Below are 144,179 nucleotides of genomic sequence, written 5' to 3'. Positions count from 1 at the left end.
GAGATGGAAGTCAGTCTAAGGTAATTGGAAAAGGGATCATTGACATTCCAAGACTAGGAGCATCTCAAGAAGCCTTGAATGTGGAAGGACTCAAGGAAAATCTTCTCAGCATCAGCTAATTTTGTGACAATGACTTGGTGGTTCAATTCTCCAAAAAATGAGCGTAATATCTTTGACAGCAGTGCCAAGTGGCTAATGGGAGGAGAAAGGATTGTTGACAATTGCTATGGCCTCCCTGGTCTAACTTTGGATCCTTAAATAGTCTGTAATAAGGCAACCATTGATGACAGTGAGTTATGGCATCAAAGGTTGGGGCACGTAAATTTCACAGATATGCTCAAGATAGCTAGTAAAGAAATTGTCAAAGATCTACCCAAGATGGAGAAGACTGGGAAAGGAGTTTGTGGCCCATGCCAGCTGGGGAAGCAGGCTCGAGCAGCTCATAAGAAAACTTCAAGTATTCTCACTTCCAGGAATTTAGAATTACTGCATATGGATCTCATGGGTCCCACTAGAATTGCTAGTCTAGGTGGAAGAAAGTACATATTGGTGGTGATGGATGACTATTCCCGATTCACCTAGGCTATTCTTGTTCGAGAAAAGTTTGATGCTATTGATGCAGCTCAATAGTTATTCAAGAAAATTCAGATTGAGCAAAACTGCCCCATTATGAGAATCCGCAGTGATCATGTGAGGTGATGTGGTCTTTTGTTTACCAAAATATATCAATAATAAAATTACCACTCGCAATAGTACAAACCCTTATAGGATAGAGCTATATTGAGGGTATCGAACATCAAGGACTGCGTAGGAATTGCTATCAAGTTTTTTAAGATTAAATATAACTTAATTAAAATAAGTTTGACTTTTGTTTTTTGAAAATAAATACATAAAAGTAAAAAGACGGTTGATTTCACCACTCGCTGCATAATAATGGTCAATCATAAATTAACAAGGAAAATTCATACTATGCATGATATAGGGCTCGTCTCACTCGAGTAATCAAGAATTTACCTATAAAGAATAAGAAAACTCCATCTTCAGTTGGTACGAACTATCTACCTAAATTACACTAAACTAGGGTGTAGTACAATCCGTCTTCCCTGGGCATGACCTATCTAACCCTCTTGATCATATATCAATTAAAAACGTTGTATAACAATCATTCACATAATCCGAGAAAATATGAATGATTGAGTTCAATCAATATAAAAGATTTTCTAAGACAACATAAGAAATTCATAATGACTGAATATAAACATTAAGATCAATTCTCACAGTTATACAACCATCATGCATATAGAAAATCCCAAATTGAAATACAATTAAACCATTGTTACTTGGAAAGGACTACAATTTAGCCGATCATCGTGGTGCTAGGATGGCTTCCTGCCCTGTTCTTCTCCTCTTCAACTTGTCAAGCCTCCAAGAAGAATTTTCTGTCTAAAGCTAAGCACAAGCACACCTTCTCTTGAAACTTAGGAGTCTATTTATAGAGATTAGGAAAGGCCTAAAAGCCATAGAAATCCAGGAAAAATTGGAACTTAGTCTCTTAGTCCAAGTAAGAGATTGAAACTTCAATCCAAGTAGGAAAAGAATTCCAAATTTGTCTAGATCTGCGGTCTTTTATTTCGAGGCGATTTTGACCTAATAAAAATCCTAATTATGATAAACCTATTTTTAACATATTTGTTAAATTTTTTTATTAGGTTTCCAACACCACCAATTTCATTGTAATCCGAGATTTGAGTAGAAAGTTATGATCAAAACACTAAGACATGTACATAATCCAAATTTGAATCTAATCCGATTTTGACTCTTAGTAGAGAAATTCTGATTTAATCATTCCCTTGATTTGATTAAACTTAACCACATCATATAAGTCTTCTATTATGATTGGTTAAGCTTACTAATATCTTCTAGGTCTTCTCAAAGTGTGCTTTAAGCTCAAAATCAATGGAATTAATTGTATCTTTATTTAAAACCTGAAAACAATAAAACAACACAAAATCAAACAAATAAAAATGTTATGGAATTAACATATATAAGTTAAGCAGCTTGAATGTGCAACATTTAACGTTTATCACACCCCCAAACTTACATATTGCTAGTCCCTTAGCAATACAAAACATGAAATAAAACAAAAAAAAAACAATAAGATAAATCATTCTTTGGTGGGATGTACGATTGCATTTAGCGGATGCAACAAGCCTTTTAAAACCCTAGGACTCCCTAGTGGACGAGTGAAGTCTCGTGAGGGTTTGCCAGAATTGATACTCACAAACATTGTTCCTACCATGTTATTCACAAGAATGCAGTATCATAAAAATAATTGTTCTCATTCATTGGCAAACTTAACAAAATAAACTCCATTTTCACAATTTCAAGGAGTTAAAAATTAAGCTACTAACATGGCGTTATGAGATATTACAAGATTCAACTAGTGTATAGTGAACTTAACACATAGTCATAAGGTTTCAAAAACTAATCTCAATCATGAATAGTTCAATACTCAAAATTCCCTGGACTCCCCATTAGATAAAACAACCAATGCATATGTATGTATGTATGTATGTATGTATGTATGTATTTTATTATTATTACTTTATAAATGCAGGTTGTGTAATGCTTAGCTCTCTTAAGCTTTCTAATTGACCCATGTAACGAGTGTTAGGTCAATGACTCCCAAACCAGATGGTTTCAGGGCACTAGGTGTAAAACACCCTAAAGACTTACTAACTCGAGTCAAAACGGCTACGAAGTTAACCTTAGCCATTTTATCAATCAAAGCAAACTTCCACCTTTTGACGTGAATACTCAATGCTTAATGAGGTAAGAGATCTGGTTACTGAGTGAAAAGCTCAAGGTTAATCCTCCAATAAGTTACCCAGTTGCATCCAAGTTATCGATAACAAACATAACTGATTTCAAATTTCATACCCCACAAACTACGTGTTAGTGTTCTTGTGAGAATCCAATTGAAGCAAGTAATATCTCATGCTACCAAAGACAATAACAAAACTTTAAATTCCCTAGTCAAGTGATCATGTGTTCATCATGTTATGCTTACCAATGAAATACAAATCAGAATTAAATTTCAACCAAATTCAGAGATAACATAGCAAAATGTTGGACAATGTTTCGCTCTTCCATACCCCCAAACTTGAATCACACATTGTCCCCAATGTGTATATAGAACTGAACATAACGGTAAGAGGATATGAATACCTGAATGAACAAATATGGGGCATGAAAAATAAAATAATGACTTCTAAACAACCAAGTGTGTGTTCATGTGCAACAAAATATCTTAAATGCGGAAAATAAAAGAGACAATATATTTGTTGACGAAGTGGAAACTCTGTAAAGAGAAAAACCACTCCGAGGCAGCGAAACCTAGGAAATTCATGATCCAAAGACAAAGCAAGTTACAAAGCACTCATACTCACAAAACCTATTGCAGTAGTCATATCTTTAACTATAACACGAAGCCCATCATGAACGCTTCCCAACCAAGTCTCCTACTTGAAGGGGTCTTTGATGAATTCCTTTACCTTAGGGCTATCTTCTAAGATAGACTTCACATGACCAATGGTAGCACACACCAGCAACAACTAGAGAGCTAGCGGATCTTCAATTCTCCCTAAACACCCTTTATAAGCACTATGGAATTCTATATTGAATTCTTACAAATAACATGCCTAGAGCCATCTATTTATAGGCTTTAGAAAACCTAATTCTAGACAAATTCGGACTCTGGCTGTGGAGCATCTGGACAGAAGATAACCTTGTCCGGACGGTCTTCCGCGACTGCCTTTCTAGAATAGCGCGATTCTTCCCAAAACAGGACCATGTCCGGACGGCTTACCCGAGCGTCCAAACGGTCTTCACTGTCACTCCTTTTCACATTCGTAAAGGAAACCCGAAATATTCTGGAACGCTAGGTAGCGTCCAGACGTGTTACTACGTCGTCCGGATGTCTTGCAGAAACTTTCCAAATAAGTGTTGACTGAAATCCAACTACGTGTAGAAATTGGAGAAGCTTGACCTAGCATCCGGACGGTGTTTCCTTGACGTCTGGATGTCTTCAAAGCTGAAACTTTTAGATACTGCGGGACGTCTGGACGCCTTCAAAGGCCCGTCTGGACAATTGCACAGAAACCGGCTAGCTGACTTGGAATTTGCATGGAGTCTTCATGAACATCTTCTAGAAACTTGTGACAAGACACATGGCTTGAAATAAACATTGTCCATATAATTTGAAGATTCTGAATAAGACCGATAATCATGTTTAAATAGCAGCCATTACATAAAGTGATTTTGTCATCCAGAATGTAGCCAGCATAAAATACTAACAAACTCCTCCTTTAGCCATTCTGGGACAAAAAACACTTGACCGGTTTGGAAATACATTCCCGGTCTAAAACAGAAAATACTCCCCCTTTATGTCACAAAAGGGTAAAGAGTAAATAGAGTATAATAGAAAAGCCATGGTATTTTAAACAAATACATAAAGTCTCAGAAAAAGTAAATTGTTCCCAAAATAACAAAAATGAAAACATATAAAAAGAGTTATAAAAACTCTCAATCATCATCATCATTCAGCTTTGGGTGATGATACTTCAGGCATTCCCAGATGTCAATCTGACTCTACTAGACCTACTCTCCTATAAGATTGACTTCCTGCTGGAAAGCTCCCATGGAAGACATAAGCTGAGCAAAAGTAGCTTCAATGTTGAAGGAAGGAGGCACGGCCTGTGATGATGATGCAGCTACTGAGGTGTCAACCGGAACTAGTGGAGGCTAAGGAACATCACCGTGACCCTCATGCTACAACTGAGCATTGCACTTCATGAGAGTCTGTATGCCAAGAAGATCTGGTATCCTTGATCTGGGCACAGAATCAGAAATATCTGTCACAAACTGACGACAAATGTGAGTGATCAAACACCCAAAGGACAGACTGGTGTTGGTCTCATCACGAACCTAGAGCATAGTGTGCAAAATGTGCTTGGACAGACAAAAAGGTGTCCTCATCACAATAGCATAAAGAATGGTGGCCATCTTGAGAGTAAGCACACTTCGACGAGCTTGTGGCCAGAAGTTGGTCACAACTATCTTTGTTAAGAACCGGTGCATAGGGGCAAAAGCACCAATACTGATCTGAGAGTGGGACTTCTCCTCCTTTGAGGTCTAGTACTGAAGAAATCATGGAGGAAGTCCATGTTGGGAGCCTCAACTCCTGGAGGGAAGGGAACACCTGAAACTGGCAGAGCTGGGACCCTGAGCACAGAACTAATAAGTTGGGGATCAACCTGAATGGTGTGCCCTCTGACCATAGTTTGCAAGATCAGACCTCTATCATCATCCTGAACGATAATCATATGGCCATAGAATTCCCGCACCGGTCTAGGAAAAGCCGGGCATGCATAGTTGTAGAGGTACTCCCATTGATTCTCTAGAATCATCTAGCCAATAAGGAGTAGAACTGGATCCCTTAAATCTACGCGGATAAGATTCCGCTCTGAAAGGACTTGTCGCTTTTCCATGCGAAGACCCCTTTCAGCAATAGATTCTTCAATTCTTTGCCTGACACGGGGTGGAGAGTCATTTGAAGACATTTTTCCTGAATTAAAAACCAAAAATATTCCACAGAAATAAAAAATCATGAAATCATTAATTCATGTTAGTTCAAAAAAAATTTGGGCATTATTACGGCTGTAAACTGGACTATCCCAAAAATTACAGACACCAAAATATAACAGTCCAACTGAGATAATAGGCAAAGTCTCAACCCAACAACAAAGAATATGAGCAAAATCACATTATAAATCACATAAAAACTTTTTTTTTTTAAAAAAAAAAAATCAGTTAAAAGGGAGAGAATCATACCTGGGGTGGAGAGAAATTGCAAAAGGACAAGAACACGTTTGAAAACCACATGAAAAGTGCAAAGAAAAACACACATGACAACAAAAAAAATTCAAAAGAGAGGAAGAGAATGCTGTGCGGCACAAGGGGAAAAGATTTAACCCTCAAGGGTTCCCCGTCCGGACGTATCACTAATGCCGTCCGGACATAGTGCCAAGTAAGATATCGTACTAAAGCACACGTCCGAACCTGAAACAGGAACGTGAAAATAAAATATTGACTTCTAATTAACCAAGTGTGTGTGTTTGTGTGCAAGAAAATATATTAAATGCGGAATTTAAATAAGACATGATATTTGTTACGAAGTGGAAACTCTATGAAGAGAAAAAAACCACTCTGGGGCAACCAAACCCAGGAACTCCACTATCCAAAAACAAAGCTAGTTACAAGATAGTAGTACTCACATACCCTTATGCAGTAGTCGTACCTTTAACTCTAACACGAAGCCTATCGTGAACACTTCCCAACCAGTTCTTCCACCTGAAGGGGTTTTTGATGGATTCATTTACCTTAGGGTCAACCCCTAAGATAGAGTTCACACGAACTATTGAGCACACACCGGCAACGGCTTGAGAGATAGCAGATCTTCGATTCTCCCTAAACACCCTCTCAAAGCTAAGAGAATTCAATACTGAATTCTGTACAATTTACAAGCCTAGAGCCCTCTATTTATAGGCTTAAAGAAACCTCAAATCTGCTAAAAAATGAACTCTGGCTGTCGAGCGTTTGGACGGAAGATAGCCACGTCTGGACGGTTTTCTGCGATATCCTTTCAGAAATAGCGCAATTCTATCTTTATCTGGTCCACGTCCGGATGGCTTGACCGAGCATTCGGACAGTCTTCGTTATAATTCCTTGTAGCGTTCGAACGGAACACTGGAATATTTTGAAATGCTGCACAGCGTCCGGACGTGTTGCTACGTCGTCCAGACGGCTCGCAGAGACTTCCCAATCAATGTCGACTTATGAAATTCAACTTCGTGTTGAACAATGATTGACCTAGCATCCAGACAGTGTAGCTCTGACGTCTGGACGTCATCAACGCTGAAACTTCTAGACACTGCGGGCCGTCTGGACGCCTTCAAAGGCCCGTCCGGACGGTTGCAAAGGAACCGGCTATTCTGACTTGGAAATTGCATGGAATCTTCATGGACATCTTCTTCGAAACTTGTGACCATACACATGGCATGAAATGAGACATTGTCCATATTACTTGAAGACTCAGAATAGAATCAATAATCCTGTTAAAAAGCAATTGTTACAGAAAGTGTTTTTGTCAACCAGAATGTTGCCAATATAAAATACTAACAGAACGTTTAGACAAACCTGCCGCATCGTCCGGACATACAGAACCACTGTCTGGACGCTTCACACAAAAATCTGAAAAATAGAGGAAAAAGAGTAGGAAAATATTTCCCAAAAATAATTTCTAGAACACGCATGCATAAAAAGCTGATAACACAATTCAATAGCATTTTAACACTGACGCTAAAATATAACAGAGAGTTAAGTAATTAGCTAACAAAAATTTCCCTGCTGAAGAATTTTTTAAACAGTCTACTTAACTCATGCAATGCGTGTGTGTGTGAAGACTTTCTCAATAAGGTATGATCTTCGTTGATATGATTTAAAGTAACTAAATTTTCTAAAGAGAGAATTTTCACAGTTGGATCAATCAAAAGTCAAGCCTTATTATACTAGGGCCTATTCACCCTCATCTGATACTCTCCCCCTAAGAAGTAGCACAATTTTGAATTTTACTTGCACCATGAAGGACAAAATATATAGCTGTATCAGCATAGAAGCAGTGAATTTATTCATGTAACTTTAAGCTCAGAAGTATAACTACGTGTTTCTTTTTGGTGCTGCAACTTAGAGAGGAAGCCAGAATTTTTAGGGCTAGGTTCAACTAGTGAATTAGTCATTTTGACAATCCTAGCTTATAAATAGTCTCTCAGAAGAATTTTTAGAAGCATAAAATCATAGAATAAAAAAAGTCCCTAGGCGAAGCCTTGGATAGTGCACATTTTCATTGCATGAGGAAAGCAACTATCTACCAAATAGATGCAGCAGGGGAACTTTGCAGATATTAAGCATGAACTCTCAGTTATATAAAAGCCAATATAATTAATGCACCAAGAACTAAGACATCAGGTAAAAATACATAAGATATTTGAAAAGCTAAATAAGGGAATAAATATCTGCATCTTTCTCCCCCCTTTTTTTTGTTGAAAATAAAAGCAGAAAAAACAACAAAAACATGCTACATAGGAAAAGAAAAATATCTAATCCAAGCATGTAAGGTAAGGACAAACCTGACCTCAAGGGGAGAGGTTTGATGTACCTAGATAGAAAAGCAGCCGCTCGACATGCTTTTTCTATCATCCTTAATTAATACCTTCATAAATATCTCAAGAAAAACAAGAGAGAATATAGAGATAGAAAAGATGGTTCCACAACAACATGCAAAGAATACATAAGATAAGATGATATAATGATGCAATGTAAGTGTACCTGTCATGCTCTAGGATTTGGGAACCAAAACTCTAGGCATGTGTGACCTCACCTACTAGGTAGGTCCGCTCCCCCTCGGGAAGTGGGAGTCTTCGTCCTTGTCCTGTTTTAACTGTAGCTTTAGATATCTGATTAGATCTCACATGAAAGAGCTGACAGAAGGTGTTCCTTCATAGAAGAGTTCCCCTTCTGCAGTCTTTTGTTTCTCCACATAGGGCTTCTTGGGGACCCAAGTCCTTTTTGTTGGAGTAGGCTTAGAATAAGATTTTTGGGAGGAGGTACTTGATACCTGGGTGGCTTCTTTTGAGGCGGAGGACCCCTAGGCCGGACATGACTGCTAACTCCACATTGGGGACACATGGGAGTTCTAGGAGCCTGGCAATTTGTCTTCCTCTTAGCTTGCCGATGTGGGCGCTTAGGTCTGATGTGCCCGAGCTCACCATAGTGATGGCATGTGGGAGGCTTTCTTCTGATAGGAAGCTTGGCCAGAGGTTGAGGGATGACTAGAACTTCTCGTTCCATAATAAATTTTCCCTTATCCACTCTAGAGGGTGGAGACTCGGGAATCACTTGCTTCACAAAAATTGTCTAAGAAGTAGAAGGAGTATCAGAAGTAGAAGAAGGAACATACCCAAGTCCGATCTTGTCGGTTGGGCACTTTTGAATGGAGAGCATGTGAGTCAACTTTTCGTCAAAGACTCTCTCTAGTTGCAACTGAGTTTCCAGAAGCCTCTCTTCTAGATCATTGATCTTTATCAGCATAGTGGTCTTCTCAGTCGTTAGGCTGTTTAGCTCTAGCACCTGCTATTTGTACTTCTCCCTCAGCTTCAAGAACTCTACATATTGAAGTTGATAGGCTGTCTGCATATCTTCTTCATCGCTGTTCTCAGAGTAGTAAGATTGCGAGTCCTCATTTTCTTCATATGGGGCCACGAAGGCCAAGAATTTTTCTTCCTTAAGAGTTTCTTCTTCCTACTCAGACTCATCACTAAGAGGAGCATTAAAGGCTTTCCCTTTTAGTTTCTTCAGATTTCCACACTCAGTCTTGATGTGCCCAAAGCCTGAACATTCAAAGCATTGGGGACCCCTTGGATCCTTCTTCTCAGTTTCTTCTAGCTCAGCTGTGTGGGGAGCCTTCTTTAGTCTGTTAGAGAACTTCTTCTTGAATTTATTATTCTTCATGAATCGCTCAAAGTTCTTGGCTAACATTGCAACAGCATCTTCATCAATGTCAGAGTCTTCATCAGATGAGACTCTAGATTTCTTCTTGGATGCCTTGAGGGCAATAGTTTTTGCCTTTCTGAATAGAGGTAAGGAGTATTCATATGTCTGAAGAGATCCTACCAGCTCTTCAATCTTCATCTCCTTCAGATCTTTGCTTTCTTTTATGGTGGTCACCTTAATCCTAAAATGCTCAGGCAAAGATCATAATATCTTTCGGATGAGCTTTACATCCGAGATTGACTTCCCAAGACTCACCATCGAGTTTATTAGATCGCTAATCTTGGTGTAAAACTCTTTGAAGGTCTCTTCTTCGAGCATATTAATTTCTTCAAATTTAGAAATCAACATTTGAAGCTTGGCAGATTTAACCAGTTTAGTGCCTTCATATGTTGTTTCTAGAATTTGCCATGCATCTTTAGAAAACTTCACAATTTGAAATTCTTGTGAATTAGATGGTGAAAGTGCTTGACATAGAGCATGGAGGGCTTTTTATCATTGGAAAGCCACGCGCTTGTTTGGGTAATTGTAATTTCGTCTATTTCCTCTGGTTTAATCCAACCAGTTTCAACAATTTTCCAGATGTCAATTAATTTTAAAAAGAAGCGCATGCAGGCTTCCAATAGCCATAGTTCGTCCCATCAAAGGGTAAAACAGAATCAAGATTTTGAGATATAAGAAAAAAATTAAAGAAGAGAAGTAGGAGAAGTAGAAGTCAAGAGATCACACTCAAGAAATTAATCTTAACCAGAGTGTACCAAGCTCTGATACCAATTGAAAAATAAAATAATGACTTCTACACAACCAAGTGTCTATTAGTGTGCAACAAAATATCTTTGAAAAATTGAATTGACTTCTAAAAATAAAGTGTGTGCATAGGTGTCAACAAAAATTAAAGCACAGCGGAAGTAAATGACACACAAATTTTTGTTGACGAAGTGGAAACTCAGTTAAGAGAAAAACCACTCCGGGGCAGCCAAACCCAGGAATTCCACTATTCAGAAGACATAGCTAAATACAAGACAGTAACACTCACATGTACCGATATAGTGGTCGTACCTTGATCTCTGACGTGTAACCCAACACGAACGCTTCCCAACCAGGTTCTCCTACCTAAAAGGGTCTTCAATGGAACTCCTTTACCTTAGGGCCTAACCCTAAGATAGACTTCACAGCTAATCAAATCACACACTTGGCAAGGCTTTAGAGGAAATATCACGTCTCTAAGCTGTAGAGAATTCACCACCAAATTCTATGTTGAAAGCATGCCTCAAGCCTCTTATTTATAGGCTTAGGAAACCAAAAATTGACTCAAAAACGGAGTCTTAAACACGCACGTCCGGACAGGAGCCAGGGCCGTCCGGACGGGCCAAGTTTTTCTTGTCCGGAAAGTAATTCTGGAATTTTCTGCAGGGCCGTTCGGACGGGCAAATCTTTCCGTCCGGACAGAGGCCATCCGGATGCTCAAATTACAGCATTTTTTCTAAGCTTTCCAATGAAGCCAATTTCGTCCCAATCTGATATTTGAGTAAAAAGTTATGACCAAAATACCCGAGGGTGTCCGGACGACTTGACCGAGCGTCCGGACGGTCAACTGCAACCGCCTCTCCAAGATAGCACTGAAAGCTTCCATAACAAGGCCGCGTCCGAACGGTGTTGCCCGAGCGTCCGGTCGGTTGCACTTCGGCTGCATGAAATTACCATAATAAGGCTTGGAGCGTCCGAACCTTGAAGGCTAACGTCCGGATGGTTGAACTGGTGCACGTAATTTCCATATATGAAGCTTGATCGTCCGAACCATGAAGACTGACGTCCGGACGGTTGAACTTGGTATGCACGTTCTTGCCTTATAGAGGACATCGTCCGGACGGGATCACACATCGTCCGGATGGTAGCAGCCGTCTTCCCATAACTGTGTCTTGAGGCAGAAACCCTATTTCTTGGTAAACACTGAATGGCGTTCGGCCGGTATAACCACGTCGTCTGGACGGATGAGCTGGAACACTGGGATTTTCTCGAACTCTGAAGAGCGTCCGAACGATTTGTCATTACGTCCAGACGGATGCAATCTTGAATTGTTCGAAGCTTCTAGACACTGATGGGCGTCCAGAAGGAAAGATCTCGTCGTCCGGACAGATGTTGCTGGCTGATGAGCGTCCGGACGGAATACCACGTCGTCTGGACGGCTGACAGGGAACCGAAATAAATCCTTGAAAACTTCACAAAATCTTCTCGAAGAACATAGCTGATGAGTAGACTCTGGATAAAGCAGCATCCCTGTGAAAGCAGCAACATTACATAGAAGTGATTTTGTCCAACAGAATGTAGCCAACACAAAATCTAACAATCTTAAATGCGGAAAATAAAAGAGACAAGATATTTGTTGACGATGTGGAATCTTTGTGAAGAGAAAAACCTCTCTGGGGCAACCAAACCCAAGAAATTCACTATCCAAAGACAAAGCAAGTTATAAAGCACTCGTACTCATAAAACCTATTGTAGTCGTCATAGCTTTAACTATAACACGAAGCCCATCGTGAACGCTTCTGATGTGAACCCGTGGGATCGAACTCCCTTGAACCCACAGTCAAATTGAAACCTACCCAAGAAAGCCAAGAATCAAGTCAAGAAGATCTAGACCCATTGGAATCTTGTTTCAAGAACCTAGATTCGGTGAGAACGCCACAAAGGGTTTGCCTTTGATAAGTTCTTAGTTCAATCAAGAACAAGTAGAGAAAACTGAAGAAATTTCTATGAAGAACAAAAACTTCATTGACAATCAACTTCTCTAGCAAATGCGGCTACAAGTCTTTTTAAAACCTCTTCATGAAACCCTAAACATACTAAGGCCTACATCAATTAAAAGACATGGGCTGAACATCTTCAAGCCCAAAACATCCTAAACTACACTTCTATAGCTAATAAAAGAATTCCACTTAATGAAATAAATAGGCCCAAAAGCCTACAACCATAGAAACATAAAAATAGGCTCACACGCCTATACTTAATGAAATAAAGAGTTTGCACTAAACCACTAGGCTATGCTGCCCCCATCTATCGCTTGTATCACATGGATTAAATTTGGTTCTTCTTCTTTCAAGCCCATCTTGAATGATGGGGTCCTGCTCGATAAATTTGCAAACTCGGCCCAAGTGGCTTGCACCAATCCTTACATTGCTTCCTTGATCTTCTTCGCTATTGACCTTGTGATTATCCCATCAGGAACTTGCAGGGGATCTTTAAGATTCGGTCTACCATGGGGCCCATCATTCCCCCTCTCCTCAAAAGGATTTGACCTCAAATCGTCACCTTGACTCTTGAGATGCTTTAATGATTCATGATCGGTGTGGATCACAAATTCCTTAGGCCAAAGGTAGTGCTACCACGCCTCTAGAGCGAACTAGAGCATAAAGTTCTTTGTCATAAGTGGGGTAATTTAGGGCCGCCCCACTTAGCTTCTCACTGAAGAAGGCTATGGGCTGCCTATCCTGCATTAAAATGGCTCCAATTCCTATTCCTGAAGCATCATATTCAATCTCAAAAGTTTTGTTAAAGTCAGGTAATGCTAACACAGGTGTAGAACATAACATTTCTTTAAGAGTAGCAAATGCATTCGCTTGATCACTCCCCCAATGAAATCCAACATTCTTTTCAATTATTTCAGTGAGTTGTGCAACAATGGTGCTAAAATCCTTAACAACACACCTATAAAAGCTAGCTAAACCATGAAAGCTTCTTACCTCAGTGATGCTTTTAGGCGTTGGCCACTCCTTGATTGCCTTGTCTTTCTCTTCATCCACCTCAATACCTTTTGTACTAACAACATGACCAAGAAAAACAACTTTTTCCATCCAAAAGGTACATTTCTTAAAATTTAGCATACAACTTTTCACATCTCAACGCATCTAACACACATCTCAAATGCTCAATATGTTCATCTAAGTTCGTGCTGTACACTAGGATATCATCAAAGTATATGACTACAAATTTGCCTATGAATGCATGTAATACATCGTTCATTAATCTCATGAAAGTGCTAGGCGCATTTGTAAGTCCAAATGGCATAACCAACCATTCATAAAGTCCATGTTTAGTCTTAAAAGCAGTTTTCCATTCATCTCCCTCTTTCATTCTAATTTGATGGTATCCACTTTTAAGATCTATTTTACTGGAAATACATAAGCCATGCAATTCATCAAGCATATCATCTAATCTAGGAATGGGATGACGGTACTTTACCGTAATATTGTTGACCACTCTGCAATCAACGCACATCCTCCAAGTCCCATCCTTCTTCGGCACAAGTAGCACTGGTACTGCACATGGCCTTATGCTCTCTCTCACATACCCCTTGCTCAACAAATCTTCAACTTGCCTTTGAAACTCCTTGGTCTCCTCTGGATTACTCCTATAGGCTGGTCGGTTTGGAATAACTTCTCCAGGTATGAAATCAAATTGGGGTTCAATGCCTGTAATGGGTGGCAACCCACTCGACATCTCCTCCGAAAATACATCCTCGAACTCCTGCAACAAAGAAATAGCCAAACTAGGAAGAGATTGGTTAGTTTCATCAAGATTAAGATAAGATTCTTTGTAAACAAGAAAAATCATAGGCTGATCTGCTAAGAAGGCCTTCTTAACGTCACTCTCCTTTGCATAAAAACTCATCTTTGCCTTTCCTTTTCCCTCTGCAAGTTCTCTTTCTTTTTTCTCTCGTGGCTCCACTCTCTTTTCTTTATTCTTAGGCACCTCTCTATTTTCTTTTTCACTATTTTTTTTTTTTGGCTCAATCTCACTTTTCAGCTTTAGTTGGTCCTCATGGACCTGTTTTGGGGTTAGAGGAGCAAGCTTGAATGGTTTTCCATCCTTTACAAAGTTGTACCTGTTCATAAAACCGTCATGAATCACCCTCCTATCATACTGCCATGGCCTCCCCAACAAAATATGGCCAACATGCATAGGAACTAGATCACAAAGCACCTCATCATTCAACCATTGCAACTTATAAGGTCTAGGATGCTGCAGTAAAGGTAAGCTCAACTTTTCAACTAGGGTGGTACTAGCTGTATTGGTGCAACTTCCCTGGTCTATAATCATACTACACACCTTGTTGTTTACATAACATCTAGTATGAAATATGTACTCTCTCTACTGCTCCATATCGTCTATCTTAATTTGCGTATTAAGAGCATGCCTGGCAATAAGAGACTCACCTTCTACGAGGTATTCCACTCCATCATCATCACTAGTATCGACCAACTCGGGCATCTCATCACTATCAGTCATCACCTCCCTATTGTCTCGTATAACCATCACCCGCTTGTTTGGACATTGAGATGCGATGTGCCCTGAACCCAAACATTTAAAACATTAAATATCTCTATTCCTTGAAGGTTGGAAATCTACCTTGGGTTTGTTCTTTCTAGTTCCCTCATATTTTCCCTTAGGTGGCTCAACCTTCCCTTTTACTACAGCTTGATCATTTCTATCCCACTTTGGTTTCCAAGGAGTGCTAGAAACTGAAGTATACCTTGCTGCCCCCTTTCTCTTTAACTGCCTCTCCACCTTCATAGCCATGTGCACCATGTCTTCTACCTCCACATAATGTTGCAGCTCAACTACATTGGCTATGTCCCTATTCAAACCACTTAAAAATCTGGCCATTTTGGCCTCCCGAATCATAGCCACCTCCATCTCCTTATGGTAATCCTCTACACTCCTAGACCCTTGTGTAAGGTTTTGTAATTTTTGGTAGAGGTCTCTATAGTAATGGCTAGGTACAAATCTCTGCCTCATGAGAGCTTTCAACTCACCCCATGTTTCTATAGGTCTCTCATGATTCCTCCTCCTATTGGTCACTAATTGATCCCACCAAATAATTGCATAATCAGTGCCAACTTCACCTTCTTCTCCTCTGAATAATTATGACAATCGAAAATCAACTCTATTTTCTTCTCCCACTCTAAATAGGCTTCAGGGTCAGTCCTACCTTGGAAAGATGGTATTTTCATTTTGATGCTCCCAAGGTTCCTATCTATTCCATCTCGACCCTTGGATTTCTCCCATGTCCTCTTCCACGCCTACCTCCTCTAGGTCTATCAACTCCACCCATTCCAACTTCAGATGCTATGTCTCCCTCATCATCATCATCTCCTTCATTCTCAACTCATTTTCAACACTAGGTGCACGTCTCCTCCTATCTCCCCCACCTTGCAAATTTCTAATCACTACCTCTTGCTGATCCATCCTATCCTTCACCTCCTCCAACATCAGGTTCAACCATTCAAACTGTTGTTGCATCGCCCGCAATACAAAGAATGAATTATCCACCTCCTCCATAGGTGTTGAGTCACTCTTATGAGACATTTTCAATGCACTATAAAACAAAACCAAAAACAAAAACAAAAAAATTTAGTGGTAAAAACCTCACACACTCCCTTACGTGTTTACACTCAAATATTGTCACTCTACTCGTGTTTTCACTCTTTTGGTCTTTCACATCACCTGTTTTCCCTTTCAAGTTCTTTAAGAACTAGTTGAACAAAATCAAGACACCACCTTGTGTTATTCCAACCAGCAACAGATTCCAGAAACAAGAAAGGAATTTGTACGAGAAAAGAACAATTAGGAAACAAGATACTAAAGATGATACATTCGATCCCTTTGAAGATAAAGATCAATCAACACCAAATCACTTCAATTTTCGGATTGCAAAGTATATCAAACAACCATTTTTCGAAATTTCTTTCTTTCTTTCTTCTTCTTCTTCTTCTTCTTTTTTTCTTTCTTTCTTTTTCTTTTTTTTTTTTTTTTTTTTTTTTTTTTAATAACTATGCAGCAACCTTTGAATACGCTAACTATACAACAAGAAACGGAAGTAGACAAACGCTAATGAAAAAGGGAATTCAAATTTGGAAAATTACAGATAAGGAAATTAAAGCAATGATTCAAATCTGGTAAATCAAAGCAAAGATTCAAATCTGAAAAATTAAAGCAAAGATTCAAATCTGGAAATTAAGGCAAAGATTCAAATTTAGAAAATTAAGACAAAGATTCAAATCTGAAAATTAAAGGAAAAGATTCAAATCTGGAAAATTAAGACAAAGATTCAAATCTGGAAATTAAAGGTAAAGATTCAAATCTGAAAAATAAAGCAATGATTCAAATCTTGAAATTAAAGCAAAGAGTCAGATATGGAAATTAAAACAATGATTCAAATCTGAAAATTTAAGCAAAGATTTGTATAATCAATTACAGAATTTGCAGATTTGAATTCTTGAATCAAGTACACGAATAATCAATTGTGAAAATCACATATTCGAATTCAAACACACGAAATTAACAAGAGTGAAGAAGGAATCGCATATGAGACTAGAGAACCTTAGAACACGCCTAAGACAAGAAAAAAGAGAAAGAAAAAAAAAACAAAAAGAAATGGAAGAATTAAAAAGGATAAATCAGACCTGATTTGGAACTGAGCTCTGATACCAAATGATGTGAACCCGTGGGATCGAACTCCCTTGAACCCACAATCAAATTGAAACCTACCCAAGAAAGCCAAGAATCAAGTCAAGAAGATCTAGACCCGTTGGAATCTTGTTTCAAGAACCTAGATTCGGTGAGAACGCCACAAAGGGTTTGCCTTTGATAAGTTCTTAGTTCAATCAAGAACAAGTAGAGAAAACTGAAAAAATTTCTATGAAGAAAAAAAACTTCATTGACAATCAACTTCTCTAGCAAATGCGGCTACAAGTCTTTTTAAAACCTCTTCATGAAACCCTAAACCTACTAAGGCATACATCAATTAAAAGACATGGGCTGAACATCTTCAAGCCCAAAACATCCTAAACTACACTTCTATAGCTAATAAAAGAATTCCACTTAATGAAATAAATAGGCCCAAAAGCCTACAACCATAGAAACATAAAAATAGGCCCACACGCCTATACTTAGTGGAATAAAGAGTCTACACTAAACCACTAGGCTATGCCGCCCCCATCTGTTGCTTGTATTGCACCAATCCTTGCATTGTTTCCTTGATCTTCTTCGCTCTTGACCTTGTGATTGGCCCATCTAGAACTTGCAAGGGATCTTTAAGATTCGGGCTACCATGGGGCCCATCAGCTTCCAGCCAAGTCTCCTACTTGAAGGGGTCTTTGATGACTTCCTTTACCTTAGGGTCGTCCCCTAAGATAGACTTTACACGAACAATGGTAGCACACATCGGCAACGGCTAGAGAGCTAGCGGATCTTCAATTCTCCCTAAACACCCTTTCTAAGCACTATGGAATTCTATATTGAATTCTTACAAATAACAAGCCTAGAGCCATCTATTTATAGGCTTCAGAAAACCTAATTCTAGACAAATTCAGACTTTGGCTGTGGAGCGTCCAGACGGAAGATAGCCTTGTCTGGACGGTCTTTTGCGATCGCGTTTCTAGAATAACGCGATTCTTCCCAAAATAGAACCACTTCCGGACGGCTTGCCCGAGCGTCCAGACGGTCTTCACTGTCACTCCTTTCCCGTGTTCGTAAAGGAAACCCGAAATATTTTGGAACACTGGGTAGCGTCCAAACGTGTTGCCACGTCGTCCAGACGTCTAGCAAAAACTTCCCAATTAAGTGTCAATTGAAATCCAAATCCATGTAGAAATTGGAGAAGCTTAACCTAGCGTCCGGACGGTGTTGCCCTGATGTCCAGACATCTTCAACGCTGAAACTTCTAGACACTGCAGGGCATTCGGACGCCTTCAAAGGCCCATCTGGACGGTTGCATTGGAATCGGCTAGCTGACTTGGAATTTGCATGGAATCTTCATAAACATCTTCTAGAAACTTGTGACAAGGCACATGGCTTGAAATAAAACACTATCCATATAACTTGAAGATTCTAAATAAGACCAATAATCCTGTTTAAATAGCAACCATTACATAAAGTGTTTTTGTCATCCAGAATGTAGCCAACATAAGATACTAACTAGGCATATCATACCTCCAAACTTGATTGCAAAAACACATCCTGAAAAAGAGAGTGATACTCCAACCACATACTAGTCAAGTGCAACACATTGTTGTAAAAATATAAACTAAGAATGAAACAACAATGGAGATGATAAACCTGGAAAGAGATCATGTACCCTGGCCTAATGGAGTACTCGAGCGCACAGGATCTGTGCTCAAACCTATGAAGTTGACTCATTAGTCAAAATATGCGGGATCCGCCAAGCTAATGGAATCCACATCCTTGATGCGCTCAGTTCCCTCTGACCCTTAAGTTTAAATTTGAAGCACCAATCTTTTCTTCTCTTAGACCAAAAAGAATAAATTTTATCTACAAAAAGGTAATTTTGAATGTCTGTATATCGAGGTAGATCCCTCAGAGTATTCTCAAACAGTTTCTCATCCAGAAGGGAATCATGAACTAAAATAGGGACTCGAGGTTTATATGGCGTTTTGAGAATAAGAGTGTATGATGAAAGAGCTTCAGTGCTCACTTCTTCACCTTTTGCCTGATGTAGAGCTTGTAGGGCCTCAATTTGCTCCTCCTTCCTATTTTCCACATGAGTTTCGACCACTTGTCCATTTTTTAGTGTGGATCATAGCTTGCTTATGATAAGAAGTACTCTCATCCACCATGTAGTGTCCATCAAGAATGGCCATCAGCCGACTTTGAAGCTCTTCTTCTTCTATTTGATTTGCTATCTACTCCAATTGAACTTCAATCCTGGCCATTAAAAGTGAGAGTTCAATGTTTGACCGAGAGAGGTCACTATTTGAGCGAGAAAGGTCATTGTTTAATCCATCTTGCTCATAAGTTTCAACATATGATCTTGAAAGTCAGAACTCATCGGATGAGGTGGTTCAACCTGAGACTACTGCTATGGAGTTGCTTGATCATTGAACTGCGGATATGCTTGATGGTACAAGTCATGAAATTGTGGAGCATAATTTTCAGGAGCTTGAGCTTGCCACGAGATACTAGACTAGTTGCTCCATGCGGGTTATAGGAATCAGAGTAAGGGTCATTCCTCGTTCTAGAGAACAGTGTGTTCATATGCTCATAAGAATAATTAAAAAATTGTCCAGCAGTAGGACAATCTCTAACATGGTGATAAGGACTATAACAACATGAACATGGTCCATGGGGTGTTGGAATGCCTCCCCACATGTGAAATAAATTGACAAAAATAAAATAAAACAACAAAAGAAAAATAAATATATATAAAAAAGAAAAAAAGAAAAAAAAAGAAAAAAAAAGAAAGTAAAATAAGTAAAAAAACCAAAATTAGAAATAAAATAAAAACAGAAATGAATCAAGTAAAATTCAATCTTTAAAACTTAATAATATAACCGTTTGCAATCCCCGACAACGGCGCCAAAAATTGATGTGGTCTTTCGTTTACCAAAATATATCATTAATAAAATTACTACTCGCAATAGTACAAATCCTTGTAGGATAAAGCTATATTGAGGGTGTCGAACCTCAAGGACTACATAGGAATTGCTATCAAGTTTTTCAAGATTAAATATAACTTAATTAAAAGAAGTTTGACTTTTGTTTTTTGAAAGTAAATGCATAAAAGTAAAAGGAGTAGTGATGAGAGAAAGAATATGTGACGACCCCCCCTTTTTTTTTTTTTAATACAAACATAAACGAGTCCTCACACTGGCACAACGATGTGTCGCAAAGCCAACATATGGTACATATCCCATAATAAGTACCTGGTAAATCAGAGTATAACATATATTTAACTATGCAGCGAAAAACATAAACCTGAATAGTGAAAATCACAATATGCTAAACTCCCTATTTAATTTCTTGGTCTTTACAGAATAGGGGGTTGATTTCACCACTCGCCGCATAACAATGGTCAATCATAAATTAGCAAGGAAAATTCATACTATGCATGATATAGGGCTCGTCTTACTTGAGTAATCAAGAAATTACCTCTAAAGAATAAGTATAATCTATGTTTGCTTGGCACAGACCGTCCACCTAACCACTAAGATGCGGTACGACCCGTCTTTCCTAGGTATGGATTAGCTATGTCTTTAATAGGATACACACAATCAATGGAATAGTATAACCCATCTTCGGTTAGTACGAACTGTCTACTTAAATTTCACTAAACTAGTGTGTAGTACAATCTGTCTTCCTTAGGCATGACCTATCCAACCCTTTTGATAATATATCAATTAAAACCATTGTATAACAATCATTCACATAATCACAGAAAATATGAAGGATTGAGTTCAATCAATATAAAAGACTTTCTAAGACAAGATAAGAAATTCATAATGATTAAATATAAACATTAAGATCAATTCATCATGCATATAGAAAATCCCAAATTAAAATACAATTAAACCATTGTTACTTGGAAAGGGCTACATCAACACCCTATTAGGAATTTAGTCGCTCAAGTGGTGCTGGGATGGCCTTCTGTTATGTTCTTCTCCTCTTCAACTTGTCAAGCCTCCAATAAGAATTTTCTGTCTAAAGCTAAGCACAAGCACACCTTCTCTTGAAGCTTAGGGGTCTATTTATAAAGATTAGGGGAGGCCTAAAAGCCATAGAGATCCAAGAAAAATCAGAACTTTGTCTCTTAGTTCAAGTAAGAGATTGAAACTTCAATCCAAGTAGAAAAAGGATTCCAAATTCATCCAAATCTGTAGTCTTTTATTTCGGGGTGATTTTGACATTATAAACTTCTGAATTATGAGAAAGCTATTTCTGACATATTTGTTTCATTTTTTTTATTATCTTTCCAACGCCACCAATTTCATTGCAATCCAAGATTTGACCAGAAAGTTATGATCAAAACACTGAGACATGTACAGAATCCAAATTTGAATCCAATCCGATTTTTACTCTTAAGGGAGAAATTCTAATTTAATCATTCCCTTGATTTGATTAAACTTAACCACATCATATAAGTCTTCGTTTATGATTGGTTAAGCTTACCAATATCTTCTAGGTCTTCTCAAAATGTGCCTTAAGCCCAAAATCAATGGAATTAATTGTATCTTTATTTAAAACCTGAAAACAATAAAACAAAACAAGATCAAACAAATAGCAATGCTAAGGAATTAACATATATAATGGGGTTGTAGAGCGGAAGAACAGGGTGATTCAAGAAATGGCTCATGTGATGATCCACTCAAAGAATCTAGCTCAACATTTTTTGGGAGAAGCTGTCAATACTACTTGCCACATCATCAATAGAGTCTACCTGAGGCCAGAAACCAACAAGATTCCCTATGAAATTTGGCAAGGAAAGAAGTCCACAGTCAAGTACTTCCAAATCTTTGAAAGTAAATGTTATATTCTTCGAGATAGGGAGAATCTGGGTAAATTTGATCCCAAAAGTGATGAAGGGATATTCTTGGGGGTATTCCACCAATAGTCGTGCTTACAGGGTGTTTAATAAAAGAACATAAACTGTGATGGAGTCAATCAATGTAGTAATTGATGATGAAGAAGTTGGGGCATCTAGCAAGGGGGAGGAAATTCAGCCCATTCCTACAGAGCTGCCTATTCCTTCAACTAACATGATCAAGCCTTCTGTTTCACCTCAAGAAACTCCAGGTATTTCTCCAATTGCTAAGTCTCTTTGAGTTCCTCCCAGTGCGACTTCTGAGACTACTACTAGTGCATCTGAAGATGAGGATGAAACCACAAATCCTCCTAAGCGGTCATGGGTAAAGCTTAATCATCCCACCCAGCAACTCATTGGGACTCTTGAAGAAGGGCGTCGGTTGAGAAATAGAGTGATCCAGCCCTCAAGTGAAGTAGCTAATTAGGTATCCTACAACTGCTACCTTGCACAGATAGAGCCAAAGAAAGTTGATGAAGCCTTACAAGATAAAAGCTCGGTCTCTGCCATGCATGACGAGTTACATCAGTTTACCAAAAACGATATATGGACTCTTGTTCCCAGACCTACTGATCATAATATCATTGGCACCAAGTGGATTTTCAAGAACAAATCAGATGAGCATGGTACAATAGTTAGAAATAAGGCACGCCTCATTGCTCAGGGGTATACTCAAATTGAAGGGATAGACTTTGATGAAACCTTTACTCCTGTTGCCAGGTAAGAATCCATCAGAATTCTTCTCTCCATCGTTTGTCATCTTAGATTCAAGTTATATCAGATGGATGTAAAGAGTGCCTTTCTGAATGGCATTCTTCAGGAAGAGGTATATGTAGAACAACCGAAAGGGTTTCAAGATCTTCATCATCCGTATCATGTCTACAAGCTAAAGAAAGCTTTGTATGGTCTTAAGCAGGCTCCTCAAGCATGGTATGAGCAACTGACTACATATCTTTTGGCTAAAGGGTTTACAAGGGGGCAGGCTGATCGGACCTTGTTCATCAGGAATCAAGGTAAACACAAGCTCATTGCTCAAATTTATGTTGATGATATCATATTTGGAGCTACTCTAGATTCCCAAGCCCATGAATTTTCTAAGGAGATGAAGCGGGAATTCAAGATGAGCATGATTGGTGAGTTGAACTATTTTCTTGGTCTTCAAGTCAAACAAACTTCTGAAAGAATTTTCATCTCTCAATCCAAGTATGCTAAGGATCTGGTTAAGCGATTCGGCCTAGATGGGAAGAGTCATGCTTATACTCCCATGAACACTAGTGTCAAGATAAGCACTGACCTTACAAGTAAACTAGTTGATCCCATTCTCTACAGAAGTATGATAGGGAGCCTTCTCTATCTCACAGCCAGCCGACCAGATATTGCCTTTAGTGTGGGAGTTTGTGCTTGATTTCAGGCAAATCCTAAAGAATCTCACCTCACTGCAGTCAAGCGTATCATCAGGTATGTAAATGATACTCTTCTTCATGGCATCTGGTATTATAGAGAAACAAATCTTGTTGTTACAGGTTACTCTAATACAGATTGGGCTGGCAATGCGGATGACAAAAAAAGCACCTCGGGAGGATGCTTTTATGTGAGAAATAATCTTGTGACTTAGATGAGTAGGAAACAATCTTCGATTTCCCTCTCCACTACTGAGGCTAAATATATTGCTGCGGAAAGTTGTTGCACCCAATTGCTATAGATGAAGAAGCTGCTATGTGAGTATGGATTCACTCAGGATACCATGATTATCAAGTGCCATCAATATTTCCAAGAATCCAGTTCAACACTCTCATACCAAGCACATTGACATCACTTCATACGTGATCTTGTGGAATCCTGGGTAGTATCTCTCTCTCTTTCATACCCACTGATAACCAATTGGCTGATATTCTTACCAAATCTCTCGATGATAGCAGGTTTGAGTCTCTTAGAAAAGCCATTGGTGTTTGTGACATGTCCTAGACATGTCTTTCCATGCTAGGATTAAACTTCTTTGTGTTTCTTAAGTCTTACAGGGTTGTTCTTTTTAAAGTTTATCAGCTATCTCATGTCTCTTGTTATGCTTTACCAGTTCATTGTGCTTTGATGAATTATGCTTACATATGGCTGAAATCATAAGTCTGAAATTTGTCAAGTTTTTCTGCTCACTCTTTATGCTAGATAGTTGCCTTCCTCATGTGATGTTTTTGTGCACTATCCAAAGCTCCCCTAAGGTACATTCTTTTCTCTCTGACTTCTTGTTTTTGGAAATTCTGATGAGAGAGAATTTTATGTATGATGGTCAAATTGACCAACTTGCTAGTTGAACCTAGAACTTAAAAATTCTAACATTCGCTCTAGGTTGCAACACTAAGTGATAAAAAGCATTTTAAAAAAAAAATCAGTAAATATGGATAAATAAAAAGATCAACTGCTTGTGCTATAAATCTGTTCTTGAACTTATCCCTAAAGAAACAGTCAGTGACCAAATCATTGCGAAAATAGACGGTCAATAAAGGACTAAGTAAAAGAAAAGTGCTGCATCCTAGGGGGAGTGTATTAGATGAGGGTTGTTAGGCCCTAGTAAAATACGGTTTGACTTTTGACTGATCTTTATTAATTTTCTCTCTTGTTTAGAAAATTTAGTTGCTTTAAGTCTTATCAGTGAACTTCATACCATATTGAGAAAGCCTTCACACATACACGTATTCCATGAGTTGAGCAAGTTATTTTGATTATTCTGTTTGCAACGAAATTTTGCTTATCCAATTCTTGTCTCTCGATTCTATGTCTGTATAATTCTGACTTGCTATCTGACTGATTTCTCAGATATAGATACATGTGTGTGCTGCTTTTCTTGTGATAGGACTAACCTTGTTGTCTTCCTCTCCTATTTTTAGCAAGATGTTTTTCTCATTTTTTTAACCGTTTTTCTTTGGTCTTTAGAACCGCTGTTATAATTGTTTACTCTGTTTATCCTTGTCCTACTGAGACATTGAGGAGGAGTAATTTTATTGTGGTTTTTCTATACTCTATTTTTCCCTTTGTCATTTTGAGACAAAAAGGGGGAGTATTTTTTTATTTAGACCGGGATTGTATTTTTAACCGGTAAAGTGATTTTTGTCCCAGAATGGCCAAAGAGAGAGTTTGTTAGTTGGTGATTGGCTACATTATGTTGGACAAAATCATTTCTATATAATGTTGTTTTTTTATCAAGGATGTTTATATTCAGAGTCTACATTTCAGTTATGTGCTTCAAGAAGATTCTGTGCGGATTTCAAGACAGAGAAGTTTGAATCCCTTGCATCCGTCCAGACGACATGGTATTCCGTCCAGACGCTCATCAATAAAGCAACATTCGTTCGGACGACGAGATCTTTCCATCCGAAATCCCATTTGTATCCATAAGCTTCGAACTGTTCTAGGTTGCATCCGTTCGGACGTCTTAGCAACATGTCCGGGCGCCTTTCAGTATTCGACAAGTAAAAGGATTTTCTTTCCAAACACATATATGGTAAGATAGCTGCAACCGTCTGAACGACATAGTTATTTCGTCCGGACGCTATCCTAGATAAGGCTAGACGTGCAAAAGATGTGCAACTGTCCGGACGTCTGTCTACACTGTCCGAACACTTAGACTTTACTATAGAAATTGCGTGCAGCAGAAGTGCAACTGTCCGGACACTAGGGCAACACCGTCCGAACGCGGCTCTATTCAAGAAAGAATTTCAGTGAATTTGGAAAGCCGATTGCACAATTGGCTATCTGGACGCTCTTAGCTACTGTCCGGATGCTGCCTAGAGAAAATCGATTCAGACTCGATTTTGGTCTTCTGTAGCCTATAAATAGAGGCCTTTAGGCATGTAATTTGTAAGAATTCGGTATTGAATTCCGTAATGCTTAGTAATGGGAATGGTGGGCCGAATCTTAAAGATCCATTGCAAGTTCCAGATGGGCCAATCACAAGGTCAAGAGATAAGAAGATCAAGGAAGCAATGCAAGGATTGGTGCAATCCACTTGGGCTGAGTTTGCAAATTTATCAAGCAAGACCCCAACATTCAAGTTGGGCTTAAAAGAAGAACCAACTTTAATCTATTTGATTTAGTGGACTCTTTATTTCATTAAATATAGGCTTATGGGCCTATTTTTATGTTTATGCGGTTGTAGGCATTTTGGCCTTCTTAATTCATTATGTTGACTTCTTTTATTAGCTATAGGTTTTTAGTTTAAGTTGTTTTGGGCTTCAAGATGTTCGGCCCATGTCTTTTAATTTATGAAGGCCTTAGTAGGCCATAGGATTTCTTGGAGGTGTTTAAAAAGACTTGTAGCCGCACTTTGAAAAAAAAAAAAAAAAAAAAAAAAAAAAAAAAAAGAGTTGAATTTGAATGAAGTTTTTCTTCATAGAAAACTTTTCAGTTTTCTCTACTAGTTCTTGATTGAACTATGAACTTATCAAAGGCAAACCCTTTGTGGCGTTTGCACCAAATCTAGGTTTAAAAATGATGAGTTCAGGCCACGTGTCATAATTCTAGGCCAATTCTAAATTAGAACTCGGCTTTTATATATATATATATATGAGATAAGAAAAAATTTTTAATTTTAAATTTTAAAAAAAAATTCTTACCACTTAATGCTTTAATGCGAAAAAATCTTTATTTTGGTCTCATGAAGATCCACACTCATGATCTTTCCATTAAAGCACAATAAATTTATTAAAATCCTGACAAAACCCGTTCAACGTTTAAAATTCACCGGTTTTTCAAGTAAAAAACCGATTCAGTGTTTAAAAATGATAAGTCACGCCACATATCACAATTCTAGGTTAACTCTAAGTTAGAACTCGATATATATATATATATATATATATATATATATATATATATATATATATATATGATATGATAAAGAAAAGTTTTTAATTTTAGATTTTAAAAAAATCTCACCACTTAATGCTATAATGTGAAAAAATCTTTATTTTGGTCTCATGAAGATTCACTCATAATCTTTCCATTAAAACACAATAAATTTATTAAAATCATGACAAAACCGATTCAACGTTTAAAATTTACCGGTTTTTTATTTAAAAGACCTGCTCAATGTTTAAAAATGATGAGTTCACGCCACGTCACAATTTTAGGCCAACTCTAAGTTAAAACTCGGCATATATATATATATATATATATATAGATAATCACATCAGTTTTAGGAAACAATTAACTTTGTGCCACCCTAGGCCATGCAAGGGATTACTAAAAGTACAACTTTCTGGGCAACAATTTCCATATTTCAGAGATTGAATATCAAGCCGTCAGTTGAAGACTCAATTTCCAATAGAAAATGATTTTGCATTACACAATTTCAACAATATCAAGAACATCAATGGCACCAACTCTGCTCTCTCACACTTGTCACTATGCCATGTCAAAAGCTCTCTTGGGGCACACGGTTACAATGTTTTATGGGTGGTTAGTCATCATCTGATAAACAAACAATGTCAGCCGCACGTGCATTAACCTGCAAACTACTTGTGCCACCACATTCAGACAGTTGTCGGGGCATATTTGGTGGATTTGCACCAGATCGACTGTCAAATTCCTTAAGCAACTCCAGAGCAGACAGAGAGTTTGGAAGAGCAGTTTCAAGCCTCTGGCCCCTATTGTAAGAACCAGAAGATGGGCATGAAGGTGCTGCTCGGGTTGTAGCAGTGTTGCTAGGTGCCTGATGACGTGGAAGAGAAGGCAGACTGTTTCCAGACATGGATGTAGCAGGTCTAAAAGGTTGCAGATGTGGGGCTGGAGCACGAATTTCACTGCCAACCTGGAGATTTCCTGTGGGAGGGGAGATGGAGCTGATGTTCGGGGGTCTTGTAGGAGTATTCAAGTAAACCGAAGGATGGTGAGACTGCACAGGTGGGCTTGTAATATGAGGGCTAGCTGCAGAAAGACTACCAGCAACAAGAGAAGGTCCTTGTGCATTTTGCTGCATCGATAGCTGAAGCACGTGCTGCATGAAACTCGAATTCACATCTGCGAGGAAAATGAGATATAGGGGATGATGAGGGAAAACTAGCATATAAAACCAATATGCATTCATAACACAGTTCCATTGAGCAACAAATATTCATGAAGATCACTTCCATTGAGGAAAGAAACACACTACAGGCAAACTTGAGAATAAGGCACACACATACATAACACAGTTCTAGTTCTGATCAAGCTAGGCCCTTAATATATTTAATGAACTACATTGTTACGAAAGGTTTACAATTATATGTGAGAATAAGGTCCCATCAAACTTGACGGGTGCAGGGTTATTATATTTCGTCTGTTATAACTACACTTATATCGAGCAAAATCCCATGTCATACCTCCCTTTGCACCTTAGAGCTAGCAACATATGCTGCCCAACAGACTAGAAAATTTTGGTAGGTTTCCACAGACCAAGTCAGTTTATTTAAATTCAATGAGATATTGATTATTAACTAGATATTTCTTTAATTCTATAAATATTCCTGCATCTTCTGCTATGGCCAAAATATTAATTACTAGGGAAAAAAAAAATAATTTGAAAAACATAAAAATCCATAAACCTCGGCCAGTACTGTGTCCAAATTTACAACAAACAGTACCACCTTGAACCTCAGCATGAATTCACATTCTGAGTGCTGATGAAGAAACAAACTCACATTCCTAGAACTATTTACCATTATATTTTTTGTAAGTTGTTTAACCTGGAGCACCATACACAAGCCACAGATCACACTAGCCCATAATTTTGTGGTTGGATGATTGAGAGCTCGATCATTATTGGGCTTTTTATTGGTTTAAATGTTTGTTTTATTATATATTTTTTAAACGGGTTGTATTATTTTATGTTGGACTTTATATTATTTTAGCGGGCCATTAGCCCAAGTACAATTAGGGGTAGGGTTAAAGTTTTACCCCTAGTCTATTTAAACCTACTCTTATATTGTATTAGCAGTTTTTGATGAATGATATTATGGACATGGTTTTGTTGTCCTCTTCTTCGGTTCTTCCTCTTAGCTTCTCTCTTTTCTCCTGCTTCTGTTTCTTGTTTTCTCCTTTTTTCTCTCGTCCTCCCGTCTTTTATTCTCTTCTAGACTTTTGTTGATTGTACTACATCAATTTTGGTATCAGAGCCAGATTCGGTTGTTTCCTACAACAATGAAACGAGACCAAAACGTGTTGCATTAGTGATTCACAATGCAGGAGAAAAAAATAAATCAAAAGAACCCAAACAGAAACTGCTGCTGCTGCCATCCCAGACCCTAAAACCACAACCGCGCCTCCAGTCCTAGACAACCACGCCGCCACCTGTTGTCCACCTCCAGCGTCAGCCTACCGCCCAGGAAGCACCACTCCAATTGAGCCACAACAGCCCTGCCTGCCTTCTCCACCGTTGGCCCACCGCTCCGACAGCACCGCGACAGCCACAACGATCTGCGCCACCTGAGCCCCTTGTTTCTGCCATTCATATTTTGCGAGAGAGTTTTGATCTGAGACAAAGAAAGAACAAAAGCAAGTTGTTTTGTCCCTTTGGTCAGTGGGCCAGCAGCGTATTGAAGAGAAATCCAAGTGAGAGTGTACACGTGCTTCCCTCTTGACCATGTCTTATTTTTTTATATGTCCTTACCTACAGACCCAACACGTGAACTCCTCTTTCGTGCGCAACCTTGGCTAGTTTTGTTTCTGTTGTAGTTTGCATGAGCAATTCAGACAGAAAAGGTGGAGGCACGTTTCTGTGTTGTTCTTGTTACATAGCCTTTTCTTGATAAGTAATAAAGGTTTTATTAAAAAAAGTGTAAGGCGTCCCTAAGTATACAAGAAGTATAAACATGAACGACCAAAGCAGCCTACAAGAAAGAGTTAACCCACAAAAATGCACCAACCCTCAAAAACCCAATCTCCTACACCATGTGTGCCTTGCCTTTCCTAAGCCCGGAGGACGTGCTAGAATCACCGTAGTTGATGGAGCTTATCAAATTCAAAACTTCCCTCCTACCTTTGGTCTTTGGATGTGCTGCCTTAACTCCCCGATGGAAGACCTCTTCAAAGGCTTCCAAAATCGCCAAGGACAGATCCATATCCTCATCACTATCAAATTCCCAATCCAAGGCTAAATCAGGAGGTAAAACACCCTAAGGATAAGGGGAGTTGCCATCCCATCTCATACCTCTTCGCCTTGCTTCCGTACAACCACCTCCCTAGACAGACCAAAACCTATTGGCCACTTCTGAGATTGGGACAAACCATTCACCCAGAATCATTACCCTTTCCAACAGTTGGAGTGACGCAACCACCCAAGGGGGAGGGAATCCCTACCACCCCAACTTCCTTTACTTCCGGAGTCGATGACACGACCAACTTTAAAAGCGAGGTATGAGGAGTTAAAGCTTTCATAGCCAGGCTTGGGTTGAGAAACCCCTGCCGAAGGAAACCCTTCATCGAAGTAGATGGCTTAACAAAAACCCTTCACATAATCTGCCACTCCCGCAGCTTCCTTGGCTTAAAAATTGACATGCAACCTCAATACTGTCATAGACTCTGCAACTAAATTATCATGGGCGGAGCTGGAGAAGGCCCCTCAGATCTGTGAGAAATATCTAGAGACATCGAAGACAGAACCATCAACGCCGTCAGGGGTGAAAGTCGAACCATGAGACTACCGGATTCTCGAGCTCCCGTGCAAACTGAAGTGCGACCTCCGACACAGCCAACTCGACGGATGGAGAATCGACCACTGGATTGGAAACACAACCACCGGTGGCCGACCCACGCCCCAAATCCGCTTGTTACGTAGCCTACCACACACATCTTATTATATAGGTTTAGATAAATATAACAATCAACAAAATACTCAAACCATAATGGCTCTAAACCCTAATAATTCTTCTAACACTCTCCCTCAAGCTGAAGCATATATATCATATAAGCCCAGTTTGGAAGAAACAAGCAAACAAAAAACACCTAGAAAAACATACTCTAACAATCCCCCTCAAGCTGAAACAACTTAGAGCACACAATACAAAGACTTATAAAAATAATAATAATAAAAAAAAAATTAGAAGAAAATTCACTAAAAACACCAACACCGGTCAAAAACTCGCTCAAAAGCTGCAACAGGTGGTCGGATCTCACTGCAAAACACCTAGGCGGTAGGATCTTGCCAAAAACACCAAGGCTGGTTGGATCTCGACAACAAAGAACCAAGAATTGATCAGATCTCACTGCAAAACACTAAGGCCGGTCGGATCTCACTACAAAAACACCATGGCAGGTCGGATCTCGACAACGAACGACGATCACATTTCCCGTGATCAACCAATGACAACTTGACCGAGAACTACTCCCCTTGAGCAACAAACCCAATGGTAGCTCCATGTATCCCAAACCAACACAAACCGGGCTAAAACACTACTGAATCGGGAAGAAAATGCATGAAACTGGACAAAACGCTACTGAAATGGTAAGAATACACAATGAACCCGGTACAAAAACCACTGAACCGGACCTGAAATGCATTGAACCGGATGAGAAACCACTGAACCGGCTAAATAATGTACAGAACCGGACAAAAACCATCTGAACCGGCCAAGAACCAGCAAACTAGCCAAGCACTACTTCAGCTATCCTGATCCAGGATAGGGAACAGCCAAGCAACCAGAACCAAACAGGGGTTGTCTTCACAAACACGCCGGAAACGCCCACAACTCACCGGAGACACCTCAGAAGTTGCTGGAGAATACAAAAAACACCATTAAAAGCCACAATTCCGCCGGAAACTTGCTAGAAAACACCACAACAGCTGCTGGAAAGCACAAAAACCACCGTTAATGGCTATATGTCACCAATAAACACCACAGAGAATGCCGGAGTCGGAGACCAAGAAAACTACTAAGAAACACCACAAAGACCACTGAACTTCATAGAAAACCAAACTTCACCACCAAAAGAACACCAAATCGATTTTTTTTTTTTTTCTAATTTTTGCACTGGAAATTTTCCGGTCACAAAGTAGAGCGCTTTTAGAGCCTTATCAAGGCACTACCTGTGTGGGCACTAAGCCCACACGGGCGATGCTGCCAACAAAGAAGACTAACCAAGACATGAAGGGATTAGATAGAAAACCAAAAAATAGAAAGGAAAACTAATACTACAAGCAAAGGGACCAACGATCTAAACCCTAAGGCTCTCATACCATGTTGTAGTTTGCATGAACGGTTTAGACAGAAAAGGTGGAGGCACGTTACTGCATTGTTCTTCTTGTTATGTAGCCTACCACACATCTTATTATATAGGTTTAAATAAATATAACAGCGACCAAAATACCCAGAAACCCTAATTGTAAACTTCAAGACAATTAGGGTAAAATGCCTTAAGCACTTGATGCTTAGGTCTTGTATTGATGTGATATATATAGATGTTACATACTGCCGTGTATATGGCATATTCTATTACAAAGGATCTATTCTATATTTACAAAGACAAAATAAGGAAAGAAGAATCATGTCCTCATAGGCAATATAGCTGTTGGCTTGTATGGAATTAATGAGAGAGTGCTAGCCGTTGTAGGTGGGATATGGTAAGGATATTCGGTTGTCTAGTTTAGGAAATCTCCCTTGAATCATGGCTGACGGCTCTAGGGTTTGTGAATGAGCTGTAGTGGCGGCTAGGGTTTGTGTTTGTGGGGGAGGTTCGGATAGGGTTTGTGATGGGGATGTAGTGGCGGCAGCAAGGGTTTGAGTAGGAGGTTCGGGTAGGCTTAGGCTTATATCCTTAACACTAATGACTCTAAACCCTAATAACTCTTCTAACAGTCTCAAATCTTAACTGCAAGCCTAAGTAATGGAGAAAGCAAAACAGTGAAACAAATCTGCTACAGCAACAGGCCAGTTCCAAACACGTTCCTGAAGGTAAACGTTCCTGAAGGTAAAGTCCAGCCCAGTCACGGTACAGAGTTTGCTATTTCCTATTTCTTGGTATTATATGTGCTATTTAAAATTGTATCAATATCTCTTTTGTACTGGGTGTATTGTCCCAAATTCCCCAATGGCTTTAAATATCCAATAATTTGTTTATGTAAGCCCGTTAGTTTGCATCCCAATCTGTCATGGACTCCACCCAATTTGAAACTTTTAGCCCATTTGAAAATTTTAGCAAATATTTGTTATATCAATTAAAGAGCATCCAAAACCAATTGGATGACATCAACGACCAAATGAGAACCACTAATAATTGGTGTTAGAGTCGGAGTGGTCAGCGAGGAATACGCAGTGTATTGTAAGGTGTGTCCGCAACTTTAAGGTGGTCAATTTTTCGGATCTTTCCAACTTACCTTGTGATCCTGTTAATAGTTCTACAAGTGAGGGCGAGGGCCCACTTGAAGCTGTGCATTGTCTTAAGCCTAGGAAACCTTTGGACATTTTCTCGATGTCCATGCATGCTAGAGTTTCTAAGTCAACCAACACAGTTGTCAATCATGATTTGCATGATGAGACTGAACAACATTACTCATCTAACGTCTAATTTGAGAAGCCAACTAATGAATTTAATACTAATCAATCAAAAAGGAATGAGATGCAACATACCTTGCTTCCCTGATGAACCAGGTGCCATGCATTTGGACCTGAAAGCGTCGGCCAAGATTTTGTTCATCAGCACTTTGCTATGATTTACATCTAGTTCCTTCTTCTTAATAATAAATTCAGCTTCTATCTCCTGAATTTTAGTCTCATACTTTCTACGAATTTGAGCAACAACCTCGTCAATCTCCTTCTCACAATCAGATTTGAGCTGCAACTTCTGCTCAAAAAAACTTTAAGCTGTTAGATAATGAAAAAATATTAGTATAACTAAATCAAGCAACCAAGTAAACTAGAAGCTGACCGCATCTTCATGAATTTTGATGGTTTGATCTGTTTCTTTACGTATTCTTTCCAACTCGTTTTGAAGTGGGTCAGGATACAAAAGCATAGGCACGCGGGATGCCACTGGGGGTGCAGTTTGTACAGGACGATTACTGAATTCTGTGGCAATGGGCATACTCCTTGTGTCTGAAAAATGTGTTCCCAAGCCACCTATAGGTGCATCAATGGGCAAATGCAACGCATAAGATGTTGAAGGTTGCAAAACAGCTTGTTCTGAAAGCTCAACAGGGTTCTCAACCAGTTGCATAGGAATCTGAGCAAATTGGCTGGACGTATGGCCTTCAAAGATTGGCAGATGTTCAACTCTGCCAGCTGAATGCAAGTCAGAAGCACTGTTGCCAGAATGTGAATCGGTAGATGGTAACTGTATTTGCATTACAGGCTCTATTCTGGAAAGTACAGCATCATTTTGATGGGATACTAAAGGTTCAACTTGTTGCGAAGTATTCTGCATGTCAGTAACTGGGGCTCCTCCAACTGGAGACCCAGCGGATGTGGATGGTAGGGCACATGCATCTTGGAGTGCCTGGACGTATATCGATTCATTAGTAAGAATTGGACAGCTAAAACTGACACTTTTCTTTTCAATTCTTTCGACAGATATTCTTGCAGGAGAATATGGACAATAAACAAAATGAAATCAGATTAACAGTTAAAACCAAGAGTGTTATAGCTATATCTCTACAAATGTGTTCAGAAACAACGCTTTGAAAACTCCAATATTATTATATTGTTCAGTCCTTAGAAAAACCACAGTATTACATTCCTTGATACATGCATGATGATACTAACATACACTACCTGATTACATGGCACAGGAACACCTTGAGCCAAGGTTGTCATGGGCTGCACTGAAGGTGAATTTACCAGGAAAAGCTCCTGAGAATGAGAGTTTTGATGGATAGTAACACTTGCTGCATCTTGCTGGTCGACTCCAGTAAAATTATCTGAGGCCACAGCATATGCTCCATCATTCTGATTGTTGATGTTATCAACCTCCACTAATTTACAAGGAGCCGCTTCACACACTCCCAATTGAACTTCTCCATCAGGCATGCTTGATATGGCTCCATTAGGTATTAGTTCATCTGATGAAGGTGGACTCACAGAAAAGAGATTCTCTGGACCATTGTTGGATCTGACAGTTTCTGGCACTCCCAATGGGACCCCTTCATCTGGCACACTGGATGGGTCAGCCCTTTGTTCTTCTGATGGTTGATTCACGGAGATAACATTTTGCTGACCATCATTGGAATTGACAGTTTCAGGCACTTTCAGCAGGACCTCTGCATCTGGATCGCTAGAAGTGGCTTCATCAGGATTATGCTCTTTGGAACAAGGATTAATTGAGTCAATGTTAACCCGATCATCACCTGAACTGCCAGCTTCATTGCAGTTCTCAAATCCTGTAACTGAGACACCCTCAGGAGCCATGGTATTTAATTCATCCCTCACACTATCCTGCCTACATATGAGAGCTGGAGTTTCAACAGCACTGCGGCATCCTACAACTTCTTCAGGAACAGCTTCTAAAATTCCATCAAATCCCAGTCCATTGCCTGGTGAGCTTTGTACAGCTCTGTCAGGACCATGTTCTTCTGAAAGATGACCAGAAACAAGTGCAACACTCTCGGGACCATCATGAGCTGCAATTCGTCCACAAGTCTTCAAGCATTTCACCCCATGCTCAGGTTCATTTGAAGGTGTCTTATTTAATAGTTCAACTTGAGCCCAGGACTTCACTTCTTCCACCCAAAGGGCCTCCCTCTCAAGCACCTTGTTCCTTGCAACCAGCTGCATTTCCTCAAGATGCTTTAGGCGTTTCTTCATCTGGTAGTCCAGTTCTTCAATTCTTTTTGCATGTTCATTATCCATTATCTTAAGCTTATCTATTCTCATAGAAACATTACTTTGTAAATAAGCACAGATTATAGTTGACTCCATTCTGTGCTTTTTCTCAAGCAGTGCTTTTTCTTCCTCGGTAGTTCTCTTAATCTTATCCTTTTCTTCCTGTTGCTTCTCAATGAGTTTCATCAACTGCTTCTTACACTTCTTCTGAATTTCTTTGATACTTTTTGAAACATCTTTCTGAGCTAATTTAAATTCGGTAACCAATCCTCGTTGGGAAAGGACTTGTTTATCAGAGAATTCTTGATGCAGTGACCAGGCTTCAACCTCTCCATTCACCTTTTGCAGGTTAGATATTGTTGATTTCAGAAGCCTTGCATGTGAAGGCTCCTCCGTAACACCTTTAGTTGATAAACCGGAAACACTTGAAGACTTTGCAACTTTAAAATTTCCTGTACGGTATAAAAATATGTTCTTCAGACAGCGCAACAATGAGTAAACATAGTCCACCTCTTCTTTCTTGCAGTCAAAATTTAAATGCTGCTTTGCAAGTGCCAGCGATTCTTTGTGGTCAATTTTGTACTTTAGCAATGAAGCTGCAGTCCAACACTGAAATTTGAACAATGCACCAGTAAAACATATTGTTAGAAATGCCATATACTATTATGGAAAAGAAAAAAAAATTGCAGACGTGCAAACACAAGCCCAGTACAATAGTAAAATATATAATGATATGTTTAAATATTAGTGTTCACTATTTTGAATGAATGAAGATTTTGTTCAACCAAAAAATAGATACAAAGCTGTTTAGGGCAAAAAGAAAACCAGCAGCTTTCCTGGCAGCATGGGATTCTCAAACACAAGTAGAAACAAAAGAGTTCCCAAACATTCATCAGAGAGAGAGGACTAGCTGCATATAGGTTCTAAAGGATCAGCATCGAGTCTTTTCAAGTATAACTAGCCACATGATGTTTTTAGGCTGCGCTTTATTTTTTACTTGAGTGCAATAATGCCTTTAACCAGTAAGGAAGCTGGCCTCCTGCACTGTACAAAGCTTTTGTCACAAACAATGATCTCTTCCCTGCTAGTAGCAACTACAATCCGCACATACAAGAGATAGAGGTCCTCTGTACTGATATTGATTTTGGAGCAATGGTGAATTCATTCTGGCTAGACTTAAGTCCACTAGCATCCCTAGTGGGCAATATATAGAGCAAACATTTTCATTTACTAAGTTCCATGCCTCATTTCATAGGGAACCTCAAAGCGGCTCTATTTCATTATATTCCATCCATGTCCCAATTCCATTCATTTATCAAATATGTACCAATTTTCTCACTTTGCCTACTGGGTATTCCATATCAGTTTAGTCTAATTACTGTGGACATTTACTTTCAAAAGCTTGATAGAACTTTTTGAGAGCAATATCCCTTCTTTGCGAGTGGGAGTGCGGGCTGTTACACGTGTTGCAAGAGATATTGTAGGTTAAATCAATTAAAATATACATGTACAAAAAGACTACGCAAAAGGACATTATATGATCTCTATAAAAGGCTTGGCATGATACACTCTCAATGCTCCATTTCTTTAGAGTGCTGTTAGTCCATTCATTGAACCAACATGGATTAACCTGAACACTTCCTAAAAAGGCAAAATTGCTTTTTCTTGTATGCTTGCCAGAGGAAACAGAGGCCTAGATGATGAAGAGGCTAAGACATCTGAACGGAAAATAAATAAAATAGGATAAAAATATAAATATAAATGCATAAATAACAATGATTTCCTAGTTGAAAGAGTAAGCATACATCTAAATACATTTCAAATATTCATACACAGAAAAAATCACCAATTACATATGACAGATTCTTCACAAACAAAAAGCCGATAGAAAGCAGTAAAGACAAGAAAAAGAATATTTCTTTTCCAGTAAAAAGATAATGGGGAAAAAATTCTAACCAGAGATATCTGAAAAGCCTGCAATATTGTTACTCGTTCTCTGTTGACATGATGATTATTCATCACATACTCAAGAAACTTTTCAACCATGCCCTTGACGTCATCCTGCTTTAGCGTAACATGTATTGATATCATTGTAGAGGAAAAGAAAAATGGCAGATCAACAAGTATTACAAATAAAATATTATCAGGAGGGGAATGAGTTTCATACCGAGAGTTTTAGAATTTGGCATACTTTTTCTATCTGCGGCTTCAAAAGAAGATGGAGACTCTCTTGCTCATTACGCAATTTTCTTCGATCCTCAGATTCAACCATGTTACCTTCCAGTAATTCTGAGATACTATTAACCAACCTTGGTGTGGTAGGTGCTAGTTGTGCATGAAGGCTATCATTCACAAGAGCAGTTGACCTACACAAAGATTGAGTCACAGTATCTGCACCTGCAGAAGTAAGGGATGCCTTAGCAAGCTAAATTCAGGATTAAGGAAATGTAAAATCCTTCCCTACCAAATCTCCTTGCACCAACAAAAGCCCTATCAAGGATAATGGAGAATGTTACAACAAAGTGAAATTATTTGTATCATCAGCCACTTACCTTCATTGTCTCCAGAAATTATTCTTTCCTCTAGTCCAGGTTTCAGAGAGGGTGGATCAACGTTACTGTTGAGCACCTTCTTACGCTTCTTTACAACTTGATCATTCTCAACTTCTGGCCTCTTTGGCAACTCATGGTAAACCCTTTTTCGGTTCCTTTGAGATGAACCAAAAGGATATTTCCATTGAAGATGCTTTCCCTCCAACAATTTGGTCCAAAATATATGGGGCTGAGCTTCATCCAACAATGGAACTGTACGCTCGCCAGGCAATGAACTTGTGCTGTAAGTTCCTCCAACTTGTTCAACTCTTAAAATCATAGACGAGTTAGTTGTGCCAGTGTCTTCATCATTCTGAAGTATGGACAAGAACTCCTGGACTACATCTTTCAAAAGTGATCGTCCAGACACAGTACTTGCACTAGGGGCTGGGGCATTGGCACTATGGAACTTATCCAAATGATCAAATAAATGAGATACCCCCAACATGAGCAGCATATGACAAGTACTCTGGATTATGTTCTGTAAGCTATCACTGATCTTATTTTGCTTTGCAAGGATTAGAACATTTTCTTCCACAGTAAAAGATGAATATAGACGGAAAAGTTTTATCTGCTCAAGTTGTGAATCGAGTGTAATCTTTTGCAGAGCTTTCAAATTATTCATGGGGGTCCAGTCACTATCAAATATGATCACAGTATCAACTGATGACAGTTTGATGCTAGGAAGACAAGCACGGAATTCTAATAAAAACACAAATCTCCCACACTCCTTGTTGTTGAACTTGTTTAAAGCAGCTGCCTTCTTAGAAGGATGAATTCCCATTTCAACACGTTCATAAGAATCTGGCCCAAATCTTTGACGCAGGAAGTCATCCAAAATATCTCCAACAGAGTCCCTTCCAGAACCACTAATCGACTGTCAATAAAAAACATTTATAAAAACATTAAAATAGCAACCATAAGATGTGTATTAGCCAGCACACAAGCAAACACCAAGGGAGAGAAAGACAATTATTTCTACAGCACTATTATTAGGGGTCACAAGGTAGATGAAGATTTAGTTCCGGTAGATGAAGATTAAGTTCCTAAGCACATATGTAACTTGACTTTCTTATTTTGTAGAATGAAGTCAATGCAGTTATTTATCTAGCATGGTAGCTAACATAACAGACTTCCTAGAATAAGCTATGAAATTGATTACAACTACTAATATAAAAAGGACAAAAAACCTTTTGGGCATAGTTTTTTACTCGTTTCACTTTGGTCCTTGTGTTAATGATTTTTTTAAAAATCCCTCAAAATTTTCTAACTGTTTGAATGTGTTCCTCAAGGGACCGTAATCAAGGTTACAACAATTTCATAGGTGGCACTTCTTTATGACATGGCATTAATGAAAGGCTAGGGCTGAGCACTGGCCCCCTTGTCTCAGAAGCTCACACCAATGGCCGAACTGAAAGAACTGACCAATCAACTTTTACCTTTGATCTCTTAACCATCTGAAAAAAAATTCAATAGAAGGAACGGCACCATCATTACCTGCAGGGAGTCCCAAAACCAAGGACCCAACATCCCCCTCACCAATAACAGAAACATCTTCTTCTACCACCAAACTTCTGTGACGCTTGGCATCAACGATATTGTAGACATTAAAAGCCTTATGACTGATGATGCGCTACAACCCCTAAAACAGGAGGTATCACCATCAACAGGGGTTCAAGACCCAGAGACAACTTGTTCTGCCCATCGTTAGCAAAAATATGGGTTGAGACCAAGGGAGATGCTGCAACTCAGTGACTCAAGATGGCGTTGTAGACTGAGTCACCGACGAGAGCAATTTCTGCTACTTTGCCCTCGAAAACTACTAGTATTTTCTGAAGAACACCATCAACTTCGTGACGTTGCAGCAGAGCTAGCGGAGAGCCAGAGAGCTTACCCGAGCTCACACCGGCGCCCACAAAGACCAAACCGACACCCAAAACCTTGTCTAAGAAAGAGGAAGACCTGGCCCATTTTTTAACTACCCACTTAAGGGTGGGTTTTAAACCGTAACTAGTTGGATTAAAAGCCTGTAGCCCACTAGTAGAAGACGGGCCTTTTTACCTCTTAAAACCTTTGCTTGGCCCAACACTGTCTGATTTAAAACTTGTAAAGGTCGGGTCCCTCCAGAAGAGATGGGCTGGCTTTGATCCAGCTAAAAGGCTCACAATGGGCTTCATACTCCAACCTACTCCAGGCCCATATATACTTCATTCAGTAAGTGATCCATTTTCCCTCTCAAAACATCCAGTTGTTTCTTCAAAGAATAAAGGACAATACCGACGTCCTTGACACCGCCATGCACACCCTCTACAAAATCGGCAAAAATTCAGGGAACCTCGACTTTCCCTTCCCCATACATTTCCTTAACATCGCCACTCATAATAATTAGTAATGTAGCGTCAAGACAGGCAAAGCTTCCTTTACTCTACCTCGGCCAGGCCAAGACCTTCGCATATGATTGCTTGTCAACCACCGCAACCGTTTCGCACATTACCAGTGCCGAATATGTTCTGTCTGCCAAACTAGACTTTGGCATCCCATCTAAAACAACCCCTGATCGCTGTTCTCTCTTACCTCTGTCGTAGGGCGACTAGAAAGAATAAAGGAACCTACATAGCGCAAGAGTGAAACCCAACCAGCCGCGACCTCCTCTACCCTTCAAGATGATCACAAAGACTCTCTGACTGCCAACTCTGTATGCTGCTACTGTCAAGAAACAACCAAAACAATTCGAAACCACATTGGGCAATGAAGGTTTTAATCCCCACCAGGAACACTTCACAAATTCACTCGAATGTTCTACTTGTAACAAAACCGTCATGGTGTCCAATAGCCACAGCACACTGACCTTTTCCTAGTGAGACTAAGTGAACAAAACTCTACTTCTTTCAAACACCTGTAAAATCGAGATCCCCTCTCCTCATAGGCAAATTCAAACTATCTTGAAGTAACAATCTTGACCAACCTAGAACCAACAAGGCCAGAAAAATGAAGAAGAATCCTAATACCTATTGGATTAGATAACGTAGAAAACTTATCTATTGGATTAGATAACGTAGAAGACTTATCGGCTAGTGATAACACCGAAGTATCCGAGTTAGAGTAGGGCTCTTTCTCTATTGATAAACTCTAGACTAGTTGAGTTGTGATAAACTAGGTCTCTAGAGTTATAAGATAACTTAGAGAGTTTCTGTTTTAGTTAATTACATGTAAATCAAATCTAGAGTTTATCTAGATGATTCGGTTCTCTATATAAACAAACATACTGCAGTACATTCAAGTACGCAGAATATTCCAAATATCATGTAATTCTATATGGTATCAGAGCCATTGAAAGACAAACGTCTATGGCTATCCCAATTTCTGAAACCGAATCCACCCAAACCTCAAACCCACCTCCTATCTCCATCACTGTTACCCCTTCTGCACCATTACCACATATCCAAAATGTTCATCATCATATCTCAGAAAAACTCACCCAAGAAAACTATATCCTATGGCAATTTCTTATGGTTCCTTTTCTAGAGGGCCAAAACTTGTTCGGTTATGTTGATGGCACAATTCCGCAACCACCCAAGCTTATTCCTGATAATACCTCTGGCCTTCTCATTACCAATCCTGCTCACTTATCCTGGTTTCATCAAGATCGAATGATCTTTAGTGCAATTATTTCCACCCTGTCCGTTGAAACCCTACCCCATGTAATCGGCCTCACTACATCTCGTGATGTCTGGACTACATTGGAAACATTATTCGCTGCTTAGTCTCAATCTCGTTTCTCCAACTTAAGCAGCAGCTCTCAAATCTGAAGAAAGTTGCTCAATCTGTCTCTGCCTATTTCCAGAAAGCTCAAGGCTTTGCCAACCTCCTGGCCGCTATTGGCAAGCCCATTGACAATTCTGAACTCATCTCCCACATCCTTGCTGGCTTGGGTGTCGATTATGACCCCCTTGTTACCTCTGTCACTACAAGGCAAGACTCGATCCTCTCACTGATCTCTATGGCTACATGTTGTCCTATGAGCAGCATCTTGAGGCCCACAAATCAGCACTTGAAGTCAACATCTCTACTGCCAACATGGCTCAACGGCAGAGCCCATCCTATTCACGGAACAATCGTGGCCTCAACTCGGGCTATCGCAACTTCAACTTCTCTCGGGGCAGGGGGCGTGGCCGTGGTCGTGGACCACCTCATCAACATTTTTCTGGTCCTGGCCAATTCCAACGTCCAATCTGTCAAGTATGCCACAAGCAAGGCCACACGGCTGCACCCCTGTTGGTATCGATTTGAGCAAGGACATCAGGCAGAAAATTCCCCAATGAATGCCAACTTGGCTGCTGTCTCTTCTGCATCAGATTCTCAATGGTATCATGACACTGGCTCCAATGTCCACCTCACTAATGATTTCTCCAATCTCAACATGCATGCTGAGGAGTACAATGGCAATGACCAGATCCGAGTAGGCAATGGGCAAGGTTTGCACATTTCAAATTCTGGTCGTGGACTCTTACCCACTCCATCACATAACTTTCACTTATTTTCTCTCTTTCATGTTCCTCAAATACAGAAAAATCTTATCTCTGTTAATCAATTCACACGTGATAACAATGTCTTTATTGAATTCCATCCTACCTTTTTCTGTGTTAAGGACCTTCGAACTCGGCAGCTCCTCCTCCAAGGCCCGAGTAAACTTGGCCTCTATCCATGGCCATCCTCTTCTTCTTCCCTGTCCAGGAGCCTTGCTGCCTTCATTGGTGAAAAGGTTCCCCTAGATCAGTGGCATCTCAGGCTTGGTCATCCTGCATCTACCATTGTCAATCAAGTTGTTCAATTCCACAAGCTAACCGTGTCTCCAGCAAAGTCTTCCTCCGTATGCTCTCCATGTCAACAAGGGAAAAGTCATCGTTTCCATTTTAGTTATTCCCCTTCAATTTCAAATAGTCCTCTCCAATTGTTGTTTCTTGACGTTTGGGGCCCTGCCTCTGTAACTTCTGTAAACAACAACCGTTTTTATTTAAGTGTGGTTGATGATTTCAGCAAATATACATGGCTTTTCCCACTTGCATCTAAATCTGAAGTTTGTGCAACCTTTCTTCGTTTCAAACAACTTGTTGAAACATTCTTTAACACTAAAATCAAATCTGTTCACAGTGATAATGGTGGTGAATTCCTCCCACTTCAAAAATCCCTCAATTCCATGGGAGTCTCTTATAGGCTAAGCTGTCCTTACACCCATCATCAAATGGGAACCGTCAAAAGAAAACATCGCCACATAGTTGAAACTGGATTATCTCTTCTTGCTACGGCTAGTGTTCCATTTACCTTTTGGGATACAGCCTCTGAAACAGCAACCTACCTCATCAATCGACTTCCTTCTAAAGTCACCAAGAAAATGTCTCCTTATGAGTGTCTATTTCACAGCATTCCCGATTACAAATACTTGAAATTTTTGGCTGTGAATGCTGGCCATTTCTTCGACCATATAACTCCTCCAAACTTTCCTTTCGTTCCTCTTCTTGCGTGTTTATTGGATATAACAAAAACCATCTTGGCTATAAATGCCTTCATATTCCTTCCGGTAAAGTTTACATTGCAAGACACTTTGTCTTCAATGAAAATAGTTTTCCATTCTTAACTTCCAAGTTAAACACCTCCTCCTCCTCTCCTCAAATACCTTCATCTCTATTGGTTCCTTATGTCCCCTCATCAATTTCTCCAACCTCTAGGTCCTCTCAGAATACACCCAGTATTCCTCCTTCATCAACCTCTGCATCATCTCCCATAGAACCTCTCACTACCTCTCCCACTCTTCAACCTACAGTCACTTCTGAATCTCCCTCTAGTTCCGAGTCAACTCCTTCACCTGAACCCCTGCCTATCCTTCCAGCTCGAGTCCATGGCATGACCACTCGGTCTCAGAATTTGATTCACAAACTTTACACATTCACTGATGGCAGAGTGAAGTATCCACCTCCTCAAGCTCTTACAGCCACTATAGCAGCACATGAAGATGAACCCACTTGCTATTCTCAAGCAAGTAAAAATCCAAAGTGGCGTGCAGCAATGAACAACGAATTTGATGCTCTTCTCAAAAATGGAACATGGTCCCTTGTTCCATTCTCCCCACAAATGAATGTCGTTGGTTCTAAATGGGTTTTCAGGATTAAAAGGAAAGCTAATGGGGATATTGAACGCTACAAGGCTCGTCTAGTAGCCAAAGGGTTTCATCAACAACCCGGGATTAACTTTGCAGAAACATATAGTCCAGTGGTTAAACCTATCACTATTCGTACTGTGTTGTCCATAGCTGTTTCTGCAGGTTGGGAGATTCGACAAGTAGATGTCAGCAATGCCTTTCTCCATGGTCTTCTTCAAGAGACTGTATATATGGCTCAACCCCCTGGATTTCAGCATCCTCAATATCCAGCAACTGTTTGCAAGCTACGTAAAGCCATCTATGGCTTAAAACAGGCACCACGTGCGTGGTTTTCGCGCCTAAGTGCTCGATTGATTGATCTGAAATTTACAAGCTCCAAGTCAGATTCATCGTTGTTTATCTACAAAGCTAAAGGGATCACCATCTTTGTGCTCATATACGTTGACAACATCATCATTACCGGCTCACATCCAGAATCCATATCTCAGCTCATCAAAGATCTTCACGACTCCTTTGCACTCAAGGATCTCGGTCGTCTCAATTTCTTTCTTGGTGTTGAAGCTACATGGCACCCGGATGGTCTTCATCTTTCACAACAAAGATACATCCATGATCTTCTCACAAAGACAAATATGCTCCTTGCCAAACCGATATCTACTCCCTTATCAGCCTCCACCACTATCAGCCGGTTTGAAGGCTCAACCGTCACAGACCCGACCTCATATCGGAGCACAGTAGGGTCTCTTCAATATCTATCTCTCACTCGACCTGACATTGCTTTCGCCGTCAACAAGGTCCCACAATTTATGCAAGATCCTAGGGACTCTCACTGGTCTGCAGTAAAGCGCATCCTGCGCTACTTGAAGTCCACAATCTCTCATACATTCTGCATCCACAAGAACTCCTCCAAGCAACTCACTGCCTACTCAGATTCAAATTGGGCCAGCTGTCCAGATGACAGGCGTTCCACCTCCGGCTATTGTGTTCTTCTTGGTAAAAATATTCTTTCATGGAGCTCCAAGAAGCAACCAACAGTTTCACGCTCCAGTACTGAATCTGAGTACAAAGCTATTGCCAATGCAGCTGCTGAATTAACATGGATTCAAACTCTACTTCATGAACTTGGTGTTACATCTCCTACGCAACCAGTATTGTATTGTGATAACATTGGTGCCACCTACCTAGTCTCAAATCCTATCTATCATGCTCGCACAAAGCATATAGAAATTGACTATCATTTCGTCCGGGATATGGTTGCCAAGAAGACTCTACAAGTTTGCTTCATCTCTGGGAAAGATCAGTTAGCCGACATCCTTACAAAGTCCCTTGCTGCTGCCAGATTCAACATGCTTCGATCCAACCTCAACGTGCAACTTCCCACGTCGAGTTTGAGGGGGCGTATTGGATTAGATAACGTAGAAAACTTATCTATTGGATTAGATAACGTAGAAGACTTATCGGCTAGTGATAACACCGAAGTATCCGAGTTAGAGTAGGGCTCTTTCTCTATTGATAAACTCTAGACTAGTTGAGTTGTGATAAACTAGGTCTCTAGAGTTATAAGATAACTTAGAGAGTTTCTGTTTTAGTTAACTACATGTAAATCACATCTAGAGTTTATCTAGATGATTCGGTTCTCTATATAAACAAACATACTGCAGTACATTCAAGTACGCAGATTATTCCAAATATCATGTAATTCTATAATACCAACACGTGCTAGAGAGAGAGAGAGCTCATGTCAAGAGGGTTTGTTAGAAATTTTGAACTTCTTTGTTATCATAGTGATAAAAGAGCAAAACTAAAGACCAAATTATATAAGATCCATGATAAGACCCTTGGACCACAATAACCCATGTCCTGCAAATTTACAAATTGGAAAAATTACACTTTAGCCCCCTGATATATCCACCATATGGCGATCTAGCGCCCAATGTTTAAAATTTGGTAGATGACCCCCCTAATGTTAGCCATGTGTGTCAAACTTGGACCTTCTGTATACTTAGTCCGTCTCTTTGAACGGAAAGGAGGTCACGTGCAAGGCCAAAGTTCCACTTTTACCCTCCCAATTCAACCCGACTAACATTGAAAAAAAGAAAAAAGAAAAAGGAAAAGCCAATCTCATCTAAACCCATCTCATCGACACCATCCAGTTGTTCGCCTCCCTCTTCGAGCCCTCTCTACACGTTGCCATCAACGAGCTCTCCAACCTCGCCAACAACATCGCTGACGCCGCCACTCCACCCTAACTTTCAACCTCAAACATTTACGCTCGCCTTCAGCATCCTCCCGAGTCACTGCCTTGTCCGCCTCTCCATACATGTGTTCTTTCTATCCTCTGTATGACCGCGCTCTTGCCACGCTTGCTTCATCTGTCTCCCAACACCCAAGCTAGCCCTTTGGTGCACGCCTCTCACCCCTAGCGCACATTAGCCTCCACCAAGTCCCAATCTAATGTCTTCAACCAAAACAAATCAAACATCGTGAGCGCTTTAGTTTTTGGTTTTGTTTGTTCATTTACTTAAAATGATGGGCTCGAAGACCCAAGGCTTTAAAAGGTTTTGACTAGATTCCACTCTTTTTGAAACTGTTCTCTGCCGTAGAGAAACTTTTCTCTGCCCTGGAGAATGTTTCTGTGGATGCACCCCAAAGGAATCTTGCCGAGGCTGTGAGCATTAGCAACCAAAATCTTGAGTAAGTAAACTCATGTCATGATCATGGGTCCCGAATGACTGCCAGCATTGGTAGTGCAAAACTTGCAAGTGATGGTGACGAAATTGGAAAAGAACTACAGTGCACTGCTGATTAGAACAAATTTTCCGTACAACCCCAAGCTGATATTCCATTACCATCTAGCTTCATTCACGATAACAGTGCCCCACAATCTATACCATTGGACCCCTCCATGCACTCCTGAAACTCAAACTTGGATTCGAAATGTCCACGTTGCAGTCTCAGTATTCGAACAACCTCTTTGAAGTGGACAGAAGGTGCATAACGTGGCTTGACGCTCAGCCATTTAAGTCTGTAATCTACGTGAGCTTTGGAAGTATTGCAAAAATAACAAAGAACGAGCGGTATGGAGGGCTTTCTTCAGCGGGGAGACCAAGCACTACCCTGGCATGCATGTACTGTCTGAACCAAAAGGCTGTCCGGTTGCAGACCATCCCCACTAGGCTGTCTGATTGCAGACCATCGCCCGCCGTTGCCTTCTTCTCCCTCTTCTCCTCACTTTCACTCCCGACATTTTAATATCTTCATATATGCACCCAAACCCACGCACACATAGTGACACACACAGAGATTGTTGACATGGAGAGTGGAAATGTGCAAGTGTTTTTTTACAAGTTGCGAGAGAGCGGCCATGTGAGGACTAACTGGTTTGTGGAGAGAAATGGAACGTACATAGGACTACACGTGTTTTCTGCATGCGCATATTAGCCACTAGTTTTCTGCATGCGCCTAGTTTTCTACACTTGTACACGTCTTTTTTAGTGTTTCAAAACTTTAAGTTAAACGGTGCATTTCTTTCATTGTTTTAAACAACAAAAGACATTAATCAAACGGTGTATTTTGTCGTTGTCTTCTACCTCCTTCAACTTTGATGCAAATGGCTATGGTTATGCACAGGTTGGCGAAGGAATTCTACCAGCTTTTGTCAATAAATAGGGAGTATTTGGAACCTGACTTGGTTTCCAGGTTGAGTGTTTCTAACTTGTCGGAGGACGAGTATCGAGTTGTCGAAGAGTCCACCTCCGAAGTGGAGCGAGTCTCGTCAATTGCTATGGCAGAATTGAAAGCCATTGCCAACTATATGATATCCTCTGGTTATGGAAAGGAGTGCGTGAATATCTACAAGAATATACGAAAATCGATTATCGACGAGACACTGTATCATCTCGGGCTCATCCGAATCCACCATTTTTTTCTTCTTTTAGTTTCCAGGAAACCAAACAACAAAGAGAAAAGGCAGAGGCAGAATAAATATATGCGTTAAAAGACTATGGGTCCACGTTAGCAAACTTTGTGGAGTGGCCAAACTCACCGTTTTGAACACTCAGGACAATTTTGGAACTTTGACCTTTAAAGGATCACGTCCAACGCACGTAACCTCCTTTTCGTCTAAAGAGATAGACTAAGTGGACGGGAGGTCCAGGTGGACACACGTTGCTAACATTAGGGTGGTCATCTACCAATTTTTGAACATTGGGCACCAAATCATCATATGGTGGATTTATCAGAGAAGGTAAAGTGTAAAATTTCCCCTTACAAATTACTTAAATATAATAACTCCTACAGAAACATATATTCAAGGGAAAACTTCACTTATCCCCCCACCCCCCCCCATTCCCCCCAATGCCACCGAGAGAACTATCAAGTGTTTTGCAATTATAACCTCGATTTTTCAAAATTTGCAATGTCGGCTTCCCAATTATCAGCCTCTTTTGATTTCACCCCCTATTAAGATTTAACAAAAAATCCTAAGGGAGGATGCCAACCGCCATTTTTAAATTTTAAAAAATAAATTAATAAACATTTGACTGTTTAAATTTTCTTTCTTTTTTCTTTTTTTCCTCAAGTTCTTAAGGGCAAATTTGTATTTTTATAAATTACGCAGGGTTATAAGAGACATTTCACCTATTAGCCATTTGATTTAACGAAAAGCCCTAATAGTTAAGGTGAAATTAAAAAATGCTAAAACATGGGATGCTAACATTGCAAATTTTGATAATTCGAGGTTATAATTGCAAAACCCTTAACAGTTCAAAGGGGGGTAAGTGAAGTTTCCCCTAAGTTTAAACAAACTCCCAACTTTCTAATGCAAAGAAACATGAAATATCAACACTCAATATTATCTAGGATTGTCTTCAAAGGTCCCCAATTAGCACTATTGAAATTACAAACTCCACCTTTTTTTTATTGGTCTTTAAGCTTCTTTTTTCATGAGCATCTTGTGTCCTGCTTCAGACATCAATACCTCCATATATCAAAAACCAATAAGAATCTGATATTATCATCTTTTCCCATGGCAACTGATTATTATGCAAAACTTATGCTATCCATTTGAAATAATTGATTCCCGATTCCTCAATCAATGACTATTTTTCCAGATTTTGATACATTAAATCAACATTCAACATCATCTCGCAAAATGACAGTATGTCGATATACAAAAGTAATCAAGCATGAATCAATCAAAGGGTACAAGAAACACTTGTGTAGAAAATAATTAAAAAAAAAATTACCTGAAAAAGTATAAGTACTCTTAAACCTTGGTTTTTCATCTCCATAAGCATCATGTCAAGAAGTTGCAGCTTGCCACTAGCTTTTATTCCAACATCCAAATACTCGACTTCTTGAAGGCCTTTAGTTAGCAATATTTGGAGGGATGGATCCACAACATAGGGATGATCACACAACTGTCAAGAAATACAATTCAAGTATCCTTAATGAAAATGACAATATACATGGAAAGGGCTACCTTTCTTCTCACTAGACCTTGCAAACAAGAATTGTATGACTCAGCTGTCCGAAATGCAGACAATTTCTTTTAATGTCTCTAACAAAGATTTAAAAATGCAAACAAAATTAGAAACTTCAAAACTAAGATTGACCAAAAACAAGGTTCAAAAAAAAAACAACTAAATAAAAAGTTCAAGATTGCAGAATTTAGGAGTTTCAACTTATATATAACTTACCAACACAACTTAAATTCCAAATACTAATTACAAATGATAAAAAATCAAATTAAAACCTTTAGAAATTTCCTAGATTACGAATTGTCATGGGATCATATCTTTTTTTTTGATAAGCAAGAAAGGTTTTATTAAAAAAGCGTAAGGCACCCCAAACCATCCGACACCCAATCCAAGGGCATGTCAAGAGAACAGACACTCAAGGGGTAAGGAGAGTCTCCATCCTCCCCAACCCAAACCTCATCGCCTTGATCCCACACAACAATCTCCCTAGACGGGCCAAAACCTACCAGCCACTTCTGAGATTGGATCAAGCCGTCCGACCTTGAAATTCACATCCTTTTCAGGGATTGGAGTGTTAAATCACCACTTATCCTAAAAGCTTAAGTTAATAGGAAGAGGTAAATTTATTTACTTAATCAATACTTTAACACTCCCCTTCACGTGCGGGCTCAGACTTCCTTTTAATAGGTGAAGCCCAACACGTGGAATATTTAATTGAAATGGAAGGTAAATGATGGAGTCAAGGTTTGAACTCAAGACCTTTGGCTCTGATACCATGTAAAAATCCATGGGCCTTACTCACTCTCAAAAGATGCATTGAAAGAAGAGGGGACACCATGGCTTATAAAGTGCCAAGGTGAAGGAAATCTTAACGATGTGGGACACTTTAACATGGAGAAGCTCAACCACCCAAAGGAGAGGGGACACTCAGGAGAAGGAAGCCTCGCCGAAGAAAGCTAGACGAAGGAGACTTACTGACCTCTTCCCCACCTGGCTTCAGCTAGGACTAGACCACGGTCCCGCTCAAGACCTGAGAAGGACCTAAAGGCAACGTCGTCGGAGCACTAAGAGCTGTCACAACCTCGTAAAACAGAGAAGCATCCATCTGAGCGCCTCTGCCTACCTTCGATCTTGGGTGATATCTCAACATCAATTTGGACTCGTACGGATAGATGGGAGCCCCACACTCCTACATTACTAGAAGAGAAAAGTGGAGCCTTTCTCCCAACGCAGCCCACCCCCCACAAAGAAGAGACACCGAAGGAATCTGACCCAACTTCAAAGAAGTCAAGTGCCGGAGAAAACCCCATAGAATCCAAATCCGAGCACCCAAAAGGGACACTCACCACTTTTGGAGGTAGAGCAGAGGCAGAGGCTGCTCTCGCAGAAAGGGACCCAAAAAACACTGAAACAGGACCAAAGATCGCCGGCAACAACATACCTGGAAACACAAAGGCTTGCACGGGAGAGGAGGCATACCTAGAAACGCAGACTCCGGAGCAGAAGAATTCGGCTCAGACCCTGCTGGCAACAGAAGAGAATGCACAACTTATACCGACAGTTTTGCAAATCCCTCAAAAACAAGAGAAGAGAGATCAACAGCCAACAACGTGTTCAAGCAAGAGTCGGCGCCTTCAAGAGGAAAGGACAAAGGCCTCACAGGAGTATCTTCAGCACCTTTAGACATCTCAGAACTGGTCAAAGCAGACAACCCACCACCCATGTCAACCTCCGTTGTCACCTCCGGCCATTGAAGACCCGATGCAGACCCAAAACCCAAAGAGAACTCAAAACCCACTTCAAGATCCAAAGGGAGCCCTTGACCTGTAACCTCAGTCCGCTTCTTAGATTTGGGCTTCGTCATAACCCAGCCCAGACGGAACCCTTTAAAATTGAAAGTGGGTTTTAGACCCAGCCCGAAAGCAAACAAACGACCAATCAATGATCCGACCCATCATCCTCACAAGAAGGTTCCTCCACGTACGCAGATTCAAACAAGGCAAAATCTTCCTTGCTAATCCTAGTGTGCCTTCGACAGAGAGAAAACGTGTTGGATGTTCCTTGCCCTGCAGTTTCAGCAACAAGTCCTAACCCAATCGTTCCTTCTCCATCACAGAGCAGTCAAGGGCCAATCTCACCTCCTCTGAGGCTATTAGTCTCACCGTTGGGAGAAGATCAAGCTCACGCCTCTCAACCAACGGAACCCGTAACTTGACAGGGCCCTTTGACTTCACCACCTCTGCGAACGACAGTAGATCACCACCCACAAAAAGAGCTAAGCCCCACCCAAGCTTGGGGAGGAGACCTTCAAACCCAAAACCTCATTCCCATCCTTCTTCTCCACCAGAGACAACACACCAACAAGAGAAGACACAGACGTGGTTTCCAGGAAAACCATCACCTTGCACAATTCATCAACCACTCTGTTCCAGCCCCGCCCTCCGAAAACAAGATGAACCCTCTCACAACACACCAACGGGAGAAGACCCAGATGTGGTTTCCAGGAAAACCATCACCTTGCATAACTCATCAACCACTCTATTCCAGCCCCACCCTCCTCATCTCTGCGGAAACAAGATGAACCCTCTCCAGCCACCAACTGCAAAAACCACCAACTTCAATAAGCGGTTATCCTTATTACAACCTTTCCGAACAATCCAAGCCTTCGAATCTTCCCGGAAGGATCATGGTTGGGATCATATCTATAATCAAAATCCAATTATCTTGACAAATTTATAACTAGTCCCACATAAACCTTTTTTTGATAGGTAAGCAAAAAAGTTTATAAAAAGCGTAAAGGCACCCCTAAGCATATGGGAAGTATACAAAAATAACACAAAAACAAGAAAAAAGAGGAAAGAGAGGAAAAACACCGGCAAAACCCAACAAAACCAGCCCACAAAACTCGGAGACTATTACATCACAACAAGAGCCCTCTTGCCTTGCCCCGACTGGAACCAGAACCCCTGGCATCATAATTGATCTTGCACCCTAAGTTCTTCACCTCACGACTCCCTTTAGACTTAAAAGTGAAGACAGAAGCCTCTAGGCACTTTGCATCAACTTGAGCCATTAAGTCTAAAAAGCCCTCCACATTCCCCTCGTGTGAGACCCCCAAAGTGTTAAAAACAAAAGCTATGGTCAAAGGCTACCCCGAGAGAACCATCAAACCCTACAGAACCACCTCCCCTCGAAACTTCACCCACCTCTGAAGAAGACAACAGAGGAGGGCATCCAAACACAGAATGGACCGAAGAGAGAGGAGACCCACCCACTTCTGACGAAGGAAATGCACCGCTTGGAAAAAGGAAGCCATGCCGAAGAAGAGGCTGACAGACATCGTCTCGAAAAGGTGCAAGCAGAGACACTACCCCATCCCTCACAGGTGCTACCAAGGGCTTGGTTACAGCCCCAAACGATGGCATAGGAGGCAAGGGAGCACTGATTGCCGCCAAGGCCTCAGCAAGCAAGAGCTCATCCATTGTGCCAACCTTAGGCTTCCAGGAGTATCTAAGCACCGACTTGGATTGAGACGGATAAATAGGCTCTCCCAACTCTGACATCACAGGGAGAGTGCAACGTAGCCTTTCACCTAATGCATCCGCACCTGAAGATCAGTCACCAGAAACATCCAGGAATGCTGGACCACTCCCCACGAGAGCCGAAGACAGAGTCAGCTCCGGCAAAGCAAAGTGGGCAGGCTGGCCACCTCCGGCGAACTTCCAAGCAGCACCCAACTCCAGCAGCCTGGAGCTGGCCTTAGACACAAACAGCAAAGGAGGCTGACCCCCACCAACAGGCCTCACCAAGGCAAAGGCAACCAGGATGGACCCGCCAACAACAACATCAAAACACGCCGGCGCAGCAGAGACAACGAGATCCAAACTCGGAGTAGAGGAAACCACCGTCGAACCCGAAGCAGATCCATCGCCGACAAGAGATGGAGAGGACAAAGCTGTAAACTAAAAACAATCTTTGGGACAAAAGCTTTAAGCACTTAACTATTAGGTTGGATACTGATACAATATTTATAGACTTTACAGTGTGCCATGTATATGGCATGGTATAATGTCATAGACTAAATAAGGTAGGTAATATTCTATCCTAGGAAAGTAAGGCTGGCAATATAGCCACTGACTGTACAATAGGAAAGTGTTGAGAGAATAATGAGATATAGATAGCTATAGGTTTGATATGGTGAGGAAATCAAAATCAATTCTTGTTTAGGAAGATCCCCTTGAGTCACTGCTAGTTGTCTGCTAACAGAGTGTGTAGCGGGGGCTAGGGTTTGTCAACTGTTTGTGAGTGTAGCTGCTACGTAGGGTTTTGGTGAGGTTACTATCTTATCCTTAACACCCCCCCGCAAACTTATGGGAGAAACGACTAGAAGTTTGTCACGCAGGAGGCAGAAGCGGTAGGCAGTGAGGCCTTTGGTGAAGAGGTCAGCAATTTGATCAAGGGTGGAGAGGTAGCGGAGCTGGATGTCTTTGTTGAGGACTTTTTCCCGGATGAAATGAACGTCCACCTCGATATGCTTTGTGAGAGCATGTGATACGGGGTTGGTTGCCAGTGCTAAGGCGCTAGAGTTATCACACCAAATGATTGGTGGAGATTGTAAGGAGAGCTGTAATTCTCTAAAGAGCATGCGGAGCCAGTAGAGGTCTGCTGTAACAAGAGACATGGCGCAGTACTCGACTTCAGTGCTGGAGCGAGAGACGACGTGCTGCTTCTTGGAAGACCAAGAGATGAGGTTAGGGCCAAAGAAAATGCCGTATCTAGTGGTAGAGCGGCGATCGTCGGGGTTGTCGGCCCAATCCAAGTCACAGTAGCCCGTGAGATTGAAGGAGCCTTTAGTATAATGAAGGTTGGAGTCAACTATGCATTTCAAATACCGAAGGACTCGTTTGGCGACTATCCAATGAACAGAAGTAGGCTTGTGCATGTGCTAGCAGAGCTGATTGACAGAATACGGGATGTCCGGGCGAGTGAGTGGCATACTGGAGGGCACCAACAATGTGGCGATATTCGGTTGGATTGGGCAACACATCACCATCAAACTTGGACATTTTGGAGCTAGTAATGTAGGGAATTCGGTATGGCTTGGAGTTTGCTATTCAAACACAATTGATGAGGTTCTGAATGTATTTGGATTGCTGGAGATGGAGTCCGATTGAATCCTGAAGGGTTTGAATACCGAGGAAGTAGGAGAGAGGGCCGAGGTTCTTCATGGCAAAGTCAGCTTGTAGTTTGGAAATAAGGGACTGCATGGTGCTTGCATTGTTACCTATGACAATGATATCATTGACATAGACTAAGAGAAAAATGTGAGAGCTGCTAGTATGATAAACAAATAAGGAAGGATCAACTTGAGCGCTAGAACAATCAAGTTCAAGTAAAGAGTGAGAGAGTCGGGTAAACCAGGCCCGAGGAGCCTGTTTTAACCCATAAAGGGCCTTGTGCAATTTGCACACATAGGTGGGAAATTGAGGGTCCACGAAGCCTTGTGCTTGTTCCATGTAGACGTTCATCAAGAAAACCGTGAAGAAAGGCATTGGAGACGTCTAATTGCTTGGTGCTCTAGTCAAAGTGAACGGCCAGAGCTAGAAGTAACCGGATCATAGCCGATTTAATGACAGGACTGAAGGTGTCATGATAGTCAATCCCACAGAGTTGGTCAAAGCCTTTAGCGACTAAGCGAGCTTTGTATCGCTCAATACTACCATCAAGGTTTTGTTTAATTTTGAAAACCCATTTGTTGCGCAAAACATTCTGGTGGGATGGACGGGGACAAAGGGGACCAAGTTTGGTTGGAGAGGAGGGCGTGGTATTCGGCAATCATGGCAACAATCCATTCGAGTTGGGATGCTGCTTGTCGGTAAGTGGATGGTTCAGGGGGAAGAGGGGCACTAATGTGGCTGAGGATGGGAGCGGTGTTGGTTAGGAAGGAGGTGAAACCAGGGAAGGATCGGGGTTTGGAGGAACTAGTTTGTGAATGGGTGACAAGACGATTACCAAGGGGAATGAGTTGAGTAGGAATAGAGGGCGGTAAGGAGGGAGGGCTGGGGGGTTCAAAATGGAGGAGATCGGGTGAGGCAAGCGAAGGAGGGTCTGGAGAAATTGAAGTGGAGACACAAGGTGATGGAGGTGTAGGGGCAGGAGACAGTAGAGGTGAGACAAGGAATAGTTTGAGGAGCTTGGAGCAGGCAACCAGGAGAAGGAGAGAGGCTGGCTGGCTGAAATAGGATGGGAGAATCGGGAGGAGTAGTAATACAGCAAGAGCCGTGTGGGATGGTGAGACTTTAGGAAGGAAATTTAGCTTCATCGAAGACCACGTGGCGGGAGAAGTAAACCTTTTGAGAGTTGGGTTCCAAACAGCGATAGCCTCGTTGATTCGCACCATAGCAGAGGAACATGCAGGGTTTGCTGCAAAAGGTTAACTTGTGAGCAGCATAGGGACACAGAAGTGGATAGCAAAGGCAGCTAAAAGTTTGGAGCAGGGTGAAATCAAGGGCTTTATGGAATAATTTGAAAAAGGGGGAATCATTGTTTATAACAGGAGATGGTAAACGGTTGATAAGAAAAACAAAGGTGAGAAAAGCATCAACCCAATATTTGGGTGGGAGACCGGATTGTGCAGGGAGGGTGAGGCCGGTTTCTAGGATGTGGCGGTGCTTCCTCTCAGCAATGCCATTTTGCTCAGAGGTGTGAGGGCTTGTGAGGCGATGGAAGATGCCATTTTGGCTTAAGAATTTCATGAAAGCAGTGGAGGTGTATTCACCACCATTGTCGGATTTAAGATACTTAATGTGAGTATCAAAAAGATTTTCGACAAGAAGTTTAAATTTTATAAAACAGGGAAGAACATCACTTTTATTAAGTAAGGGATACAACCAAGTAAACCGACTGAACTCATTAATAAAAATAACATAATACTTGCACTCACTCAAGGATGGTACAAGGGAGGTCCATACATCCGAGTGGATGACTTCTAGGGGACTACTAGAACTTCTTATTGCTGGAGAAAAAGGTAACTGCTTCGACTTGCCAAGTTGACAAGACTCACACACTGAAGAGGGACTAACAAAACCGACTATAGGTAGATTTTGATGACAAAGGAGATGTTGAAGAACTGAAGTAGAGGGGTGGCCTAGTCATTGATGTCAAACCATGTCAGTGGTTTTGACACCAAGAAGAGCAATGAAACCTCGAGTTTTATTGGAAGATTGGGGCTGTAACCGAATGGGGTACAACCCATTTTCACTAAGTCCGTGGAGCAGAACCGTTCCTGTCCGATTGTCCTTCATAGTAAAATCAATATCAGCAAAATTTATTAATCAAAAGTAAGTTTGCATATGCTGAGGGGCAATGCAGAATTTTGGAGAGAAGAAAGTTTTGAGATGTAGATATAGGAGATTGAACAATAGAAGAACCAATATGTTGAACAGACAAACCTGCACCGTTATCTACTCCAACAATATCTGGACCATCACAAAGGGCTGAGGATCGGTGAGGTTGGAAGGATCGGCCGTGACACGTGTATTTGCGCCGAAGTCAGCCAGCCACTCATTATTGACAAAGTCTTCATTGGTATGGGCAGTCATGGCTGCAAGTTGCTCGGGTGGATGGCGACCTTGGTAGGCGTAGTCCATGCAATGGTAGTAGTCGAGGGCACGATGGCTGCTTTTGCCACAAAACTGGCAGGGAGAATACTGGCCAGGAGGCAGGGCAGTACCAGATGCAATAGAAATTGAAGTCTGTTGTGGTGGTGGATTTCTTGGAGAGAATGATGGTGAAGAGTACTGATTGTGTGGAGAAGAGTGACGAAATTGTCCAAGTGGTTTAGGAAAAAGTCTAGGTTTTCGGAAGTTGGTAGGACTGTTGCGGAAGGAGTAGGGACTGCAAGATGGTTTGGATCGCTGAGTATGAAGTGTAAAGGAACCAGCTTCAGGGTTAAGGGCTTGCTATTGGTTTTGAAGAAGTATTTCGTGGCTAAGCAACTCGGATTGGAAATCATGAAAGGAAGTTTCTCGGTCACATAGTGTAAAGGCAGTAACAAAAGAATTAAAGGTCCGTTGATTCCACTGATGATGAGTGAAATCAGGTCATCATCATCAACAGGTTTACCTACTGCAGAAGTTCATCAGCCTAGGCTTTAGCTTGGTTCAGGTATTCAGTGCACGTCTTATTCCCCTGCTGCAAGCTTTGCAACTGACGCTTGGGATGGGAGATGCATGATCTGGAATGAGCAGCAAAACGAGTGGCCAGAGAGGTCCACGCAAGCCTCGATGTGTTTAAACTGTACATCGAAAGCACAAGTGAAGGTGCTAGATAGCAGAAAATGAGGCTTAGAAGCTGCTGATCTCGTCTCAGCCATGCGACATAGGCTGGATTAGTTATCTGGGCACCACCATTAGCATTGGCGATGTTTTGGGCGGACAGGGTTCTGTTCCATCAAGCAATCCCTAGAGTTCGTAGCCACATAGGATAGGTGAATCTGAGCAACCCATCCGAGGTAGTTAGGGCCTTCCAATTTGATGCTGCCGAGCTGTGTAACGTTGGGCATCAAAGGGTTGAATCTGAGCAACCCATCCGAGATAGTTAGGGCCTTCCAATTTGATGCTGCCGAGCTGTGTAACGTTGGGCATCAAAGGGTTGGTTTCAACAGGTACAGCGGTTGTGTTGGCTATTGGTTGGCTGTGATACCATGTAAACTAAAAACAATCTTTGGGATAAAAGAGTTAAGCACTTAACTATTAGGTTTGATATTGATACAATATTTATATAGACTTTACAGTGTGCCGCGTATATGGCATGGTATAATGTCAGACTAAATAAGGTAGGTAATATTCTATCCTAGGAAAGCAAGGGTGGTAATATAGCCGTTGACTGTACAATAGGAAAGTGTTGAGAGAATAATGAGAGATAGCTAGCTATAGGTTTGATACGGTGAGGAAATTAGAATCTGTTCTTGTTTAGGAAGATCCCCTTGAGTCACGGCTAGTTGTCTGCTGACTGAGTGTGTAGCAGCAGCTAGGGTTTGTCTACTGTTTATGTGTAGCTGCTGCGTAGGGTTTTGGTCAGGTTACTATCTTATCCTTAACAAAAGCCACCGGCAAGAGAGCGGACGGACCTAAGAAACCTAGAACTCCTTCACCAACAAGCGTCGAAGACACCAAACCATGATCTCCAACTGACCTGGGAGCTGGATCAGAAAGCTTAGAAGAGGCCTTGGAGCCCAAACGCTTGGACCCAACCCGAATATGTGCCCTACTAAAAACTGCCTTAGCCCTCTTAAACATCTGGCCCATTGCTAGGCAACTCACCTTGCATTTAAGCCCAAAACGCTTGAGGCCCAAACTAGGCGAAAGCCTGTTAGCCCAATCGATCCACTCCCCAAAAAGCACGAGAAACTTCCAGAAAACACTTGCCTTCTCCATCTTTGAAAGGTCACCATCATCCTCAGAAACCCTGCAACACGCCAAAGCAAGCCTGGATCCATCAAAAGCACAAAGGGTATCACCTAGAGGACAAAGTGAATGCTGCTCCAAAGCATAACAATCCACTGGCTGCCGTTCCACCACCGAACACTCCAAATCCACAAGAAGCGGCTGCTCCAACTCACCCCAAGCCACCGCCTACCGCACTTTTATCTTTGGCACAACATACTCCACACCTCGTTGCTTCTCGACGCTTTTAACAGAGACGGGAGCCACCGTACGCACCACCTTCGCGAACGATGGAGACCCAGCTTCCTTACCCAACGTCGTCCCATCGTTTTCGATAAAGTACGAGACTTTTGACAATTCGCATGAGATACAACTCCAACCCCGCCCATCACGGCCTTCGGGAAACAGGAACCAACCCTTTCCGAGCCACCCACGTCGTAGACTGCCACCTCCAAGACACGGCCGAAACTATTTTCACCTCTCCTAGGTCACCTTTGACCCCTCCCTAAAAGACTTGACAAAATCTTTATACCCAGGATTATGCAAAGCCTCTTCTAGCATCGACAACAGCCACGCAATGCATTGTGATCCCAAAAGGACCACCCTTACGAAAGCTTTCCTCTTCTCCACTACCCTGAGCTCTGCAAACCCAAGCCCCACCGAGTATAGAAAAGATTTAGCCTCCACATAAAAACGGTTCTCCATAATCCCGAAGGAGAACGAACCCACTGCGCCACCACGCACCACTCACATGGGGGTGGGAGTGGCAGCTGATGGGGGTGGGAAGAAAAAGGAGAGAGTACCATATCTTGTAGAAAACTCCATTTTCTTTTTTCATTTCAATAATCCCCGCATAAACGTCACACATAATTGCATAATAAGTTAGTTATATAATCTTGGAACAGCACAAAGGAAAAATACCAAATCTTTTTGGACTACAAAGTAAAAATGAAATAGAATCTAGATCTCATGCAACCATGTGATTAATGCAACAAGTTCAATCAAGCCAACCTTCCGAGTAGAAATAAGAATATCACGGAGAGCCCCGACAGAGTCATTCTTTGAAAATGAGCGAAGTGCCATGGAGTTTGAGAGTAGGGTAGCACAATACTGCTCAAGCTGCAGATTGGATAATTGTGCAGGTACCCAATACTCTAAAAACCTAGAAGAATCTAACTTGCATCTATATGCAATATATCTCGACAACGTCTCCTTCAATTTACAGATATTTTCATTGGAACTGGTTATCAAAGCATCACTTTTACTCAAATCACTCTGAGACTCAAGCAGAGACAGCAATCTAAGGTATTCATCTTTGCTATCCTGCAAAATCCAGTAGCAATGCATGAGCGAACCTGTGAGAAAAAGAATAAATACATGCATACATTCAATTTATACATATACATGTAATAATACACAATAATTAAATACAAGAAACAAACCTTTAACTGACCACTGACAAGAAGAAGTCTCCAATTAGTATGTAGCATCTTAATTTGTTCAAAATGTGAAGAAATTATATAGCGTTGGCACTCATCAACTACTATAGCTTCCCATCGTATGCATTCTAACATATTGAGATCCTGCAGAGAAATACAGAGGAGGTCAATATGACATGCTCGTGGCAAATGAAAATTGAAAAACCAGTATGTAGCAGTGGCTTTTTTTTCCCTCCTGAAGGAAACCAAAAGCAGCACCAGCTCTTACGATCTTGGGTCCGCATTTATCAGAATAGGAAGGATGAAACTACCATGCATTAAACAAAAAAAAAAAAGTCCTTGACTCCATCTTAACTAATGGGATATATCACTCATCAGCACACCTCGCCACAACTGAAGATTATTTAAAGCTAAATAAACCATGCAAGCTGCAAAGATATACCATCAATACAACTTCAGGTGAGGTTATAAGTACTTGAAACAGTAAGCAACCACCCTCCTCATAGAACTCTAGCCTTCTAATACTTTTCCGGATATCTTTGTCTCCACTGTAAACCACAACATTAAGAGGTGGTGCCAAATCCATGAATTCGTGATCCCAAGCAGATAGTGCTGCAGAAGTTGTGATGACAAGAAATGGCCGATGGGCATCAGGCTGCAAAGATAAAATGAACACAATCACCTTCATAATGCGTTCCTGCAAAAATAGATTTATCAGCATCACTGCACACGAAAACCTTAATGCATTTAAAGAAAAAAAAAAAAAAAAACCAATGAAATATGCTATGGGACCAAACTAGTCGCTGATAAGCCAAATTTAGTATAAACAAATGCATATTGCAAGGGCAGAGAAAGCCAAGCAGTAAAAGAGGGATTGGAAGTATTTATACGTTATGACACCAAACACATTCTAATGCACAAAATCTTAAGGCCTGAAAAGGAACAAGAAAGTGCAAAACGAAGGAAGAAGAGATGCTATCCAATAACACAATAGATGGTCTGTAACAAAATTCATATTGAAATATGTTACCATTCGATATCTGATCCTCTGATCCAAGAAAATTCAAAGGGAAAAAAGAAAACAAAAACATATATAGTAGATAATTTATTTTAATACAACCATAATATTTGACATATATTACATCTGTTATGTACAGCAAATATAATTATTATGACATTATAAGTTTATCATTTACATACTTAAAATAAATTATCTTTATCACAAGTTCCTTTAGATCGGATTTTTATCGGATCAGATCATAAACAGAAAAATCATATTCGAAATGATTATCAGGTTATTGAATCACATGCCTCTTAAGAAATTCAAATTATCTGACCAAAATCTCAGTCGGCGAGAAAGGCCTTCATGGCAGTATTGTTGATTAAGCTCCTAAATCACAGAATTAGTGATTAAGCTCACCTGATCATCCATAACAACTGCATTCTGGCCTTTGTCCCAAAACTCACATAGCTTGTTAATGTAATCTAGATGATTATTAACAAATCCAGGAGAAGCTCCAGCTGCCAGCTGCGAAAATGTATCTAATAAACTTTTTCTCCTCTCTGGTATCTGCAGTTAGTTGATTATGATCCAAAAAGCAAGTTAAAGAGATGGAAAGGAAACATAACTAAATATGCTATAACATGAACAGTAAGAAATAACATGAACGGCAGAAAAATTGAAGGAATAAATTCAATTGAGTAATGGCAATTTCTAGTTAGAAAATTCCTAAGTTTATAATAGGATTTTATTCAAGTTTATTGTACAAAAGGTACTTGATTATTTCCATAATTCCTGCACACGGGTCCTAGTTGCAGGCAACATATCTTAAGATGTTAGTAAGTAAACCTAGTTTGAACTATTGAGCCTCTACATGTTTTAGTCGGTCAAAGTACTAAGTCCTCTATTTCCAGATTAGAAGTGCTAATGCAATCAAGAAAAAGAAGAATTCAAGAGTCTATATTAAATGCTCACTTGTACTAACAAATCAGAATTTGGCTAATTGGAATCTGAGTACTTTCGTCAGTGTATTTGCTCCATCATACTCAAACAAAATTAGACTTTTGACTGCTAAACTTTGACAATGAGAATTTGAGTATTTCCGTTTGCTAATAGTTGCATAATTTGATTCTTGTCTGCATTTATTTCTTCTAACATTCTATTTGTTCCTTTAATTTCCACACCTAGGCAACCAATCTAAACCCAAAACCAGATCTATGTATAAAATAAAACAAAAACTTAAGAAGTACGGCAGGTACTCCAAAACCAGATGAACTCGTCTCTCATCACCAATTCGAAATCTTACAAATCTTGAAAATATCCTAACACCATTACAGAAACCCACAACAGGAATTCATATGTTCAAAAATCCAAGTAACAAGAACAGCTTTAATGTATACATCTTGCAGATTGACTCGTCGCTCTTCACCAATCTAAAATCTTACAATCTTAAAAATATCCTAATACCATTACACAAACCCACAACATGAGTGCATATGTCAAGAATAAAAGTGGTAGTCAACAAAACTGCTTTAATGTATACATCTTCACAGATTGGCATTATACTGAACAAATTCCACAAAGGTAAAGCAATCAACAAAAAATATAAAATAATTCATATGTAATCTTGTTTCTGGGGCCACCTTATCTACACTAGAAGTTAACTCTGACTTCCTGTGACGACTTTCATAATCTCTTATTAGGCCCCGACCTTCCGGTGAATTTAAAAATGAAGAATTTTCCAACTCCCATGTAACATGTTCATAGTTTAGACCACGCCATTTCACAAGCCATTCATAATGGCAATCTACATTGTCACCAGCAGGCCCCTTATGATATTCAGCACGCTGTCCGGGAGACATTAACAATCTTTTTTGTAGCAAACGATGTGGCACAGTCCACTCTTGCTTCCACCCCAAGACCTGATGAACAAAAATCACATCACAAAGGGAAACACATTATATAAAAGGAGTCATTTATTTGATTTGTTTCCACCTGTCAACATCTGTTTCTTTTCCTGGGTTGGAGGGGGGAGTAAGATAAATTTAATTCGACAAATTTAGGAGAAGGCCCGAAGGGCAAAAAGAGAGGCTTCAAACAAAGAAGGAATAAGATCCACAGAAAAACAAATTTAATCTAATGCAAAGACATCTCACTTCCATACAACACATCTGTATGTCATTACAAATAGCCCACATTATCTATTTGATGATTAAACAAGTGAAACACCAACAATTTACCAATACTATATCTAAGAGTTCAGGAACCTGGTTTTTTTGGTTGAATTTCGCAACAAGCCATGGAGCTTCAAGAAGCAGTTGATTTTCTGGCAACCACCGATTATGAACATGAGCAAGACCTTTGTATTTAACAAAATACTGCTTCTGCTTCTGCAAACCTACAATCAAATACCATAAGGCCTGTAATGATATTATCAGAAATCATCATGATTTCCCACAGCAGCATGAACACAGAGCAAGAATAAAACTTTAAGCAAGTGATTCAAAAACAATAAACAACATAATAGGTAGCACATGTCAAAGATTATGCAAAATATCGAAAAGAAAGCCTGAGTTATATAGTATTTTGCCCATACGATCAACATCTGATGCATCCACTTCTCTATCATCCCATATTGACTCTACTCCCTCTGATACCGAATGTACACCTGATTCCAACTTCTTTCTAATACATGCAATACAGTGCCAAACTCCAAGAGGAACATCCTCCAAAGGAGGATCTAGACAAGAAAGATGGTAGCTCCTTCTGCACCCTCTTCCATCACAACACCTGAAAATGAACGTAAAATATAAAGATCCCTTCATATCACAAAAACAATGTGTTAGTTTTATTGGCTACATTCTGTTGACAAAATCACTACCATGTAAGTGTGCTGCTGAAACGGAGATGTCGTATTTACCCATAGTTTTTCAAATTATTCAGAGTTTAAATCTTAACTATGAAAGGCCTTAATATGACAAATATCAGTGTCACAAGCATCAAAAAGGCAATTTCCAGACACTTAGAAGATTCTGCGCAATTTACAACTCAGCAAAAGTCGGATCTTCAGTTGACCGTCCAGACGATAGGGCAACACCATCTGGACGCTACTCAGTGTTCGGAAAGATTATGAACTACGCAGCAGACACTGATTGGTGAAGACAACTTCTAACCGTTCGGACGCTAGGGCAACACCGTCCAAACACGGCCCTTAATATAGAAATGCGTAAAGCGCATTATAGAAATCGGTTGCAGTTTACCGTCCGGACGCTCTATGCCTACGTCCAGATGCCACCCAAAGAACTCTGAATCAGTGTTGAATTAAGTTTTCAAAAGCCTATAAATACAAGTCTCTAGGCATGTATTATTTACAAAATTCAGTATTGAATTCCCTTGAGCTTAGAAATGGTGTTTAGATAGAAACTATGAAAATATGCTAGCTCTCTAAAAGTTGTCCGTTGTATGATTTGATCATGTGAAGTCTAGGCCCTAAGCTAAAGGATTCCATTGAAGACCCCTTCAAGTAGGAAACCTAGTTGGGAAGCATTCGCTGCATCAGGGGTATGTGAGTGTTACTGCTTTGTTACTAGCTTCGTTTTTTGAATAGTGAATATATTGGGTTTGACTACCTCGGCATAGTTTTTCTTTTAATTGAGTTTCCACTTTATCAACAAAATATTTATCTCCTTTAAATTCTGCATTTGATATTTTGTTGCACACTTGATCACACACAGAGAGTAAAATAGGAGTCTATTTTTTTCAATTAGTATCAAAGCGGATACATTTATGTTTGGATTAATTTCCTGAGTGTGATCCATATTTTTGTCAACTCCTTTTTATCATGAGTTCTTCTCAACTATCTGAAGAGAATTCTAATAATGAGCTCTTTGATAATTTTCTTAAACTTAGTAAAAATTCTAAAAATTTAATAAAGAGCTCAAAAATGTTAAGCAAGAAAAATAGTTTTTATCCATTTAATTCTCTGAATCACATGCTTTGATTGACTCTTTAAAATCTGAGAATACCATGCTATTTAACACTGTTAATTCACTTGAGATTAAATTAAAATAATCTGAAGATCTCTTAAGAAAATTCTCTAGTGAAAATTTGAAAAGCATGCTTTGTATTCAAAGAGATATTTCTAACAAGCCTAACTTAATTGTTGATGATTTGAGTGCATCTACTTCACATACTTCTTATTCTGAATTAGATTCTATTGTTATTAAGCCTGTGATAGTAGATACAGTTTGTTTAGATAATTTTGAAAACTCTTGCTTAAATAACTGTGAGAAGCCTAAATCCAAAGAATCATGAACACAAGGTAAGTTTGTTCCTACTTGTCATTATTGTTAGAAGATTGGTCATATTATACCAAATAGTTATTTGTTGAAATCCTACAGGCCTTGGAATAAACAGGTTGCTCCTAAAAAGGGCAATATTGAGAAACCTTCTTCTGATAAATATGTCCGACCCCATAGGAGACATTTATCTCAAGAATGAAAGAACTTTGTTTTGTGTAAGAATGCTAACCTTAAAATTGCAGAACCTATCAGAAGCATTTCAGCAAACGAATTCAGCCTACCTGCCATTATTGCGGTGTCACATGACACATTAGGCCACACTGTCATCAAATTTGGCATCAGAAGCCTCAAATCAAGAAACAAGAGCCAAAGACAGGTAAATTTAGCTCTAAACCTTCCATGCCTCATTATCCTTTTCGGCAAAAACGTCAATATCCTCAAAGGGGTTCTCCCTCATGCCGTCTCTGTGGTAAGTATGGTCACACCAAGGCCGAATGCTTCAGAGTAAAGCCTCACAAGTCCAAGAAGAATCAGATCTATGAAGGGCTTGTCAACATGATGAATAGTGTCCTAGTCAGACTGAACAATTTGGACATGGCTTACCACCCTGCCTCTCAGGTAAATAAGGTATGAGTAAGAAAGGATGAGACCATTCACCCCTTAAGGAAGAGTGGACCCACCTAGTAAAGGTGCAGTCTTACCATGCCTAAGATTTTGGTTCCTAAATTCTAGTGCATGTTAGGTATGTTTGCATTGCATTGTTTATCATGTCATATCTTTTTCATACCTTGCATTCTATTTGAAGAACCATATATTCTCTATTCCCATATTTTCTCTTGTTTGCTTTGAGAAAAAAATTTCTACAGATATTTAATGGGATGACCGAAAAAGCACGTCGGGCGGCTGTTTTTCTGTCTTGGTAATTCCAAACCTCTCTTCCTGAGGTTAAGTTTGCTCTTACCTTACATGCTAGGACTACATATTACTTCTTTTCTCCATAAGCATGTTTTTGTTGTTTTCTGTCTTTTTTTTTTTCAACATAAAAAATAAAAAATAAAAATAAAAAAAGGTTGAGAAGATGCAGAATTTTATTTTTTTCTTTTGATAGCTTTTGAGATATTGTATGTATTTTTGCCTGATATCTCGATTCATTGTGCATTGATTGAATATATTTATATATAATTGAGAGTTTATGCCTGATATCTGCTAAGTTTTCCTGTTGAATTTTTATGTTAGATAATTGATTTTCTCATGAGATGAAAAAATTATGCACTATCCAAAGCTCTCTTCAAGTACATTTTTTTTACTTTCTGATTTTTAGCTTCTGAAAATTTTGATGAGAGCTTTGTTTTGCTAAGATGGTCAAATTGACCAACTCGCTAGTTGAACCTAGGACCCATAAATTCTGGTATTCTCTCTAGGTTGCAGCACAAGCAATAAATATAGCATTAAAAAAATCAAAAAATCTAGATTCAAAAGATCTACTGCTAAATGTGCTTAAAAATGTTCTTGAACTTGTCCTAATAGAAGCAGTCAGTGACCAATTCATTGCGAAAACAATCGGTCACTAATGGACTAGGTAAAAGAAAAGTGATGCTTCTTAAGGGGAGTGATCAGATGAAGGTGACTATGCCCTAATAAGATTTGACTTTTGACTAATCTAACATTGAATTTCTCTCTTGTTTAGAAAATTCAATTGTTGTAAATCATATCAGCGAACATCATACTTTATTGAGAAAGGTTTCACACACACATACATAGCATGAGGTAAATCATCTATTTAAAATTTCTATCTGCAAGGAAATTTGTGCTTATTGAATACTTAACTCTCAACTATATCTTTACATATTTTTGAATTGCTATTTGACTGTCTTATCAATTACTTATACATGCGTGTTCTGAAGCTAACTTTAGGAAAAATTATTTTTTTGCAAATTTTTCCTTATTTTTTAGCTTTTCAGGGTGAAGCGTCCGAACAGACTTGGCTTATAGTCTGGACGCAAGCAGCCCTGCCGATTGCTAATCTAGTAGTGGATTGTTCGGACGAGTTGGTAACACGTTCGGATGCGATCCTTACAAGTATTTATCCGTCGCTTTCTTTCTCGACCAGCCGCACACCACTACATTTTTATTGATTTATCATGTCATGTTGTCTTTTTCTCGCGGTTGTCTCCTGAAATATTGGCATTCTCTGCACGTCTCTTCTCATTCCGTGGTATTTTCTTGTCTTCCTTTATCCTTTTAAGTTTTTTGTGCTTTTTAGAATATTAGAATATTTGTCGATTGGAATTTTTTTTTTTTTTGAGATATTGTGCATGAAAATCCTATTCTGTCTATGTATTGGGTTGATATTGATATATCTGTGCCATTTGGATTACTATATTTGCTTATGTAATCTTAGCATCCAATTGACAGCCATTATAACACCACAAATTGTTTTGGAACTAACAAAATCTAATCTTTCTTTATGGTAGTATTTTTGAAAATGTTTTTGTTTAATTTTTTTTTCAGGAATATGTCATCCAGCGGCTCCCAGCACAGTATCCGACAGATGGATCATTTGGAAAACAAACGGTTGTTGAAATAAATTTCAATGGTCTCATAATTTAGATGAGCTTATTCCCCCAGCTCATGCAGAGCCTTCCATAGCATCCTTTTTTAGATCTACACCAATTAGAGGTTCAGTGGTGAACTTCTTGCAGACCAGTTGACTAGAGGATTTCAATCTGCGGATGATTAGTTTCAGGCCTTGCAGACTCAAGTAACTAAAGGTTTTCAGTCCATGGATTCCCGGCTTCAAGGGCTAGAAGCTGAAGTGGCTCAAATTCAAATCAATGTGCGGAAAACTCTCTGTCACTTGATGCCAGAGGTCCAGTGAGTTTTGGTGCTTTGAGGATTTTCTTTCCTCTTCAGTTGTTTTGAATTACAACTTGATTATTTGGGCTACTTTCCAACAGTTTATTTTTATTCCTATTTTGTTGAATATTAGAACTATTTATCTGTGGTTTTTCATACTCTATTTATCCTTTATCCTTTTGAGACAAAAAGGGAGAGTATTTTTATTTTTGGATCGGGATTGTATTTATAAACCGGTTAAGTGATTTTTGTCCTAGAATGGCCAAAGGGGAAGTTTGTTAGTTTTGTTGGCTATATTATGTTTACAAAATCACTACCATGTAAGTGTGCTGCTGAAACAGGAATGTTGTATTTTATCTAGAGTTTTCCAGATTATTCAGAGTTTAAATCTCAACTATGAAAAAGCCTTGATATAACAAATATCAGTGTCACAAGCATCAAGAAGGCAATTTCCAGACTCTTGGAAGATTCTGCACAGTCTACAACTCAACAAAAGTTGGATCCTCAGTTGACTGTCCGGACGGCCCAGTGAAGCGTCCGGATGCCCATCAATTCGAGAAGATTTTGAACAGCTCAACACAAACAGCATGAACTGTCCGGACGATAGGGCAACACCGTCCAGACGCTACTCGGTGTTTGAGAAGATTCTGAACTACGCAGTAGACACGTTTGGTGGAGACGGCTTGCAACAGTCCGGACGCTAGGGCAACACCATCCGAAAGCGGTCCTTAATATAGAAACGCATGAAGTGCGTTATGGAAGTCAGTTGCAGCTTGCCATCTGGACGCAGCCCAGAGAACTCTGAATCAGTGTTGAATTAGGTTTTCAAAAGCCTATAAATACTTTTTTTTTGATAAATAATAAACTGACTTTATTAAAAGCGTCAGGCGCCCCTTAGTACACCGGCAGTATACAAGAGAAAACACAAAGCTGGAAATCGAAAAAAAACAGCCCAAAAACACAGAACCCACGAGAACACAGAACCCCAACCCAACCCTTAAGGAACACACAAGAAACCCACCCAAAAACCCACAGGAACCAATACCCTAAAACACAACACCCGTAGCCCACAAACAACCCACAAACTACAGAACCTGAGCCTTTCCTCTTCTACTCCTAGAAGGCACACTCGCACCGTCGTAGTTTATGGAGCTCTTCAGATTCTGCAGTTCTCTCCTTCCTTTGATCTTATACCGCTTCCCCATACTAACCCGATGAAAATCTTCCTCAATGGCATCCAACAAAGCCAGGGCCGAATCTTCATCCTCAGCACCATCCGTCTCCCACTCCAAATGTAAGTCGGGAGGAATAACGCCCAATGGGTGAGGAAAGTCACCTTCCTCTCCCTGATCCCACAAAACAATCTCCCCAGATGGGCTAAACCCTACCGGCTACTCCTGAGATTGGATCAAGCCATTTGAGTTGGGAGTCTCACCCTTGTCAATGGTCATCGATTTGCAGCCGCTCAAGGGGGAGGGAACTCTCGGGAGAAGGAACCCGCGCCGTAGCCCCACTCCCCCACTTGGCATCGACAGGTTCTGAGCCACAGACCCGTCCATAGCCTGAGAAGAAGTAACCAAACACTGCGTCATCGGCGAACTCAAAGCTGTCATTGCCTCATCAATCAGGGACATATCCAACTTACTCGCTTTTGCCTTCGATTTCCGTTGATACCTCATGACTGATTTTGTTTCGGACGGGTAAATGGGAGCCCCACTGTCCGCCATCACCGGAAGAGACAAACGAAACCTCTCTCCCAACGCATCCGCCCCCAAAGAGGGAAACTCAAATTCTTTAGAATCCGAATCTAGCCCCCCAAGCAGACACGGGGTTGAGTCACAAACAGACACTTCCGCTCGCAGGTTGGGCTTCGCCGCACACACTGAGGCAAAAGGATCTTCAACCACCGCCGTGCACAAGATAGGACTTGCACTGGAGAACTCGCCAGTATCCGACAACCCTCCACCCATGCCAATCGTCGTCTTCACCTCCGACCTAGACCCATCTTGCCGGGCCAAACCAGGTTGAGCGGAGAAAGCCGGATTCTCCACCGGAGAAGAACCCCCCATCCACAACGAGCCTGACTTGAACACCGGAAGAGTAGAAGTCGACCTGTCCAAGCCTTCCGACGCCGAAGAGCCCAAACCCGACATTCTAGAGTCTAGCCTCGCTTCGTCGAGACCACAAACCTGATCCGAGAAAAACCTCTTAGCCTTCTTGGGATTGGGCTTAAAGCCCAACTTCCTAGAACCATCCCTGCAGTGTGGCTTTCTAAGCACAGCTGAAGAGATCCTGCATCGGCCCAGTTTCAGCCCAACAGAAGAAATCCTGCTCCAGCCCACGTTAGACCCACTCACCCAATCCAGCCAAACTCCAACCTGTTTGAGGATCTTTCTGCAGACTGAGACGTCGCAGTCCCTTGTACTACACTCTCTGCCTTTTCGAACATTGGAGCCATCGCCACAGTGGTCTTTACCCACCCGATCCAAAAGGCTTTTCTCCCAGGCGGAACAGTCCACCGCCTGCCGGACAATCTCGCAAGACCGCTCCTTTATCGGGAACTGCTCCTCCTCACACCAGGCCACCTCCTCCTGCGAGACCAGATTCCGGCCACCAAAAGCCTATAAATACAAGTCTCTAGGTATGTATTATTTATAGAATTCAGTATTGATTTCCCTTTAACTTAAAGAGGGTGTTTAGGTAAAAACTGTGAAAATCTACTAGCTCTCTAAAAGTTGTCCGTTGTGTGATTCGATCATGTGAAGTTTACCTTAAGGAGGAGCCCTAAGCTAAAGGATTCTATTGAAGACCCCTTCAAGTAGAAGACCTAGTTAAGAAGCATTCAGGTTGGGCTACGTGTTAGAGTACAAGGTACGATCGCTGCATCAGGGGTATATGAGTGTTACTGCTTTGTTGCTAGCTTTGTTTTCTAAATAGTGGATATCCTGAGTTTGGCCGGCCCGGAATGATTTTTCTCTTAATTGAGTTTTCACTTAATCAACAAAATATTTATCTCCTTTAAATTCCGCATTTAATATTTTGTTGCACACTTGATTACACACACACGGTAAAATAGGAGTCTATTATTTTTCACAATGAAACTTGTTAGAGGAGTTATTAGGGTTTGTGAGTCATTAGGATTTTAGGGTATTTTGGCCATTGTAATGTTCTCCTAAACCTATATAATAAGATGTGTGGTAGGCTACTATAACAGAACAATAGCCTCCACCTTTTCTATCTATACCGTTCATACAAACTACAACATGGTATCAGAGCTTTAGGGTTAAATCTTTGGTTCTTTAGTTTTGTAGTCTTTGTTTTCCGCTCCTTTCTCTTTTTTTTGGTTGAAACCCATGTCTTGCCGTTGGTTAGTCTCCCTCTGGTGGCAACACCACCCATGTGGGAATAGTGCCCACACAAGCAGTGCCTTGGTGAAGTTCTAAAAGAGTTGTTCGTAGTGAGACCAAGGTGAAAAAAAAAAACCCTCAGTTTATCTTGCAGTTGGTGTAGGTTTCAGTGGCTCTTCGAGATTCTCGATATTGATTGTCTTTTTTTCTTTTTGGTATCTCAGTCTCAGTCAGTAGTTCTCGAACCCGTGTTGCTTGAAGGTGATTCTCGGGGGTTGCCTGTCATGCAGTGGTCAATGGCCTCAATGAGTGCTCTCATGGTAGTCTCCAGCAGTTTCAACTCATTTACCCGCGACGTCTGGCCATTAAAGGTGGTTTTAGTGGTTGTCGGCGGCTGTTCTAGTGTTTTCCAGCGAGTTCCAGCATATTTAAGGTGTTTAAATGGTTTTTTTTTTTTTGTCTCTGGCTGTATCTGTAATGATTCCCATCATTGTTGCAGCCGGAACCAGTGCTAGCCAGCGTTGTTTGTGGCGTGGGTGCTTTTCGTTTGTCCTTCGAAGGTTGAAGTTGGTGACGTTGGCGAGTTATGAGTTTCTGGAGGCCCTTTGTGGTGATTGTGGTGACGGCTGCATGTATCAAGTGAAATCTGAAAATTTTCTGTGGTTTTAGTTGTTTTTAGTGGCTATTGTGGTCTTTTTCCGGTGGATTTTGAGTTCTCCGAAAACTTATGTGGTGTTCTGAGGTGTCGCTGACGATTTATGGTCGTTTCCGGTGAGGTCTGATCGTCACCGGCGCATTTCCGGTGTGTTGTTGGAGAAGATAGTCTTTGTTTGGCTTCTAGCAATTGCTATTCCTTCTCAAGGATAAGGATTACCTTGGTTGAATTTTTATTATCAGGTTCAGTTTTTTAAGGTGGTTCAGCACCATTTCAGAGCCGGTTAATTGTTTTTCAAACCGGTTCATTGGTTTTCTACCCAGTTCAATTTGTTTTATAACTGGCTCAGTAGTTTTCTGCCTGGTTCCAGCGGTTTGGCGGCCGGTTCAGTTGGTTTTTGTCCGGTTTTTTCTCGTCGGTTTGTGTGTTTTTCACTCGGTTAAGTGGTTTTCTTTCCAGTTCTGCACATTCTTTGGCTGGTTCTTGCTATTTCTTGACTGGATTAGATGGTTTTTCAACCGATTCAATTGTTTTTCAACCCGTTCAAGTAGTTTCTTCATCGGTTCAAGTAGTTTATCGCTCGATTGAGCTACATGGAGCACCAATCAAGTTTGTTGCTTAGGGGGAGTAGTGCCCGTTCAAGTTTTCATTGTTGAGACATGATCGTTGTTTGTTATCAAGATCCTACCGGCCTTGGTGTTTTGCGGAGAGATCCGATCTATTCTTGGTTGTTTGTTATCAAAATCCGACCGGCCTTGGTGTTTTGCGGTGAGATCCGATCGGCCTAGGTGTTTAGGTGTTTACCGGTGGTTTCCGACCAGTTAGTTGTTTTCTGGTGAGATCCGATCTACTTTTGGTTGTTTGTTATCGAGATCTGACCGGCCTTGGTGTTTGCGGTGAGATCCGATCGGCCTAGGTGTTTTTAGGTGTTTACCGGTGGTTTCCGACCGGTTAGTTGTTTTCCAGTGAGATCCGATCTACTCTTGGTTGTTTGTTATCGAGATCTGACCGGCCTTGGTGTTTGCGGTGAGATCCGATCGGCCTAGGTGTTTTTAGGTGTTTACCGGTGGTTTCCGACCGGTTAGTTGTTTTCCAGTGAGATCCGATCTACTCTTGGTTGTTTGTTATCGAGATCTGACCGGCCTTGGTGTTTGCGGTGAGATCCGATCTACTCTTGGTTGTTTGTTATTGAGATCCGACCAGTCTTGGTGTTTTGCGATGAGACCTGAGGGTTAGTTGTTTTCCGGTGAGATTCTACCTACCTTGGTGTTTTGCGGTGAGATCCAATCTACTCTTGGTTGTTTGTTATCAAGATCCAATTGGCCTTGGTGTTTTGCAGTGAGATCCGACTGACCTTGGTGTTTTATGGAGCGATCCAATCTACTCTTAGTGTTTTGTGGAGAGATTCTAATGGCCTTGGTGTTTTTCAGCAAGATCCAACTACCTGTTGCAATTTTCCGGCGAGTTTTCGACCGGCGTTAAAGTTTTTAGCAAATTTACTTGTTAATTTTAATCAATCTTCGTATGATTTTGCTCCAAGCTGTTCCAGCTTGATGGGGGAGTGTTAAGAGTACATTTTCCTCGGTGTTTTTCGTTTGCTTGTTTCTTTAAAGCTGAGCTTATATGATATATATGCTCCAGCTTGAGGGGGAGTGTTAGAAGAGTTATTAGGGTTTGTGAGTCATTAGAGTTTGGGGGTATTTTGGTCATTGTAATGTTCCCCTAAACCTATATAATAGGATGTGTGGTAAGCTACTGTAACAGAATAATAGCCTCCATGTTTTCTGTCTAAACCGTTCAAACAAACTACAACAAAACTCAAGGTAAAAAAAGAGTACAGATGTTGCAAATGCATGTGGATATAACTATGTAACAAGAAATACCCATCTATTAAAATGCGAAGAGGCATTTGGCATGGATATCCATGAAAAAAAAAAAAAATAGAAGAAGAAGAAAGAAACCTCATAGCATCTAATAATCACAACAATAAATAAACAAATAAAAAAGGGTTACCCACAAGAGCTTCCCGCCAAGCTTGCAGAAAAGGCATGTATTTTGGTCACTTTCTGTTTGAAGATCGGCAAAAGAATCCTTTTGCTGCAAATAAGTGGTGCGATTTCCAGAATAACCAGCAGTAACAGTGGCTCCAGGATTCCCTCTATCCTAATGCAACACATTAGAAAAATTATATTCATGACAAGATCAATGCCTCATCTAGGATATATGCAAAAGCACTATCCACTAAGTTCTTAAGCCAAATGAATGGCACAGCCTACCTATTTGACAAGTATAAATAATTCAGTAAGATCTAAAAAGGTAGATCATTGAGAAAAAACTAGGGCTTTATTATAGTAAAAACTAAAAGAATAAAAGAACCTAGAATAGAGACAAAATTTATATCAATTATAAATATAAATAAGAATGTTCTCCATCACATATTGTTTAATAGGCCAAAGAACATGTACTCTTGTAGAGCTTAAATTCTAAATTGTGATGATAATGTATTAATGCTTCAGAAGAACACCACATCAAAACCACCCCCTACAAAAGAAATAGGAAAAGGAGTAGGACAAATTTTCTTTGAACCTACTAAGATAAGCCAATAAAATGTTCCATATGAACCTTCTAAGAATATCAACTGCTATAAAACAAAAATAAAAAATAAAAACTACATTATGAACAATGTTAGTCCCGGGTATCCACAGGTTTAGAGGGTAATTTATATTCATGAAGATCACCTCGATTCCATAGCCAACCAAAACTGGCCTAACTTTCTATCATGAAAAAACCCTCAGCCTCGTCATTGTTTGCACCTCTGCTATTACATTTTACAGTCAAATTTGTATAATGGTGATAACCTGACGGAGGAGTACGTTGTCTACTTCTACTTTATGTTTTTTTTTTTTTTTAAGAAAAGTTCTAGTCCAAATAATTGTTGGCTTACGCGAATGGAAACCAAATCAAGGGAATTTTTGTTTCTCCTAAGTCAGCTTGTATTTCAAGTCGGCAAAGGAATCCAGGTTTTTGTAGAACTCCAAGTCCATATCAAAGGTGGATTTCCAAGTACGTAGGTTACTAATTAAATTTCCTAGTTGTTTTAGTTTTACTTTTCCTTGTCAATTTAGAATAAGTAGACAAGTCTATAAAAGCTATGTAATACTTTTGATTCAGACATTGAATGAAGAAATCTTTTGATAGTCTATTTTGAGTTGAGATTACTCTGTCCATGGGTGAGAAGCCTTTCTTTTGGGTGTGATGCCTATTTTCTTTTCTTTTTGATTTTTCCTGCGTCAATTTTGGTATCAAAGCCTCAGTTTTGATTGTTTCCTCAAACACTCAACGATCTACAGACCCAGTGACCACTCTTCTCTCCCAAACCTATCACCCATACCCAACAAATCATCTTAAGTTTCTCATCAACCCCATGTACAGAATCCTCTACATCCACCCTCATATCCACCAACACCAAACCAGCCAATCTCCGGATTCTACCATGACTACTCGTAGTGGGCAATCATATGGAGGGAACCGTTTGTCTCAACAGCAATGTGACGACCTTTTGCTTGAGATAGCCCATCAAATGGGATCTTTATCCAAACGTGTGGACACCCTTTGGAGTCAAGTCTTCGACACACCTGAATGTTCTGGAGAAAAAAACAAGAGGGAAAGCATTGAAGACGATAAACTCAAAGGCACTGAAGAAGACATAGAAGAGGTCAAAAATTCTCCTCGATTCACCACGCCAGGCTATCAGTCACAAAATCAACATCATCCACGTATTCAGCAACACGCCCACCAGGTGTTTGATTATTCTCCGCACACTCAAATTCCCCTCCATTTGTTCCCCGAACATAGGTACAATTTTGAGAATAGGTTTGACGATGTTACTAAAAGGGTAAGGGTGGACGTACCAGATTTTCATGGTAAGTTGGATCCTCATGCTTTTCAAAATTGGTTGACCTCCTTAGAAGACTATTTTGAATGGTTTGATTTAACTTCTGAGCGCAAGGTGCGGTTTGTCAAAATGAAGCTCAAAGGGCAAGCACGAGTATGGTGGCATAGTGTGGAAGAGCAGCTCCATCGACTGCGTCGGCCTCCCATCCTACATTGGGAAGAGATGCGATTAAAACTCCAAGAGAAATACCTCCCAATGGATTATGAGGAGTCATTATTTGAGGAATTGTTGTCCCATCGACAAGGTAACATGACTATCGATGAATACACACACCGGTTCCACGAACTAACAACTCGAAGTCAAGTCAATGAGACAGAACGCCAGTCAATAGCCCGTTACAAAACTGGTCTTCGTGATGACATCCGGCGTGAGTTACTCACGGTAAGGTTGGTAAGTGTGGATGAAGCCTACCAATTAGCCTTACGCATTGAACAGCAGTCCAAGGCGTTTGCTGCAAGACGTGGAACTACTGGGTGGGTAAGCAATGCATCCAGATTTACACAGAATTCCACAATTCGATCCGCTACCAATAATACTACTGAAAAACCTATCATGCGCAGCAATGACAGGAACTTCCAAGATCGGGATGATAGAAGGGGCAAATTTGCAATGGGCATGAAATTGGACAAAGGCCGTGAAGAGTGTTATAGATGCGGAGGCAGAGGACACTACGCTGTGGTGTGTCCTACACGGGAACAAAAACCAGCCTTATTTTGTAATGAAGAGCTTGATTTGGCCGAACAAGAAGCTCCACAAGAACAACCAATCTCTGAACATACAGAATTACCTGAGGAGCAGCTCGAAGGATCAGACCTTCCTCTTTGTGTTATAAGGAGAATGCTAACGGGACAGCGGCTGGAGGATCCAGACAAAGATGACTGGCTTCGAACCAATATCTTTCACACACGTGTTGAACACAAAGGCAAAGCATTGAATTTAATTATTGACAATGGGAGTGGCATGAATGTGATATCTCAAGAGGCTGTCACCAAACTGAAATGTCCAGTAGAAAGACACCCAAAACCATACAAGGTTAGTTGGGTTGATGACACATCAATACCTGTTAAACACCGGTGCCTCATTTCATTCTCTTTAGGCAAACGTTACAGGGATTCCATATGGTGTGATGTAATTCCAATGAAGGCATGTCATATACTTCTAGGAAGGCCATGGTTATATGATAGGCGAGTTTCTTATGATGGGTATTCTAACACCTACTCTTTCTCATTTGATGGTCATAAGATCGTCTTACAACCCCTGAAAATCGACGAATTTGAAGGTAACAAGCCTACAGAGAGCCGTGTACTAACCTTGCAGAAATTTACTACAGCATGCAAAGAAACTGGCGTGGTCTTGCTCCTCATCTCACGAACTGTTCCAGTAGAAGCCGAGAGACCAGTACCTCAGGAGGTTAAACAGTTGTTAGCTGAGTTTGTGGATTTAGTGCCAGATGAATTACCAAAAATTCTGCCTCCTATGAGGAATATTCAGCATGCCATCGATCTAGTACCTAGGTCTGTTCTCCCCAATTTACCTGCATACAGGATGAGTCCAGAAGAGCATAAAGAATTGCAGCGACAAGTTCAAGATCTTTTGGACCGTGGTTTCATCCGTGAAAGCCTAAGCCCTTGCGCAGTACCCGCCTTACTCACTCCCAAAAAAGATGGTAGTTGGCGCATGTGTATTGATAGCCGTGCTATCAACAAGATTACGGTAAAATACAGATTTCCTATCCCTCGCCTTGATGATATGCTTGATGTACTTCATGGATCTACATATTTCTCAAAAATTGATCTCCGAAGTGGTTACCACCAACTGCGCATTCGGCCAGGAGACGAGTGGAAGACTGCATTCAAAACAAGGGATGGACTTTTTGAGTGGCTAGTTATGCCCTTTCGCTTAACAAACGCCCCAAGCACTTTCATGCGTGTTATGAACCAGATTTTGAAACCATTCATTGATAAGTTCGTGGTTGTCTATTTTGACGACATTCTCATTTTCAGCCGAAGTCTCCAAGACCACATGAACCATCTCCTCCAGGTATTTCAAACATTACGTTTTGAAAGTTTTTTTATTAATCTCAAAAAGTGTTCATTTGCGCAAAGCAAGGTTATTTTTCTGGGATTCATTGTGTCGGCTAATGGAGTAGCCGCTGATCCAGAAAAAGTGCGTGCTGTCATTGATTGGCCATCAACTAATAATATTCATGAAGTTCGAAGTTTTCACGGATTAGCCTCTTTCTATCGGTGGTTTGTGAAGGGGTTTAGTTCCATCATGGCACCCATTACGGAATGCACAAAGAAGGGAGACTTCGTATGGACTACGGCGGCTCAAAAGGCCTTTGAGGCTATCAAGGTACAGCTTACTCAAGCTCCTATACTTAGACTACCCAATTTTGAGATTCCCTTTGAAGTCTCTTGTGATGCTTCTCACTTGGGCATCGGGGGTGTGCTCAGCTAGAACGGTCATCCAGTAGCATTTTACAGTGAAAAGTTGAATGATGCTCGGAAAAGGTATTCCACGTATGACTTGGAACTTTTTGCAGTCATTCAATCCCTCAAGCATTGGCGTCATTATCTTATCCATCGTGAGTTTGTGCTGTTTTCGGATCATGATTCTTTACGACATCTTCATTCACAAAAACACCTCAATGCGCGGCATGCTCGTTGGGTCGAGTTTCTCCAACAATACACTTTTGTGCTCAAGCACAAGGCTGGCACTGAGAATCGAGTGGCTGATGCACTCAGCCGTAAAGCATTCTTGTTACACACTCTTACAGTCGATGTCAATTGGTTTCACGATGTGAAAGAGCAATATCCCGAGGATCCTGATTTTGGGAAGATTTACAAGCAATTACTCAACAATCCACGAGATTTGGAGGGTCAATATTCCATCTTCAATGGGTTTGTTTTTAGAGGAACAAAGTTATGTCTACCAGATTCTTCTATGCGTGAATTTGTGGTTAGTGAATTACATGCGGGTGGACTTGCAGGACATTTTGGAAGAGATAAAACAATCTCTTTGGTAGAAGATCGTTTTCATTGGCCCGGGTTGCGGAAACAAGTTTCGACCATTATTGCTCGGTGTCGAACTTGCCAATTGTCAAAAGGGAACCGTTCCAATGCAGGACTATACAGCCCATTACCTGTGCCGAGTGCTCCTTGGCTCGATCTTAGCATGGATTTTGTGCTAGGACTTCCTAAAACGATTAGGGGTCATGACTCCATCTTTGTAATCATTGATCGTTTTTCAAAGATGGCACACTTTCTAGCTTGTTCCAAGACTTTTGATGCCTCCCATGTTGCTTCTTTATTTTTTGCAGAAGTAGTTTGTCTCCATGGTCTTCCTACGACTATCGTTTCAGATAGGGATGTCAAATTTACTAGTTACTTTTGGAAGGCATTGTGGGCAAAGATGGGGACCAAACTCAAGTTTTCAAGTGTTTTTCATCCACAAACTGATGGGCAAACCGAATCAGTAAATAGAAGTCTTGGTAACCTTCTCCGTTGTTTGGTAACTGACTACAACACAACTTGGGACCTCCTTCTACCACATGCTGAATTTGCTTACAATTGTTCTGTCAATCGGAGCACGGGATTGTCTCCTTTTGAGATCGTTATGGGTGCCAAGCCTAAAGTTCCCATTGATTTATCTCCCCTCAATACCTCCTCTCGGGTTTGTGAAGGAACTGAAGATTTCATCAAACACATGCAAGATATTCACGCAGAAGTGCGCAAACGTATTGCCCTTAGTTCTGAGAAATACAAACAAAGAGTTGATCTCCATCGTCGTTCTGTAGAATTCCAACCTAGTGATTCAGTCTTGATCCGACTCAGACCTGAACGTTTTCCCAAAGGATCATTCCAAAAGCTACATCATCGGCGGGCAGGTCCATTTAAGATCCTGCAACGACTTGGACCTAATGCTATCACATAGAACTTCCACCTGAGTTTCATCTCAGTCCTGTGTTTAATGTTGAAGACCTCACGGCTTTTTCAGGTAACATCGAAGAACCAACCACAAATAATTTGTCTCCAAACATACCTATTGCTGCCAACCGCGTGATGAGATTGAAGACATTTTAGATGATCAATTGGTGTCTACTAGACGAGGAGGATATCAGAAATTCTTGGTTAAATGGAAAAACCGCCCTCTCTCGGATTGTTGTTGGTTACAAACTGAAAAAGTTCAGCGATTGAATCCTGACCTCTATGATCTTTATCAATCCTGTAACTCGCCGGAGTTGAGTTCTTTTTAGGAGGGGGGAAATTGACGGAGGAGTACGTTGTCTACTTCTACTTTATGTTTTTTTTGTTTTTTTTTAAGAAAAGTTCTAGTCCAAAAAATTGTTGGCTTACGCGAATGGAAACCAAATCAAGGGAATTTTTGTTTCTCCTAAGTGAGCTTGTATTTCAAGTCGGCAAAGGAATCCAGGTTTTTGTAGAACTCCAAGTCCATATCAAAGGTGGATTTCCAAGTACGTAGGTTACTAATTAAATTTCCTAGTTGTTTTAGTTTTACTTTTCCTTGTCAATTTAGAATAAGTAGACAAGTCTATAAAAGCTATGTAATACTTTTGATTCAGACATTGAATGAAGAAATCTTTTGATAGTCTATTTTGAGTTGAGATTACTCTGTCCATGGGTGAGAAGCCTTTCTTTTGGGTGTGATGCCTATTTTCTTTTCTTTTTGATTTTTCCTGCGTCATAACCGGAGTGGCAATCAACAAAAAGACTGTAATATGAAGATAGCAACAAAACTGACAACTAGAACCCTTATCTAAACAAGTGCAGTACTATTTCTAAGCAGCTTCAAATTAACTAGAGAAAACAAATCTATGTATTGCTGATACAAATGTGATCTATTACTCCGTTACTCAGAGTACCCAAATCACTGACCGCTATATCATAAGACAATGGTTGCCTCCATCATTTTGCCAGAAACAAGGGAAACATGTCAAATCCACAACGTTTTTGACAAAAGGCCAAGACTTTTGTGTTCACGGTGGTAGAAGGAGCCTCGGTGGTGAGATTGGAGGAAAGGAGGAAGTCTTTCTTCGGGCTGGTTCTTCTTAGTGCTCAAAGCATAGAGTGGTTGGCGTCGACAATGGAGAACTTGCAGTGGTGCCCGGAGGAGAAGGAATTTATCAGGTCTTTCAGGGAGGAGTCTAAGGTACTCATAGTCAGACAAGGTGGTAATGCAGCTGGAAGGTTTCTTGAAGTGGCAATCTATGGTGTGGGTGGTCGGAGAGGTATTATCTTCATTCCAGAAGGTCGTGATGGGAGGGGTTGGAGGAGTTTTGTCCTTGAATTGGATAAAATCAATGCATTCCTAAAAGTCCCGCTTAGGTTTGGGGTGGCCCGTCCTGCTACAGTCCTAGAGAAGACAAGGAGGATTGGTGACGGCGCCATTGAACAGTATGACCCGGGTGATTCTTCTAGTGCTCTCAGCAAAGATGGTGCGCCTTCCTTTGCAACAGTTCTGCGTTCAGGACCCGTCCGCTCGGAGGTGGAGAGGACGCTATCTCAACCAGCGATTCCTTTGGCTGAGAACCAGGGTGATCGCCCGGAGAAGCAAAAGCTGCCGGTTGTGATTTCAAGTGGTTCAGATTTTCAAATCAATCCGTTGGGTAAAGACCATTGTTGCCGTTGTGGTTCTGATCTTGCGAAGGCCAAGAAGGTTTCTGCTGCTCGTGACAAGACAGGTTGCGTCCATGGCGATACTTCTGCAGGAAATCAGCTGACAGGAGAGTTGAACTTGTTTTCCTCTCTCTTGATCTGGAAAAACCAGCTGGAGAAGTTGAAGGCTAATGTGGACCAAGCTTATAGCAGGGTTTGTGATGGGCTTCTTGAGCTTGGGCCTGACTTAAAGCCCAAGGTTAATGGGCGGAAGAGGAAGAATAAACCCAAGAAGAAGAGGAGGCTACGTTGGATCCAGAAAGTTCCGAAGCCCAATGCCGGCGAAGGGCTTAGTGGGATCAGGTAAGTCTCCGACAACTCCAAAGAACTCCGGCGAGTTGGGATTTCTGTCGTCCGGTACCCATGCTCCGGGGAATCAGTGTGTCGGGTGCTCTTCTAATCCTGAGTAAGGTTCTCGGCCAGAATATGACGGAGAACTGTTGGAGGGAGAACCGGGTACGCTTGTGAAGATGGGTCTGTCTTCAAAGCTTCCAGAGGTCACCGGAGATCCACCTCTCGCCATTGAAGTCCCTGTTTCAGTAAGTGTCTCTTCTCCTTTGGTTCTGAGCTCGGGGCCAGTTGTGTCCATCCCGATTCTGGAGGTCTCTCCCAAAGACCCGATTGTTTCTGCCAAAGCTTTTAAGGATTCACTTGATATGCTGACTGTGTGGGCTGGTTCGGGCTCTCTGGACTCTTTGGTTTCTGCGGGTCCTTCTTCGTTTGATTCTGGTTCGGGAGTCAGGAAGGGGACGGAACTTGCTTTATTTCCAGAGGAAGAGCCTGAACCTTTGTCTTTTATTGATAAGGTTAGGGAATTTTCTGGTAAGAAGACTCCAGAGGGCTTTTTGAAAGCGGTTCTAGCGTATTGCCACTGGGTGGGGATTACTTGCGATGGCTTTGAAGGTCAGCTCTCGGCTATGTTCGAGGCTATCATCGACAGTAATGTTACGAAGGCAGCGGGTCCTAGCTCAAGCTTGAGCATTAAAGGTACGAGGGAATTGAACAGATTAGCATGTTCTGTTAATTATGACGCATGTAGTGGCAGCACCTCTCGTGGTAGGTGCAAAGGCAGGGCTTTTGGTGGTTTTTTATGAAGCCCAAAATCCTCTCTTGGAATGTTAAAGGGTTAAACAAGGGTGACAAGCGGTTGAAAGTCAGAAATTTATTAAGGCAATGGAAGGCCGATATTATTTGCTTGCAAGAAACTAAACTGGATTTTGTTTCTAATAGTTTAGTGAGAAGTCTCTGGGGTTGTCACTTTGTTGATTGGTGCTATTTAGCTTCTCGCGGGGCCTCTAGTGGTATCTTGATTATGTGGGATAGAAGGATTGTAGAGAAGATTGAAGTGTATGTGGGTGAGTTCGTTGTTGCCTGTTCTTTCAGAAGCGTTGCTGATAATTTCTCTTGGGCTTTTGCTGGGGTCTACGGTCCTAACTTTGACTCTCTTAGAAGTTCTCTATGGGATGAGCTGGCTGGCCTTTATTCTTGGTGGGAGTTGCCTTGGTGCATTGGGGGTGATTTCAATGTCACACGCTTTCCTGCTAAAAGATCTAGAGACGTCCGTCTTAATGCGGCTATGATGGAGTTTTCGGATTTTATTTTTGAGCAGGATCTTATGGATCTTCCTCTTGTAGGAGGGCCTTTTACGTGATCTAATAATCAGGAGTTTTCCTCTTGGTCTCGCCTTGATAGATTTCTTGTTTCTCCAGATTGGGAAGTCAAGTTTCCAGGTTCTCTTCAGAAAAGGCTTCCAAGACTGTGTTCTGATCATTTTCCTATTCTTCTTGATTGTGGTGGTATTCATTGGGGTCTCAGACCTTTCAAGTTCGAGAATATGTGGCTGAAGGCTGAAGGGTTTGTGGATAGGGTGCGTCTTTGGTGGGAGTCTTATCGCTTTCAAGGCTCGCCCAGCTTCATCTTTTCTCAAAAGCTTAAGGCCTTGAAGATTGATCTCAAAAAATGGAATGATCAGGAGTTTGGTAATGTGGAGTTCCGTAAGAAAATGCATATGGAAGAATTGTGTGCTCTTGATAGTTTGGAGGAACAACGGGGTTTAACTCCTGAAGAAAAGGCAAGGAAATGTGGGGTCATCAGAGATTTGGAAAATTCTATTTTACAGGAGGAGATTAGCTGGAGACAGAAGTCTAGGGCTCTTTGGCTTAAAGAGGGTGATAAATGCACTAAATTCTTTCATCGAGTAGCCAATTCGAATAGGAGATCCAATTCCATTGAGTCACTCTCTGTCAATGGCTCTATCTCTTCTGATCAACAGGTTATTAGGGATCATGTTGCTCATTTTTATAAATCTCTTTTTGCAGAACCTTTCAGTTGGAGGCCTAGGTTGGATAACCTTGTTTTTGACAATTTGGATGTGGGTGAAACCTCTTCCTTAGAACTTCCTTTTGAGAAGAGGGAGGTCTTAGAGGTGGTTAAAGGTTTGAATCGTGATAAGGCTCCAGGTCCCGATGGGTTCACTCTTGCGTTCTTCCAAGATTGTTGGGAGGTGATCAAGACTAATCTCATGGGGGTATTCCAGGATTTCCACACTCATAGCAAGTTTGTCAAAAGCATCAACGCCACTTTCTTAGCCTTAATTCCGAAGAAGTTTGGGGCTGTGGATCTTAAAGATTTTCGGCCTATTAGTCTTGTAAGTGGTGTTTACAAGATCATTGCTAAAGTTCTTGCTAATAAACTCAGAAGGGTTGTGGCGAAGATTATCTCGAATCCCCAAAATGCTTTTGTAAAAGGTAGGCAAATTCTTGATTCTGTTCTTATAGCGAATGAGTGTTTGGATAGCCGCATCAAATTAGGTGAGCCAGGGTTACTTTGTAAACTTGATATTGAGAAGGCTTATGATCATGTCAACTGGGACTTCTTATTGTATATGTTGAGAAGATGTGGCTTCGGGGAAAGACGGTGTTCTTGGATTGCGCATTGTATTTCATCGGTGCGTTTCTCGGTTTTGGTGAACGGCACCCCCTCTGGCTGTTTTAGCAGCTCTCGTGGTATTAGACAAGGTGATCCTCTGTCGCCTCTTTTGTTCGTCATTGTGATGGAGGCATTTAGTAAGCTGTTCTCTATTTCTGTTCAAAGGGGCTTTCTCTCTGGCTTCTCTGTGGGCTTTAGTAGCAATGGAGTGATTAATATTTCTCATTTATTATTCGCAGACGATACCTTAGTTTTCTGCGGGGCTAGTCCTGATCATCTTCTCTATCTTCGTATGTTATTACTGTCCTTCGAAGCTGTTTCAGGTTTGAAGATTAATTTGGATAAGTCAGTTTTGGTTCCTGTGGGTCTTGTGGATAATATGGATGATCTTGCTGGCATTTTGGGCTGTGGAGTCTCTTCTCTTCCTTTAAAGTACCTTGATCTTCCGTTGGGGGCCCCTTTTAAGGCTAAGTCTAGCTGGGATGAGGTAGTTGGAAAGATCGAGAGACGGCTGGCTAGCTAGAAGCGGTTGTATTTGTCGAAGGGTGGCAGAGTAACCCTGATAAAAAGCACTCTCTCTAATCTTCCTACGTACTTTCTATCTCTACTCCCTATTCCTTCCAGTGTTGCTAGTCGTATAGAGAAGCTGTATCAAGACTTCCTGTGGGGTGGCATAGGTGAAGAATTTAAATTTCATCTGGTTAATTGGTCCAAGGTTTGTTCTACTATATCAAGTGGTGGATTGGGCATCAGGAATTTGAGGATTTTCAATAAGGCTCTTTTAGGGAAGTGGCTGTGGCGCTATGTTCATGAGAGAGAGGCTTGGTGGAAATCTGTAGTGGATGCAAAGTACGGTTCTACTTGGGATGGTTGGTGTTCTCTAGATCCCCCTGAGTCACACGGTGTAGGGCTATGGAAGAATATTAGGAAGGGTTGGAGTTTGTTTTGCAACCATACCAGACTCTTGTTGGGAAACGAATCTAGGATCCGTTTTTGGGATGATGTGTGGTGTGGTGAGGTGCCTCTTAAGGAAGCTTTCCCAATTTTGTAAGGCATTGCGCGTGACAAGGATGCTCTTGTTGCAGACCATTTGGTTGTGGTGAGCGGGTCTTATCAGTGGGATGTTAGCTTCTTCCGAGCGGCCCACAACTGGGAGGTGGATGTTTTGGCCTCATTTTTCTCTTTGTTGTACTCAACCAGAGTGAATTATGATGGGGAGGATCAGCTTTGGTGGTCTCCTTCTAGGAAAATTTGATGTTAGATCTTTCTATAAGGCTCTTGCTTGCAAAAAGGCTATTCATTTTCCCTGGAAAAGTATTTGGCGGACCAAGGTTCCCTTGAAAGTGGCTTTCTTTGCTTGGACGGCAGCGCAAGGGAAGATCCTTACCATGGACAAACTCAGGAAAAAGCGTGTCATTGTGATTGATAGATGTTGCATGTGCAAAATGAATGGGGAGTCGGTGGATCACCTTCTTCTCCATTGTGAGGATGCATGCGCCCTGTGGAACGCCATCTTTAGTCGCTTCAGTCTGTCTTGGGTTATGCCTTTTCGGGTGGTAGATTTATTCGCTTGCTGGTGGACGGGTGGTCGCTCCCGGAGTGCAGCGGTGTGGAAGATGGTCCCTTGTTGCCTTTTGTGGTGCTTATGGAGGGAACGCAATGATAGGCAGTTTGAGGACAAAAAAAGAACCATTGAGGATCTCATTTCCTTTTTCTTTCATTCTTTGTACTCTTGGTCGGCTGCGTTCCTCGCACCTCTAACGTTTAGTTTTAATGATTTCCTTGTATTGTTTTCTACTTCCTCTTATATGCCTTTCTTGTATACTTCATGTGTACTTGATTGCGCTTTACGCTTTTTTAATAATATTTCTCTTACTTATCAAAAAAAAAAAAAAAACCATAGAATCACCTCTCCCTAAAATAAAATGGTTTGTACAGCTCATCTTAAGAAGCGAAAAAATGAACAAGCATACTGGTCACCAGGAAGAGAGGCACAGTAGCACCATATCAAAGCATAAAGGAAGGAGGATAAGTTTTCGTATCTGATTAGGTTTAGTTTTAATCAATTAACACCCCCCCCCCCCCCCCCCCACCCCTCTCTCTTTTTCTATGTCCCATATTAGAGGAAAACTAAGGGAATTTGAAAAAATAATATAGAGAAAGTGGAAGCACAGTGAAAAGAACAAGAACCTTTGTCTTCACACCCCCCCCCCCCCCCCCCCCCCCCCCCCTTCTTATGTCCCATAGAATTCATAGTTTTATTTCTATGTCCCATATTAGAGGAAAACTAAGGGAATTTGTAAAACTAATATAGAGAAAGTGGAGGCACAGTGAAAAGAACAAGGACCTTTGTCTCCCCCCACCCCTTTTTTTCTCTTCTTGTAAGTAAAAGAAACCAACCTTATTAATAGAAGTGTCACATGACTCCTGGCTTAACTTTGTGTTGCAAGAACAGAACTCCTGCTTTGTTGAATCATGATCTACTCTGCAAAATATATTTACATAAGAGAAGCAAAACCAGGCAGGGAAATACAGTTTCTAATTTAAACATATACCAACTATCAAAGATTACAATCAATCTCTCAAATCAATTTTGTAATCAGTTTATTTAAGAGTTTAAGATTGCATTTGTCAAATGTCTTAATTACCAATAGACAACAAGATTATAAGCCAGAATGTTAGAAAATCATAGTCTTATGATTGTCAGTGTTAAGAGTTGTTATATTTTATATTAGCTTTTTATTCTTATAGCTAAGGGTATTCTTTTTTTTTATAAGTAAATGAAATTTTATATAAAGAAAAAAAGCATAAGGCGCCCCTCAAAATACACTGGAAGTATACACAAGGAAACGCCTAAGAAGGCAAAGAAAAACGAACAAGAAAATCAGAAAAGCTAATAGACACGGGTGACAACAAACCTCCGTCCAAAGATACAACAAATGTAAAAACGATGCAACAATATTCTCCATGGAATTCTCCAAGTCTTCAAAACACCTAGTATTTCTCTCCTTCCAAACACACCAAAGAATGCATATAGGCTCCATCTTCCAAACTGCCACACTCCTTGACCTACCCGCCTTCCACCAAAAAGAAAATAAATCGACAACTCTCCTAGGCATGACCCAAGACATACCAAACCGAGAAAAGACATGATTCCACAAAGTAGAAGCCACATCACAATGAAGAAGAAGGTGGTCCACAATTTTCCTGTCTCTTTTGCACAAGTAGCATCTATCCACAATGATGATCTTTCGCTTCCTGAGATTATCCGCTGTAAGAATCTTACCAAGGGCTGCCGACCATGCAAAGAACGCCGCCCTCAAAGGAGCCTGAGTCCTTCACACACTCTTCCAAGGGAAACGACTACCCTCACCGCCAGTCAAGGAGCTGAAATAGGATTTAACCTTGAACACCCCTTTCTCGGAAGAGACCCACCTAAGCCTGTCAGCACAATCTCTACTTACCATGGCTAAATGTAACACATGAAAGAAGGATGCAAAAACACCCACTTCTCAGTCATGCACCTCTCTAACAAAGCTCACATTCCATTGGATAGAGCCGCCCAAAACCTCCATATTATCCGCAACGGAAGCATCCTTCATCTGAGCAGTACCAAAAGGAACAAGAAAAGCTTCCTTCAACACCCTATCCCCGCACCACAGATCATGCCAAAATTTTGTCCTAACCCCATCCCCCACCTCCAATCTAGAGAAACCAAAGAAACTACCCCACCTTTTCCTGATATTCTTCCACAGCCCCACCCCATGAGCACCTACAGGCTCGCGGGAGCACCACCCACCCCACAAACTACCATATTTGGCATCCACCGCAACTCTCCACCAAGCTTCTCTCTCTATTCCATACCGCCACAACCATTTACCTAACAAAGCTTGGTTGAACAACAACAAATTTCGAATACCCAACCCCCCATCTGAAATTGGGGAACAGACTTTCGACCACCTCACCAAGTGAAATTTAGATTCTTCACCCAAACCACCCCAAAGAAAATCTTGTTGTAGCTTCTCTAAGTGAGCGGCAACACTCCACGAGATATGGAACAGAGACAAAAAGTAAGTAGGCACATTGGTTAAGGTACTCTTAATAAGGGTTACTCTACCACCCTTAGAGAGATACATCATTTTCCAACTAGCCAAACGACGATCAATCTTCTAAACAACCCCGTCCCAAATATGTGTGGACTTATAGGAGGCCCCCAAAGGAAGACCAAGATACTTAACTAGCAAAGTGGCAAACCCACACCCTAAAATGTCGGCTAACCTTTCCGATTGATCAACATGCCCCACTAGAATTAAATTAGACTTAGCCAAATTAACCTTCAACCTCGAAGCTGCTTCAAACAGGAGGAAGAGACTCCGCAAATTACGTAACTGAGAATCAAGGGCACTACAAAAAATCAGAGTATCATCTGCAAACAGAAGATGCGAAAAATCTACGTCACCTACTTTAAAACCTTCCAACAAACCCCCACAAACTGCAGCTGAGATCATACGGCTCAAGGCTTCCATCACAAAAACAAACAAAAGGGGTGATAGAGGATCCCCTAGTCTCAGACCTCGAGAGCTACCAAAAAAACCAAAAGGGGAGCCATTGATTAACACCGAAAACCGCACAGTTGATATGCAATGAGCTATCCACCTACACCATTTTTCCCCAAAGCCACACCTCCTCAACATATACAAAAGAAACTCCCAGTTAACATGATCGTATGCTTTCTCCAAGTCCATTTTGCAAATGATTCCTGGAACCCCCGATCTGAGCCTACTATCAATGCATTCATTAGCAATAAGAATCGGATCAAGAATCGGATCAAGAATCTGTCTTCCTTTGATAAAAGCGCTCTGAGATTTGGAAATGACCTTCTCCAAGACTGACTTCAATCTGTTTGCTAGAACTTTAGCAATAATCTTGTAGATGCCTCCCACCAAACTAATAAGCCGGAAATCTTTGATGGAGTTAGCCCCTGGAACCTTCGGAATAAGAGAAATAAACGAAGCATTCAGGCTCTTCTCAAACAGACCTTTGTCATGAAACTCATCAAAAACCTTCATAATGTCCACTCTCACGACATCCCAGCACGCTTGGAAGAAGGCCAAAGAAAAGCCATCCGGACCCGGTGCCTTATCACCATTCAAAGCTGACACTACCTTCTTGACCTCCTCCTCTTCGAACGCTCTCTCCAACCAGCTAGCATCAGAATCTAAAATAGAATCAAAGGAAATACCGTCCACCCTAGGCCTCCACCTACTCGGCTCATGAAATAGCTTTTGATAGAACTCAACCACGTGATTGCCAATTTCTGTCTTATTAGAAGAAAGAGTATCTCCAATCACTAAAGAGTCAATAGAGTTGAACCTTCTGTTTGAGTTGCTATGGAGTGGAAGAATTTAGTACACTTGTCCCCTTCTTTTAACCACAAGACTCTAGATTTCTGCCACCAGCTCACCTCCTCCAAAAGAGAACACCTCTCTATCTCTCTGACGATCTTTGTCTTCTTCTGAAGCTCCTCCACAACTAAAGCCCTACTTTCTTCAATAGCATCAAAAGCCTGAAGTTCTTCAAACAACTTCATCTTGTTCCTCTCTACCTTACCAAAAACCTCTTCATTCCAAATCTTCAAATCCTTTTTCAATGCCTTTAGTTTACAAGCAAAGGCAAAACTAGGAGCTACCTTGAAACGAGTAAGAATCCCACCAATGTTTCACCTTCCCCACAAATCCTTCTGCTTTAAGCCACATGTTCTCAAATTTGAAAGACCTGTTCCCCCTAGAGAAGTCACCACAATCAAGAAGAATCGGAAAGTGATCTGAATAAAGGCGAGGAAGCCTCTTTTGAGACGACACAGGAAACCGAGCTTCCCAATCAGGGGAGACTAGAAAACGATCAATCCTAGACCACACAGGGGGATCAAAAGTACGTGACCAAGTAAAAGCACCCCCAGCAAGAGGAAAATCCATGATACCCATCTCAAAGATAAAATCAGAGAACTCTCTCATAACAGACCTACTACCCTCACCAGACCTTTCACTAGGGAAACGAGCAACATTGAAATCGCCTCCTATACACCACGGCAAGCTCCACCAACTAAGAATCCCAGCCAACTCCTCCCAAAGCAGACTCCTGTTATATTTACACGTAATCCTGTTATATTTACACTAATATAAATATGTGCTACAGTGATGGGGCTTCCACCAAAAAGTCCTAATGACACGTTTGGGTGTTCAACTTTTTGAAATCTTAATTCAACTATAATTTAGTATGCAAATTCCTAGGCAAATAAAGTTGAAAAAGATGTTTGGATATTTTGACTTTCTGAGATAAAATTAGAAAAAGTGAGATAAAATCTTATTTGTTTTTGAAAAACCCAAACTTTGTAGCAAATAGAATCAAGATTCTTATTGTTCCCAAACATTCTTAACCCTTTTTTTACATTCTCTTTGTTTTCTCTCCCTTCACTCTCTTCTTGAACTTTACAATTCAACTTGGTATTAAAGCAACCGATCCACTCATAAAAGGCGTTGAAGGTTGTCGTTGGCTGACAGAGGCGTTCTTACGTCAGAATCCGCATGCTGACGTCAGCACTTGAACTCCGGTGACCACATGGTTTGAGTCGTCAGAGCCTTCTACTAATTAGGGTGATTTTTCTGGAATTTTTTGAAGCCATCTTACGCGAGTTTTCTATTTTTCAATATTTTCTGGAATTTCTTTTTTTCTTTTTATTGATTTGTAAATCTGGAGCTGTTTGGGAGTTTTTGCTGCATGGGCCTCCTTCCATTGGAGCTGAATAGGGTGTAGGAAGTCTGATTTGCTGCTGGTTTTTTTATGTGTTGGGGTGTTTTGGGTTTTTCTATGAATCTGGTACATTCAGCCTTTCACGGGGGCAGTTTTTTTTTCGAAAGTTGGTGTGGTGACTCCTTTTTTAGTTTGTGGAATTATTTTTGTGGTTCTGGTTGAATCAGATCTTGTTAATTCGCTGTTCGTTGGTTCATTTGGTTATTGTTCAAGTTTAGCTTGGTTGTGTTGATACGGCTGAGGGAAAAACCACCACCACTCCATGATGATGATACACCTAAATCAATTACCTCGAAAAAATTGGATGGTCTAAATTATCTAGCTTGGGCGCATGCTTTGAAAATCTTCCTTCGTGTGAAACGAATATTGAAATATTTGAGGGATAATTCACCAAATAAGGGAGATAAAACTTACGAGGATTGGACGAGTGAGGATTCTGTTGTTATGGGATGGTTGTGGCATAGTATGGAACCTCACATTGCTACTACGGTTGAATTTAGTGATTCTTCCAAAAAGATTTGGGAATCTATTGCAGAATCTTTTTCACATTAGAGTAATGTTTCTTGGGTATTTGATATCTATGAGAAAATTTTCACTACTAAGCAATCTGGGAGACCATTGCCTCAGTACTATAGTGAGACCTTACCTACAACTGCTAATACTTATTCTCGATTATTGCGCCCATCCTTGGGACAACATTCCACTATAACTTCTTTGGAGCCTTCTGCTTTACTTTCGAGTAATGGTGGTCGTAGTAGTTCTCGTGGTGGTTTTCATGGTGGTCGTAGAGGCCGTGGTTCTCATGGTGGCTCTCGTGGTGGTGGTCGTAGTGATGAACATGGTGACAAGAAGTATGATCATTGTGGTGGTAATAATCATGCTAATCCTTGTGGTTGGGCGAAATATGGCAAGCCAGATTATGTGCATCAAATGAATTATGGAACTGCTCAGTCTATTTCTACTTCTTGTAGACATATACCTTCTGGTTTTGATTCCCGTGATGCACTCACTACTCAACTTAGCAAGCTTGTTCAACGCCTGCACCCTGCACTTCCTTCTTCCACTACTACATTAGCAGATTCAGGTAATGTTGCATGTGTGGCCAATTCATCCTCATCGGCGCTAACAAACATATCTCTGGTATATTATCTCTCTTTTTTTATTTGATTCCTGTTGAACACCAAATTGTTTTAGCTGATGGTTCTGCTCAGCCTATTGTTGGAAAAGGTGTCCTTCATCCTACCAATTCTTTATCCTTACCATCTAATCTCTATGTTCCAGATTTTCCTTATAATTTTGCTTTTTGTTAGCCAATTAACTAAAGCCTTACAATGTAAAATTTGTTTTTCTCCTACTTATTTGTATCTTTCAGGATCTCAAGACCAAGAAGATGATTGGTTCAGGGCATGAGAAGGACAACTTGTATTATCTGGATCTTGACGGGTCTTTTTCTCTCTTTTCATCGATCTTGAGTGCTACCGTCTCTATTCTCCAGTGGCATTTTCATTTGGGTCACTCATCCTTGGCCAAACTCTAGTCAGCCATTGAGCCATGTGTCTAGTTTAGAGTGTGAAGCGTCAGTTAGGGAAAAAACATAATCGAAGTTCCTTCCCGAGTAGTAGTCATAGTCATCATTCTAAGTCTTTTGATACATATATGGGGTCCTTCCCACATTTCTTTTTTTTTTATAAGTAATTGCAATTATATAAAAAGCGCAGAGGGGCGCAACCCTTATACACGGGAAGTATACAAGAGAACCCCTAACAGGGACGAACAGAGAATAAATTTAAAAATTCTACATAAGTAAAAGAACTCAAACTATGATAGGGCGCTATCCAAAAATATAAAGTATTGAGCAACCGCTTCCGAAGCTCCACCATGGATGTCTCTACATCTTCAAACAGCCTAGCATTCCGCTCCCTCCAGATACACCACAGCAAGCATAAAGGAGCTAACCGCCAAGCCTCAATAGCAGGACCACCCCCAAACGCCGCCCCCCAACTATTCAGCAACTCCAACACCGTACGTGGCATAACCCACTCGACCCCAAATAAAGTAAGGACAAAGCTCCAAAGAGCCTGGGCTACCTCGCAGTGAAGCAACAAGTGATCAATAGACTCCCCACTCTTCTTACATAAACAACACCACTCAATTACTATCACCTTCCTCTTACGCAAGTTATCATGCGTCAAAATTTTGCCCAAAGCAGCTGACCAAACGAAGAAGGCCACCCTATTTGGAGCCTTAACACGCCAAATATTCTTCCAAGGAAAACACAGGACAACAGGGCCACCTTTCCTAATAAGCTCTTTGTAGAAGGATCTCACCTCAAATAGACCTTTTCTAGAGGGATTCCACACTAACCTGTCACCCTCCCCATGTCGAGCCGAACTGGAGTATAGACGATCGAAGAAAGAAATGACCATATCCAACTCCCAATCCTGAATATGTCGCGTGAATAGAACATTCCACTAAATAGCACCATTATGAACCACCAAATTATCTTCTATCGTCGCGTCTTTATTCCTTGCTATACTAAAAAGAGCTGGAAAGCATTGCTCCAAGGATCTATCCCCACACCACCAATCTTGCCAAAAACTAATATTTGATCCATTCCCCAGTTCAAACCGAACAAAATTACGAAATTCCTCCCACCCCCTCCTAATATGCTTCCATACACCTACTCCAAATGAACCCGAAGCCTCTTTCGAACACCACCCCCCCTTTAAACTCTCAAACTTGGCATCAATCACCAAACGCCATAAAGCCTCTCTCTCCCTACCATATCTCCACACCCACTTACCCAAGAGAGCTCGATTGAGCTGGATGAAATTGTGAACTCCCAACCCACCTGTAGGCAAAGGTGTGCAAATCTTGTTCCAATTAACTAGATGAAATTTGGTCTCATCACCAATGCCACCCCAAAGAAAAATCCTTTCGAATTTTATCAAGACGATTAGCCACCCTCACTGGAATAGGAAACAATGATAAATAATAAATGGGGATGTTGGAGAGCGTACTATTAATAAGAGTCAACCGAGCACCCTTCGACAAGTACATCCGCTTCCAACCCGCCAACCTCCTTTCCATTTTTTCAATAACACCATTCCAAATAGAGGTGGACTTGTAAGAAGCACCCAACGGCAAACCCAAATAAGTCATAGGCAGAGAAGCAACCCTACATCCAAGAAGATTAGCCAGCCTTTCGACATCCTCTACTCCACCAATAGGGACGATTTCTGATTTTTCTAAATTAATTCTCAAGCCAGAAACTGCCTCAAAGCATAAGAAAATACATCTCAGATGTCGAATCTGTTCTTCTTGAGCGCCACAAAAGATCAAAGTGTCATCCGCAAACAGCAGGTGATTCACAACTACGGCCTCGGAATCCCTGGAGCCCACTGAGAACCCAGTCAAATTACCCTGATCCAAAGCGGCAGTCAACATCCGACTCAAAGCCTCCATAACCACCACAAACAACAGAGGAGAAAGAGGATCTCCTTGTCGCAACCCACGAGAGCTACTAAAAAAACCGGCTGGGGTTCCATTTACAAGAATAGAAAATCTCACTGTAGAAATACAAAAGCGAATCCACTTCCTCCATTTTTCCCCCAAACCACATCTCTGCAACAAATAAAGCAAGAAGTCTCAGTTCACTTGATCATAAGCCTTCTCCAAATCCAGCTTACACAGAAGTCCAGGTTCCCCCGATCGAATATGACTATCCACACATTCATTTGCAATAAGCACAGAGTCTAATATTTGTCTACCACCAATAAACGCATTCTGAGTGTTGGAGATAATCTTGCCCACAACGGACTTAAATCTGTTTGCAAGAACCTTTGAAATAATCTTGTAAATCCCCCCAATCAAGCTAATAGGGCGAAAATCTCTCACATCCATGGCACCAGTCTTCTTGGGAATCAAAGTGACAAAAGTAGTATTCAGACTCTTTTCAAGCTTGCCTCGAGCATGAAATTCTGCAAAAACATTCATAATGTCAGTTTTTAAAAAGCCCCAACACTTTTGAAAGAAAGCCGCAGTGAATCCGTCAGGGCCCGGCGCCTTATCTCCATTCAAGTCCCTGATAACATCCCACACCTCCTTCTCCTCAAAAGCTCTTTCTAGCCAGGTGCTCTCCTCCTCATCAATGGATAAAAAAGATAGGCCCTCCACCCTAGGCCGCCAGGAACAATTCTCTGAGTACAGCTTGTTGTAAAAGTTAACTAAATGCTCCTTAATCTCCGTAGGATTTCTTGAAATTATACCGTTAATATTCAAAGAATCCACTTGATTGAATTTGCGATGTGAGTTGGCCACCCTGTGAAAAAATTTTGTATTCTTATCCCCCTCCTTTAACCACAACGCTCTAGACTTTTGCCTCCAGCTCATTTCCTCAAAAAGAAGGGTCTTCTCCATCTCTCTCGCCATATCCACCCTACGAATTTTTTCGTCCTCCTCAAGACAGCGGCATTCTTCGATTAAATCCAGCTCTCGAATACCCTCCAATAATTCTTTCTTCTTTTTCCCTAGATCACCAAACACTTCTTCATTTCTTCATTTCTTCCCACATTTCTACTTTGAATGAATTTCTTTATTTTGTTATTTTTGGCAATGATTACTCTCAAATGACATGTTTGTTTTTAATGAAAGAGAGATCTGAGTTACCCCATATTTTTTATATATTCTATAATGAAATTCTTGTTCAATTTAATAAGTGTATTAATCTTCTTTGCTCTAATAATGCATTAGAATATAATCAGTCTGATATGAGATTTTTTTGTGTTAATCCTGGAATTATTCATCAGACTATTTGTGCTCACACTTCTCAACAAAATGGTGTTGCTAAGTGCAAGCATCGTCATTTGTTGGATGTTGGTCGCACATTGTTGTTCAATATGAAGGTACTTAAACATTTTTGGGGTGACATTCTCACTGCTTGCCTTCTTATTAACCGTATGCCTTCCGGTATCCTAAATCATTGGTCTCCATTTTCTCTTTTATATCTTGATCATGCACCTTTTCCTCCTACTCCTCGTGTGTTTGGATGGGTCACCTTTGTTCATGTCCTTGAATCTCACCAAGATAAGTATCCTCCCAGGCTCGTAAGTGTGTTTTCTTTGGGTTCTCATACTCACAAAGGCTATTGTTGTTACAGTCCTGAGTCTAGTAGATACTTTGTGAGTCCTGATGTTACCTTCTTTGAGTCCACCTCCTTCTCCTCCTCACCTGGTTAGAGTTTGTCTTTTGACCTCATCTCTAGTAGCGAGGGGGAGTCTTCATTATCTTCTCCTCTTCCGCTACCTTTACCTTCCCTTCATAATCCCCCATCGCAAGTTTATCAACGATCTTGAGATAGGCGTGTTGCTTCTTACAGCCCTGACACTACATCTTCTCCGTCTAAAGTCCCTACTCCATCCTCCTCTCCTTTTGATGGTGGCGATTTACCTATTGCCTTACGACGAGGTAAGCATGCTCAACACCCTATTGCTCCTTTTGTTTCCTATGATTGTATTTCCTCTTGCTTGCATTCATTTGCATGTGCCCTATCCTCTATCTCTATTCCTTCCATTTGGATGAAAGCATGCTATGGATGAGGAAATGAGTGCACTTCACAAGAATCAGACCTGAGACCTTACTACTCTTTCCCCTAGGAAGCAAACGGTTGGTTGTCGCTGGGTTTACAATGTTAACTATATTCCTGATGGTTCTGTTGAGCGCCTTATGGTTGCTTTAGGTTGCTGTTATTAGTTATTGGTATTTATACCAACTCAATATAAAGAATATCTTCCTTCATGGAAATCTTCAAGAGGAAATATACATGGATCTGTCCCCTGGATATGTTGTTGCTGGTAGTGAACACCTTGTATGTCGATTGCAAAAGGCCTTGTACGGTCTTAAGAAGTCTCCTCGTACCTGGTTTGATAGATTCAATGCCATTGTACTTGGGTATGGGTTCCAGCACTCTAGTTCTGATCATTCTATCTATCCTGTTGTACTTAAGGCTGGCGATCACGCAGAAGAAAGGGGAGTTACGTTTTCAAATCGGTCAGCCGTTTCTATTATGGGAAACAGTTTGAAGCATAATATTGACGAGGCAAAAAGTATGGAGGAATTGAAGTCTTTCCTTCGTCATTTCAAGGCAGAAGCTGAAAGGCGGTTGGGCCTTTTGAAGGAGCTATGTGACTGTATATACGAATTCAAGTGGGCTAGAAGATGGGGTGCAGGGGAAGAAGGCCCATGTTGAACGATTAAAACTTAAGGACCCTATGACCACAGACAAGCATGAAGGTGAGCCCACGTGCTGACAGAGCAAGCTGTTCTTTCACCTGGAGGTGGGAAGGTCGGGCTTGCTGGCAGAGTGTTATTGGCAAGGTCGTGTTCCACGAGTTTGTTGGAAATGTGCACTGAAACAGAGCACGTGACCCGGCAACCTCTGGCACCAACTCTCCAGCCGAACACGGCAGTGCTGACAGAGCAGGATGTTCCTTCACCTGGCAGTGGGAAGGTAGGGCTCGCTGGCAGGGTCGAGTTCCCATGTTTTGCCGGAAAGATGCACTGATACAGGGATTGAGCAGGCCGAGGAGAGGAAAGAGGAAGATTGTGTGGTGGAGGAGCTCGAAGTGGAGGAACCTAGCTATGAGGGGGATCCGTCTATTGGTCTTGAGGTTGAAAACGGTGGGTCAGGACTACTCAGTCTAGGCACAGGGGAAGAACTGAGCCGCGTGGTTGTGGAAAAAGTTCTAGGAGAGCTGGGGATCACTGGAGGTGTTACCGAAGAACCCGAGGGGGTGAAGGAAGGTATTTATCCAAAAATCTCAGACCCGATGTTCCAGCTCGAGCCCAATCAGAGGGTTGAACTCAAGTTGGGAGGAAGGAAGGGAGTGGGATGTATAGGGGGGAGGAATTTTCTTATGCATGCAATCCTAGAGAGCCGAAGGGCTTAAAGGAGCTGTCCTCTGTCGTTGTCCGATCTGAATCCAGTTCTGAAATTGTGGAGGGTAGAGAAGGCGATGAATTGGAGGGTATTGGCCTGATTTCGGTTATGCCTTTGGCAGTGGAGATGGACAAGGACTCAAGTTCGAGTGTGTCTCCTAGATAGGTGACGAAGAGGGTGAAAGGTTACTACAAACTAGTAGGAGTGTCATGTGACCAATATGAAGATAAATTGTTGGCATTGTTTGAACTAATAGAAGCCAGGCGGGTCCAATCCTTGGCTGATTCTTTGGCTATGGTTAACACAGTTTCAAGAGTGAAAGGACAAAGGAAGATTAAGCGGCTGGATTGCTGCATTAACTATGATAAGAAGGGGGAGCAATCTAATAGAAGGAGAGGAAAGGATAGGGGTGTGACATGTGTTAATGAAGCTTAAAATACTATCTTGGAATGTAAGGGGGATAAATGAGTTGGATAAAAGATTGCGTATTAAAGGGCTCATTAGAGATTGGAATGTTGATTTGGTGTGTTTAATGGAGACAAAAATGGAAGTCATTACTAGAGCAGTGGTTCGAAGTTTGTGGGGTTGCCAACACGTGGATTAGTGTTATATAGGGGATAGTGGGGCATCAGGTGGAATTCTGATTATGAGGGATAGGAGGGCTGTGGAGAAGGTGGATGAATGCATGGGACGGTATAATTTAGCTGTTTCATTGCGTAACGCTGATGACAATTTTATGTGGGCGTTTGGGGGTGTGTATGGGCCCAATGATGATGGGGAGAGGGAGAGGAGGGTGTTGTAGGATGAGATGGCTGAATTGATGAGTTGGTGGGATAGGCCGTGGTGCTTTGGGGGAGTCTTCAATGTGGTGCAGTTTTCAAGTGAGCGATCGGGAGCAGGTGGTTTTTCTGCGGCTATGGAAGACTTTTCGGAGTTCATACATGGGCAGAGTTTGGTAGATATTCCTCTTCATGGAGGGCAGTTTACTTGGTCCAATAACTAGGTATGGTCTAAAATTAATAGGTTTTTGCTTTCTCCGAAGTGGGAAGAACATTACCCCGATGTATCACAACGACGATTGCCTAGACTTTTATCGGACCATTTCCCTTTGCTTTTGGATTGTGGAATGCAAAGAGAAGGGAAAAGACATTTTAAATTTGAAAACATGTGGCTCAAATCCGATGGTTTTGTGGAACAAGTGCAACATTGGTGGGGGTCTTATGATTTCCAAGGTCTGCCAAGTTATGTGCTGGCGAATAAATTAAAAGCTTTAAAGGCAGACTTGAAGAAATGGAATGCGGAGGTCTTCGGTGATGTGGGGAAGAAGAAGGAATTATTGGAAGGTATTAAAGAGTTGAAGTGTTTTGAGGAGTCTCGATGGCTAGTGGAGGAGGAGCGGGTACGGAAGTCAAACATGATCAGGGAGCTGGAAAAAACACTCTTGTTTGAGGAGGTTAATTGGAGGCAAAAATCTCGGGCTCTATGGCTGAAGGAAGGGGATAATAACACTAAATTCTTTCATAGGGTGGCAAATACGCATCGGAGGTACAATCATGTGGGAGCTCTGAGGATTAACAGGGTTATGTCTACTGATCCGGTGGAGATTAAGGATCACATTATAAATTACTATGACACTTTGTATACTGAGTAGAGTTCGTGGCGGCCTAGGGTGGATGGGATTTCTTTCTCTTCCATTGATGTGGATGAGTGTCTCTGGTTGGAACGTGTCTTTGAGGAGAAGGAGATATGGGAGGTGGTGCAGGAGATGAACGGGGATAAGGCTCCGGATCCAGATGGCTTTTCTATAGCTTTCTTTCAGAAATGTTGGAAGGTTCTCAAACAAGATATTATGGCGGTTTTTTCAGAATTTCATAATAGCTACCAGTTTGAATGCAACTTTTGTTTACTTAATTCCTAAAAAGGCAGACGCAGTGGAAGTTAAGGACTTTAGGCCTATCAGTTTGGTAGGAGGGGTCTACAAAATGATTTCTAAGGTCCTTGCTAACAAGCTCAAACCTGTGTTGGGGATAATAATTTCGAGCTCTCAAAATGCCTTCATTGGTGGTCGGCAAATCTTGGATTCAGTTCTTACAGCCAATAAATGCCTGGATAGCTAAATGCGGTCGGGGGAGGTTGGGTTATTATGCAAGCTGGATTTGGAGAAAGCATAAGATCACGTGAACTGGGATTTCTTACTCTACATGCTTGAGAGGTGTGGGTTCGGGAGAGGTGGAGGAAATGGATTAAATTTTGCGTTTCTACTGTAAAATTTTTCATTTTGGTTAATGGCGCGCCAACAGGTTTCTTTTAGAACTCGCGGGGGATTAGGCAAGGTGATCCTCTTTCTCCTTTACTATTTGTGGTGGTTATGGAAGCACTTAGTAGGATGTTGAATGAGTCTATGCTCCAAGGCTTGTTGTCAGGTTTCTCGGTGGGCATCAGGGATAATGAAGCTTTAGTGATGAATCATTTGTTGTTAGCTAATGATACCTTAATTTTTTGTGGAGCACAGGCCGAGCATGTTCGAAATTTTTTGAAGCGGTGTCAGGGTTGAGGATCAATTTAGGCAAATCCGAATTGGTCCCTATTGGCAAGGTGGATGACGTGGAGCCTTTGGCACATATTCTAGGCTAAAGAATTAGGTCTCTACCGATGACCTATTTGGGTATGTCGTTGGGGGCGTCATTTAAATCTCTTTCTATTTGGAATGGGGTTATTGAGAAGGTGGAGCGAAGGTTGGCTAGTTGGAAGAAGCTTTACTTATCCAAGGGTGGTAGGGTGACGTTGATTCATAGTACACCGTCTACTTATCATTTATCTCTGTTCCATATTCTTGTGAGTGTAGCCAAGAAACTGGAGCGGTTTCAAAGGGAGTTTCTGTGGAGTGGTATGGGGGATGAGACTAAATTTCATTTAGTCAATTGGCATCGGGTTTGTTCTCCAATCAAGGCTGGTGGACTGGGAGTTCGTAATGTTATTAAGTTTAATCAAGCCTTATTGGGGAAGTGGATGTGGAGGTTTTCTCAGGAACACGATGCTTTGTGGAGTTCAGTGATTGAGGTAAAGTATGAGAGTGTGAGGGGAGGTTGGAGTTCATTACCGATGACGGGGTCTTATGGTGTGAGTGTTTGGAAGTTTATTCAAAGGGGGTAGGATAATGTAGCCAAATACTGGCGTTTTGAGGTGGGTAAGGGGTCTCATATTCGCTTTTGGCATGATTTATGGTGTGGGAACAGACCTCTCAAGCTATGCTATCCAACTTTGTACTCTATTGCTCGTTCTTCGAATACTTGGGTGGTGGCGTGGCTCATTGGAATGTTCTCTTTACATGCTATGCTCAGGATTGGGAGGTGGAGATGGTGATGTCCTTTTTTGAACAGTTACACTCTATTCGGATTCGGCTTGGGGAGGTTGATAGGGTGGTGTGGAATCTTTCTAAGAGGAGGAATTTTGAAGTGAAGACTTTCTATAAAGCTTTAGTTTGTCACGACGCAGCTTCTTTTCCTTAGAAGGGTATTTGGAGTGTTAAAGCTCCGAAGCGGGTGGCGTTTTTTGTTTGAACAGCGACTTTATGAAAGATTTTAACACATGACAATTTACATAGGCGTGGTATTGTGGTGGTAGAGTGGTGTGTTATGTGTAAGAAGCATAGGGAATCCGTTGATCACCTTCTTCTTCATTGTGACGTGGGGCGCAGCATCCCGACTCCCCAACCTTTCAGACCCAGAACCGGGATGGGCGAGCTCGGAACTTACCTCCAGCGACCTCATCGGTGATATCTGCCTTTGCTCGGCCTTTTCCTCCACCGACTCCGTTGTCGACCCAGCTTGGATCTTCTGCCTAAGTAGAACCCGACGCTTGTAGGTAAGCTGTGGGCTTCCACATAACTCTTGGGCAGCTGCTTCTTTTCCTTTCTCCTTATTCCCTTGTTGGTCCTGCGCAGGAGAGCCCAAAGCAACCTGAACCACTTCGATGTCTGTTTGACCTTTGTTTGGGCTTACGATGACCCGGCCCAACTCCAGCCGATCCAGCCATCTTGTAACTTCATCACGGATGGAGACGAGCAATTTTTTGAAATCTGCCAGCTGTATTTGCCCTTCCGCAGAAGCAACCAGGTCGTTCAGCGCAGAATGCGCTCCACCAATAGCTGTACAGTCTCCTCCCTCCTTCGTCGCCGGCTGCTTCTCCGATCTTGCCAGAAAAGACAAGGATTGCTCTCCTGAACCACCCAGATTATCCTTACTTGATTCTCCATTTTCCAGCTTACTGCTGCTCCCTATCAACGCCTCCGCAAACGATCGGCCATCACGAAACGCCGGTTTCAACTCCTTTCTTGCAGCACTTGGTATATTTCCGCCTGTTTTCCCCCCAGCGGCTTTTCTCTCAAGGGATTTCTCTAATCTTCTCAGTTGCGCTAGACAATTTGCCCACCCACAACCAACTCTTCCCTCTGGTATCATCACAGACGATCTTCTACCTCCAAAAGCATACTCTGACAGTTCCAAGAAACTACCGTGCTCGTTCCCCCTCCGCTGCAGGATCAACACCGTTGAACCCACCCGATATGTCCTGCAGAAATCCCGAATCTCCCCAACCTGCTTCAGTTCCTCCATCGCTCTCCTAAACCATCCTACACTTAACGTATTCAGGAACACTGCCCTGAAGAGGCCCTTATTCCACTCAGCTAGCCTCACTCCATCCCCCACACAGACATCCGAACGAAACTCGAATGATTTGGCTTCAACATAAAAGTAACCGACGTAACCCATGACCCTTTTATTAAAAAACCACAGACAATCTTAATGATTATCGGTAATCGGATACCTTTAATGCATTCGTAACACAGAACTACTGTTTTTTGAGCTCATGCATTACCACCTTAGGAACTTACAGAATTTTTTGGATTTATTGAGTGGTTGGGGCACTTTGCTGGATTGCGGTCCTGTTAACTGTATTTGAAAGCAGGTTCCTTTATGTGTTTTGTGAGACTTGTGGCGTGAGAGAAATTCTAGGCTTTTTGAGGATGTGGAGGTACCCGATTGGGGTTCTTTGTAGAAATGTGCTTAATATGTTATATTTGTAGGTGTCGGCACATAGCTCGGGTAGTATGTCGTTCGCTGATTTTTTACTTTCTTGTTCGTTTATTTCCTCCAACTATGGGCACTTTTGCATACTTCTTGTGTACTAGGGTTATGCCCCTCTGCGCTTTTTATTGAATTTTTACTTATCAAAAAAAATATATTATTTTTTTTATTATATTACAAATTTAAAAACTTAACATTTTATTTTATTTTTCTAAAAAAAAAAAAGGGAAAAATAGGGGGTTTGGGGGTGGCCGCGCAGCCACCCTGAAATGGATACAGGGATGGCCCGAAAGCCACCCCCGACCACTGAGGGTGGTCTGAAAGCCGGCTCAAAAGCCTCCCGCGGCCCCTGGGTGTGGCCGCACGCCACCCCCTCCCCAATGGGGGTGGCTGCCCCCCTATTTTCCATTTAAAGAAATAAATAAATAAAATAAAATAAAATGTTAAGTTTTTAAATTTATAATCTAATAAAAAAAATAATATTTTAAGATGATGTGACAAAAATTCTGACGTGACACTAACGGAAGTTGCGAAAATGGACGGAAAAATCACGGAATGACTGATTTCAAATTTGCGAAAAAGTTAAGCATCGAATGTTGATTTTTAAAAAGTGAGGGATCAATTTCAAATGGCGCTCCGACAAAGGGATTTATAAGACATTTACCCTAAACTTAATGGTGAGCAAGGTGCTTTGTTTACTGATATTGGTTGACACTGCCGACTGGTTGGGAAGTTAATTTATCTTACTATGACTCGCCCTGACATTACTTATGTTGTCAAAATGGTTAGTCAGTATATGCATGCTCCTCGTCAACCTCACTTTGATGTTTGTCGTATCTTGCATTATATAAAGTGTGCCCCTGGTCAAGGATTGTTATACAAGCCAACTGATAATTTGTCCATCACAGGTTTTAGTGATGCTAATTGGGCTAGAAGTCAATTTGATAGACGATCCACTTCTGGCTACTGTACCTTTGTTGGTGGTAATCTTGTTACTTGGCGTAGTAAAAAGTAGAATGATGTTGCCCGTTCTAGTGGTGAAGCTGAATATAGAGCTATGGCTCATACTCCTTCCAAGATGTTACGGGTTCACTCTCTCTTTCATGACTTGGGTCTTGAAGTTCCTACTCCAATGCAGATGCACTATGATAATCAGGCCACTATTTTTATTTCTAACAATCCTATTTTACATAAGCGTACTAAGCATATCGAGGTTGGCCGTCATTTTATTCAAGATTTCTTGATGCAAAAACAGCTTGCCACTCCTTATGTTCGATCCGAAGATCAGCTGGGTGATATTCTCACCAAACCATTACCTCGTGCCTCCTTTCAACAATTCTCCAACAAGCTAAGCATGTTTGATTTGTATGCTCCAGCTTGGGGGGGAGTCTTAGAGTTGTTATATTTTATATTAGCTTTTTATTCTTATAGCTTAGTATTCTTGTAATCCTATTATATTTACCCTAATATAAATATGTGCTACAGTGAACAAACTTCCACCGTAAAGTCCTAAACATTTTTTACATTCTCTTTGTTTTCTCTCCCTTTACTCTCTTCTTGAACTTTACAATTCAACTGTCAGAGACTCGTAAACTTCACACACCAACAAATCAAATACAATTTCTAAGAGCACTAGTATCAGATACCCTATAGGTGGTTTCCTTCCCTAACTATAGAAAAAATGTCAAAAAAAAAATCACAAAAAATCAGCTGCATCAAATTCCCTAAAGGTTCCCTAAGCATTGGGAATGCTACAGTGCTTCCCGATGCATTGAGAAGCACTGTAGCATTTCCAATAATTATTAAAATCATAAACTCAATTCTCTCTCCTCTCACCTTTCTTCTCCTTCTACACGCAGCCCCAACCCTTCATCCCTTTCTTCTTCTTCTTCTTTTTGTTCAAGCAATTCCCCCTTCCCCCTTGGTTCTTGCACAGAGAGAGATTAAGCCGGAGGAGGCGAGGTGGGAGGAGATGTCGACGGCGGTGGAGCATTTCCCATCAACGGAGATCGGAGGACCAACCGGTCCAGAGAGTGATATTGAGGAAATCGGAAAGCAATCCCGGTCTAGAGCTAGCCAGAGCTAGATCGAAATCCGCTGCCTCATTCACTTCCCAAGGATAGCGTCGATGGCGCAATCATCACCGCTTCCCACGCAAGTACAAGTTTGCTTAGATTTTCAGCAAATTTCCAGTAAACCCATCATCAACAAGTTCAAGATTTTGAGGCAAGTCCAAAATTAGAAGACTTCAGCTATAACTTGTTCAAAAATCATAGCATCATAAGCTAAACAAGGTCGATTTGGAGGGAAGGAGTGGCTGACTCAGTGTCTGCCTTCAAGGACGAAGAGAGAGAGAGAGAGAGAGAGAGAGAAATAAAATGAAAAAAAAGTAAAAAAAAAATATATATATATATATATATATATATTTTAATGGTTTAGGGAAAAATTAAGGAAAGCTATTGTGGAGTATTTTTAGATAGGAAAGCAAAAAGTAATTTTGTTCCCTAAATTTAAGGATAATGGTTGGGTTTCTGCTGCTAGTGTCCTAAGTCACATTCACCCACTTGAAGACAATTTTGTAACCAGTTGGACTTTAAAAATTTAAATGGATTGTCAATTGCATTAATTTACCAATAGACAACAAGAATGTAAGGCAAGGCTCTAGAATTGGGGCAAAGGAAAACCATGTTGCTCTATTTGCAGTGCTTTGATACATTTCCAACTTCAATAAAGTAGGAAGAAGATCTTGTTTAGTAAAACTTCAATAGAAAATCAAAGAACATGAATTTCAGGCTTAATGTAATGAGGACCAGGCAATTACAATCACAAAATGGAGAATGGCAGATTGCAAGTGGGCCCGACTCTTGAGTTGATGGGGCCCAGTGCCTACCTTATGGACACATGGTGGAGTGCTACAAACTAAAAAGTAATTTCATGTCTAAAAGACTTAAGAGAGAGAAAAATGACGGAAGGGTTCCACCATGTGTCTCACTTGGTAGAGGGCTTCAACTAAAATATACATACACACACACATAGATAGATAGATAGATAGATAGATAGATAGATTGACAGATAGAAAGAAAGAAAGAGAGAGCTATTTTAAGCAATGGCATAAATAGCCTGGACAATACTGAGCCAAATGCTTGCTACTTAACCAGAGCAAATATGTAGAAATATGCTCAAGGCCAAGAGCATGATTACATCACAATTATAAACTATGAATAAACTTTAGACCTTTTTATATAAGATAAGAAGGCAGCAAGCATCCGACACAACTTCAAAGTTCTAACAAAAATAATATCTCATGCTGTAACAATAGTGACAGGTAATTCAGAATCCAGACCTCTTAGATGTAGTAATGGAAAGCCTATATCCATATGCACCGACAATGACTGACATCATAAACTGTAAAGAATTTAGCACAACTACCATCCATTAAAAAAGGTGGATGAATTTGAGCAAATAAGTACCTTTGCCTTTTAAAACATGTGCCACATTTCTCAACAAGATAGTATCTTTCATCCCCAGATGGCAAAAAAGAGATGGCATCAGTAATTGGCGTGCAGATATCTTTAGTTGCAATTATTGTAGAAGCATCAGAATCCATGCCCACTGACTTTCTTTTTCTTTTTAAAGGTATGACTTCCAGCAGCCTTTCCAAGTCATTGTCAGGTGTCTTTTCAATCAGTGCAGAAGATATCAACTCCGGTGTTTGCAATTTTTCCTTTACAACACAATCCTCCTCCTGTACCCTTTCAGTATTATCACCAATAGCTTTTCCCACAGCATCACAGGATGACAGAGAACCACCACTCTTAGAAACTTCCACAACATTTTGATCTAAAGGTTCACAAGTTTCATCAGCAGAGATATGCCCCTGGCTTGAGTGGGACAACTCCACCCTACTGTTCTCTTGTAACGTTTCCTTTGAGAATTTATGTACACTAGAATTTGATCCCAACAAAGCTCTATCACAAGCTCTGTCAACAGATTCTTCTCTCACTTGCTCCTCCTTCCTTTCACTGCACTCATTGGCCCCATCAACTTCACCCCCAGAATTGCTGCTATCTCCTCGTGAGAACTTATCCAGCCTAATCTGTTCCTCATGATGAACTATATTTCGAGCAGCAAAGAGAAAAAGAATCAGCAAGAGAACTTATTGAGCATTTCTCTTTTACAATATAGTTTTACACAACCAAAACAAAAACAAAAGTTGCTATTATAGAACAACTGATCTATCATAAGAGAACTGAGATTAACAACTATCACATTAAAAGAACCAAGCATTCTTAAGTCCACTGCTGCAAAACTTTTTTTTTATATAAGTAATGTTTTGTCCCCAAGGGGAGCTGCAAAACATTTTAGATTCAACTGTCACTTTCATTCCACTAAATTCTTGTATTTGCAATGCATTTACTCCCAAGAAAGAGCATGACTTTTAAGAATGAGTCCTCAAAAAGAAAAAAGAAGGGGGGGGCAATGAAAACTCAGTTACCTGCTGCAGTAACCTTCTTTGGTTGTTTTTTAAACAGTGCCCTATAAGTCGAAGCATCCATTCGCTTATTTTTCACCGGTGAAGATTCCACAGCCTCTATTTCACTTTTTCCTACTGCTTTAGTTTCCAGTGTCAACAGTTTCACACTCTTCTCCTTTTTTTCCTTTATCCGCTTCACATCTGATGAGCTCGAGCTTTTATCAGATTTCTTTGATCCAGAACTCGACCAGGAGAGCTTCTTACCCCTGTCAGACCTCCTGAGAGGAGTCAGCATCCCCTTTTTCTCAATTCTCTCAGATTTCCTATCGACTGTATGGGGAGTTGGTCTCTGCTTATCAAGACGCTCAGATTTCCGACTACTTGGAGGGCTTGGAATCATCTTTCTCTTCAGTGATGCTTCTCTAGTAGACCTTCTTACACCAGATGTATCTGATGTTGCAGAGCCCGAGGTAGCTGATTCTTTGCCACTGTTATGCCTCACTTTTGAATTGTTACTTTCATTATCCTTAATTTTGCGACTAGATCGACTATCATTTGCCATCCCTTCAACTGCAAAAGGCCAAAAAAGTGCAATTCATTAGAAAAAGGTGAGGATGAATGGCTACCAAAGATATCTAGCATATCACTCAGTAAAGTCAGATCCAAAACAAAGGTCCACACGTAAACTACTGAGTATAGTCAGATCCAACCATATTTATAAGGAGAGAAAGATCAACCCCCTTCTACACACTAAAGAGTGCAGATGATTGTCTCATGATATATTCACTTAATGCTCAGAGAAATTCCCAGTCCAAAAGATCTAAGATTTATTTTTAGAAATTCAACCAGATAAGGATAATAACAAAAGAATGAGAACATACATGCTTATGGTGAAATATCTTTTTATTCCATGAAACTCGAGCATGCTTTAGGATATAATCACTGGACGTCAGCACCATCCGGACCCAAAGTGCAAAGATTGCAATCTTATATTGACTTTAGCAAGCAAATGAACGTATCAGATTTTGACTAATGCATCAAAGCAGATGCAAATCTATTCGTTCAACGGTTTCATAGGAAGGAATCCGCATCCAGTTTTTTATAAGGGATTAAAAAAAAAAAGTACGTGATTTTTGCCAAGCATGGGAATACTTATTGTAGGCATATATGGTAAGACAATTTGGTAGTCCTCCTCAATCATGTAGGAATACATTACTTACTCATTCCATGAAGGAAATTTTCAAGATAGCATTTTCAAATATTTGGACAATGATACAGGACACAGTCAATTTCAAGTGTGAGACAATAACAATATAAGGATGATGATAAGGATCATGCTCATGATAATAATGACAAATTAAAAGAAGCAAGTTGCACTATATGACATGAAACAGAAACAAAACAGAAAAAAAAAAAAAAAAAAAAAAAAAAAAAAAAAAAGAAGAAGTCCTGCTAGCGTGGTATTAAGAAATGGAAAGAAGAGTTCCCAATTACTTCTTTTTTTTTTTATAAGTAAAAAAGAAAACAAAAAAAAAAAAAAAACAATTTTAGGAAGCAACAGGGTAAAATCAATTTTGAGAACCCAATAAATTGGTTCTTTATCTGTCTTGGAAACAATGACAGAAGAGAATTTTTTGAAAAATGAAGCCATTCTTGCATGTCTAACACCAACCGCTACCAATTTACTGCCTCTAACTGTTACAAATACACTATCAGTTCTACATAAATCTACATTTCTTTTTTCTTCAGAAACAAAACTTGCCATGGTCATCTGCCAGCATAAGCAATCCTCCAACATATTATAACAAATATCTACCGTGTCCATCACACTTATCATGCCACTGCACCATCATCATGCTCAAAGGACCAGCTCATAGTCATGTTAAACTGATGACCCAACAAAGTAGCAATTTGTGAACAGAGATGAACATGACCATGCAAAACAAGGGCTCAATATATCGAAGCAGCAATGCCGGAAGAGCATGTGGCTCATAGAAAACGTCAAAACCAAACATGCAACTTTGGCAGCCAAGACAAAAACTCAAATTAGATCTCAATCACATAATGTCACACCTCTGATACCCAGAACCCTAATTTACCCCCACAAACAACACCATTAAACCAAATCAGCGTCAATTAGAAACACACACATTTACTTTACCGGATCATAAAGAATTTAAACCAAAACCCTAATTAACAAAGCAAGGACAACTTTCCGGCTAATACAGTTCCATCGCAGAACAGAGGATAATAAAAGAAAGGCGAGAGAATTTCACTCACCTGCATGCAAATTTAGGTGTTGAACACCTTCCCAGGAAGAAAGGTAAGAGGGTTTTTTAGATTTAGAGGCTGTTTGGTTTGGGTCACGCGAAATTCCCCGAGAAAATGAGGAAAAACGAGGGAAAGTTGGCAATTGGCATAAAAAGGGTGTTGGGTTCCGTGTTCTTTTGGCAGACGAAAATGTCCTCTGACATAATTTGGTTTGTGACGGTTTTAACCTCGGCTCTCAAACTCCCTCTCTTTGTCGCTCCTTCAGGCTTCAACTCCAACATGAAAAATGATGAAATGGGCATAAATCAATTACATGACCGTTAAAGTTATTAGAAGGAAAACAAAAATAAAAGACTGAAGTTGTGTTGATTTTCTTTTTATTATTTTTCCTCAAGAACTAAAGAAATGGAATATTGGTTCGTTTTGGTATTGAATTTTTAGAATTATAATTGAATTCTTATTCTAATTGCAAATTTCGAGGCAAAAAATTGTGTTTAGGTGTTGAATTTTTAAATTAAAAAATATTATTTTTAATGGTAAGAAATGATTGGAAGTTTGAAAAATTGTATATAATGATTAGTATTGTGAAAAGTGATGTGAAATAATGATTTAAATAATAATTATTTAATTAAAAAATAAATAATTTTTCTTTTTAAAAGAAAAAACAAAATTAAAATTAAAATTAAAAAAAAAAAAAAAAAAGAAACCGGCAGCCACCCCTTTGGGGGTGGCCACGCGGCCACCCCCAATTGTCGGGGGAGGCCGCGCGGCCTTCCCCAAGTGGTTGGGGGTGGCGCGCTGCCATTCCCGGCAACCTCAGGGGGTGGCACGAGGCCAACCCCTAGATTTAAAGGTGGCTGCGCGGCCACCCCCGAGGTCGGGGGAGGCCGCGCGGCCACCCCCAGTGGTCGGGGAAGGCCGCGGGGCCTTCCCCAAGTGTCGGGGGTGGCGCCCCCGGCCACCTATGATGGTGGCAGTGCGCCACCCCCTTTGAGGGGTGGCTGCCGCCTGCTTTTTTAAAAAAAAAAAAAAAAAAAAAAAAATTATTATTTTAAAAAAAAAATTATTATTTTTTTAAAAAAAAATAATAATTTATTATTATTTTATTAAGTAAATGCGGGACCCACGCACAGTCATCATTGAAGGTAGAATTGGATTCAGAATAGAATAAGTTTTCTTCTCTGTATCCAAACCAACCATTAAGATTTCAGTATTCCATTTCTGTTAGGTTTTTTTTTTCTTTTGTTTCGCTATTGACATTGAACAAGTTGAGTGAGCATCAGAACTCCTTGTTTAAGGTTTGAGTGATTAGTTGAATTTAGTGAAATTTTTGGATATTAGATATGAATTTGATATTTCTTAGCTATATACAAAAAATAAAAAAATAAATAAAAAAAACCCATGAGCTTATATGCCTAAAAAGATGCCCAAGACACGAAAAAGAAAGCTCAAGAGGCCCATTACTTTAAAAGCGATTTGTGGTTAATAACCGGCATTCAATAAGTGTCCGATTGCGTTTAACGCTAACCGGCCTAATGGTTTCGATTGCGGTCATTTAAAAATGATAACCACCTAAAGTGGTTACGGTTGTGGTTAGGATGGAATAATCACAACCACAATCTCTTCTACACCCCTACTTCCTGTTGTACGAGGCATGAACAGGTTCAACTCATCAAATTGTAAATTTGTTTTAAATTATAAGGGCACCCGTGTTTCAAAAATTTATTACTGATTATTATTATTATTAGGGTTAAATACACTTCTGATCCCTGAGTTTTGGAAACTTTATTTTTGAGTCCCTAAATTTCAATCTGCATCACAGATGATACCTCAATTTTGAGAAAAGACCAAATTAGTACTTCAATTAAGTTTTCCGTCCAAAAACTAACGGTCTGTCACGTGTCAACCCCTAAGGATTAACACATGTTGTAGTATAAAAAAATAAAAACAAAAAAATCTTTAAAAATTAATTAAAAATTTAAAAAAATATATTAAAAACTTTAAAAAAAAATTGAAAAAAAGAAAAAGAAGAGGAGCCACCCTCTTGACCGGTCTGGGGTGGCTAAACCACCCCATGGGGGATGGTTCGGCCACCCCACGGCAAAAAAAAATAAAATAAAATAAAATAAAATTCAAGGGTTTTGGCCCATTAGGGGTGGTTCGGCCACCCCCATTAGGGGTGGGCAAATACCCGTGGATTCGCACCGACCTGCGCAAACCGCCTAGATTCGACTCGTGATTTTCGGTTTTCACATTATTATGTATGGTCACGGTTTGAGTTTTCCTTAAACCTTGTGGGGCGGGGCGGGTCTCGGGTCACATGATGAAAAGTCCCCGGGTCCCCGCCCCGCCCTGCACCGCATCTTATACTAACCCTAACCCACCCCCCCCCCCAAATCGCGCAGCAAGAAGGAAAAAATGAAAATAAAAATGCAGTCTTCTTCATTATTCTCTGCGCCGTAGCCTCTAAAGTCTTCTTCATTCTTGTCTTCTCTTCACTCTTCCTTGAGTTTGTTCAGCCTATTTCCTGATCTTCTCTTCGTTATCTGACTTTGAAGAAGAAGATGACCCAAAGAAATGAGAAGACGACCCCCAGAAATGAAAAGAGAAGGGCTTGCAGAGAGAATCACAGAAGGCTCTAGAACTAAAAAGAAGGGTACGTGGCAGTCTTTGGTCAAAATAACCTACAAGTGGAGGCCATGCGTTGGTTACTTGGTTCAAATTTCAAAGGGGTAATTACCTTTTCCCCCCATGAACTACCAAAAAATGCGTGATGCCCCCATGAACTACCAACTCGACCAAAATAGAGCATTCAACTACCAAAGACAACCATTTTTTCCCCTTCCGTCAGTCAAATGGGTAAAAAAAAACGGTTAACAGGTCACGTGACTGTCACACGCCGGTTTACCCTCATTTTCTTCCTCTTTTCCCCCATGAACTACCACCATCTTCCTTTTTTCCCCCATGAACTACCACCATCTTCCAACATGCCCCCATGTAAAACGGCATATGACCCGTTGACTGTTTCTTTTAACCCCTCTAACTGACGGAAGGGGGGAAAATGGTTGTCTATGGTAGTTGAATGTTCTATTTTGTTTAAGTTGGTAGTCCATAGGGGCATGGCGCATTTTTTGGTAGTTCATAGGGGGAAAAGGTAATTACCCCAATTTCAAAAGAATCAAAACGCACGGATATTTGCATTTTGAACCAAAGCTGTAAGCCATTTTCATTTATTTCTTTCTGAATCCTGCGCCCACATGTAGAAAGTGGCTTACCATTGTTTTTAACAAATACCCATGCGACGTGCATCAGTTCATTTACTTAAGTTCTTAAAAAAAAAAAAAAAAAAAAAAAAAAAAAAAAAAAAAAAACAATTGTAAGGAGAAAAAGAAGAAAAGTGTGAAGTAAAATAGGAAGGTTGGAACGATCCAGAACCAGAAGTCCACGTGCCTTCTTCTTCTTCTTCATTTATTAGCTTAATGGCTTCATTTACGAAACTGCCCCATATCCTTCTTCTTCTTCTTCTTCATTTATTGTCTTCATTTACGAAATTGCCCCATATCCTTCTTCTTCTTCATTTACTGTTGTCCTTCTTTCGCCGCCCCAAAGAGATCGAAACTACTCTTCCTTCTTCTCCTCCACTGACCACTTATAATCTCTCAAATCGACTCAGATCTCCTCTGCCTCTTTGACTAAGATCAATCTCCCTCCAAAACCCGTAAAACTTGCACCCACAGAAACCGCCCCGCATCCCCCACAAACCTACGGCTTCAGTAAACACAGTTGCAGCCACGAGTGTGATTTTCGCAACCTGCAAGAGTGCGGGGCAGGGGCAAAAATGGTGGAAATTCGCTCCGTCCCGTGCACACCCCTAACCCCCATGGGCCACGGGGGTGGTTCGGCTACCCCCAAGGGCCAAAACACTTCAATTTTTTTTTATTTTTTTTTTTTCTGTCACGGGGGTGGCTCAACCACCCTCTTCTTTTCTTTTTTCTTTTTTTTATAAGTTTTTAATAATTTTTTTTAGTTTTTTTTTAATTTTATAATTAATTTTTAAAGATTTTTTTATTTTTGTAATTGGTTATATTGTGGCATGTGTCAACCCCTGAGGGTTGACACGTGGCGGACCGTTAGTTTTTGGGGTAATTACCTTTTTCCCCCCATCAACTACCAGTCATTGTCAACATGCCCCCATGAACTGACACCTCGACCAAAAAAGAGCATCCAATTATCAACTTTACATACTTTGCCCCCATCCGTCAGGGAATCCCGTTAATTTGGACGGAATATTCCATTTTTGGGCGTTAATTTTGGTTTAAAGACCAAAATGCCCTCCAACAGTAATTAATAAAAAAAATATTAAAATTAATATGTTTAAAAAAGTTGAGAGCATTTATGTCATTTTTGAATTTGAGTTAGGGTATTTCAGTCTTTTTACGAATTAAACTGACGGAAGGGGCAAAGTATGTAAAGCTGGTAGTTGGATGCTCTCTTTTGGTCGAAATGTCAGTTCATGGGGCCATGTTGACAATGGCTAGTAGTTGATGAGGAAAAAAGGTAATTATCCCTTAGTTTTTTGATGGAAAACTTGACTGGAGTACTAATTTGGTGATGTGAACCCCGTCAAGAATAACGAGACCCAACAACGAAAGGAAACCCAAAATTGTTCTATGGACATATTTGAATGGAAGACCTCGACCCGTTGTTTATGACAAACAAGAACCTCGGTATAAGGAAGACGCCACAAACGGTGGTGGAAACTCCGTTTGATAAGTCGAGATGAACGCCATAGGAAATCCCGATAAGTTCGCGTAGTTCTTCAAAGAACCAAATAGAATAAGCCTCACAAGTTTTATGAATAATCAATGTCTGCCTTTTCCATTGCTTATGCACCTTTTTAAAGGACTGAACATTACAAGAGAAAAAAAAAAAACCCTAACATAGAAAACCTAATTAAAGCCGAAAATGGGTAAGGAAAGAAATCCTTACCTTCCTAAAACACACAAGACATATAACGTAATAAAGGCTGGACGCCCACCCTCCTAATCAAAGCTAAAATAAATCCCTACTTGCCCAAAAAAAAAAAAAAAAAGAGCAAGAATAGGAAAGAAGAGCTGGACGCCTAGAGTCATATAGAAGGAAACAAAAGACAACATAAAAGGAAAAAAAGTGGCGCCTAGAATGGCCATGCAATCCGATCCTTCTAGAATAGACCCAAAATATTTCTTGCCAATTCTTAACCTTGACCGGATCCTTCTAGAACTTGAATCAATGTGACGATTCTTTGTTGCACACGTGGATCATGCTCAATGGGCCTCCACGAATTTGCTTTGATGTGAACCCCGTTAAGAATAACGAGACTCAACAACGAAAGGGAACCCAAGACCGTTCTAAGGACAGATTCGAATGGAAAAACCTCGACCCGTTGTTTATGACAAACAAGAACCTCGGTATAAGGAAGACGCCACAAACGGTGGTGGAAATTCCGTTTGATAAGTCGAGATGAACGCCACGGGAAATCCCGATAAGTTCGAGTAGTTCTTCAAAGAACCAAAGAGAATAAAACCTCACAAGTTTTATGAATCATCAATGTCTCCTCGATTACATGGTAGGTACACCTATTTTTACAAGAAAATTACTTGCGGAGAAAGTAGTTCTAATCCTAATAAGTAAACAAATCAATTCCTAGCTAGGAAAGAAAATAAAGTCCAAATCAATTCCTAGCAAGGAAAGAAAATAAATAAAGATCTTAGGTAGGTAAAGAAAATAAGTCTTGCAATCCGATCCTTCTAAATTAACGAACAATCTCAGCAGTTCTTAGCCTTGACCGGATCCTTCTAGAACTTGAATCAAGGTGACAATTCTTTGTTGCCCACGTGGATCATGCTCAATGGGCCTCCCCAAATTTGCTTGAGCCCATAACTCTTGGATGAGTCCGTTGAGCACATCCTTGAACTTCTTTGCTCGTGCTCTCGTAACCGGCCCAATTGGTACTTGAACGAGATCCTTCAAAGCGGTGCCTTGATCTCCATCATTCCCTTCCTCTTGAAAAGGATTTGCCCTCAAATCATCACCTACATCAAAAGGACTCAAATCAGTAACATTAAAAGTGGTACTGACATTATACTCACCAGGTAAATCTAGCTTGTAAGCGTTGTCATTGATACGCTAGAGGACTTGAAAAGGGCCATCTCCTCTTGGGAGCAATTTGGAACGTCTTTTCACCGGGAATCTTTCTTTTCTCATATGCAGCCAAACCCAATCTCCGGGTTCAAAAACCAGGTTGCGACGTCCCTTGTTGGCTTGTGTGGCATATTGTTCCGTTCTTTGCTCAATGTTGAGTCTTGCTTTCTCATGAATCGTTGGGCTGCACTTTGGATTTAGCTTGCTTACATGTGACACATCTACCACAAATCCGTTCGACATCTCGTTTCATGTGAGGCCAATAGAAGTGTTCCTGCAAAATAGCTAAAGTCTTTGCAACTCCAAAATGTCCCATTAATCCCCCACCATGTGATTCCTGCACTAATAACTCCCTCATAGAACAATTAGGCATGCATAGCTTATTTTCTCGAAATAGGAATCCATCAAGTCTAAAGAACTTACAAGAGGCGATTTTCTCACAAGCTCGATATTCCTCACAAAATTCGTGGTCTTCAGCATATAATTCTTTAATGTGTTCAAAACCAAGCAATTTTGCATCAAGTGTGGAGAGTAAGGCATACCTGCGAGAAAGTGCATCGGCGACTACATTCTCCTTACCTTGCTTGTACCGAATGACGTATGGAAACGTCTCTATGAACTCCACCCATCGCGCATGTCTTTTGTTTAGCTTGTGTTGGCCCTTCAAGTGTTTCAAGGACTCATGATCGGTGTGAATCACGAACTCCTTAGGCCATAGATAGTGTTGCCACGTCTCTAAAGCCCGAACCAATGCATACAACTCCTTATCATAAGTTCGGTAGTTTAAGGCTGCCCCGCTGAGTTTCTCGCTGAAGTAAGCAATTGGTCGTCCTTCTTGCATAAGAACGGCACCTATACCAATACCTGAAGCATCACATTCAATTTCAAACGTTTTCGAAAAGTTAGGTAAAGACAACAAAGGTGCGTTAGTCAGCTTCTCTTTGATTAATTGAAATGCTTTCTTTTGTTCTTCTCCCCACCGAAATCCAACGTTCTTCTTGATCACTTTGGTAAGCGGTGCGGCTAAGCTACTGAAGTCTCTCACGAATCGCCGGTAGAAACTAGCAAGTCCATGAAAACTACGAACATTACCAACACTTGTGGGGCTCGGCCAATCTTGGATTGCACGTACCTTCTCTTCATCAACCTGTATACCTTGTGCACTAACAACAAATCCCAAAAATACAAGCTTATCGGTGTAAAAAGTGCACTTCTTTAAATTAGCAAACAACTTTTCTTTCCTTAGCACATCTAAAACGGATTTCAAATGTACTACATGATCGTCTATGTTTTTGCTATAAATGAGTATATCATCAAAATAGACAACAACAAATCTGCCTATAAATGAACGCAAAACATGGTTCATAAGTCTCATAAAGGTGCTCGGAGCATTAGTCAAACCAAAAGGCATAACTAACCATTCATACAAACCATATTTTGTTTTAAAGGCAGTTTTCCATTCATCTCCTTCTTTTATCCTAATTTGATGATAACCACTTTTTAAATCAATCTTAGAAAATATGCAAGAACCATGCAGCTCATCTAACATATCATCTATGCGTGGGATAGGATGACGATACTTTATCGTTATGTTGTTGATGGCTCGGCAATCAACGCACATTCTCCACGTCCCATCCTTCTTAGGTACAAGTAAGACCGGAACCGCACATGGGCTCATGCTCTCCCTCACGTGCCCTTTCTCCAACAATTCACTTACCTGCTGTTGAAGCTCCTTTGTCTCCTCGGGATTGCTCCTATAAGCTGGTCGGTTTGGGATGGTTGCACCGGGAACTAAATCAATTTGATGTTCAATCCCTCGGATTGGAGGTAACCCATGTGGTGTTTCCTCGGGGAAGACATCCTCGTACTCCTTGTCTTTAACGTAGCACCTTGTGTGAAAGATGTTCTCCCGCTGTACTTCATCAACTCCTTTTGCTTGCAAGCTCAATGCTCTTCTCGCCACCAATGTCAATGCGTCAGGGGCTAAATACTCCTCATCGGAAACATCCTCCAATGGCGGCATGTTGTCGGTGTCGGAATCTTCATTATCGGTCACAATTTCTCCATTGGCTTGCAACACCATGGCTTGCTTGTTTGGACATTGACTTGCTATGTGGCCCCTGCCTTGACATCTAAAACACTTAATATCACGATTCCTAGAGGTTGAGGCTTCGGTTTTACCTTGAGGAACATGGCTGGTGGTCGCGGACTTGGGCTCGGGTTTGGGCGTTTGTGACTTGTCCAGCGGCTTGGCATGACTCGATTTCCAAGAGGTAAAACTAGAGTTATGGCCTGCATGTGTCCCACTCCCTCTCTTGAGTTGTTGTTCCACTTTGATAGCCATATGCACCATATCTTCCAATTCCACATAATGCTGCATCTCTACCTTATCATGGATCTCTCGGTTTAAGCCAAGTAAAAATCTAGCCATTGTAGCCTCCCGATCCTCCTCTACATTAGCACGGATCATAGCAATCTCCATCTCCTTGTAGTAATCCTCTACGCTTCGACTCCCTTGTCTAAGACCTTGTAGCCTTTTGTACAACTCTCGGTAGTAGTAACTTGGAACGAACCGTTTTCTCATCACTACCTTCATCTCCTCCCATGTGTCTATTGGGCGTTCTCTATTCCGCCTCCTGTTTATCACAAGTTGATCCCACCAAGTAATAGCAAATTCAGAAAATTCAATCACGGCTAATTTTACCTTCTTTGTCTCAGAGTAGTTGTGACAATCAAACACGAACTCCATCTTCTTCTCCCATTCAAGATATGCCTCAGGATCAGATCTACCTTGAAAGGACGGAATCTTCATCTTAATACCACCCAAGTTGTTATCTTCACGATTCCTAGCTTCTCTAAATCTTCCTCCAGGTCTCTAATTGTTAACAATGAAACCCCGATCTACTTCTTCATCAAAACCAGACCCATAACGCTCTTCATCCTCCTCCCTCGGTGGAACTCTTTCCCTTCTACGAAAATTATGACCGTTTTGTGGTTGCTCCTCACGTCTATTCTCCATCTGATCTATCCGTTCGTGAACCTGCTCCATCTCCATCTTCATCACTCGCCTCATCTCACTCATCATGGCCTCCATAAACATTTTCGGATCGGCCAATTTTGTATCACCTTCGACAATGCTCTTACCACTATCGTGAGACATGATTGCTGCAAAACAAAGGTTAGAAAGAAAAAAAGATCCTCACGAATCACTCCCTTACGTGTTTACACTCAAGAAGGTGGATCACTCTCCACTCGTGTTTCACTCAAAATAATATGGCTTTTACCCTATGATGTTCTCACCACTCTTGCCTTTTTCCACTCGATAATTCTCTCTTAGTTCTTTTGAAACTAAACAAACAACTCAAAATTTCCAGCAACAATTCACCCAGAACTACTCAAGGAATTTCAGATTTGAACACAAGGAATATGGAAATTTTCAGATTAGAAATAGAAGGAATATGACAGTTTGGAATTTTGGAAGCACAGAATAATGATTTTTTTTTTTTTTTTTTCTAGTCACAAGCAGCAATAATAATTGTAATTGCCAAAAACGATTGATCAGATTTCAACAAGCACATGAAACTATACAAAGGACAATTGAAAGCGACGTGTAAATCAAATTTGGAAATTGTAGATATGGAAAGAAAAATCCAAATCTTGAAATTATTGATCAGATTTCAACAAGGACATGGAAATAGACAAAAGGACAATTGATAACGACATGTTATTCAAAGATGGAAGTTGCAGATATGGAAAGAAAATCCAAATCTTGAAATTATTGATCTGAAAATTAAAGCAAAGATTCGCGTAATCAATTAAGAATGGAATTCAAATATGAAAATTTCAAATCTGAAAAATTAAAGCAAAGATTCGCGTAATCAATTAAGAATGAAATTCAAATCTAAAAATTTCAAATCTGAAAAATTAAAGCAAAGATTCGCGTAATCAATTAAGAATGGAATTCAAATCTGAAAATTTCAAATCTAAAAAATTAAAGCAAAGATTCGCGAAAATCACAAATCTGAATTTTGACACGATTTTTTTTTTTTTTTTGATGATTAGCAACTGACTTTTAAGAATAATGAAATAAAATTTCAAAATAGTGATGTGAAGGGATATGCAAACCTGAACTAGAAACTGAGCTCTGATACCAAATGATGTGAACCCTGTCAAGAATAACGAGACCCAACAACGAAAGGGAACCCAAGACCGTTCTAAGGACAGATTCGAATGGAAAAACCTCGACCCGTTGTTTATGACAAACAAGAACCTCGGTATAAGGAAGACGCCACAAACGGTGGTGGAAATTCCGTTTGATAAGTCGAGATGAACGCCACGGGAAATCCCTATAAGTTCGAGTAGTTCTTCAAAGAACCAAAGAGAATAAAACCTCACAAGTTTTATGAATCATCAATGTCTCCTCGATTACATGGTAGGTACACCTATTTATACAAGAAAATTACTTGCGGAGAAAGTAGTTCTAATCCTAATAAGTAAACAAATCAATTCCTAGCAAGGAAAGAAAATAAAGTCCAAATCAATTCCTAGCAAGGAAAGAAAATAAATAAAGATCTTAGGTAGGTAAAGAAAATAAGTCTTGCAATCCGATCCTTCTAAATTAACGAACAATCTCAGCAGTTCTTAGCCTTGACCGGATCCTTCTAGAACTTGAATCAAGGTGACAATTCTTTGTTGCCCACGTGGATCATGCTCAATGGGCCTCCCCGAATTTGCTTGAGCCCATAACTCTTGGATGAGTCCGTTGAGCACATCCTTGAACTTCTTTGCTCGTGCTCTCGTAACCGGCCCAATTGGTACTTGAACGAGATCCTTCAAAGCGGTGCCTTGATCTCCATCATGCTTGAGCCCATAACTCTTGGATGAGTCCGTTGAGTAGATCCTTGAACTTATTTGCTCGTGCTCTCGTAACCAGCCCAATTGGTACTTGAACGAGATCCTTTGAAGCGGTGCCTTGATCTCCATCATTCCCCTCCTCTTGAAAAGGATTTGCCCTCAAATCATCACCTACATCAAAAGGACTCAAATCAGTAACATTAAAAGTAGCACTTACATTATACTCACCAGGTAAATCTAGCTTGTAAGCGTTGTCATTGATACGCTCGAGGACTTGGAAATGACCATCTCTTCTTGGGAGCAATTTGGAACGTCTTTTCGCCGGGAATCTTTCTTCTCATATGCAGCCAAACCCAAAAAACCAGGTTGCGACGTCCCTTGTTGGCTTGTGTGGCATATTGTTCCGTTCTTCGCTCAATGTTGAGTCTTGCTTTCTCATGAATCTGCTTCACAAAGTCAGCTTTCTCTTTGCCATCTAAATTAACGTGCTCTGTCAAAGGTAAAGAAGATAAATCCAATGGAGTTAAAGGATTAAACCCATACACAATTTCAAATGGCGAAAATTTGGTAGCAGAATGAACAGCTCTATTATATGCAAACTCAACATGTGGTACAAAGTCCTATTTACTACTTCAGTTTGACCATCAGTTTGTGGATAATAAGTAGTGGAAAACAATAGCTTAGTACCTAGCTTACACCACAAAGTCTTCCAAAAATAGCTGAAGAACTTAGCATCTATATCCGAAACAATTGTCCTAGGCATGCCATGTAATCTCACAATCTCTCTAAAGACCAAATCAGCAACATACGAAGCATCATCCGTTTTGTGACATGGAATAAAATGTGCCATTTTAGAAAATCTATCCACTACCACAAAAATTGAATCTCTTCCACGTTTAGTCCTAGGCAATCCTAACACAAAATCCATTGAAATATCAATCCAAGGCTCACTAGGAATTTGTAAAGGAGTATACAAACCGTTGGGCTGCACTTTAGATTTAGCTTGCCTACATGTGACACATCTACCACAAATTCGTTCAACATCTCATTTCATGTGAGGCCAATAGAAGTGTTCTTGGAAAATAGCTAAAGTCTTTGCAACTCCAAAATGTCCCATTAATCCCCCACCATGTGATTCCTGCACTAATAACTCCCTCATAGAACAATTAGGCACGCATAGCTTATTTTCTCGAAATAGGAATCCATCAAGCCTAAAGAACTTACCAGAGGTGATTTTCTCACAAGCTCTATATTCCTCACAAAATTCGTGGTCTTCAGCATATAATTCTTTAATGTGTTCAAAACCAAGCAAATTTACATCAAGTGTGGAGAGTAAGGCATACATGTGAGAAAGTGCATCGTCGACTACATTCTCCTTACCTTGCTTGTACCGAATGACGTATGGAAACGTCTCTATGAACTCCACCCATCGCGCATGCCTTTTGTTTAGCTTGTGTTGGCCCTTCAAGTGTTTCAAGGACTCATGATCGGTGTGAATCACGAACTCCTTAGGCCATAGATAGTGTTGCCATGTCTCTAAAGCTCGAACCAATGCATACAACTCCTTGTCATAAGTTGGGTAGTTTAAGGCTGCCCCGCTGAGTTTCTCGCTGAAGTAAGCAATTGGTCGTCCTTCTTGCATAAAAACGGCGCCTATACCAATACCTGAAGCATCACATTAAATTTCAAACGTTTTAGAAAAGTTAGGTAAAGATAACAAAGGTGCGTTAGTCAGCTTCTCTTTGATTAATTGAAATGCTTTCTCTTGTTCTTCTCCCCACTGAAATCCAACGTTCTTCTTGATCACTTCGGTAAGCGGTGCGGCTAAGCTACTAAAGTCCTTCACGAACCGCTGGTAGAAACTAGCAAGTCCATGAAAACTACAAACATTACCTACACTTGTGGGGCTCGGCCAATCTTGGATTGCACGTACCTTCTCTTCATCAACCTATATACCTTGTGCACTAACAACAAATCGCAAAAATACAAGCTTATCGGTGTAAAAAGTGCACTTCTTTAAATTAGCAAACAACCTTTCTTTCCTTAGCACATCTAAAACGGATTTCAAATGTACTACATGATCGTCTATGTTTTTGCTATAAATGAGTATATCATCAAAATAGACAACAACAAATCTGCCTATAAATGCACGCAAAACATGGTTCATAAGTCTCATAAAGGTGCTCGGAGCATTAGTCAAACCAAAAGGCATAAATAACCATTCATACAAACCATATTTTGTTTTAAAGGCGGTTTTCCATTCATCTCCTTCTTTTATCCTAATTTGATGATAACCACTTTTTAAATCAATCTTAGAAAATATGCAAGAACCATGCAGCTCATCTAACATATCATATAAGCGTGGGATAGGATGACGATACATTACCGTTATGTTGTTGATGGCTCGACAATCAATGCACATTCTCCACGTCTCATCCTTTTTAGGAACCGCACATGGGCTATTGCTCTCCCTCACGTGCCCTTTCTCCAACAATTCACTTACCTGCCGTTAAAGCTCCTTTGTCTCCTCGGGATTGCTCCTATAAGCTGGTCGGTTTGGGATGGTTGCACTGGGAACAAAATCAATTTGATGTTCAATCCCTCGGATTGGAGGTAACCCATGTGGTGTTTCCTCGAGGAAGACATCCTCGTACTCCTGCAAAAGAGAAACAATAGAACTAGGCAAAGCAAGGTCAAGTTCGTTAGTGTTTAAAAGTGCCTCTTTGTACAAAAGTACAATCATCAGCTGTTTTGATAACATTACTCGCTTAATCTCACTCACTTTTGCATAGAAATTCTTTTTTTTTTTCTCTTTGATTTTCTCTCAAGGGCCGAACTTTGATTTTCTTTTTCTCTCTCATTTTTCTCGGCCTCTCTCTGATTTTCACTCTTTTTCTTTTGCTCACTCTCTTTCTTTTGATCACTCTCCTTTTGTAATCTCACTTGATCCTCGTATACTTGCTGCGGTGTCAATGGTACAAGAGTGATTGATCGTTGATTAAGTACAAAAGAGTACTTGTTCGTAAAGCCATCATGCTTCACTTGCCTATCGAACTGCCATGGACGCCCTAGCAATAAGTGTCCCGCCTGCATCAGTACTACATCATACAACACTTCATCTTCATATTTACCGATTCGAAATGCAACTAACACTTGCTTGTTCACCCTTATCTCACCACTATCATTTAGCCATTGTAACTTGTACGGTCTAGGGTGCTTTACCATGGGCAATCCCAATTTCTCCACCATAATTGTGCTTGCAACATTATTACAACTACCACCATCAATAATCACACTACATACCTTGTCTTTAACATAGCACCTAGTGTGAAAGATGTTCTCCCGCTGTACTTCATCAACTCCTTTTGCTTGCAAGCTCAATGCTCTCCTCGCCACCAATGTCAATGCGTCAGGGGCTAAATACTCCTCCTCGGAAACATCCTCCAATGGCGGCATGTCGTCGGTGTCGGAATCTTCATCATCGGTCACAATTTCACCATTGGCTTGCAACACCATGACTTGCTTGTTTGGGCATTGACTTGCGATGTGGCCCCTGCCTTGACATCTAAAACATTTAATATCACGACTCCTAGAGGTAAAGGCTTCGATTTTACCTTGAGGAACGTGGCTGGTGGTCGCGGACTTGGGCTCGGGTTTGGGCGTTTGTGACTTGTCTAGCGGCTTGGCATGACTCGATTCCAAGAGGTAGAACTAGAGTTATAGCTTGCACGTGTCCCACTCCCTCTCTTGAGTTGTTGTTCCACTTTGATAGCCATATGCACCATATCTTCCAATTCCACATAATGCTGCATCTCTACCTTATCATGGATCTCCCGGTTTAAGCCAAGTAAAAATCTAGCCATTGTAGCCTCCCGATCCTCCTCTACATTAGCGCGGATCATAGCAATCTCCATCTCCTTGTAGTAATCCTCTACGCTTCGACTCCCTTGTCTAAGACCTTGTAGCTTTTTGTACAACTCTCGGTAGTAGTAACTTGGAACGAACCGTTTTCTCATCACTACTTTCATCTCCTCCCATGTGTCTATTGGGCGTTCTCTATTCCGCCTCCTGTTTATCACAAGCTGATCCCACTAAGTAATAGCATATTCAGAAAATTCAATCATGACTAATTTTACCTTCTTTGTCTCAGAGTAGTTGTGGCAATAAAACATGAACTCCATCTTCTTCTCCCACTCAAGATATGCTTCAGGATCAGATCTACCTTGAAAGGACGGAATCTTCATCTTAATGCCACCCAAGTTGTTATCTTCGCGATTCCTAGCTTCTCTAAATCTTCCTCCAGGTCTCCTGTTGTTAACAATGGAATCCCAATCTTCTTCTTCATCAAAACCAGACCCTTAACGCTCTTCATCCTCCTCCCTTGGTGGAACTCTTTCCCTTCTACGCAAATTACGACCGTTTTGTGGTTGCTCCTCACGTCTATTCTCCATCTGATCTATCCATTCGTGAACTTGCCCCATCTCCATCTTCATCACACGCCTCATCTCACTCATCATGGCCTCCATAAACACTTTTGGATCAGCCAATTTTGTATCATCTTCGGCAATGCTCTTACCACTATCGTGAGACATGATTGCTGCAAAACAAAGGTTAGGAAAAAAAAAAAAGAACCTCACGAATCACTCCCTTATGTGTTGACACTCAAGAATGTGGATCACTCTCCACTCGTGTTTCACTCAAAAGAATATGGCTTTTACCCTCTGATGTTCTCACCACTCTTGCCTTTTTCCACTCGATAATTCTGATGTGGTCTTTTGTTTACCAAAATATATCAATAATAAAATTAACCACTCGCAATAGAACGAATCCTTGTAGGATAAGGCTATAGAGAGGGTGTCGAACCTCAAGGACTGCGTATGCGTTGTTATTAAGCTTTTTGAGATTAAATATAACTTAATTTAAAATATGTTTGATTTGATTTTTGTTTTCTAAAAAATAAATGCATAAAAGTAAAAGACATAAAAATAAAGATAGTATGGATGAGATAAAGAATAGGGGATTGATTTCACCACTTACCGCATAACAATGGTCAATAATAAATTAACAAGGAAAATTCATACTATGCATGATATAGGGCTCGTCTCACTCGAGTAGTCAAGAAATTACCTCTAAAGAATAAGTATAATCCATCTTCGGTTGGCACGGACCGTCCACCTAACCACTAAGATGCGGTACGACCCGTCTTCCCTAGGCATGGACTAGCTACATCTTTAATAGGATATACACACAATCAATGGAATAGTATAACCCATCTTCGGCTGGCACGGACTGTCTACCTAAATTACACTAAACTAGAGTGTAGTACAATCCGTCTTCCCTAGGCATGGTCTATCTAATCCTCTTGATCATATATCAATTAAAACCGTTGTATAACAATCATTCACATAATCACAGAAAATATGAAGGATTGAGTTCAATCAATATAAAAGACTTTATAAGACAAGATAAGAAATTCATAATGATTGAATATAAACATTAAAATCAATTCTCACAGTTATACAACCATCATGCATAGAGAAAATCCCAAACTAAAATACAATTAAACCATTTTTACTTGGAAAGGGCTACATCAACACCCTATTAGAAATTTAGCCGCTCATCGTAGTGCTGGGATGACCTCCTGCCATGTTCTTCTCCTCTTCAACTTGTCAGGCTCTCCAAGAAGAATTTCTATCTAAATCTAATTACAAGCCTAAGCACCAAGCACACCTTCTCTTGAAGCTTAAGGGTCTATTTATAGGGAGCACACAAGTCCTAGAAGCCCTTGGAATTCCATAAAAATCGCTCTTGAGTCTTCTTGTCCAAGTAGGAGATTGAAACTTCAATCCAAGTAGGAAAAGGATTCCAAATTCGGCCAGGATTACGGTCTTTTATTACGGGGCGATTTTGGCATAGTAAACATACGAATTAGGGAAAATCTATTTCTGACATATTTGTTGGAATTTTTATTAGCTTTCCAACGCCACCAATTTTATTACAATCCGATATCTGAAGAAAAAGTTATGATTCAAACACTGAGACATATGCAGAATCCAAATTTGAATCCAATCCGATTTTTGACTCTTAGTAGAGAAATTCCGATTTAATCCTTCACTTGATTTGATTAAACTTAACCACATCATATAGGTATTCTATTATGATTGGTTAAGCTTAAACATATCTTCTAGGTCTTCTCAAAATGTGCTTTAAGCCCAAAATTAATGGAATTAATTGCATATTTATTTAAAACCTGAAAACATTAAAACAACACAAAATTAAACAAATAACAATGCTAAGGAATTAACATATATAAGTTAAGGGGCTTGAATGTGTAACATTCAACGCTTATCAAATTCTCTTCCAGTTCTTTTGAAACTAAACAAACAACTCAAAATTTCCAGCAACAATTTATCCAGAACTAATCAAGGAATCTCAGATTTGAACACAAGGAATATGGTAGTTTGGAATTTTGGAAGCACAGAATAATGATTTTTTTTTTGTTTGATGATCAGCAACTAGCTTTTGAGAATAATGAAATAAGATTTTCGAAATAACTAAGAGATGTGAGACCAGACCAATAGTTTAGACATCAACAAGACAAACAAAGATTGAACAGATAGGGTAAAGGAAATTCGGCTAAGAAGAGATAAATGATGTGGATGGCTAAAGAAGAAACAAAGGAATGAAAGATGTTAAAGGATAGGCAAACCTGAACTAGAAACCGTGCTTTGATACCAAATGATGTGAAACCCGTCAAGAATAACGAGACCCAACAACAAAATGGAACCCAAGATCGTTCTATAGACAGATTCGAATGGAAGACCTCGACCCATTGTTTATGACAAACAAGAACCTCGGTATAAGGAAGACGCCACAAACAGTGGTGGAAACTCCGTTTGATAAGTCAAGATGAACGCCACGGGAAATCCCGATAAGTTCGCGTAGTTCTTCAAAGAACCAAAGAGAATAAGCCTCACAAGTTTTATGAATAATCAATGTCTGCCTTTTCCATTGCTTATGCACCTATTTAAAGGGCTGAACATTACAAGAGGAAAAAAAACCTAACATGGAAAACCTAATTAAAGCCGAAAATGGGTAAGGAAAGAAATTCTTACCTTCCTAAAACACACAAGACATATAACGCAATAAAGGCTGGACGCCCACCCTCCTAATCAAAGCTAAAATAAATCCCTACTTGCCAAAAAAATAAAAGAGCTGGAATAAGAAAGAAGAGCTGGACGCCTAGAGTCATATAGAAGGAAACAAAAGACAACATAAGAGGAAAGAAAGTGGCGCCTAGAATAGCCATGCAATCCGATCCTTCTAGAATAGACCCAAAATATTTCTTGCCAATTCTTAACCTTGACCGGATCCTTCTAGAACTTGAATCAAGGTGACGATTCTTTGTTGCCCACGTGGATCATGCTCAATGGGCCTCCACGAATTTGCTTGAGCCCATAACTCTTGGATGAGTCTGTTGAGTAGATCCTTGAACTTCTTTGCTCGTGCTCTCGTAACCGACCCAATTGGTACTTGAACGAGATCCTTTGAAGCGGTGCCTTGATCTCCATCATTTGGTCTTTTTCCAAAACTGAGGTATAATCTGTGATGCGAAAACCAAAGACTAAAAAGTAGAGTTTCCAAAACTCAGGGACCAGAAGTGTATTTAACCCTTACTGCTTTGATGAATGTAATTAATAAAAGTTTGTAATTAGTTGGGACATTTACAATTTTTAGATTATTCAGTTGGCTAGATTTTCTCCTCCTAAAAAATATTATTGTTTCATTTATATCAATCAGTTATTTGGGAAACTTGATCCAATCATTTTACTATTCTACAATTTCATAGGCTAAATGAACGTTTTTAAATAAAACTATAAAAGTATCATGTTTAGAAATGCATATGAAAAATATGGTGGTTTGAAAACATTAAAAATAAAAATAAAAAAATTCACGTTTTAAATTGCACGTAAGGAAGTGTGTTTTGAAACCACACGATTTTAATGGTCAAACTGCAATTTTAAAGACCAAATCGTGATTATACCAATGCTTAATTGCATTTTTAAAAATCACATTTTCATTAACTCTATTTTGAAATTGTTATTTTTCAAAATGCACGTTTTGAAACCCGCTAAACCAAAAAACCTTTAATTATAGAAAAAAAAAATGCTTGGAATACTACATCGTTTACTATAATCTCCTTACAAGTTCACTTAATAGTTTACATGAGTTTCACATGGCACAACATGAGCCAAAAAAAAATTAAGCAAAAAAATTTGACAGGTAAATTTAATTATTTAGTGGTTGACAGGGTAAGTAACATATGGACTGCGAAATCAGATTTTAAGGAACTTATAGTAAAAGCTATAGTGCCTCTAACAACACTCATTATCAAATACTTGCAATACCATTAATTAGTGAAATCATATTCCCTAATCAATGGTTTACCTTCCATGATTGCATTTATATCAACCAATTGACTATTGTTTTAAATAGACTCCCTAAACTAGGGCTGTCAATTTTGATACGACTCGACAACCCGACACGAACACGATACAAATTAGCGGGTTTGGGTCTACCTTAAACAGGTTTGGGTCATAAACGGGTCGACCCGTTTAACTCAGTCTGGCGAGTCGGGTGGCGGCCGTGGATGACCCGCCAAATGCGATTAACCTTTTTTTTTTTTTTTTTTTTTTTTTTTTTTTGTAAATGGGAATAGATTTAGATTATTATTATTATTTGGTTGGGGCCGAAAAGCCTTAACTTCTTCAGACTTATTTTCTTTCTCCTTCAAGCTTCAACGCTGCCCCGCCGCTGCCCCCTCTTCTTCTTCCTCCCGCTGGACCCGCTTGATGCAGCAACGCCAACGGCTGCTGGACCCGCTTGATGCAGCAACGCCAACGGCTGTTTCCCACGGATGCACACCGCCGCTTCCAGCCTTCGCCACTACCAGAGAGAACGCCGTCTGCCACCGACTGTCGTTACTGCACTCAGCCCAATGACACTACTCCAACGTTTCAGCCCCGCGCATAGCGTTGCCCACTATGACAACAATCACAAACACCCACGCATAACAAAAATCAACCCAGCCTTTGCACGACTTCTGCACAGGTAATCCACTTGTCTCTAGAAAGAATTGATTACACTTGAGGTGTGGGAATCCCAACTGGGAGCATACTTAATTCGTTTTTGTCCTTGATGTTGCCCGAACAGTGCTCAGGTTTGAGATTTAAGACCTAACTTGAATTGTTATATGTATCTTTATATTCATTATTTTCCCTCTTCACTGTTGTTTGATGGGTATTCTAATTGATTGATCCCCTGACATCAATTTCAAGATCTTAAACACCCCCCCCCCCCCAAAAAAAAAAAAAAGAAGAGAAGATAATAAAAAAAGATTGACCTTTAAGGTCTTAATGTTCAGTTGCATCTTTATGGATTTTTGCTGCAGGATGGCTAGTGCTGGAGAAGATTTTTCAGCTAAACGGGTCAAACAGTACGTGTTGACCCGATACAACCCACTATGCTAAACGGGTTTCATGGGTTGTGTTGGGTGACCCGTGAAATTGCCGTGTCGTGTCTGGAGCCCCAACTCGTTAACATAAACGGGTCGTGTTTGGGTCTAGCTTAAACGGGTCGTGGGTATTCACGGGTCATGTCGGGTACCTGTTTTGCCAACCCTACCCTAAACTCATTTACTTGACTATTGTCCTATAGTGCAAGTTATACAGAAAATGGGTTTGATGTGCGTGAACAATTTTCGTGTTTATTTGAGAAATTTTGTAACAATCTAAGATATTTAATAATTAAGATTTTCACGCAAGAGATAAAAAGTGAAAATAACAATTTAGTCTCTTCAAAGAATAAAACGAATCTTTCTTGGTGGTATGAAATACCGCATGTCCATTGGAGACCCACTAAGGCCCATCAAAGCCCATAGGCTCTCGAACCCACTGGGCCCCCTCCCCCTCTGTAACGCCTTAGTGACATTAACTAACTAGTAGTTAATTGTATAATTCGTCTCTTAGTCTTATTCTATGAAGAATAAGACCATAGGGATCCCATCATCTTCGAAAAGAGTTTGCAACCAAAGACTTTCACTTATAACATAAAATATAGCAATTAAAATCTACAATCACAATATGAACAACCAGAGCAATACTAAAGTATCATAACAAGGTCAAAAGACTAGTCTCCAACATAACTTAAGTATTAGAAAACAATTCTAAGATTCATAATAAACATAAGGATTCAAGGCCTAGTCTAAAGAAGTTAAAGCAGATAGATGATATCAATCATGCTATGAAAAGTATCCACATCTTCTTCCTACATAGACTTTAGTCAAACCGGATCCAACTCTTCAAAAATAACCAGAATCAGGTCCTCCAAGCGAACCATCCTCCTCTCTGGAACCGGCATCTAAATAACTAGCTATAAAACAACACATGTTTCATAAGTGGAAAAGATACAAGTGTAAGTTCATGACTTAATGAGAATAAAAACACATGATGCACATGTTATCATATGGTGAACTCAAATGTTAAGGTATAAATCACATACAACAATGTACAATTATAGTTCTTTGTTTCATGTTTTTCATGGATGTAATATAGGTATAATATATGTTGTAACAAGATAGTCATGCCATAGTTTAACTTCATCTAGTCTACTCAAGATATTAACCCATTCCCAGCACGGCTAGCATTGTCCCGAGGTACTTGTAATACAATATTGGTGCATCAGATATTGTATGAATACCTTCATATACTAGCAGCCCGACCGAGTCTGACCTCGTGTGGCCAACGCTACTAGCAGAGCCGTAATCGTGACCCCCATTAAAGCATGGTGCGTGTTAGTTTGTGTTGGCTGCATTCTGTTTGACAAAATCACTATCTTATAAAGTTGTTGTTTTATTCAGGGATGTCATATATTTCAGAGTCTTCATTTCAGAAAAGTGCTTCATATTCAAAGAAGATTCTGTGCAGATTCCAACTTAGAGAAGTTGGATCCCAAGTTTCCATCCGGACGACCCAGTCATGCATTCGGATGCCCATCAATGTCTAGAAGAGTCTTAGTGCTCCAACGTACATTCGTCCGGATTTCATGACAACACGTTCGGACGCACAACAAAGTTTGAGAAGAATTAGGTTTTCCTTTGCAAACACGGATATGGGAAGACAACTGCATTCGTCTAGACGACAGGGCAACACTGTTCGGACGCGATCCTTAATAAGGCAAGACGTGGAGAAGAATTACAACCATTTGGATGTCAGGGCAACACCGTTTGGACGCGATCCTTAAAAAGGCAAGACGTGTAGAGAAGAATTGCAACCGTCCAGACGTCAGGGCAACACCGTTAGGACACGGTCCTTATTATGGAAGTTATGTGCAGCAGAGATGCAACCGTTTAGATGCTAGGGCAACACCGTCGGGACACGGCCCTAATATGGAAATGTGTTGAGCACATTATGGAAAGTTGGTTGCACAGAAGACCGTCCGGAGACTCAATGCTTCCGTCCGGATGTTGCCTAGAGAAATCAGAGACAGACTCGATTTAGGTCTTCTTAGCCTATAAATAAAGACCTCTAGGCATGTATTCTTTAGAGAATTCGGTATTGAATTCTTTATAAATTAGATGGGTGTTTAGTGATGAGTACCAAATATTGTATATTTGGACCCCTTAATTTGCATGATTTAGGCCTTTAGCTTTGTTATTTTCTAATGTATTTTGCTAGTTTGGGTGTTTTAACATTTTGCAGGTCATTAAGTGAAAAATGGAGGTTTTGAGGCAAAAAGGTGAAAATTCAGATTTTAAGGCAATGGGCTCGAGCACAGCCCTATTGAGCTTGAGCGCACGTGCCCATAACAGCCTTCAGGCCGCATCAATGTGCCACAAAGGAGCCCTTCATGTGAATGGGCTCAAGCACAGCCTTGTTGAGCTGGAGCGCATTGAGCTCACAGCAGCCAACATTTCTTCAAGCTGAGTGAGCTCGAGCCCACCCCTGTTGAGCTCAAGCGCACGTGTCCATAGCAGCCATCAGTGCACTGTGATGCACCATAGAGCAGACATTTAGCCCGAGTGGGCTCTAGCGCAGTCTGCAGAACTGGTAAAAATGCAGACTTGTACCAGAACTCCAATCAGACCATTTCTTATGACAAAAACACTTCTTCCTCTGATTTCTACAGCAGAGCATGCTGGTTTCGTAAATTTGGTTGTCTCTTGCAAGAGATGAACCCTAAAGAGGGGTAGGAGAGTTTTTCTACATGGTCTTCAAACCCTAATGCTCCTCTATAAAGCCATAGCATTTCCCCTTTTGAAAACCAACGAATTAAGCAGTAGTCTAAGGTCATTTTCTCTTCTATAATAGCTTAGTTTCAGAAACTCTTTACATTTTGTAACTCTTTTCTTTAAGTCTTCTTTAAGTTTATGTTTAGTCATGGGAGGCTAGAACCCTCAAGCTTTTGTGGTGTTTTTAGTCATGGGAGGCTAGAACCCTCAACTAAGGTTGGGGATAAAACCTCACCATTGATAACACTCACGCTCTTGATATGCTATTTGTACATTCTAATTTTTATTGAAATGTTATTCAAGTTTCATTCTCTTTATTGCTTATGCCTTAGAGTGAATGTGAATTTATTGAAGTAGTAGGGCATTTAATGTGTTTCAACCGATGAATACATCGAGTTGTTGGTTTGAAAGAGGGTATCCATTGTAATTTGTTCCTTAAGTGGGTATAACGGATGATTTGATTTCAAATGGGTGCTCTTTGCGATTTAAGTTGGAATTATTAAATAATTCTAACATATGTGGTTAAATACTTGAATAACAATGCAAAGCTTGTTATTTGGGTGTTTAAATGGAAAACAAGAGTGTGTGTTGTTGGATTCGGTTTGGTGGATTTTTAAGCCTTAGTTCTTTTTTGGGCAGTGATTACTGCACTACGGGAGTACACATGTTGTGCACTTGTTGTAAAACTAACATTTCCCTTCTTTTTTATCTTCATCATCTTTAACTTAGATGTTATTTTGCATGTTTGAACCTCAACATTTGGAACTAAGTTAAAATGAAATTAGTTAAACAAAACCTTGATTTTTGACAATTTCTCTTTGGGATTAACTACGCACTTACAAAACCCTTTATTGCAAACGATTTGTGCACTTGCGAGTTAATAAAGTTTGCACAACATCTAGGGAGAATTTGTGAAGATCCGCTAGCTCCCAAGCTTTTGCTGTTGCGTTGTTGTTGTGTTCGTGAATGAAGTTTATCTTACGGAAGAGCCCTAAGGTAAATGAATCCATAGAAGACCCCTTCAAGTAGGAGACTTGGTTCTGAGGCGTTCACGTTGGGTTACGTGTCAGAGTGCAAGATACGATCACTGCATCGGGTATGTGAGTGTTACTGTCTTTGTACTAGCTGTCCTGAAGTGGTTTTTCTCTTAATTGAGTTTCCACTACATTAACAAAATATCTGTCTCTTTTAATTCCGCACTTTTGATATTTTGTTATACATTGCACACGCACACGGTAAATTAGAAGTCTCTTTAATTTTCAATTGGTATTAGAACTTGGTACACTCTATTTAGATTAATTTCTAGAGTGTGATCTTTTTGACTTCTTTTTTACTATGTCTCAAAATCTTAGTTCTTTTCCTGCCTTTGATTGCACAAATTATTGCTATTGAAAAGATCGCATGCGTTTCTTTTTAAAATCTATTGATATTTGGAAGCTTGTTGAATCCGGTTGGGTTAAACTAGAGGATACAGTTGACAAACTTACAATTGTTCAAACCAGCGCGAGACTTTCCTAGCCTTTCATGCTCTACGTGAAGCGCATTCACTGTCTGAATTCGTAAGAATCTCAAACTGTGAATCCGCTCAAGCAGCATGGTAAATCTTAGAAACAACATATGAGGGACACAAAACTTGTAAAATCTACCAAGCTCCATATGTTGATTTCTAGATTTGAGGAAATTAAGATGCTTGAAGATGAGACATTCGTGAAGTTTTACACTAAGATTAGCGACTTGAGAAACTAAATGGTGAGGCTCGAGAAGTTAGTCTCGGATGTAAAACTCATCTGAAAAATTCTAAGATCTTTGCCTGAGCGTTTCAGAATTAAAGTAACAACCATTGAAGAAAGCAAGGATCTAGATGAGATGAAGATTGAAGAATTGGTGAGATCTCTTCAAACTTATGAGTATTCCTTGCCTCCAATCAAGAAGGCAAAGGCAATTGCCCTTAAGGCATCTAAGAATAAGGCCAAAACTTTGGGGAAGACTCTAATAATGAAGATGATGCAGTGGCAATGCTGGCCAAGAACTTTGGGAGACTGATGAAGAATAACAAATTCAAGAAGAAGTTCACCGAAAGACTGAAGAAGACCCCTAGAGAATCTGAGCCTGAAGAAACTAAGAAGAAGGAAGCGAGAGGTCCCAGATGTTTTGAATGCTTAGGCTTTGGGCATATTCAGGCTGACTGTGGGAATCTCAAGTAGGATAAAGGAAGGCCTATAATGCGACTCTCAGTGATGAGTTAGAAAAAGAAGAAGAAACTCCTGCTCAAGATTAGAAATTTCTAGCCTTTGTGGCTCCGCATGAAGACCAAGAGGATTCTCGATCTTACTACTCTGAGCACAGTGATGAAGACGGGGAAGAAATCAAAGAGGCTTACAAAGTCCTTTATGTAGAGTTCTTGAATCTGAGAAATACATGTCAACGGCACGTACATGAGCTGAATAGCCTGCAGACTGAGAAGAGTTCCTTACTAATGCGAACCAAGGAGCTGGACATGCTGATCATACACATGGGAATGGAGCTGAAGTTGCACAAGACCCTTTGTCACTTCCTAGTGGCCCAATTACAAGACTTAGAGCCAAACGTTTCAAGGAAGCACTAAATGGGCTAATCCAAGAGAATTGAGCTGATTCTAAAAAGACCAAGATGGGTTCAAATAATAATCAAGGCTTAGTCCATGTCATCAAAGCAATTGAAGAGGATAATTAGCATGCAAAAACGTGACTAGCATGGTTTGACCATTAAAGGGTGTGAACTTGTTGAGTTTCAAGGATATTAAATAGGGGAATGAACTTGGTCTTGGCTGGTTATGTTAAATACATTGAATTTAGTCGTTTAGTTATTTTGGCTGCCTCTAGAAGTCCAAGAGACCTAAAAAACGTGGGGCGTGTTTATGTTGATGTTTGTGTTGCTTTTAAAGTTGTAGTTATGAATTTTCTTATTCTTGGATGGTTGTTCCAAGTATATAGATGGGCATTACAAATTTTGTAGGCAGATATTGTTTTCAGAAAATTAGTATTATTGTGAGGTCTTATGTTCCTCTTCGTTCTTGAAAGAACTCTTTGAACTTATCAAGTTAATCTTGTGGCGTTCAAACAACCAAACTTATTACCTTGATTCTTGATAAATTCTTAGGTTTCTTGGTGTGGCGTTTCAATCATTCGTAGTCTTGGTTTCTCATCTAGTTAGGTGACGAGTCAAGGCTCAACAAATCTTGTCTACACGATCTTGGGGATTCAAACCATCATTTGTTATTGGGTTTCATCACAATTGTTGGTGGAGTTCATATCATTTGGTATAAGAGCCTTGGTTCTAAGACAAGTTTGACTATCTTTTAATTTTTTATTTCCTGTTCTCTGCTGTGAAAAAAAAAAAAAGAAAAAAAGAAAGAAAAAAAAGAGAGTACAAGATTCCAGTAAAAAAAAAAAAATTTCTTCCTTTCAATCTTGTTTCTCACCTTATTCAAGTTTTTGACCTTTTTGATGATTTTTGATTGTTTCTCATTTTTGAATTGTTGCTGAATTATTTTGAATTAGTTTCTTGAAGTTCGATTAAGAACTAAGAAGACACAAAAGAGTGGAAAAAGGCAATAGTGTGTGAGACCATAAGAGGGTAAAAGCCGTTTAGAGTGAAAACATGAGTGCAAGTGTATCAATTCTTGAGTGAAACACGTGAGGGAGTGCTTGTGAGGATTCTAACCTTGTTTTGCAGATTCTAAACATGTCCAATAATCAAGAAGAAGACACAACCAAAGAATTTCGACAACCCGCAGCTCTGAACCTCCAAATGCAAGCGTTGTTAGGGGAGATGAGGCGTATGTTGAGGACTGAATTAGAACCTATTCACGAGAGGTTGGACAGGGTAGAAGCGGAAACTCTTAGGGGACAGCAACAAGACAATCCCAATAGGCAGCAAGGTGGGCGAGTTCTGTGGCAGAATGTTGAGGAAGAGGCGAAGTCGGAGGAGTTTGATGAGCCGTATTTGAACCGGGGCAGGTTTGAGCGTGGGTATGGGAATAGAGAAGCTAGGATGGGTAGGCCTAGGAGGGATAATGATTTAGGAAACATAAAGATTAAAATCCCATCTTTTCAAGGTAAAAATGATCCTGAAGCTTATTTGGAGTGGGAAACTAAAATGGAGATGATGTTTGATTGTCACAACTACTTGGAGATAAAGAAGGTTAAGTTGGCTGCAATTGAATTCACTGACTATGCCATTGTTTGGTGGGATCAATTACTGATTAATAGGAGGAGAAATAGAGAGCCACCCGTGGACACTTGGGAGGAGATGAAAATGCTTATGAGGAAGCGTTTTGTACCCAACCACTATTATTGGGGATTGTATCAAAAGTTGTAGAGGTTAATTTAAGGTTCCAAGAGTGTGGATGAGTATTACAAGGAGATGGAGGTAGCTATGATCCGGGCTAATGTAGAAGAGGACCGGGAAGCCACCATGGCTAGGTTTTTGCATGGTTTAAATCGTGAGATTGCAGATATAGTCGAGTTGCAGCATTATGTTGAGTTAACGGATATGGTGCATCAAGTCATAAAGGTGGAGGAACAATTCAAACGGAAGGGATTGGCTAGGAGGGGACAACCTATGGCTACCACCAGCTTGTGGAAGATAGCTCCAAAAAGGGACGAGCAGCTTCAAAATAAGCCAAAATTTGAACCCTCTAAGAATGACAAAACAACGACTGCCACTACTTTAGGTAACACCGAGGCTTCTACTTCTAAAACACGTGATATTAAGTGTTTTAAATGTCAGGGGTGGGGACACATAGCCAGCCAGTGTGTAAACAAAAGGGTGATTGGGTGTTCTGGCTCGCTTATGCAAAAGTAAGTTCTGGGAAATTTCGATCGATCGATTAATATTCGATCGATCGAATTTAAGTTCGATCGATCGAGTTCTTTAGAACTTCTAAATTTTCCAAGCAATTCCATATGAATTTTGCCATTTCTCACTTATTGACCTACAAAACATAAAAAACACAAAAACTAACCAAAGCATCAAAAAATAACAAGGCTAAAGGTCTAACTAATGTAAATCAAGGGGTCCAAATACACAATATTTGGCACTCATCACAAACCATCATTGTTATTGGGTTTCATAACAATTGTTGGTGGAGTTCATATCACTTATTGCTCAAGATTAAGGAAGAGCCCAATAGCTACAATTGGAGAGGGTCACTAATGAGAAGCTTACCCATATGCTGTCAATCCAGAAGAGCTCAACAGACAAGACAGGACTCGGGTATGTAGCTTCTACCTATGATATCCTCTCTACTTCAAAAACTGTCTTCGTCAAGCCCACAGTTCCCAAGCCTCCACCCACCTATGTGGATAAAGGAAAGGAAGTCATTGGTGGAGATGTTCCGACTGCTGCAAAGGTCACTCAAAAGCCTCCTACCATTAGAAGGCCTCTTATATGCCACCACTATGGTTTAAGTGGGCACATCCAACCTCTGTGTTCACTTCTCAAGGCTCAGAGATCAATGGTCAAGGAGCTACCAAGACAAGCTACATCCGGTACTAGACCTCTGGCCTGGCATTAGGCTCCATGGTATTAAGCCCCACAACATCAGGCTCCACGACATTAAGCTCCACAGTATAAGCGGCAACAACAACGATTTGTTCCTGCCAATCAAAATGGCAAACCTAAGACAAACAAATCAAGGCACTACATGAAGAAGCCGCAAAAGCTTGGCAGTGACATAAGGAGCTACCTATGTTGATGCAGAGCATGATCAGGTGGATGGACCACCAGATGAAGGCCTATCAACAACCATCACTGGGAAGGCAGGTATGGGTCTGAAAGAATGAAGCCATTCACCCCTTGAGGGGGAGTGGACTCACCTAGATGGTGAGGGTACATATGCCTAGGGTTTGGTTCCTAATCCTAGAGCATCAGGTTTGATTGCATTGCTTTGTTTTCTCCATGACATATTTTTGTTTGCCTTGTAATTTAGGAACCATTATTGTTTTGTCCCCTTTGTTTTCTCGTATTGTCTTGATAAAATTTTGCAGGTACTATTTGGGGATGATAAAAAAAGCATGTCGGGTGGCTGCTTTTCTGTCTTGGTAATTCTGAACCTTTCTCCTTGAAGATAGGTTTGATCTTACCACATATGCTGGGTTTAGTTTTCTCCTTGAAGATAGGTTTGATCTTACCACATATGCTGGGTTTAGTTTTGTTTCTTTACCGTTGAAGCATGTTTTTACTGTTTTTTTATTGTTTTTCATAAAAAATAAAAATAAAAAAATTGGGGGAGAAGATGTAGAATTTTTTTTTTTTTTTTTTTTTTTTTTTTTTTTTTTTTTTTTTTTTTTTTTCTTTTGATAGCTTTTCAGATATTGCATGTGTTTTTGCCTGATATCTCAGTTCATTGTGCATTACTTGAATATGTTTATATATATGATTAAGAGTTTATGCTTGATATCTGCTAAGTTTTTCTGTGGATCTTAATGATAAATAGTTACTTTTCTCATGCGATGAAAAACTGTGCAGTATTCAAACCTCCCCTAAGGTACATTTTTTTTTTCTCTTTGATTTTTAGCTTTTAGAAATTTTTATGAGAGAGATTTTTTTTTTTTTTTTGCTAAGATGGTCAAATTGACTAACTCACTAGTTGAACCTAGAACCTATAAATTCTGGCATTCTTTCTAGGTTGCAACACCAAGTGATAAAAAGTATTTAAATTTGAGTTATCTGGATAATAAAAAGATCCACTGCTTATTGTGCTATAGATATGTTCTTAAATTTGTCCCTAAAGAAACGGTCAGTTACCAAATCATTGCGGAAATAGACGGTCACTAAAGGACTAAGTAAAAGAAAAGTGTTGTAGCTTATGGGGAGTGTATCAGATGAGGGTGGCTAGGCTTTAGAAAAATAAGGTTTGACTTTGACTCACCTAACATTAATTTTCTCTCTTGTCTAGAAAATCTTGTTGCTTTAAATCATATCAGTGTACTTCATACCTTATTGAGAAAGCTTTCACACACACGCATTGTATGAGTTGAGTAATCTATTTAAAATTTCTATTTGCAGGGAAATTTGTGCTGATTGAATTCTTAACTCACAATTATATATTTGCATATTTTTGAAATGTTATTTGACTGCTTTATCAATTGATTATACATGTGTGTTCTGAAGCTAACTTTAGGGAACAATATTTTTCTGCAAATTTTCCTTAAGTTTCAGATTTTCAGTGTGAAGCGTCTGGACGAACCTACTCTTGAGTTTGGACGTGTACGGGTCAGACGTCCGGACATGTGCGGTCTTGCCGAGTGCTGACATGGCAGTGGCCGTCCGAACGGGTACCCTACAGGTTTAAGACTCACGCCTCTTTCTCTTTTGCGCTGCACAACACCTTTTTCCCTTTGGTTTTTCTTGCTTTTTTGTGCATTTTTGCTTTCTTTGTCTCCTGTTTTCTCACGAGTTTTCGTCATTTTTTGTCCTTTCCTGCTTTTTATCTCATTTTCAGGTATTTTGGTCATCTTTTATATTCTTTTCAGTTTATTTTAACTGTTAGAATATAAGGATTATTTTTGGAATATTTTGTTGAGATAAGTAATGCATGGGTTTGCTTATATTTTATGTTGCTGGGGATGGTTTAATTTTAAACTGTTTTGGGCTACTTATTGCATTTTATGTAATTGAGGGAAGTCTATTTTACTGTCGTCATAATGTTGAATTTTTTTTTTGGAGACTAACAAGATTCTATCTGTTTGTGTTATTTTTGGGCATATATTTCTTTGTATTTTTTCAGAAATATGTCTGCATGTAGCTTTTAGCTCAGAGTCCGACAAAAGGCAGAGGACGGCATAGCTGCCACCAGGGCCAAGGTGGAAACCAGACCTGTGATCATTGAGAGAAATGTCCTCAGAGTTGACGCTATGGTTCCTCTGTTTGAGTTGATCCGGAAGAACCATTGGGATTATCTGCACCAGTGCTCCGGTATTGTCTATCCCAGACTGGCCCGGGATTTCTATGGTTTTGTGGAGGTTATTCAAGATGACCAGAGTGGTCTCATTTTGCAAACTATAGTTCGGGGAGTGACTTTCAGAGTTGATGCTGCACTTATTGGGAGTATTATTGGAACTGATCCAGTTCCATTTGACGGCAGTCCTTTCCCAGATTCCGTGGTTTCCCATTCCATGGAAGAGTTGCCCAAGGTTTTTGATCCTCAACATCGAGCACAGGACAGAGTCTCTCACTTTTTCAGGATTGGCATATTTTCCTCACCGCATCGTCTTCTTGTAAAAATTGTGCAGCACAATTTATGGCCCATGGCTCGAAGGAGTGAGCTATTTTATGAAAGAGCAAGATTTCTATATGCTTTGATTCAGCGGATTCCCTTTTGCCTATGCAAGCACATTGTGCTTACTATGCTTGAGATGTGTGATGAGCATCAGACAAGTCTCCCATTTGCGTGCCTTGTCACGAGGATTTGCTTGCAGGTTGTTCCTGACATTCCTACTATAGAGCCCAAGGAGAAGACCAAGGATACTCTTGGGAATCATACAGTGATGAAATCTAATACTCAGCTGCGCATTGAGGATCAACAAGAAGTAGCTTCTCCTCCAGCTCAAGATGATCCTGCTGCACCTTTATCTTCCTAGACTGCCTCACCACCTCCAGCCACTGATGTTATGCTTTCCCGCATTCTTGATACTATGGTTTCTGAAAAATAAAGAGACTTCTAATTTGCCTCGTGTGTGTGCACAATGTGTAACAAAATATTCTAAATGTGGAATTTAAAGAACACAAATATTTTGTTAAAGAAGTGGAAACTCAATTAAGGGAAAAACCACTCCGAGGCAGCCGAACCCAGAAAATCCATTATCATAAGACAAAGCTAGTACATAGATAGTAACACTCACATACCTGATGCAACGATTGTATCTAGCACTCTGACACGTAACCCAACATAAATGCCTCCCAACCAAGTCTCCTACTTGAAGGGGTCTTCTATGGATTCTTTTACCTTAGGGCTCCTCCCTAAGATAGACTTCAATAAATGAGCACAACAACAACACAATGGCAATGACTTGAGAGCTAACGGATCAGCACAATTCTCCCTAAAATATACTCTCTAAGCTCTAGAGAATCCAATACCGAATTCTGTAAATAATACATGCCTAGAGGCATCTATTTATAGGCTCAGCAGACCTAAATCGAGTCTGGAACGGATTTCTCTAGGCGGCGTCCATACAGACAATTCTGCAATTGGCTTTCCATAACGCGCTTCACGCAATACCATATCAGAGCACTCCCAATGGCTTATGTATTTTTCAATCTAGAATATCTAATCAAAATCTATTTTATCTAGTTTAGCTAATGAGTTTTAAAATGCACTATGCATCCAATTATCTATTCTTAACTCTATATATATATATATATATATATATTTTTTTTTTCATTATAGTATTTTTTTTCCACGTGGGTCCCGCTTGATAACTTCACTACTTTACACACTTTTCCTTAGATCTCCACTGTAAAGGAAGAAAAAAAATGAAGAACATGAAGTGGCGGAGGGAAAAAGGAAAAAAAAAAAAAGCTAAAAAGGTGGAGATAAAGAAAAAAAAAAGAAAAAAGAGATTACTCTTTCCAATTTTGCCG

At 40.5% G+C, this 144,179-nt stretch overlaps 1 protein-coding gene and 1 pseudogene across 1 annotated transcript; one reads left to right on the top strand and one right to left on the bottom strand.

Annotated features, from left to right (window-relative positions):
- Positions 1-27,287: 27,287 nt before the first annotated feature.
- LOC133877754 (helicase protein MOM1) lies at positions 27,288-111,464 on the bottom strand. The gene is made up of 20 exons (XM_062316151.1): positions 111,239-111,464; positions 108,980-109,528; positions 107,955-108,597; positions 88,054-88,138; positions 75,110-75,255; positions 64,530-64,723; positions 64,201-64,331; positions 63,577-63,855; positions 62,354-62,503; positions 61,376-61,630; positions 60,937-61,077; positions 60,506-60,817; positions 49,815-49,988; positions 38,373-39,288; positions 37,988-38,217; positions 37,777-37,881; positions 34,774-36,429; positions 33,932-34,498; positions 33,634-33,847; positions 27,288-28,051 (listed from the first exon to the last, which is right to left on the bottom strand). Exons 2-20 carry the CDS (start codon positions 109,518-109,520, stop codon positions 27,492-27,494), a joined length of 7,299 nt encoding a protein of 2,432 aa, XP_062172135.1. The 5' UTR covers positions 109,521-109,528; positions 111,239-111,464; the 3' UTR covers positions 27,288-27,491.
- Positions 42,298-42,396, top strand: LOC133878719 (small nucleolar RNA Z247; annotated as a pseudogene).
- Positions 111,465-144,179: the final 32,715 nt, after the last annotated feature.

This window comes from Alnus glutinosa, chromosome 9 (genome assembly GCF_958979055.1).
Source record: "Alnus glutinosa chromosome 9, dhAlnGlut1.1, whole genome shotgun sequence".
Taxonomy (NCBI): domain Eukaryota; kingdom Viridiplantae; phylum Streptophyta; class Magnoliopsida; order Fagales; family Betulaceae; genus Alnus; species Alnus glutinosa.
Note: the sequence above shows the minus strand (reverse complement) of the source record. Positions and strands in the feature narration are given on the sequence as shown.

Excerpts from the sequence above, each read along its gene's own strand:
- LOC133877754 (XM_062316151.1), bottom strand. The coding sequence starts at position 109,520 with ATGGCAAATGATAGTCGATCTAGTCGCAAAATTAAGGATAATGAAAGT. Across the intron at positions 63,856-64,200 it reads AATTCAACCAAAAAAACCAG|GTCTTGGGGTGGAAGCAAGA; the intron begins GTTCCTGAACTC and ends TTTGTTCATCAG. Across the intron at positions 60,818-60,936 it reads TTGTCAGTGGTCAGTTAAAG|GATAGCAAAGATGAATACCT; the intron begins GTTTGTTTCTTG and ends TGGATTTTGCAG.